The 138361-nt window shown below is 34.6% G+C and overlaps 18 protein-coding genes and 1 pseudogene across 24 annotated transcripts; 10 read left to right on the top strand and 9 right to left on the bottom strand.

Moving 5' to 3' along the window:
- Positions 1-7849: 7849 nt before the first annotated feature.
- On the bottom strand, positions 7850-10222 carry LOC114727763 (patellin-3). Its single transcript, XM_028914496.1, has 4 exons — positions 9084-10222; positions 8871-8995; positions 8647-8782; positions 7850-8400 (listed from the first exon to the last, which is right to left on the bottom strand). Exons 1-4 carry the CDS (start codon positions 10053-10055, stop codon positions 8146-8148), a joined length of 1488 nt encoding a protein of 495 aa, XP_028770329.1. The 5' UTR covers positions 10056-10222; the 3' UTR covers positions 7850-8145.
- LOC114728456 (cullin-1-like) lies at positions 10200-15052 on the top strand (annotated as a pseudogene).
- Positions 15053-19905: 4853 nt separating this feature from the next.
- Positions 19906-23487, top strand: LOC114728629 (serine/threonine-protein kinase SRK2A). Its single transcript, XM_028915551.1, has 9 exons — positions 19906-20346; positions 20598-20672; positions 20759-20860; positions 20956-21009; positions 21094-21186; positions 21290-21382; positions 21633-21737; positions 21833-21931; positions 22955-23487. The coding sequence occupies exons 1-9, from the start codon at positions 20227-20229 to the stop codon at positions 23270-23272; spliced, it is 1059 nt and encodes a 352-aa protein (XP_028771384.1). The 5' UTR covers positions 19906-20226; the 3' UTR covers positions 23273-23487.
- Positions 23488-23803: 316 nt separating this feature from the next.
- Positions 23804-25939, bottom strand: LOC114728619 (probable glycosyltransferase At5g03795). Its single transcript, XM_028915542.1, has 4 exons — positions 25657-25939; positions 25327-25547; positions 24905-25250; positions 23804-24608 (listed from the first exon to the last, which is right to left on the bottom strand). The coding sequence occupies exons 1-4, from the start codon at positions 25930-25932 to the stop codon at positions 23943-23945; spliced, it is 1509 nt and encodes a 502-aa protein (XP_028771375.1). The 5' UTR covers positions 25933-25939; the 3' UTR covers positions 23804-23942.
- Positions 25940-29047: 3108 nt separating this feature from the next.
- Positions 29048-31394, bottom strand: LOC114727850 (probable glycosyltransferase At3g07620). Its single transcript, XM_028914624.1, has 4 exons — positions 30907-31394; positions 30542-30765; positions 30114-30459; positions 29048-29764 (listed from the first exon to the last, which is right to left on the bottom strand). Exons 1-4 carry the CDS (start codon positions 31309-31311, stop codon positions 29102-29104), a joined length of 1638 nt encoding a protein of 545 aa, XP_028770457.1. The 5' UTR covers positions 31312-31394; the 3' UTR covers positions 29048-29101.
- A 5178-nt stretch (positions 31395-36572) lies between these two features.
- Positions 36573-41865, top strand: LOC114728637 (ferrochelatase-2, chloroplastic-like). 3 transcript variants are annotated; one of them, XM_028915576.1, is made up of 11 exons: positions 36573-36714; positions 36809-37000; positions 37661-37988; positions 38120-38263; positions 38872-38973; positions 39508-39611; positions 39715-39841; positions 40272-40424; positions 40678-40778; positions 40888-41089; positions 41256-41865. In XM_028915576.1, exons 2-11 carry the CDS (start codon positions 36888-36890, stop codon positions 41478-41480), a joined length of 1599 nt encoding a protein of 532 aa, XP_028771409.1. In that variant the 5' UTR covers positions 36573-36714; positions 36809-36887; the 3' UTR covers positions 41481-41865. The 3 variants fall into 3 exon arrangements, with proteins under 3 accessions (XP_028771409.1, XP_028771394.1, XP_028771402.1); XM_028915561.1 differs by having other exon boundaries at positions 36573-36719; XM_028915569.1 differs by having other exon boundaries at positions 36573-36724.
- A 1599-nt stretch (positions 41866-43464) lies between these two features.
- LOC114727788 (ferredoxin) lies at positions 43465-44166 on the bottom strand. Its single transcript, XM_028914533.1, has one exon. The coding sequence runs from the start codon at positions 44110-44112 to the stop codon at positions 43666-43668; it is 447 nt and encodes a 148-aa protein (XP_028770366.1). The 5' UTR covers positions 44113-44166; the 3' UTR covers positions 43465-43665.
- Positions 44167-50372: 6206 nt separating this feature from the next.
- Positions 50373-51963, bottom strand: LOC114728680 (UDP-glycosyltransferase 88F5-like). Its single transcript, XM_028915617.1, has one exon. It carries the CDS (start codon positions 51847-51849, stop codon positions 50452-50454), a length of 1398 nt encoding a protein of 465 aa, XP_028771450.1. The 5' UTR covers positions 51850-51963; the 3' UTR covers positions 50373-50451.
- A 1290-nt stretch (positions 51964-53253) lies between these two features.
- Positions 53254-58608, bottom strand: LOC114727896 (TOM1-like protein 5). Of its 3 annotated transcripts, none has more exons than XM_028914685.1 (12): positions 58158-58608; positions 57573-57656; positions 56936-57058; positions 56478-56556; positions 56166-56264; positions 55953-56066; positions 55268-55428; positions 54763-54838; positions 54315-54400; positions 53948-54106; positions 53449-53844; positions 53254-53406 (listed from the first exon to the last, which is right to left on the bottom strand). In XM_028914685.1, exons 3-11 carry the CDS (start codon positions 57034-57036, stop codon positions 53478-53480), a joined length of 1242 nt encoding a protein of 413 aa, XP_028770518.1. In that variant the 5' UTR covers positions 57037-57058; positions 57573-57656; positions 58158-58608; the 3' UTR covers positions 53254-53406; positions 53449-53477. The 3 variants fall into 3 exon arrangements, with proteins under 3 accessions (XP_028770518.1, XP_028770525.1, XP_028770509.1); XM_028914692.1 differs by having other exon boundaries at positions 53254-53410; positions 53453-53844; XM_028914676.1 differs by having other exon boundaries at positions 53254-53844.
- A 4745-nt stretch (positions 58609-63353) lies between these two features.
- On the top strand, positions 63354-72912 carry LOC114727890 (alcohol dehydrogenase). The gene is made up of 9 exons (XM_028914662.1): positions 63354-63716; positions 63959-64094; positions 64227-64296; positions 64378-64471; positions 64962-65175; positions 65655-65796; positions 66522-66692; positions 67223-67909; positions 72601-72912. Exons 1-8 carry the CDS (start codon positions 63416-63418, stop codon positions 67412-67414), a joined length of 1320 nt encoding a protein of 439 aa, XP_028770495.1. The 5' UTR covers positions 63354-63415; the 3' UTR covers positions 67415-67909; positions 72601-72912.
- On the bottom strand, positions 68973-75879 carry LOC114727914 (DDT domain-containing protein DDB_G0282237). The gene is made up of 11 exons (XM_028914702.1): positions 75762-75879; positions 74587-74732; positions 74183-74355; positions 72288-72706; positions 72015-72093; positions 71281-71618; positions 70655-71100; positions 70396-70558; positions 70145-70306; positions 69934-70022; positions 68973-69396 (listed from the first exon to the last, which is right to left on the bottom strand). Exons 2-11 carry the CDS (start codon positions 74697-74699, stop codon positions 69246-69248), a joined length of 2133 nt encoding a protein of 710 aa, XP_028770535.1. The 5' UTR covers positions 74700-74732; positions 75762-75879; the 3' UTR covers positions 68973-69245.
- Positions 75880-78261: 2382 nt separating this feature from the next.
- On the top strand, positions 78262-85217 carry LOC114728448 (oxysterol-binding protein-related protein 1A-like). Its single transcript, XM_028915360.1, has 11 exons — positions 78262-78323; positions 80032-80599; positions 80793-81152; positions 81450-81549; positions 82240-82670; positions 82799-82954; positions 83184-83351; positions 83426-83566; positions 84544-84774; positions 84872-84985; positions 85077-85217. Exons 1-11 carry the CDS (start codon positions 78262-78264, stop codon positions 85215-85217), a joined length of 2472 nt encoding a protein of 823 aa, XP_028771193.1.
- Positions 85218-87993: 2776 nt separating this feature from the next.
- LOC114728730 (phosphatidylinositol 4-phosphate 5-kinase 1-like) lies at positions 87994-92630 on the top strand. Its single transcript, XM_028915675.1, has 8 exons — positions 87994-89384; positions 89475-89639; positions 89760-89925; positions 90112-90222; positions 90322-90515; positions 90601-90731; positions 90835-90892; positions 91832-92630. The coding sequence occupies exons 1-8, from the start codon at positions 88327-88329 to the stop codon at positions 92145-92147; spliced, it is 2199 nt and encodes a 732-aa protein (XP_028771508.1). The 5' UTR covers positions 87994-88326; the 3' UTR covers positions 92148-92630.
- Positions 92631-96580: 3950 nt separating this feature from the next.
- LOC114727592 (translation factor GUF1 homolog, chloroplastic) lies at positions 96581-104815 on the top strand. The gene is made up of 22 exons (XM_028914291.1): positions 96581-96874; positions 96953-97129; positions 97541-97627; positions 98320-98376; positions 98565-98630; positions 98898-98960; positions 99311-99355; positions 99465-99565; positions 99785-99881; positions 100077-100148; positions 100234-100388; positions 100502-100559; positions 100905-100985; positions 101076-101162; positions 101303-101374; positions 101498-101632; positions 101788-101861; positions 102261-102348; positions 103472-103549; positions 103713-103788; positions 104035-104075; positions 104413-104815. The coding sequence occupies exons 1-22, from the start codon at positions 96581-96583 to the stop codon at positions 104506-104508; spliced, it is 2100 nt and encodes a 699-aa protein (XP_028770124.1). The 3' UTR covers positions 104509-104815.
- A 1634-nt stretch (positions 104816-106449) lies between these two features.
- On the bottom strand, positions 106450-111679 carry LOC114727628 (MACPF domain-containing protein At4g24290). The gene is made up of 6 exons (XM_028914317.1): positions 111207-111679; positions 110852-111096; positions 109941-110142; positions 108845-109031; positions 108575-108741; positions 106450-107297 (listed from the first exon to the last, which is right to left on the bottom strand). Exons 1-6 carry the CDS (start codon positions 111456-111458, stop codon positions 106644-106646), a joined length of 1707 nt encoding a protein of 568 aa, XP_028770150.1. The 5' UTR covers positions 111459-111679; the 3' UTR covers positions 106450-106643.
- Positions 111680-113113: 1434 nt separating this feature from the next.
- LOC114727619 (MACPF domain-containing protein At4g24290-like) lies at positions 113114-116877 on the bottom strand. Its single transcript, XM_028914311.1, has 6 exons — positions 116456-116877; positions 116131-116369; positions 115651-115852; positions 115178-115361; positions 114877-115043; positions 113114-113868 (listed from the first exon to the last, which is right to left on the bottom strand). The coding sequence occupies exons 1-6, from the start codon at positions 116705-116707 to the stop codon at positions 113200-113202; spliced, it is 1713 nt and encodes a 570-aa protein (XP_028770144.1). The 5' UTR covers positions 116708-116877; the 3' UTR covers positions 113114-113199.
- A 4151-nt stretch (positions 116878-121028) lies between these two features.
- On the top strand, positions 121029-127415 carry LOC114727603 (MACPF domain-containing protein At4g24290). 2 transcript variants are annotated; one of them, XM_028914298.1, is made up of 7 exons: positions 121029-121689; positions 121956-122194; positions 122827-123028; positions 123758-123817; positions 124556-124748; positions 125526-125692; positions 126533-127415. In XM_028914298.1, exons 1-7 carry the CDS (start codon positions 121426-121428, stop codon positions 127214-127216), a joined length of 1809 nt encoding a protein of 602 aa, XP_028770131.1. In that variant the 5' UTR covers positions 121029-121425; the 3' UTR covers positions 127217-127415. The 2 variants fall into 2 exon arrangements, with proteins under 2 accessions (XP_028770131.1, XP_028770138.1); XM_028914305.1 differs by having other exon boundaries at positions 121660-121689; positions 121936-122194.
- A 907-nt stretch (positions 127416-128322) lies between these two features.
- LOC114728438 (isoeugenol synthase 1-like) lies at positions 128323-128947 on the top strand. Its single transcript, XM_028915349.1, has 3 exons — positions 128323-128442; positions 128549-128683; positions 128771-128947. Exons 1-3 carry the CDS (start codon positions 128323-128325, stop codon positions 128945-128947), a joined length of 432 nt encoding a protein of 143 aa, XP_028771182.1.
- A 6645-nt stretch (positions 128948-135592) lies between these two features.
- LOC114727637 (isoeugenol synthase 1) lies at positions 135593-137513 on the top strand. 2 transcript variants are annotated; one of them, XM_028914329.1, is made up of 5 exons: positions 135593-135892; positions 136060-136194; positions 136322-136553; positions 136686-136889; positions 137029-137513. In XM_028914329.1, the coding sequence occupies exons 1-5, from the start codon at positions 135710-135712 to the stop codon at positions 137226-137228; spliced, it is 954 nt and encodes a 317-aa protein (XP_028770162.1). In that variant the 5' UTR covers positions 135593-135709; the 3' UTR covers positions 137229-137513. The 2 variants fall into 2 exon arrangements, with proteins under 2 accessions (XP_028770162.1, XP_028770170.1); XM_028914337.1 differs by having other exon boundaries at positions 135598-135775.
- The last annotated feature ends 848 nt before the right edge of the window (positions 137514-138361 follow it).

The raw sequence follows: 138361 nt of genomic DNA, 5'->3' as shown, positions 1-138361 counted from the left end.
TCTATTGGGATCACCTCGCATTCCGACAAGTTCATCAGCTTCTATATCTACAACTAGTGAGACATTTTCTCCTTTTTAACATTTTTAATAACCTTTGCATGATCAAGCCATAGTATGTACTTAATTAACCTTTACTTAAATAACATTTGATCTGAATCTAAATATAGAAACTGAATAATTAATTTATGAATATTTAAATGTATATTGGTTTCTTTAAAAAATCCCTTTTCATCATTACTCCATTAATGAAAACTCCCTCTCATATATGCAGTCAATATAAAGATAGTTTGGGAAAAAATTATAAACTTAGAAGATAAAATTGATTAAAATCAAAGTAACTACCCCAACTAACTTCTATATTTAGGATGGGAGAGAGTGATAACAATATCAGGTTTAATGAAATCACATTTAAACCATCAAAACATTTAATCACATTAATAACTGAAAACGGAACTTGGAAGGAATAGAAAGTGACCTCAAAGGACAAGAAGAAGAATTGTGAAATCCATGGAAAGCTAAAGGCTGTGGCCAATAATAATAATAATAATAATAATAAAAGGTCTGTGGCGAACCAAAGGAGAGATTTTAGTGACCCCAGATAAGTTTGGTACAAGTAGGTTCACAAAAATTCACTCAATTTTATGACCATTATCTTTAATTAATAAATTGTTGATTCCTTTTGAATTTTGTTTAGGTGTGAATGGTCTTCGAACTCGCTACTCTGTGTCCAATTCACTAATTATTTTCAATATTTGTTTGCTACTAATAACCAAGAATTCTAGAAGCTTTTCTTTCTCAACTTGCTCCACTTACCCCAGCTTGTCAATTCAGGTCCACCTCATTAACTAACTTCTCCCCTACCTTCCATGATTGAGATTTACATATTTTCCCTTTTAATTAAAATATATAACATCACACAATTCTAAGGACAAATTTAGGCTCAAATTTCAAATCACGCCAACCAAACTACTCTCTTTATTTTTTTATAAGCAACTTTAGACTAAATCATATAGATAAAAAAGTTAGTTAAAATTAATCAAGCACAATAAATGTGTAAAAAATTAAAAAATTTTGTTCAAAATACCTTTATTTATAGGGAGAAAGAGTATAAGAAAAAAATTTAAAAAATTATTATGACAAAGAAAATTAATGAAAGAGAGAGCATGTGTACTGGAGAGATTATATCAAAATATAATTTTTAGAACATTTATTATTTAGAAAATGATGTTTTAGGAAACAAAAAATAAATATAATAACTATTAAAATAAGTCTTTAATAGGGGTGAAATAAAAAATTTAGTACAAAAATTTAAAACATCTTATAAATGTTATTTTTATTTAGAGACAGGAAAAAGAATAGTAATTATTGCTTATTTAAAAAAAAAAGGTGGGAGTACTATTTAGCTAGTTAAAATAGCAATATTTTTTGTTTTATTATTGCTATTACGGTTATGATCTGATACAGGGTTAGAGTCTTATGTAATAAATGTCAAACTAATAAGGATATACTCCTCCGGTCCTTAATATAAGACCCATTTAACTAATTTGATTAGATTAAGGAAGTTAGGTAAGTTAGTTAATTATAAGAAAAATGACACATTTTTTCCAAAACACCATAATCATCTTTCTTAATACCTCTCTTCCCTCTTTTACTTGATTATAGTTGAAAGAGTATCTATAAGGGTAATTTAGAGAAAATTGATAAATATGAAAAATGGGCCTTATATTTAAGATCAAAACCAACTCAAGAATTGGGTCCTATATTAAGTATCGGAGGAGTATTATAAAAGATGGTGAATTATTTGGAGCCGGCTTTGATGAAGAAGGTTGGTAAGGTTGAAAGGGCTTCTAGAAGCACTTGAGCAAAATAATATGATTATTATGTGGAGGAATCTTTTTGAGGTTGGTAACCCACTTCCCTTTTTCTACGGTTTTCCCACCTCATCAATTGTAGCTGGTGGGCCCACATCCTCTGCCAACTAAAAAACATTTGTAAACTTGAACAAAAAAAGTATAAAAAAAAAAGCAAAAATTTAAATATATATTTTTTAAGTTTTAAAATCTCAAATAAAGAATGACTACAAAAATATATTATTATTTTCTTTTTAAATTTTGTCAATTATTATTAAAGTGTAATGAATAAGACTAATTTAAAATTTTGAAATCAAAATATATTTTTTGGATTCTCTCCAAAAAATATTTTTTAAAAAAATTTAAATTCTAATATGTTGTTTATTTCAGTATTTCACATATTCATGTCCTTTTTTAAATAATATTTTATATTCTGTCTAGTGCTTGCTATAAAATCATCCTTGCTCAAGGTATTTAACCTACCAACTTTGTCTCAGAAAAATTAGTGTTTAAAATTATTGAGAATAGCCTCACGATACTATTTCAAGGTGTAAGGAAGGGATAGGGTATGAATAGAAGTGAAGAATGTAACCCTCACAAGTCACAATGCACAAAGAATATTAACAATAATTTTAAAATTTTAATAGCATGAACTAATTTTAACTAAATTTCTTAATTTCAACAAAGTTCTTTAGCAAAAAATTAGACAAATTTATCGAGGAATCTTCATATTGGAGAACGTCCGTTAATGAGAAAGAACAAAAAATCAAGCATCTAACTTTTATATTTTTAACTCAAATACAACTTAATCCTTAATATTAAAATTCAATTTATTCAATTTAATCTCTCCGTGTAATCAGAGAGCTTATGAGTTATAACTAATCAAATGACGCCTCATATATGCCTCCCTTTATAAACGAGGTTGTGGATTTATATTATACTAATTTAATTAAATTAAGAAAGTTTGTCAAGTTAGTTATTTGTAATAATTATATGGTGTTTTTCCTAAAATACTTTTGCTAATCGTGTATTAGTTAGATTACCATTTAATTAAATTTTTAACATATGCAACTACTATAAGAACTATCTTGAGGAAAAAATGAATAAATATGAGAGATAAAGTGAATTGGGATATCATATTTAGAACCAAATTAAAAATTAAATTAGCTCTTATATTAAAAATCAGAAGTAGTACCGCATAGTAAAATTGAAGTGGGTATATTTGTGTCATGGGTGTACGGGTTCCTTCTCTTACATTGTTAAAATAAAAAAGAGTTTTTCCAAATTCAAATCATGAGAAGAATTCAACCGAATCAATCATGCCATTGCCACTCACGGTCATGCTTTGAAACATGATTTTCTTTTCCTTTTTTCTTTTTAGAAAGTAATTATTAACAATAAATAAATTAAGGGGTCTGATTTTTTTAGGTGGCACGGTAGTATGCATATGTCTGACTATGAGCAGGAGAGTAAATAATTGTGTGTGACTATCGCCGCTGAGGGATTTTCTACAGCGGGCCCACGCGACAACGTGAGATTAGGAAGTCTCAAATACTGGCAATCAAATTCAAAGACACGCCCCCACCCTCTATGACAACTATTCAGCGCCACGTGGCCTGTAAAAATATTCCATAATTATTTAAATCATTAAAAAGGGCATCTTTTTTTTTTGTTTCTTGCACACATTATTCTTGTTCCTTTGTTTCCAACCCTGCCTTCCCATGATTGACATCTATATTTTCTTCCTCTTTTCATCGTCCTTTTAGGCTTTTACCAACCCCTGCCTGTCTGATTTCCCGAATCGGATCCCTTCTTTCTTATAAATTTCAACATTAATTATATTATTTATTACTACTTTCCCTGCAAATTCTATGGCATCTTTGAATTCTAATACTACTTTTGGTCTTTAATATAAGACTTTGTTTGATTTTTATTTTAGTCCTAAATATAAGATTCTAATCCATTTTATCTCTCATATTTATATATTTTTTCTCAAGATAGTCCTTTTAATAATAGTAATTCTAACCAATACACTTAATTAGTAAGGATATTTTAGGAAAGACAATACCTATTTATTACAAATAACTAACTTAACTTTTTTTTTAATTTTTTAAATTAGTCAATTAGATCTTATAATTAGGACAGGAGGCCGTATATTTTTTTTTCCCTATCTGTTTAATTCGTGTCAGTTTTGCTTCCGCTTTTGTCTCTCTCTCTTTTTACTTTGTCATGCGCGAGTACATGACCAATATTGGAAAAGCTCAAAATTGGGCCCTCTCGAACTCTAAAGGCCCATACCCAAAGAAACGAAGCTTACTAATAAATGGAAAAATAACTCTTTACTTTAAAAAAATTAGATTTAGTAGAAGGAGTTAGTCCTTTACAATGTAGGAAATTAATACTTCTCCGACTCTAAATATAAAATCTATTTTATAGTGTAATTTTTATTACAAAATAGGTCTTATATTTAAAACCGAAATAGTATTTTTTAATTATCACCGAAAGGATGCCTATATTTAGAGAGCGACATTATACATATTTGACATAGAGAAGAGCTTTTATACCCTCACATGTCATTGGCAGCTTGTGAAATAATCTGACAAATGACAACACATGTAGATGTGTAACCCTGCGATACCATTATCAAAAGAAGATTAAATGGCACCATACACTACAAAGCCTATAAGTATATTTCATTAATGAAGATAAACCTAAAGGGGGCGTCGGCATAATAGAAAAGTAAAACTTAGCACCATAGGTTTTGTTGTCTAGTGACAAAAAACACACCTAATTGATAATTCTAACATAAAATTTTATTTTATTTATGAAAGATTACACAACAAGACGCAGAGAAACAGTACATGCATAACTAATTTGGAACAAAGTAGTATAAAAGGAGGATGACGGCGGCACCGGCGGTGTGGTGATCTGATGATGGATGTTGGGAAAATTAAATCAGCATTGGACAGAACAAAGGCAGCGGCGGCGAGCACCTTCACACTCGCCGGCGATGTAACCTTCGCCTTGGCAGACGGCGTTGCAGTTGCGGTTCACGACGCATATCCCTTTGAACCTTATGCTGGGTTTCCGGCATTTGTGTCTAAAGATGGCCTGGGTTTCCATCGCCATCCCTTCAGCATTATATATATCAATGCACTCATCAATATATCATATATATATATATAACTGTAAAATTATCATGATCATGAGTAAAATCACATACCAGAAGTTAAGATAAGAAGCAAGACGAAGCAAACTGCAAAGGCAACGCGAGTCTTCTCCATAGTAGTAGTTGTATAGTAAATGTGCAACTTCAGTGTAATTTATAAGAGGAAGGATGGAGATGGTGGTGATATGTGTGTGTGCATATATATATATAGAGAGAGAGAGAGAGAGCGCGAGAGACGTATGTTCATTAGGTTGTTCGGTGGCGGTCATGTGACCGACATGGGAATTCTGAGAGAACAAACGAGCTGGCTCAAGGGCTCCTCGACATGTATCCTCCGCATGCACGCACCTTTGCTGCTGCAACCTCACCGCTTACTTCCCCTTTTGTTCTTACTCTACGTGTTTGTTTCGTTGAGCGGCGGGAGTCTAAGAGGATGTTTGGATACCTTGAAAAATGTTTTCAGAAGCACTTTTCAGCAAATCGAAATAAACTTCTCCATATATTTATTTCGTAGATCGTAAAATCACTTCTAAAACCATGATTTGATTTTGATTCAAACACCCATAAGTGAGCGTGTTTGAACTCAAATAAGTCATTATAGAGTCTATTTATCCTGTTTAGGTAAATTTTTTGAAATATTTAGTACCAATCGCAAGTTTGAGGATAAGCTACTGGGAGTAGCTTTGAGATTGGAAAATCACCATAGAGGCTTCAACATTAAGGATTTCTCCTATTTGCCCTTATTAATAATTATTGTTAAATTAAAATTATATTTAAATAATAATCATTAATTATAAGAATTATATTAAATTATATTTCTCTTTTCTACCCTTATTGTACTTGTATGTTTATTAGTGATTTGAATAAATAGAATCCAAACATAATCCATATTCTCAATGTCACTTATAACCAAAAGTATCCAAATAGAAATCATAATCAGCCAACATTACTTTTAACCAATGTCATTTATAAAAATCACGATCATATAAAATCACAGTTGTTCACTATTAATCCAAACGGGCACTATGCCTTTCACAATCTGATGTTGATAAACCAAGATTTTTTTAATGAAGTATTTGTGATTGATTTTTTTTTTCCGAAAAAGTGTTATTATTTTTTCCATGGTTAATACCATAATTATTTACTTCTTGAAATTTGATATCATTTTGATTTTAGTCTCTAAAATTTGAAACAAATTATTTTAGTCATTGAGATTTGAAATCGTTGATTTTGATCTCTAAAATTTGATCTTGTTTTAGTTTTGCTTCTTATTTTTAGGACTAAAAACACTGTTCCAAAGACTACAATACGCATACCAAAAATGAAGTCAAATCGCAAAGACCAAAACCATTGATTTTAAATTTTACGAACAAAGACCAAAATGAGATTAAATTTCAATAATAAAAATCATTGCTTCCAAATTTTAGGAACTAAAATCAAAACGAAATCAAGTGTCAAGGATTAAAGATGGTATTAAACTTTCTTGTATTTTTATTTTACCAATATTCATATATTGATAAACCAAGTACTCATTGGAAAATTCAAAATATTATATGTCAAGTTTCGAAGTTATGAATGTTTATGTATTTTTGTCATGGTAGAGTTTCAGAGCTAAGAGCTCGGGCTTACATGCTTTGCTTGGGAATCTCGGGTGGGTTGGGCCTACAGGGACCACATTGATCATAACTCCTTCATAGGCCATGAGGTGCAACTCGCACGGATATTTTGAGAAAAAATTAAGGCCAGTGTGATGATTCCATCAAATCAAAACTATATTTATGAAAATAACTATACTAATTATATACAGTTGTTAATATCAGAGATAAATAAATAATTTAAAAATATTAAGAACATTAATTGTAATTTATAATAAATAAATATGTATTGTCTTTCCCAAAATATCTTGTTAATCATATGCATTAGAATGAAAACCCTTTAAACTATGATGACTACTTTGAGGGGGGAAAAATAAATATAAGAGATAAAATAAATCAAAATTTTATATTTGAGGTCCAGTTGAATATCAAATTAGCTATTACTCCTCCGGTCCTTGATATAAGACCTATTTAACTAATTTGATTAGATCAAAGAAGTTAGGTAAGTTAGTTAATTATAAAAAATGTGACACATTTGTCCTAAAATACTATAATCATCTTTATTAATACTTCCTCTTCTTCTCTTACTTGATTATGATTAAGGGAGTATAGGGGTAATTTAGAAAAAAATTGATAAATATGAGAAATGGGTCTTATATTTAAGATTAAAACCTACTCAACAATTAAGTTCTATATTAAAGACCGGACAAGTATGTTTAATACTAGAACTAGTACAACAACATAAAATTGCATCAACATTTTGGGAATATGTTAATTAGGAATATATTTGAGGTGTTATTAGCCACGATGACCTGTGGAATGAATATTGCTCGAGAAAAGGTGGAACCTTTGGGTTGTGTACATTAAGAAAAAAATAATTAGTATAGTTAAATAAATTAAATTCCTTTCTTTATCGCTGTAACGCACCGCGCTACAATCTGACGACAAAAATATGTTGGATCAATCTTTTTGTCTATTCATCGCCGTAGGAAGAAGACACGCTGCGGCATTTGAACTATCACTTTCAGGTTCTGTTGTCGCCTCTTTAACCTGCGCCTCCGTCTTTCTCTTTTCTTCGTCAGAGCATCTTTAATCAAATATTTTTCATGTCTTTATTCGTCTCATAAAAGAATCACTCAACCTCAACCTCAACCTCGTCGATTTTGCACCCCACTTTTCCCACCTTAAAAGCCTCAAAAAGCCTCTCTGTCTCAAAAAATCCAGATCAAAGCTTCTTTAATCAAAACACATAGCTTATTCAAAGGCACAGGCAATCCATGGCTACCAAAATACATCTGAAAGAAGGCAAATAATAAAGCCGAGCACAACAACACTTAGATTAGGTATCCCTTTCTTATCTTCTAGTGGGATCATGACAGTTCAAAATTATGCAGTATCAAAATTACAGATCCCCCACAAATATTTCCTCAGATTTTTACATACACATAACCAGAGCAATGTGTCCTCCATGTAAGAACAATAATTCCACAGAATTAATTCTCAATATTCAAAATCTTGACGACAAGCCTTTTCAGTCAGAGGAAGGCTGGCTCTTGAAACGGTACAGGAGCTTCTTCTTCTTGGAGCTTGGGTTGTCAATGGTGAGAACAACTTTCCCAGGTTCACCAGTCTTGAAACTGTCACAGATCACTGGTTCGTTTGATGAAGCAACCTTTCTGGTCTTCTGGATGATCACCGTGTAGCTTCTTTCAGAACTTGGCACAAATTCTGCATCATAACTCACATCCCATCCTATTACTCTCAGCTCCCAAAACAAATGGCATTTCTGCATAATTCCCAAAGGAAAAAAGTTAGAAACTTGGATCATCAATTAGCAAACCCATAATAAGTATAGATGAGAAATTTAGTGCTTCGGGTTTGTCAACTGCCGTGGTTTTTTTTTTTTTTTTAATGTTTAGCATCAAAGTGGTCCTTATATGGAATGGATAGCTGTCTAGGAAACTAAAACAAACAGAGGAATCCTAGGAAAGATTCCTTATTATGGTGAAAAAGATCAATGGGAAAAACCCACCTCAGTAACTGGAAATTCCACGGTATGTTTTGATGCTGGCCGTACTGTAGTTTCTGTGACAGTGTTGGTATTTCCGAATTCTCCATCTTTGCTTAGTCCTCCATACTTGACCGGAAGCTGCTCTGCTGCGATGTATCTGAAATCCATCGGCCAAACCACAAACTGAAATCTCCAAGCTGAATGTGAAAAAGAAGATGAAAAATTTTGAACCTTCTGATCCTTACCTTAAAAGGATCTCTGCAGATTTGGAAGGCCCAGCAAACACAAACTTGCTCTTTGTTCTCTGGGTCAGAAAAGGGCTTATCATCCTATTCACTGCCATATACCACCACGGCACATTGATGAACACCTGCATTAAAAAAATTTGAACACCTTTTACTTTAATCGAATTACCTGAGGATGTTATATAAGAAGGTATATGAAATTTACAGTGGTACCTGTTTGGCTACAAATTCAGGATAGTTGTCTTGGAGCAAATGAAGAGCATGTTTGGTAGCATGTCTAAGTTCCCACTTACTAGGTCCAGGAGAATCTTTGAGGTCATTGACCTGAACAATGGTGGATACTCCCCCTGGGGTGAAATCCAGTTTCCTGATACTGTTTTCCAGGAATTGGATTCTCCATCTCAGGAACTTGTCTCTCTTTTCCTCGTCGGAAAATGTCTTCTTGTAGAGCTCCTTGTTCTGGAATTCCCCATAGATGTTATAGCACACTGGGTGCCCCACCTTGTCAAAGCCATGCATGAAAACCACCTTCTCTAAATCATCACCCAAGTTCTTTTCATTCACCAATTCCTCGATTCCGAACTCTTTTCTCCACCGGATTGTGTTCTTGATCATGGTGAATGCTTCCTTCACTTTCAAATCTCTGGCTCGCAGAAATTTCAGCAGAATCACATCGCTCCTTTCATCTGCAAGCAATGGTACCCCCCAGATGGACACCTTTTCCTTTTCCTCTTTGGCTTCTTTTGTTTCTGCCTCTGCCTTTGAAACAGAGGTAGAGACAGTTGAGACGCTCTCATTGATGGCTTCCATGGCTTTTGTTTCATGGTCCTGAACAACAACCTGGGCAGGTTCTGTCTTGTCTGTTTCTTCCTCTGCTTTTGTGGGTTCCGTAGGTTCATCTCCGGGCACATTAGGAGCCGGTTCGGAAGATAATTCCTCGGCTGATTCTCTTTTCTTGTCCTTGGTCTTTTCAACTACAGGAGTGTCCGGCTTTTGCTGTTTGGATTGAGACTGGTTGGTAGAATCCGAGAAGAGATGGTTGTCCAGTGCTTGTTGGACGAGGAGCTTAAGATCTTGGAAAGCCTTCTTCTCATGATCGGGAAGATCAGAAACTTTGGTACTCTCTTCCTTGAACAAATCAGACCGGCAGATTCTTTGCGTGTGGTTGAGTTTCTGCAACATCATCAAGCCCCACTTTTTCCATTGTGGTCTTTGAAGCCTCCTCGGCCATGGCTGTTTGTGGACAAAGTACGAAGTTTTTATTGTGAAAGGGGGGAGAGAGAGAGAGACGAGAGAAGCAAGAAATGGAGGTGATGAGATTCAGGAAAAATGGAGGGAGTTATAAAGAGGGAAAGAGATATTACTGTGGGAGAGATGAATCATGAGGGAAACTGTGTGGTAAAGGGTAGTAATCATGGAAGCGAAATTGCATTTAGGCTGTGTGGGCGAAGAAGAATCCTAAGACACGCAACGCAGGATTTGATTTGGAGATCATCATCTCTTTTGCTGTTACTTTTTTACACTGCAAAGTCGAAAGTTACAACGCTGTCTGTTAAAACGGACAAAAGATTGCATAACGTGGGGCCCAATCATCACCACTGATTCTTGATTCATCTGCCTTTTGAACGGTTCGATTTTAGCATGAATTGCGAGGTATTTTTTAATATTTAAATTAATTTATAATTTATTGAATTCTAAAATATTTTTTTCCAACGGCAATGAACACTTCAATTTTTTTTAGGGAATGTTACTAGAAAAATACTTATTAGATGCATCAAAAATTACAGAAAAAATATTTAAAGATTCTGTTAATATTAAAAAAATACTTTAGAAATTATAAAGGATCTGATGATAAAATATTTCAGAAATTGAATGTAACTTAATCTTTTTCGTTTTCCTTTCCAACTTTAAAAAAAGGTATTCACATTTTTTCAAGCCAAGCGTTATATAGAAGACCGTTGATGCAACCTTGGATGCTTTTCGCTACTTATTTTGAAATGGGATTATCATTATCATGTGATTTTTTTTCAATTTTTTAAATACTACTTTCTGTGCTTAATATAAAAATTAATTGAGTAATTTCAGTATATTAAAAAAATTAGTTAAGTTAGTTATTTATAATAAATAAGTATTCTTTCCTAAATATTTTTATTAATCATATATATTATTAGAATTACAATTTGATTAGAACCAAATTAAATATCAAATTAATTCTTATATTAAGAATTGGAGGTAGTATATTTTAAGACTGGATGTCTATTAAATTTTCCTATTCTAAAAAAAAGTATATAAATTTCTATTTTGTTATCAATATATCTTTTATTTTAAAATATCTTAGCCCAAAATTTTAATACTCCTCAGTCTTAAATATAAGACCTACTTTATAGTGTAAAAGGAAGAGTATTTTTTTTTTCTGCTCTCTGTTTTATTACATGACATAAAAGCTTAGAGTAAACCACACCCACCTTTTCATTATTTAAGCTAAAACATAAATATGAATATCAAATCAAAAAGTGATGAAAGAAGAAGGGGAGATAGAACTAACTGTTTTGTAACCCAGCAGCATGAAAATTCCACGTAACTAGAAAGTTCAAGAATCTGTATTCTCCCTTCGTTTTTTATCTCCGTTTCTTCTCCTCAAAAAAGGATATCTAAGGATTTTTAAAGAGATTAAGGAGATAAAAAAATAATGATAATAAAAAAAATTATAATGGCATGGTGGTCCCCCTATTTTCTTAACAAATTAAGGAAAATACTAATATCTAAAAGGGCTTTAAGAATCTCTCATCTGAGATTTACCGGTGGCAGCGTGAATATCATATTTCATCCAAACAATTTGAATGGAAGGTAAAAAATACTAAAATTTAAAATAACAATAAAATATATTTAAATATGAATTTAAAAAAAATGAAAAAGTGATAAAAGAAAAGCGGGAGAGAGTTAAATATCTAGAGGATTATTCAATTTTAAATGAAACACATAAATATGTTAAATTAGGGGCCGAGTGTGGAAAATTTTAAAATAATATATATTACTTATCTCCATATATGAGATTTTTGTGGGGTAGATTATCCTCTAAAAATTTTAAGGCAGACTGAGGGGGAAAATAATGATAAAAAAAAAAAAAAGGATAGCAGGATCTCGGATCTCCCTATTCTTGACAAATTAAAGTAATTGATGGCAAGAAAGAATTAAAATAATCAATAATATCTAAAAGGATTTCGATAATAATCTCTCATCTAAAATTTTTTAAATCTCTTTTCCTCGTACAAATAAAAACATAAAGTTCTAAATTATTTATAAATAGGGGTGAGGTCGTGAGAGGAGTATGCAAAAAACTCAAACCTCACAAAGAGAATCAGAGGACTAAGAAAAAATTGTGAAAAATGCATTCTAAAGGTACGATTATCATATTAAATTAAATTTTCCTCTTCTTCTTTCTTCTCTTTAATGCTCCGTGGTTTCATTCTTTACAATTCAGACTCTGACACATTTATTTTGTTAATTTGTATGCTTTATTTCTCTATTTTCAATTAATTTCCTGTTGAATGTTCTGTTTTTGATTGGTTCTATGTTCTCAATCACATCGGTTTCTTCCATATACTTGTATAAATAGAAACGATTCTGAAAATTATGAAACTCTGAGAACTTGACGAGGATGAGAAAACTTTACTTGAAGTTAAAATGACACTCGTTGGCCCCACAAAAAAAGTTTTTTAAATTGTTTTTTTTCAATGCTTTCAGTTTGCTAATATTTTGCAATAGAATCATGCCGAAGAGATAATTTGGTTTGACTGGGATAGAAATAAGGGATTATTTCAGATGATGACGGTGGAATAATTTGCAATAATAGGATCATGATTCTAATATGCATAGTTTAGTTTGATTTTAAAATTTAATTTTAACAAATATTTCCTTATTAATATCGAACTGAAGAACAAGATGAAAATTTGTGTTTCTAGGAACGGATCGAAAGCCCATTGAGCTGGAACAAGGATGGAACCAAATGCAGAAGGGAATCACAAAGCTGGAGAATATTCTGGAAGACTCTCCAGAAAAGCCTTTCACTGCAGAGGAATACATGAGTCTCTACACTACAATCTACAACATGTGTACCCAAAGGGCACCATATGAATATTCCAGAGAGCTTTACGAGAGATACAAACACACTTTCGATGACTACCTCAGATCCACTGTGTTGCCATCTTTAAGGGAGAAGCACCATGAATTCTTACTCAGAGATCTTCTCAGAAGATGGAACTCCCACAAAGTTATGACCAGATGGCTCTCACGCTTCTTCCATTATCTCGAACGCTATTACATTACACGATACTCTCTACCTTCGCTCAAAACTGTTGCACTTTCTTGTTTCCGAGATTTAGCATTCAACAAGGTGAAGGTTAAGGTTACAGATGCTTTGATCTCTCTAATCCATCGAGAACGTGAGGGAGAGCAGATTGATCGATCGCTGTTCAAGAATGTTGTTCATATATACGTTGAGATTGGCATGGGTGAAATGGATCATTATGTGCAGGATTTTGAAGTTCAGATGCTTCGTGATACTTCTACTTACTATGCAAGAAAGGTGGCGAATTGGATCGCCGGTGACTCGTGCCCGGATTATATGCTCAAGGCTGAGGAATACTTGAAGAGGGAAAGGTATAGAGTTGGTGACGCTGGTTACTTACACTCCAGCACAGAGAAGAAATTAGTACAGAGAGCTGAACATGAGTTGCTTGTCACCCACGCAACCCAATTACTTGAGAAGGAGATTTCTGGTTGCCGTGTGTTGCTCAGAGATGATAAGGTGGAAGATCTCTCCAGAATTTACAGATTATACCATGAAATACCCAAAGGTTTGGACCACATTGCTAGTATATTCAAGCAGCATGTTACAGCCGAGGGTATGATATTGGTCCAACAGGCTGAAGAAGCTTCTAATAATCAGGCAAATGTTCAGGAACAGGTCATTGATATTGTTAGAAAATTCATAGGGCTTCATGATAGGTATATGGCATATGTTAAAGATTGCTTTAAGAATAATATTATCTTCCACAAGGCATTAAAAGAAGCTTTTGAATTGTTCTGCAATAAAAGCATTGCTGGGATTCCAAGTGCGGAACTTGTTGCTGCATATTGTGACAATGTTCTTAAGAAAGGTGGTGGAAGTGAGAAGCTAAGTGATGAGGCAATAGATGGAACCCTACAGAAGGTGGTGAATCTTCTGGTATATAACAGCGATAAGGATTTGTTTGCTGAGTTTTACCGGAAAAAGTTTGGTCGCCGGCTACTTCATGATCGGAGTGCCAATGAGGATCATGAAAAACTTCTTGTGTGCAAATTGAAGCAGCAATTTGGTGCTCACTTTACTTCAAAGATGGAGGGGATGATGACGGACTTGGTGATAGCAAGGGAAAATCAAAAAGCTATAAGCAATGTGTCGATGAGAATCCACACTTGGATACTGGAATTGACTTATCAGTTACTGTTCTTACCACTACATTTTGGCCTAGTTACAGGTCTTCTGGCCTCAATCTCCCTTCAGAATGGTCAAGTGCGTGGAATCTTTCAAGGTTTTCTACGAATCCAAAACGAAAAACAGGAACCTCTCATGGATTTTCTCCATGGGTACTTGCAACATCAATGCGAAATTCCAACAGAAAACCATTGAACTCATAGTTTCAACTTATCAAGCTGCTGCTCTCATGCTGTTCAACGATGCAGACAAGTTAAGTTACTCAGAGATTATGGGTCATTTAGACTTATCCCATGAAGATCTGGTTCGTGTACTTCATTCCCTATCCTGTGCAAAATACAAGATTCTTTCTAAGGAGCCAAACACTAAAACTATTTCTCAGAACGATACTTTTGAGTTCAACTCGGGATTTACAGATCGGATGAGGAGGATAAGGATCCCAATTCCGCCGATCGATGACACGAAAAAGGTGGTGGAAGATGTGAACAAAGATAGGAGACATGCCATTGATGCTGCGGTTGTGAGGATTATGAAGAGCAGGAAAGTTCTGGGGCATCAACAATTGGTTCTGGAATGTGTGGAGATGTTGAGTCGTATGTTTAAGCCTGATGTGAAATTAATCAAGAGGCGAATTGATAGTCTCATTGATCAAGACTATCTAGAAAGGGATCCAGACAACTCTAGCACCTATAGATATTTGGCGTGATCATCAACACTGTATCTAACATTTTTGTGTTTGTTTATAGGCATCTTAAGTTTTTTTCACTTGAATAATTGTACCTTGCAAGCATTTCTCAATAAAGATTCAAACATTTGACTTCTTTCTCTGTGTTGCTTTCTTTCAGACGTTATGTGAACGTGGCCTCTATCTCTGTTCTTTTTCTGTGTTTTCTTTCTCATATTGAGGTTGGCAAAACCAGAACACAGTCGAACACGAATGTGGTTCTGGTATTGTTTCCTTTGTTTTCATCCCTTGTTTAGCCTCTGGTTTGGCTTCTTGTATTTGACATTTTGCTGCAGCAATAATATTAAACTCTGGTTATACATAAATCTCTTGTTTAAGGTCTTTAAAGCCTTGTACCTAGGCCTATTTAAAATGCTTATTTTCTTAAGAAGGCCTTTTAAATTGGTAAATCAGGTTTTTCTTTTTCGCTTCAAGACTAAACCGTGAAAAAAGCCTTGTATAAATTTCAGGAACCACTTCCAGCGCTACTACTCTTGTGCCAAGAAGAGCCTCTACTGACCAAGTCAAAAAAAATAGATTGATGCTCCCGTTCCGTTTCAATGAATCAATCAATTAATTAAATACAAATTTAATCAATTATTTAATTTATTTTTTTTATATTTACTTGCATCTCTTAAAATTAAATTCCTACAAAATAGTTCTTGCATCTCTTTCATTTTGAAATTATTTTAGTTCAGAAACTTTTCATACTTCTGAAAAAATTGGGAAAAAAGCGTTTCATTGAAAATTTTATTAATGAGGCGGCCTTAAATCAAAGTATGGAAACCCTTTGTGAATAAAATTTATATATCATCATACTTTTTGTGCATAAAAATTTACCAGGCTCTCCTCGCCAATAAAATATCTAATGGGCGACTTTTTCACCCCAATTTTCCCCCTTTTATTATGTGTTTTTGCATTATACTGCCTTTCGTCCTTAAAATAATAGTTAAATCTCTTAACTACATGTGTACCGTTAGTAGAAGCAATTCAAGTCACGGCACTTTTGAGTGCTAAATGTTGACACTTTTTTTTAAGAATTGTCATGTTGTGATAGATTTGTCTTTTTTATTAAATTCAAGTACTGTTAGTAGATGGCTGACTAAGGGCATGTTTGGGCAACTTTCAAAACCATAGTTTTGGAACTCAAACCATGGTTTGGGTTCCAAACTTGCCAAATATGAGAAGAAATTGACAAACCATGGTTTGGAGCTCAAAACCATGGTTTCAAAAGAAGTGAATTCATTCTGCTTCTGACTCAAATTGTAGAGTATGATTGTACCTGTCAGAGTAGATTCAAATGGTAATATGACTTTAACACCTCTCAATTATTTTTTTATAAACATATTTAATCTTATATTTTATAAATATATATATACACATATTAATTATTTATTAATTACATTATCTTATATATTATTAATTATATTGGTAAAAAATATATTATTAATAATTTTATTTCTTCAAATTAAAATATATTATAAAATCTATTTTTTATGTAATTATCATATTAACTTATTTTTTTTTAGTAATTTACACATATAAAAACTGTTTCTGATAACAACTATCCAAACACTCTCACTTTATCAGAATTACTTTTTCTCAAAATCTGTTCTTCACAAAAGCTATTATCCAAAAGTTATTCTTCAAATCATGGTTTGGTTTCATCCAAACACCAAACTAATACTACCTCCGATCCTAATTATAAGAGCCAGTTGACTAATTTGAAGAGATTAAGAAAAGAAGTTAAGTTAATTATTTGTAATAAATAGGTATTGTCTTTCTTAAAATATCCTTATTAATTAAGTATATTGGTTAGAACTACTATTATTAGAAGGACTACCTTGAAAAAAATGCATAAATATAAGAGATAAAGTGAATCGAGGTATTATATTTATGATAAAATAAAAGTCAAACAAAATCTTATATTAAGAACCGGAAGTAATATTTCATTTCTTGGGCCTGACTCTAGAAACCAATTGCTCCAAGAGAGTCTCGCACAGAAGTCTATGTATGTTGGTCCCACTGTCATTGTTTTAAGCCCAGTTAGGCCCATGAGGCCCAAGTAGTAGAACGATAGCGTGATTGGCGGAGTATGAAGGGAATATTCAATGTTACGTTGCTGTCTGGAATAAATGTGACGAAAATGAATTTATCTCCCAAAAAAAAAAAAAGTGATGGAAATGAACCATACAGAATGGGGTTTCGTGGGGCGCTCTCTTTCTTTGTCATGGTGCGTTTAAACTAATCATTTTTTAAAATGACAAGGACGTACATAATGTGCAAGGAACATGATTTTTTGTATCCACCAATAAGTGGATTCCACAACACTCAAGCCCAATAGAACTATATTGGTTATTTTATCCTGTCTATGTTAGGAGGCTCTTTTTAAAATTTGATAATTGATGTTAACTTTTTAAGATTGCTCTTTTAAATTTCAATGCAATTTTATTTTTTTAAAATTTTTTTAGATGTAAATCATGATTTTAAATACGAGTAAATTTAATTTTTTTATTTTTAAATCAAATTTAATGATTTAATCACCTTTCTTTAATTCTATTTGAAATATCCTTCTATCACCGACCATCTTATTCGAAATATTGTCGAGCACTAAATTTAAACACATCTCCTAATAGGGATTCAAATTTTGATTTGTCATGTTATAAGAGATTAACTCCTTTTACTAGACTTAACATTCATTGGTAGTAACTACAACATAATCTACTGTTAATAGTTCAATGAGCAACCAACCAATATGTTGTTGGTTAAGATGGTAAACAGTTTCATTCCATAAGGAGGAAAACACAAGTTCAAATACTAAAAAGTGTACTTATTGGTAGGGTTTTAACCTTAATGCTTTTGACTGCATATAAATTAGTTTCAAGTCCAAAATAACTTGAGAATACTTTGACTTATAAAAAAAAATAGTTTAATGGGCAAAATTGTCATGATTGGGATAATTAGATTTTGGTAAAATTTAAAAGCCGACGATTTATGAGGAAATAAGACGGGGAAAGGAACATTTTTAATGTGGCTATGATTTTTTAAATGGTGTTCACATTGCAAATGATATTATTTATTATATGATTAATTAATTGATTATATCACTGCAGCTATCTATCCACTAAACTTCAAAAAAGTTGACATACTATACTATGTAGGGGTGTTCAAGGCCGGCCCGTCCCGGTTGGCTCGTTCCGGTCCCGGTCTTATTGGGACGGGACGGATCCGTCCCGAAATATTTTGGGACGGGACAAACCGGGACGGGACAAGAAAGGAGACCGGGACACGGGACGGGGTCGTCCCGTCCCGGTTCTTTTTTTTTTTTTTTTTTTTAATTTTTTTAATTTTTTATTCTATTTATATAATATCATTTTTTTCATATTTTTTTAAGATTTGAGACTATTGTATGTAACTATGGAAATATTTATTTAGAGTTTTATATTTGTTAATGATTTGGGATCATTGATGATTAGAATTTTTAGCAAGTTTTTATTGTGTTAAAAGCTTTTGTTTAAAGTTTTTAATGACTATTATATGTAATATTTTGAGCTTTTGTTTAAGAGTGCCCAAACAAATAAAAAAAAATAAAAAGATGTTTTTATAAGGTTTAAGCCCAAAAAAATTATAATTAAAAAAAATCAGATTTTAAAAAAAATTTAAAAAAATTAAAAAATTAAAAAAATTAAAAAAAATTAATTCGAGACGTCCCGGTCCCGTCCCGACCGGGACCGGGACAACCCCGGAACGGACCGGGACACGGGACAGATTTTCTGTCCCGCTACTGTTCATCAGGACGGAACCGGGACGGGCCTGTCCCGGTCCCGATCCGTCCCGTGAACAGCCCTATACTATAGTAAGGCAAGTCATGCCCTACTTAAAGCCAAACAATGAGTCTTAAACATATTAAAAAGTTTAAACCTTTAAATAGAACAGACCATGGAGCCTGAATTTTAGTACGAAGGTTAGGTCAGAAAAGTTTTAAATATTGTGGATATTTATGGGATAGTTTTTAATTGCAAATCATGATTTAGGCTTCAGATTTTTTTTCCTCCTCAAATTCCAAATTCCTGTGATTCCTTAGGTCATACTCAAGTCTAATAAAAAAGTTCACAAATTCAACTCCAACGATTGAAAAATTCTTTTTTTAATTCGAGTATTATTTAATCATTATGAAATTAGTCAATTTTTTAGTGTTTTCCTGCATTAATCAGAAGTATCGTTTTCCTCTGACTTTTTCATCCTTTGATTTGAGAGGGAGTGAAGTGAAGGAAGGAGGAAGAAAAGAGGTGAGAGGCACATGAAGAGTCACATGGGGAAGAGGACAACGTCTGATGTTTCAGAGTGGGGGGATGAACGAGAATCTAAAAACAGTGAAAACACATTAAATGATGAGCCACTAATTCCATCCTCTCACCTGACCTTCCCTCACAGACGACCTCACACAACAAAAATGGCCAATCAAATTGCTCCGTCGGTGCCTCTCCTTCATCTTCATGTCTGCCACCCCTAACCGTTGCTCTCTCGTCAACGCCTTTCTCATATTAGTTTACCCAAATCAGTCAACCGTGTCAGTAAACTAAAATCCAATGACTCATCACCTAATGTCATTTTTGGGTGGCCCTTTCAGAAATCTAATATGTACTGATTCATCCTCAGATGGTCTCATGTTTCCAATTTACTGTGGTTCTGTTTCTTGGGTCCATATTTTGGCGGTTGTGAAAGTGAGAGTGAAAGATGAAGTTCGTTGCTGTGAAAGAAATGGCAGTAAAAACGATGCTGTTCACCAAGCTGGAGACAAAAGCCAGTGAGAAACCGCGTTTTTTTATATCCGCTTCACAAATATCAGAACCATTAAATAGAATTTATAATTTATAAATGTAAAAATAACTGCAAAAGCAAGCTAACTGATAAACAAAGCCTCACCGGATTCAAGCTGGTCCTTATGGTCATGGATTCCCATACTCTTTCCCCATTTTTCTAACGTTTTCCTCTCTCACTCTCCCACGTGCTCTTCCTTATAAAGCGCCATTCACTTCACTCCCACTCTCCAGATAGTCACCTTCCTACTTCGATTTCCATTTCGATTTCTAAAATGATGCTTTGATTGTGATACTGACTCGCACGCCATTTCAATCACTGCTATACTCGTGGGTATGGACAAGTACGAGACTGTCAAGGATTTGGGGGCTGGCAACTTTGGGGTTGCCAGGCTCATGAGGCACAAGGAGACCAAGGAGCTTGTCGCCATGAAATACATCGAGCGAGGCCTCAAGGTTTGTTTTCTTTGCGTCTTTTTATTGGAGGATTTTCGTTTGAGAACTATCCTAAGTGCTTTAGAAATGCTGGAAATTTTGGATTTACAGAAAATTACCTTTTGCGTTTCCTTCGTAATTCAACGCCGCCGATCAGATTAGAAGAAAGGATTCTAGCTTCTTTCCTTGTTTAGTTTTAGTTGCTAATGTTAATTGACTAAGTGTTCCCTTTTGACTTCTGTGATTCTAAGAATTTTCTATTTCAATCTCAGATTGACGAGAATGTGGCAAGGGAAATTATGAACCACAGGTCCCTTCGACATCCCAATATAATCCGCTTCAAGGAGGTAAGTAATTTATTATTTACTTTTTAGTTCAATCATCGCTGGGTATGATTCGTTTACTCTAATTTCAATTTGTTTTGATTTTTCAGGTAGTTTTGACCCCCACACATTTGGCCATAGTGATGGAGTATGCAGCTGGAGGGGAGCTCTTTGAGAGGATCTGTACTGCTGGCAGATTCAGCGAGGATGAGGTGAATAATTTCACATACTCTTTTCCTTCCAAAGTCATTAATATTACTATACTATTGTTGTAATCTCTCATTTTCTTTTTCGTTTTTTTCTTCAGGCTAGATATTTCTTTCAGCAGCTGATCTCTGGTGTCAATTTCTGTCATGCCATGGTATGATCATACTTTTCTGAGAATACTACACCTTCATTTTCTCAAAGTGCCCTGTGATAACTTGTGCTTTCACCTTCATTTTAGCAAATATGCCACAGAGATTTGAAGCTGGAAAATACTCTTCTGGATGGAAGCCCTGCCCCTCGCTTGAAGATTTGTGACTTCGGTTATTCCAAGGTTTTGCAATCAATATATCATCACATTTTATTGGTTCGAATAATAACTGGGCCTGGGTTATAGACTCATACTTTCGTTGGACTGCTTATTATTTGTGCTGTAGTCATCTTTGCTGCATTCGCGACCCAAATCAACTGTTGGAACTCCCGCTTATATAGCCCCTGAAGTCCTCTCCAGGCGGGAGTATGATGGCAAGGTAAAATATAGATATATGTGGTCCTTTATCATTGTGTTGGCATACGCTTCATTAATCAATCATCTCTAGTTTTTCTACATTGTTTCTCTTATAAGACAACTCAAAGAAGTGATTTTGATCATCTTAGGTGCAGGACGCATCCAATCTGATATATAAACGATGTGTCCCCCCCCCCCCCAAGTTGTTATGTTATAATCCTCTCGTTCAGCTGTAAGTATGATTGTGTTTTTCTGCTGTTGCCATTGTTTAGTTGGCTGATGTATGGTCATGTGGGGTGACTCTCTATGTCATGCTGGTTGGATCATATCCCTTTGAGGACCATGCAGACCCCAGGAATTTTAGGAAAACAATTCAGGTATGTTACGTTAGCCTTATTGATGCTGATTTTTGTACATTTCAAACGTAATTTTTCACATCATTCATTTCCCCTTTTTCTGTCCTATTCTGCAGCGCATAATGGCTGTCCAATACAAAATCCCTGATTATGTCCACATATCTCAAGATTGCAGACGCCTCCTTTCTCGTATATTTGTTGCAAATCCATTGAAGGTAAGTTTTGACTTTTGAGGTGACTTAATTTTTGCTGTGATAGCAGTTGCGTTAAACTGTCAGGCTATATTACAAATAGACTCATGTTCTACAAGTATGCATCAGTTAACTCTTGTGTTTTCTTGTCAATTATGGACCTTCATCACAATGAATGGAAAATAACAGAAAAAGTGGTTGTAAAACAAGGCTCACTGTTGTTGAATATTTATATTAAGGAGAAAAGGGTAAAAGGCCAAGCTGAACCCTACATTCAGGGTCCGTTTTCTTTTTTTTCCAAAGAAACTTAACCTTCTTGTCTTCACCATCTAGTCCACTTCCATAAACTGAATCGTGTACTTGAACGTTTACTTTTCTCCTCTTTCTGTTCTACTGTCCAAGATTGGACTTTGGCCCTCCTCATCACTTTCCGTTTTCCCTTGCCGTATCAATGTATAAAATGTCATATCCACTTCTCTGGTTTAGCTTTATCGCAGTCTGTAGTCTGTTTTGGTAGCCAAGGTTGCCAAACATAAATACACAAACTAAAGGACAACAAAACTACAACTAGCAACCACATATGGAGACAAACCAAAAGTTGCATCAGATTGAGAACTAAGTGGAGAGAACAGCCAACATTGAATAATGAAATATTCATGGCAGGTTGTTGGTATCTTCTGAGATTCAGGTTCCATGTAGGTTCTCAAGAATACATTTGCTGGCTACTGGTGACACACACACACACACACACACACACACACAGAGGGGTGAACACTAACTATATGTTTAACATTCAAGGAATTAGCTGAATATCATTTTTATTTGATTTTCTCCTTAACGGTCATTGTAGTCATATAGTTGTCGCATCTCTACATCTCCAGGTTGCGGCCAATATCATGCCTTGTTTTATGAGCTATTACTAAATTTTTTTTTTTTTTTATAGAATAAGGTGCTACAGAACATTTTAATGGTCTACGTTTGGGATCATTTATCAATATCTTGTTTCTATGGAGCTAATTGTCAGGCCATATTCTTTATTTCTTGCAGAGAATAACTCTCAAGGAAATCAAGAACCACCCGTGGTTTTTAAAGAATCTTCCAAGGGAGCTCACTGAATCCGCTCAAGCTATCTATTATCAGAGAGACAACCCAAGCTTCTCTGTTCAAAGTGTGGAGGAGATAATGAGAATTGTGGGAGAAGCTAGAAACCCACCTCCAGTATCTAGACCTGTCAAAGGATTTGGCTGGGAAGGTGAAGAAAATGAAGAAGAGGAAGCTGAGGTGGAGGAAGAGGAGGATGGAGAAGATGAATATGACAAAAGGGTCAAGGAGGCGCATGCCAGTGGAGAATTTCAAGTCAGTTAAGCAGTATAACTGTTGCTGATTTTTTTTAGAAAAATTAGAAGTCGCCTATTATTATGTGTATTATAATTAAGAACTGGTATCAACTGCAAGGCGTTCTAACTTTATGGTCTCGTTCATACGATGTACTACCTGTATCATCGAGAACATGCATGCGAACAGTAGTTGTCTAATTACATCCTAGATAACTCTATCCTTCTTATCACTTGGCACCTCAATTTGCTCCTTTCTCCGTTGGCTGGCTCTAGACCAGATTCATAATTACAATATATCATTGGTTGGAAATATCATGTGCTATAAGAACTTACAAGAGAAAAAAATTGACCATGTTTATACAGGAAAAAAAAATCTTACAATAAAAACTCTCACTACCAGAATTTGTTCAGTAACGTACAAGAGAGAAAAAAATGACCATTTTTATATATATCCTAAGTTGAGCAATGTACATACACCAAACTAGTAAGATATTGATACAAAGACGTGTAATAGGTCACATCCCACGAACATCCTTTCCTCATTGGCTGGTATATTTTATACCCACAAAAGAATTCTTCATTTCTACACCAAAAGATAAACAATGTTTTAATTATTGGGGTCATCACACAGTTCCTATATGAAACAAAATCTACATTCTGTGAACTACATGGTGCAAAATGCATCTGTCAATGTGGTGTCATTGCTGTTGAATTTGGACGTTCAACCTCCTGAGCCATACAGAATGAATGGTCATATGAAAAACATCAAATCTCTTTGGAGGGTCATTAGGCACAAAATGTCTCTGCACAAGTTTTACTCTTCTCTGCATTCTCAGGTACTGTCTTTGAGATATACCCATCAGTATCTCTTTTATGTTGGATATATCCTTTACATCTACCTGCACTGAAAATGACCTCCAATTCAAAACATCACTGAAGGGTGGGACATAGCTATCTGAAATGAGAACAGGCACACATTCTGCAAATATGGCTTCCACTATTCTGGGGCTTGCTACTTCATATCCACTTGGACACAGGCAGAATCTGCTGCTTCTGAGCATATTATAGTAAGATACACCCTTGGGAAGTTCATCGTAGACCTGTACATCTTGGTCTCTGTCTTTCCATTGCTGAAGAAGTAGGTACCTTATATGGCCATGAAGACGACCTGCGAAGAAAGCGAGGATGTTCCTACGAGATGGAGAGTACCCTCCTAATAACCCCGTGATTTCCCCTGTTTCAAGATTGATTTCAGGGAGTGAAACATCCTTGGCAGGCTTGAATCCTTCTGATGTATTTGCGTTACACAGAACCCTTATGGAATTGTAGAATAATTGAGGTACGTAAGAAGATGTACTAGGCCCCTGTGAAAAAATTCCAGAGATTTCCTTATAATTCAACCCGATACACACTTGGAAGCTTACGTGGTGGAGAACCATATTTCTAAATAAAAATTCCGACTTTGAAAAATAGGATAAACAAACACCATTTAAACGTGGAGGTACACGAGTTATCGAAGAAGGCGTATCGTAAAAGCCTGGAATTTTGAAAACTTTAAACTTCGTTTCATATAATACGATGCCCTGTTTCTAGTGCCAGAGTGTGTGTGTGTGTGTGAGAGAGAGAGAGATAGAGAGAGAGAGAGAGAGGAGTTTCTTACCCAATCGTGGCAGGAGAGCATGAAATGGTCAAGTCCCATGCTTCGATTCCAGAAGGGGTATTTATCGGATATAGTCTGTACGTAGTCTATCACAGAAAGACCAATGGAATTGGTATCACCGGAGGGTGTAAAAAGATGTGCCACCATCATAACCACACTGAAGGGCAAGAAATACGCAAAAGCTTCATCTGGATCATCAGTACGATAATAGTTCCCCTTTTCGATTTCGTGTATGAATCTTCCTTCTGTCGAGTATATGCTCTTGCATGGACCATCGTGGAACAATGGCGGCTCCCCTTCCTCGTACACAAATATCTTGAACATCTTCTCCATCTCCAGGTAACTCCTGTGCAAAATTTATCATTATTAATCAGTACTTATGGTATTACGCTCAAGGCTTTGATGTGACGAAGAGTTTATACCTGTGAAAAGCATTGGGGTTTCTGTAAACTGGGCCTTGAGGAACATAGTCTGGGTCCTGGTGGGTTGATGTCAAGTTTCGAACTTTGCTAGCTTCTCTAATGGAAGATCTGACTCGGGCCAATCTTGCTTGAATCTTTTTCAACTTCTTGTCCTTCTGATTTGTAATGCTCACTTCTTCTGTGCCTTTACGGTTCAATTCTTCGCCAAGCTTTTCACCTCCCTAAAGACCCGCCAACAAAAAGAAAGGATGAAAAAGCACCCTACACAGAAAGCAAGAAAGAAAGAGAAAAAGAAGTTGAATACTGAAACAGGTCTGATGAAGTTCTCACAATGTTCTTGGAAGTAGCCGTTTTGATTTGCGCCGAACCAGATGAAACCTGAGCTTCTGATATTTCAATGGAATCTGAAGTATTAACAGGAGATGAAGAATATGGAGTTCTTTCTTCGTTTAAATTAGAGGATGCAGAGAAAATCCTCCTGGGAACAATGGCTAACGAGACACTTGGGAAGAAACCACTCAAGAAAGCAAGAAATAATGAAGATGTCAGTATGATGAACAGAACCACAGAATCAAACGAGAGAGTATGGTTTTCAGAAACTCTCATGTTTAGTTTTTCACAGTATCTTCACCTGTCGCCACCATCCACTGAACAGTGAGCTACAGAGTAATACGGGGCTGGGATTCATTTCTTGATGCGTAGAGATTCCTTCCTACATAAACAGTTATTCTTAGATACTGAGACTTGGAATGCGAGAGAAGCAAAGCAATGGTACCCCATAACGGTTTTAACAATTTTATTTAATTATATCGAAGTTGTTTATTTAATGTATGATAACTAGAACTTACCCATGTAATGAATGTGATTTTTTTCCTGGTTAAAAAAAAAGAATGTGATTTTTTTAGTTTAGTCAAAAGAATGTGATTTTTAAGGATGTTCTGTTTAAATATAATTTTGTTGCATGAAAAATAATACTACCTCCGGTCCTAATTATAGGATCCAGTTGACTAATTTGAGGAGATTAAGGAAGTAAGTTAAGTTAGTTATTTGTAACAAATAAGTGTTGTCATTCCTAAAATATCCTTGCTAATTAAGTGTGTTGGCTAAACTATCATTATTAGAATGATTATCTTGGAAAAAAATGCATAAATATGAGAGACAAAATGGATTGGGGTCTTATAATTAGGACTAAACTAAAAGTCAAACGGGTCTTATATTAAAGATTGAAGATAGTAGTACAATTTTTGTTGCATGAAAAATAATGCAGCGAACTCTGAGTTGATACGGGGTAAAATGTTTCAAGAGCCGTTGGCCCAAAAAAAAAAAAAGGTTTCAAAAGCTCAGTATTTCATTTAATTTTAAAGAACTGAAAGTCTGAAACTGATAGTATTTTTGAAAAGTGGTTATAAAATGATAAGTTTTGGTATACTTATAAATTTGGACATAATCACGTAGTATGACTGGGAGTCATTGCTGCGTGAATGCATATGTGCTGATTAATAAATTTGGATCCGGCAAAAAAAAAACAGAGAATAAATTTGGAGTATTATACCTACAGATTAAATTCATAATTTTTTTAAAAATCATCAGTGGTAAATATTCATTATTCGACATATAAATTTGTGTTGTTTTAGAGGTAAATTAGAAATTTCTTTCCCATACAATGCACAGATTAGCATATTTGATTAAATTTAAAATTATAATAAATTGCATTATTTATTGTAACTTAAGATCTACTTTTTATAGGAGTGTATTTTTTAATTTTATTCATTCAAATAGAACTTGAATTAAAAATTTAGAATTTAGGAGGAATAGATGAAAATTTAAAATTATTATTTATTTCTCAATTTAAGGCTCCAATTGACATACTATTTAATTATAATGTTCCATATTTAATACATTATATTCAAATTCTAATTAAGATATTATTCAAATTTTAAATGATTTATTAATTTCTTCCTTTGGCTTCCAATTGAAATTTTATCTATTTATAATGTTTTCTATTTAATTCAATATATTAAAATTTCAATTAATATGTTATTCAAATCTCATTAATTGAATATATTTGGATCTAATAATGTCATACTTGGCCCATTTCAAACCAATCGAGTATTACCGGTTTTTAAGAATATAGTTATTCAAATATCAAATGATTATTAATTTCTTCATGTAACCCATTTCAAACCAATCGAGTATTACCATTTTTTAAGAATATAGTTATTCAAATATCAAATGATTATTAATTTCTTCATTTAAGCCTCTAACTGAAATTTTATTTATTTAAAATATTTTTCATTTAATTCAATATATTCAAATTTCAATTAATATGCTATTCAAATCTTATTAATTGAATATATTTGAATTCAATAATGTCATACCCAACTCATTTTCAAATAAATCGGGTATTATAAGATTTTAAGAATATAGTTTTTCAATTAATATGTTATTCAAATGTCATTAATTGAATATATTCAGAACAAATAATATCATACCCAACCTGTTTTCTAACAAATCGGATATTATAAGTTTTCAAGAATATAATTATTCAAATATAAAATTAATTATTAATTTCTTTATTTGAGCCTCTAATTGAAATTTTATTTATTTATAATATTTCTTATTTAATTCAATATATTCAAATTTCAATTAATAAGTTATTCAAATGTCATTAATTAAATATATTTAGATCCAATAATATCATACCCGACTTATTTTCAAATGAATTGAGTATTACAAGTTTTTAAAAATATAGTTGATGATGAATGTTAAATATCTTTTTAATAAATACCCATACTTCAACTAGTAATTAGTCACTTTTATTAAGGATAATTTGATACTTCATAAAAAAATAATTGATTTTAAATAAATTTTTTAAATTTACGTAGAATAGTTAATTGAAGTTTATAACAAGAAGGGGTAATTAATTTGCAAATTTGGTTCTCCCTACTTAGTATCGGTTGAAATTTTCTTACTGCGTTTTTTGTGATCTAATTTTAAAATTTTTCAAATCGCACATTCATACATATTTATAGAAGTTATTTATGAAAGCAACTTCTTTTTTTTTTTTTAATATTTATACTTTTTCCAAAGCTGATCAAACCTTAAATAATATATAAAAAAAGATTTGGTTAAACTGAAAATCATAGTTAAAATTATAAATATATATTGAATGAAATACATAAAGATTAAGCATTATCCAAATATCTTAATATTGATCATCCAACTAAATTACGTACCCCAAACTAGTGAGCTGTTGATAATTTGATACAGGGACGGGTAATAAATAGGTCATATCCAATGAACAATCATTTCTCACTGGCTAAGTAGATACTGTACTTACAAAAGATTTTTATTTTTATTTTTTTCCGATAAAAATAATACAATTAATAAGGATATTTTATAAAAAACAACACCTGTTTGTTATAAATAACTAACTTAACTTCTTTTCTTAATCTCTTCAAATTAGTCAAAGAGCTCTTATAATTAAGAGACCAGAGGTGGTACAAGAGAATTTCTCATTTCTACAACAACAGGACAAACAATGTTTTTTACTATGATGTGTTGGGTGTGCACTGGACATTGGACGAACAAAGATTTGCTACAGTGGCTGTCTGTCTACAAATGGTCTAACCGCTCACCATTATTCATATCCTACAAACAAATAGTCTGGAATCGTGCATGGAATCAGAGCCCGACATTGCAGTTCTTATATACATGAAACGAAATCTAGATTCTTTCGGATACATGGTGTAAAATGCATCTGTGAATATGATATTTACTGATGTTGAACTTGGACATTTAACCTTCTGAGCCATATCGAATGAGTGATCATATGAAAAACATCGAATCTCTTTGGAGGGTCATTGGGAACAAAATGTCTCTGCACAATTTTTACTCTCCTCTGCATTCTCAGATACTGTCTCTGAGGAATCTCCATTAGTATCTTTTTTATGTTGGCTATGTCCTTCACATCTATCTGCACTGAAAATGACTTCCAATTCAGAACATCACTAAAGGGTGGCACATAGCTGTCTGAAATCAGAACAGGCACGCATTCTGCAAATATGGCTTCCACTATTCTGGGGCTTGCTACTTCGTACCCACTTGGACACAGACAGAATCTGCTTCTTCTGAGCATATTATAGTAAGATGCACCCCTGGGAAACTCATCATAGACCTGCACATCTTGGTCTTTGTCTTTCCATTGCTGGAAAAGTAGGTACCTTATGTAGCCATGATGGCCACCTGCGAAGAAAGCGAGGATGTTCCTACGAGATGGAGAATAGCCTCCTAATCCCGCGATTTCCCCTGTTACAAGATTAATTTCAGGCAGAGTAGCATCCTTTGCAGGTTTGAATCCTTCTGATGTATTTGCATTGCACAGAACCCTTATGGAATTGTGGTATAATTGAGGTACGAAGGAAGATGCAAGAGGCCCCTGTGAAATATTCCCAAAGACATTAAAAATTCTAACTTTGAAAAGCAATTTAGGTGAATGATTAACTACATATATAAACAGGGTCACTTTCAAAGCAAATGACTAAAAGTAGATGTGTTTTATAAAAATTAACATGCAATTTTTACAAATAACTATTGAATTTTCTTAACTTGGGTGAATTGGTTATCTAACTCCCCGTTTTGGAGTAGAGGAGGTATGACTTATGGAGAAGCTTTGGTATAAAAATATCAAGTTTTGAAGACTCCTAAGCTTCTCTTCATATTCATATCCGAGTATGCTCTGTTTCTAGCTTCAAGATAAGAGAGAGGAAATTCTTTTTATTTTTTACCCAATCATGGCAGGAGAGCATGAAATGGTCAAGTCCCAGGCTTCGATTCCAGAAGGGGTATTTCTCAGATACAGTCTGCAAGTAGTCCACCACTGGAGGGCCAATGGATCTGACAACACGGGTTGGTGTATAAATATATCCCACCAGCATAGCCACACTGAAAGGTAAGAAATACACAAAAGCTTCATCTGGATCATCAGTACGATAATGCCTCCTCTTTTCGATTTCGTGTATGAATCTTCCTTCGCTCGAGTATATGTTTTTGCATGGTGCATCATGAAAGATCGGAGGCTCCCCTTCCTCGTACACAAATATCTTGAACACCTTTTCCATCTCCAGGTAACTCCTTTGCAGATTTTATATATCAGAATTAATCAGTAGTTACAGTATTATGTCCAAGAGACTTTCATGTGAAGAAGAATTTGTACCTGTGAAAAGCATTGGGGTTTCTGTACACTGGGCCTCGAGGAACATACTCTGGGTCATGGTGGGTAGATGTCAAGTTTCGGACTTTGCTAGCTTCTTTAATGGAAGATCTCACTTGGGCCAATCTTGCTTCAATCATTTTTAGCTTCTTGTCCTTCTGATTAGTACTATTGCTCACTTTTTCTGTGCCATTATAGTTCAATTCTGCGTCGACCTTTTCGCCTCCCTAAAGGCCCACCAGTTAAAAAGAAGGATGAGAAAGTATACCCTACCAAGAAAAGAAGAAAAAGGAAGTACAAAGGAAGGGGAAAAAAAGAAAAGGAAGTTGAATACTTAAGAGAAACAGTTCTGATAATGGAGTTCTCACAAGGTTCTTGGAAGTGGCCGTTTGATTTTGTATCGGACCAACAGATGAAACTACTTGAGCTTCTGAAAAGTTCTTGGAAGTAGGCGTTTGATTTTGTACCGGACCAACAGATGAAGCCACTTGAGCTTCTGAAAAGTTCTTGGAAGTAGGTGTTTGGATTTGTACCGGACCAGATAAAACTTGAGCTTCTGATATTTCAGTGGAATCTGACGTATTAACAGGAGGCGGAGAGTACGGAGGTTTTTCCTGGTATGAATCAGAGGATGCTGAGAAAATCGTGGGAACAATGGCTAAAGACAAACTTGGGAAGAAACCACTCACGAACGCAAGGATTAATGACGATATCAGTATGATGAGCAGAACCATAAAATTAAAAGAAAAGGTGTGATTTTCGGGAAGTCTCATGTTTAGTTCTTCACAGTATCTTCACCTATCGCCACCTTCTATTTGGCATTGAGCACTGAAGAACCAAGCAACATGGGGCTGTGATTCATTTCTTGCTGCCTAGATATTCTTCACTGAGACGTGTAACATACGAGAAGCAAAGATATTAACATTTTTTTTAAAAGGGCCTTTCTAACCCCCCCCCCCAATTTGTTGGATTCCGGGTTATTATCTTAGCAAGTTCATTAGACTTCGGTTTCACTTACTGTAGGGGACCGCAATGGATAACGGTAGAGGGAAAATAATTTGTTGAGACAAATGGGAGGACGTTATAGTAGATAGACAAAGAGGAAGAGGTGGCCTATATTGATTCATATCCATTCTTGGATTCACTGTTAAGAGACAAAAAGGGCTTATGGAGTTCATATATCGTATGGTCCCAAAATCGAAGGAACTGCGATGCATGTGAAAAACAAGGAGCCATATAAATAGCGAAATACTCCTCCGGTATAATAAGACCCAATTTGACTTTTTATTTGGTCCTAATTATAAGACCCAATCCATTTTCTCTTTTATATTTATGCATTTTTTTCCAAGATAATCCTTCTAATAATGATAGTTTTAGCCTATATACTTAATTAGCAAGAATATTTTAGGAATAACATCACTTATTTATTATAAATAACCAATTTAACTTACTTCCTTAATCTCCTCAAATAAGTCAATTGGGTCTTATAATTAGGACCGGAGGAGTATACGAGAGTGTGTGTATAGGGGGGACCATATGTGTGTGTGTGTGTGATTAGAATCAGTAGTGTTGAAGTTGACCTGTAAGGAAGAAAGAAACAGAGAGAGAAACAAGTTGAATGACTGACACAGTTCTGCAGATTGAGTTCTTTCACACAAAGTTCTTGTTGCAAGTGGCCGTTTTGATCCGTCTGAAGCTTCTGACGTCTCTGTGGAATCTCAGGTATAAACAGGAGATAGATGCAGAACATATACGTATACACCCTGGTTATTAATATAAGAATTAATTAGTTAATTTGAGTTAATTAAAGATGTTAATTAATTATAATAAATATGATATTTTTTAAAAATATTATAATTATATTTCTTAATATGTTTAGTTCTTTATAATACTACTTCCGGTCCTTAATATAAGATTTCGTTTGATTTTTCTTTTGATTTTAAATATAAAACCCCAATCCATTTTGTCTCTCATATTTATCTATTTTTTTCAAGATAGTCTTTCTAATAATAGTAGTCCTAACCAATAAATTTGATTAGTAAGGATATTTTAGAAAAAACAAAACCTATTTATTACAAATAACTAACTTAACTTATTTTTTTAATATATTCAAATTAGTTAACTAACTCTTATATTTAGAATATATCTTCGCCTATCGCGGCCTTCTAGATTTAGTGTTAAGCGGTAGCTACGTACGAAGTAATGTGGGGTTGGGATTCATTTCTTGGTGCCTAGAGATTCTTTCCCATATGGGTAATTATTCTGCGTAGACATTCCATGCTAATTCGGGGGTAAAAAAATAGAATGGAATGCTCTAGATAATGGCTTCGATACAATTTAGTTTTTTTAAAATATATTTTAAACACTTTTATTGTAAGTGATACTCAATATAACTTAAAATAAAGATTATCTTAAAACTGATTTTTGTTAAAAAAAAATCTATTATTGAGAAAAGTGCAGAGATAAAATTTTAGGCTAAAATATAACATTAGCCTTCTAAGTTTATATCACTCTTCAATTTAATCCCATAAATTTATAAATTAAAGTAGATTTTCAGTCTCTTTATGTTAACAAATAACAATGTTAGTCTTATTCAACGGATTTAACTTATGACTCTTCAAGATGGTTCAATTTTAAGCACCGTTTATTAGTACTACTTCCGGTTTTTAATATAAGACTTTGTTTGATTTTTATTTTGGTCATAAATATAAAATTCCAATCCACTTTGTCTCCTATATTTATACATTTTTTTTCTAAGGTAAACATTCTAATAATGGTAGTTCTAGCCAATACACTTAATTAGTAAGGATATTTTAGGTAAGACAATATTTATTTATGGCAAATAGCTAACTTAACTTATTTTCTTAATCTTCTCAAACTAGTTAGCTAGCTCTTATAATTAGGACCGGAGGTAGTATTTAAATATAGAGTCATCACTTAAATTTGTTAAGTAACTACTTTTCATTAACGACTTAACCGTATTAACATGAGGAAGCGAGAAAATATTTTAAAGATACTCCTCCAGTCTTAAATATAAGATCCTTATACACACTTGTATGAAGGTCTTATATTTAAGACCAGAGGAATATTAATATTGTTAGAAAATTCTTTGAGCTTCATGACAAATTCCCACATAATTTTTTTTCATTTTATCAAGGATTTCTCCTCAAGACTTAAAGCGCAAAGAGTTTTTATCTCTTTCAACGAGTACGTTCCCACCTAACCCTGTTTGGTATATTCGGAGCATTTAAAACTAACGTTGAAGTTGGGCCTAAATTTTCGACCCACGACTTACATATATTTGGGCTTTCCTTTACGTCTGATCCAACAGCAAAATTTTGCTCTTTGGTCTTCTTTTTTTACTTCAGGCCACTTGAACTCCTGCGGCATCCCCAGAGTTTTAATTTTTGTGCTTGGGCTTAGCCCTCTTTTGTGTGAAAAAAAATATATATATATATATATATATAATATGAAGAATATTCTGTATTATGTATTATTTTAGATTTAAATAATGTTTTATAATTAATATTGGTAATAATAAAACTAATACATCCATTAGTTCGGGAAAACTATATTCCATCTTAAGTACAAGTTTTTTATTTTTATTTTTATACCTATGAATAGCATGAGTGCATATTTTACTTTTAAAAAGAGAATTGTAAATTTAAGAGGTTGATTTGTAAATCAATCACAAAAATTTAAATAAAAAATAAAAAAAGAGATTGAGATGCTAATAATATTAGTTCAAATTATTAAGTACTAATATTTCAATTAAATATTAGTATAAAAATTTAAATTTAATGATTGCCACAACCACGGCTAACGGTAGTCATCCAACCATCAATTAATTTGAGTAAATGAGCATAACAACAGAATTTAACTTAAAACTTTAAATACATCAGTCATTTCACTTATATACTTCTTTTTTAGCTCAAATTTATTAGATGCATGACTTCTTTTTTCTTTTTTTTGTCCTTTTGTTAGATTAATTTCACTTACACTTGACCTTTCAACATTCTTGTTTAACTAAGTGTTTATTCTTTGAAATAATATTTAAGGGCACGTTTGAAGATAGAATTGGTTGATGTGTTTTTTTCCCTCCGTAATGGGCTCCACGTGTGTGAGAGACTGCTATACAAAAGGAAAGAAATTTGGTACATGACTTTGTTGCTTCTTTTTTGGCCTTTGACTTTGTTGCTTCAGGACATGGGATGTAACCAACCGTGCACTCTCTGGGGCTTTCAGTCTGAGACTGGAGTAAACACCAAAAGAGCACTCGATTAACTTAGATCCTTAAAAATAAAAATTAGTTTGTAGTTTAATATACTTTTGTTTAGTCACCATATCAAATATTCAAGCAACACACTAACAGTCAAATGAATTTGACAAGTCAAAAGTCTCCCAAATTTGTTGTCTTATTAATTAAATGAAAATTGAAAAATCACTAATTCAAAAAAGAGATAACAAAATAATATTATGTCCAGTTTTTAATATAAGAGTTTGTTTGATTTTTATTTTGTATCTAATTATAAGACTCCAATTTATCTTGCTTCTTATATTTCTTCATTTTTTTCCCAACATAGTTCTTATAAAAATATAGTTGTAACCAATATACTTGATTAGCAATGATACTTTAAGGAAGACAACACTTATTTATTATAAATAACTAACTTAACTAATTTTTTTAATCTATTCAAATTAGTCCACTAACTTTTATATTAAAAATCAGAAGTAATACTGCAACAAGTAGGACTAGCTTCATTCATCATCATTCGTTTATAACTAAAGATGAAATAATTCTCCTCTAAAAGTTTCTCAAATTTTAAAACAGCTATGGAGTTTTCTATTTTTATTTAAAAAAATTTCACGGGTGATATGAATTTTTGTTGAATGACACTTTTAATTTTTCTCTAAAATTTGTTACCCCTTATCCATGAGTTTAGTTGGTGAAGGGGTTGGACACCCTCACTAAGAGAGCGGGTTCGACCCTGGAACATGTTGTGGCTTTGGGAGAGATATATTTAAAGCCAAGGTCTCAGTTCATAACATGTGGTGATCCTCTACGTGGAGTTCTCTCTGTCCCAGTTGCTACAGTGTTGGACAGGGCTCAGATCAAGGGTTAGTTGTTCTGTTTTTGGATCATAGTGAGCCCAACCTTTTTTCTAAAATGTGGTCATCCAAAAAGAAATTTTGCTTTCTTTTGAGAGCACACAAGTAGACTGGTATTACAACCAAGATAAACATGAGCTTACAAGTTTGACTACTTTATAAATATGATAAATGTATGAATTTCTTTTAGTGCGTTATTAAATAGTGATATAATTCATCCGTCTTCAAGATAAAATAAAAACAAACAACTAAACGTATTGAATTATTTTTAATAAAATAAATTATGTTTAAACAATAAATTAATATTAAAGAGAAGTATTTTAATAAAAACAATATGTTTTAATAGTTATTTAACTCTTGGATGGATGATAATAAAATTAAAAGTATATGGGGTTTTTTATAATATAACTTTTGATCTTGGGAAAAAATTATATAAGCGCTGAAAATAAATGGAGATTTTTATAATTAAAATAAAATAAAAGAAAAATTGGTGTATTTATATTTTATTCTATGCATTGTTTAAATCACTTTGTCTATATAACAAAGCAAATAAATAGCTTGTTATATGTTTTATTTAAAACTGTTAATATTAATATTTTTTTTGGTATGCATTAATATTAATATTTGTATTAATTGATGTTGATATTTGTTAATTTTGTATGATTTTTTATAAGGAAAAAAAAACTTTGCCTCGCGGTCCGCAAGGGTCTTGGACTCTTGGTGGATATTGGATAATGATTGTGAACTAAAAAGAAAATTCCTAAAAAATGGGAGGCGGTAAAAAAATGGAGGAGTAGATAAACGAACGAGAAGAGGTGGTCTAGATTTATTTCAATCTGATCCGTCGCTTTCAAACTCGACTAGGCCCCAGATTTCCAATGGGTTTCTGAAGAAGCTCGACATTGGCTAAAATTTTCTCCTATTGCCTCAAGCTACTATTTTTGTAAAAACAGACCAAACATAGGTGGAAGACTTTTTGGCGTACACCCTGAAATATTTTACTTGATCTTTCATTCAGAGCTCACCTTCTGGTCAGTGGTAGCTTCTTGTAATTCTCGATCATCAGAGTTAGGTGAAGTTCTTCTTGTTTTCCTAAAATCTTCTTGTTATTTCTTTTTAGTTTGGAATTTTCCCTTAAAGGCTTTGCCCCACTTTGTTTAGGGCTTCAAACAAAGCACCAAGCGAAGGAAAGGTCAGTTTTGAGGCTTGGTTGTGCTAATTCACGAAGTTATTTCAAGCCATGAACTCTCCAACTCATCCCATTTCATCGCCTTCCTCTTCTTCTTCTTCCTCGCATGCGTTTCGCCCTCCTCCAGTCCTCACTTATGCTTCTCGTAATTGCAAGTTTCCTATGTAAGTATTCCTCCCTTGGATTTCTTTTGTTTTTTTTTTTTGGCCTCAGGTTTTTATATTTGTAAGTTATGAATTTTATATTCACAAGTTAGACGGCTCCCATTTGTTTATGCACTGTCATTTCCTCAGTTGGTGTCGTGTATTTTTTAAAGGAACGAGGATTTTCATTTGCCCATAAACAACGGACAGGATCTTCTGAGTTCTGATCTTAATTTTGAAATGCTAGTGCTGGACTTTTCATGTTTCAGTTACTGAGATTAAGTGCTTATTCATCAAGCTGCACGTTTTCTGTCGGAATTAATGTTGTTGACCTTTGGCGGATTTTTCGCGCTACAATGCAATGCAATTTTTATAGAAGATGTTTTGTTTGCCTTCTTGAATGCTATAGTTTGGTTCAAAAATTAGATTTGATGATTTGCCTCCCATTTTTCATTCAAGCCCAATTGTTGTTGCTTTCTTGTTTTTCCTAATGTTTTTGTGTTGTTATATCCCTCTCAATTCATTGTGCCTGGTATTTGACTGTTTTTGTTTTATGTTATTGCAAAAAGTACTCTTTTGACTAAATTTGGTAAATTCCTATGTCAAATACTTTATTATCAAATCTCAAGATCAATAAAATATTCTCAAATCGCAAGGTCTTAATATTCATTTTTTCCATAGGTTGTTGCCACAGGCAATCTGTACTTCCCACAAGATGTATCGCTGTTCTAGGGTCCATGTGGAAGCTCCTATTAACTCTAGTCCCTTGAAAAATTACATAGTGACCAGATGTTCTCATGGATGTTCTGATGCACAATCCCTGTTTTCCAAGCAGTCACTGAAGAAGCACTTGTTGCCAGCGGGAGCTTTATCAACTTCAACAACTCAATCTGTTTCTGATACGCCTTTTGTTGGTGACGATAAGATTGGTGTATTATTGCTAAACCTTGGAGGTCCAGAGACTCTTGAAGATGTGCAGCCATTTTTGTTTAACCTTTTTGCTGACCCAGTAATATTCTATCTTTCATGCACAAGACATCTCTAGGCGGAACTCTTTTTTTTAAAATAAAAATAAAAATTCAACCCCTTGAAATGGGTAATAATCTAAAATTTTTCTATTCCTTATTCATTATTCTGCAGGATATTATACGGCTGCCAAGGTTGTTTGGGTTCCTTCAAAAGCCGTTAGCCCAATTTGTGTCTGTTTTAAGAGCACCAAAGAGTAAAGAAGGCTATGCTTCAATTGGTGGTGGCTCTCCTCTTAGACGCATAACTGATGCACAGGCATGACACTTCAGAAAACATGATTTTCATCTTATTTAGTACAAGTAATTAGTAATTACTAGTGTTAAATGCTGCATTGGAGTTTGGACAATTTGAAAATTCAGTTTATCAATAAGTGAGCTATTTATGTCGGTAAGATTGTTCATATGCCTAATGCGTGATCTTTATTCAGTTTTGAAATTATTAATAATTATAAAATGATAGAGGAGCACAATAGGTGATGGTGAAGAATGGTAGAGCTTATTAAAAAAGTCAGCTTTGCATATGTTGATTCTCCAAGCTACTTACCGGAAAAGTTAAGCTGTCTTCTGTGCTTTTATTATTGAGGCTGAATCGTGTCTCTCATGAAATATTTAAAATTGTCAATTTGTATACTTCCGTTTATTTTAGTCCATCTATATTTTGGTTAATTGTTTCCCACCATTTCAAGTAAACTTTTGAATTTTTAACCAATCTGTGGAGAGACTGATGTTTCAAATGCTTGCTAATGATACGGAACATTATTAACATTTTGACTTCATAAAAGACTTTACTATTTTAGAGGCAGTAAGATCTTTCTTTCTTTGATTAAATTCTTGTCCTGCCTCTTTTAATGCTGTCTTCCACAGGCTGAAGAGCTGAGGAAATCCCTTTGGGCAAAGAATGTCCGTGCAAAAGTGTACGTTGGCATGCGTTACTGGCATCCATTCACTGAAGAAGCTATTGAACAGGTATTGATTAACTTGATTTTAGATTACAAAATAAACGCTAAACAACATTTTATTGAAAATTTGCTACTTTTGAATTATCTACCCTTTTATTATTATACCATCGAAGTTAAAACTTATTACTGCAAGATTCATCTTGAAAAGAAAAGCCTGTTAAAAATTTCAGCATGTGATGTCATTGCACGTTGAAATTTTTACAGGCTTTTCTTTTGAAAGACGAATCTTGCAGCAACAAGTTTTAATTTTAACTTAGATAGTATAACAAAAGGGTAGAACATTCAAAAGTTTGATATGTTCCTGAGTTTTAACTTTGATGGCGTTTATGCAGCTATTGCTTTTTCTGCATATTGATATTTCTTTGATGATCCCTTATATCGGAGTTCTATACTTAATTATGTTTCAGATTAGTTCAAAATAATATGACATCGTATTGTACTTTTCTGAAGTAACCAATACAATTTTATTTGTTCTTGTCTTTTTGGGATTTCGTTGCTGCTTGATTATAAGTAATTTTTTCCTTCAAAACGCACCATGTAGATTAAAAAAGATGGGATTACAAAGCTTGTTGTTCTTCCACTTTATCCACAATTTTCAATATCAACCAGTGGTTCAAGCTTACGTCTCCTGGAGAGTATATTCCGGTAACCACTAAAAGATTCTACGGTTATCACATCATGATACTCCAAGATATAGACTGACATTCTGTTATAATTTTAAATTATTAAATATTAAATGATTCTTCAGCGAGGATGAGTATCTAGTCAACATGCAGCACACAGTAATACCTTCGTGGTACCAGCGTGAAGGATACATAAAGGCCATGGCAAATTTGATTGAGAATGAGTTAAATGGTTTTGAGAACCCAAAGGAGGTACTGCATCTTTTATGATTTAGTGAGTCAGATAAAAGGATTTTGTTCTGTGGCATGTTGATTTTTTTTTCCTGTTAGCATTCTCATATTTGATCGAAATAATAATGACAGCTTTCACCCAAAAAAGAAAAATAAATGACAGCATAACTTTTGCAGTTGATGTCTTATCTATCTCTGGGTAAATAACTGTAGTACTAGTAAATTGACCTTCAGAGTGTCTGAGATATTATGAAATGCACTATGCTAACCTTTTTGGTTGGTTTTCATGAGAAAAAATTGTGCCTATTAACAAAACGTGGCTGTTCTCTTACTTCCTTATATGTTGTCATTTAAGCTTTTCCTGAAGAATAATTCTTCTTATGCTTGTGCTTGGGAATCGTTCAATTGTCTGTATGCCTATTTTCCTTAGTAATTGAAATTCTGATAACAGGTGGTGATATTCTTTAGTGCGCATGGAGTGCCGCTTGCATATGTGGAAGAGGCTGGTGACCCATACAAGGCAGAGATGGAGGAATGTGTGGATTTGATTATGGAAGAACTGGAGAAAAGGAACATAACTAATTCCTATACCCTTGCTTATCAGGTACTTTGTTGGGTCATTCGATCTCTTGTAATTCTGAATAAACCAATAGGCATTATTGGTTTATACTATGAAGCGTTGCATGCTTCCTGGCCTGCAGGCTGCAGTATCTAAATATATGAAACATGGTATGGAAATTCTAATTGTTAGAATGGTGCTGATAGATTGATCTCTGTCTATTAGTAGACCTAGCAATGTTATCCTACCCTCAAAGCATGATTTTGACACTGAAATTCAAGTGTAATCATTGTTATAGAGTAGAGTTGGACCAGTGGAATGGTTAAAACCTTATACGGATGAGACGATTATTGATCTTGGAAAGAAGGGAGTAAAAAGTCTGCTGGCTGTACCAATTAGGTAATATTAGCCTTCTTGTTTTTGTGATATTACCTTACACGTATCTTTATGATTTCTGGCTTCTTTCTTTATCTCATATATTCCTGTCATTTATGTGCTATATTCACAGCTTTGTCAGTGAGCACATTGAAACACTAGAAGAAATTGATGTTGAATACAAAGAATTGGCTCTAAAATCTGGCATAAAAAATTGGGGCCGTGTTCCTGCTCTGGGATGTGAATCCACCTTCATCTCAGACTTGGCAGATGCTGTAATTGAGTCCCTCCCATATGTTGGTGCCATGGCAGTTTCTAATCTTGAAGCGCGGCAGGTACTCATTTAACTTCTCCAAGACTCTATACTCTCCTCTAAACCGTTCTGTCATCATCTTGTGATTTTGAATCAAGTAAATTGATTTGGCAATATCAAATTCAAATTGTCAGTTGCACGCATGCCTTAAACTTGTGATGTAATTGAAAATCTGGTTTCTTTGGCAGTCTCTGGTTCCACTGGGAAGCGTAGAAGAGTTATTGGCAGCATATGACTCTCAACGCCGGGAGCTGCCGCCACCAGTAATGGTATGGGAATGGGGTTGGACAAAAAGTGCTGAAACATGGAATGGAAGAGCAGCGATGCTGGCTGTGCTTCTTCTGTTGTTTTTAGAAGTCACTACAGGCGAGGGTTTTCTGCACCAGTGGGGAATATTGCCCTTGTTTCGGTGAATAACCCCCCCCCCCCGGCCATTAAAAGGCAATGGAGTCTAGTTTTGTTCGTATAAGCATGCCATATCTTTCCACACTATGCTGCTTGAAAATCAAGTGTTGATTTTACCAAGTCAAGTTTAAGCACAGCACTGCACTATTTGTGGATGGGATATAAAGAGAGAAGGAAAAATGTATAGTAAAATTGTAACAAAAAGCCTGTGTCTCTAAGTAGAGCTTCAGTTTTGTTATAAGCATTGTTATTTGGGTTTCGTGACGTGGGAAACCTACACGGCTGCTTTTAGCCGAAAGCAGTTGTTGCAATAATGATATCTATGGGGACATTATTAGCCGACGCCCGTGTATCCATTCCCATGAATATTTAACTTAGATATTGGTTTATACAGGCCAAGCAGCATGCCAGTTAGAAAAGGACAAAAGACATCATTGCGTTAGCGTTATATTTACTCCCCTTTGTTTGGGTCTTGACATGATCTAGCAATATGTTACTGATACAAAAAACATAAAAAGAGGCAAAAGGAGGCTGTGAAAAACACACATTCAATCACTTGCTCTAATCTTGTTGAGAGTTTTAATTTCGTGTTGACTTTAACGTCAGGATAAATTTTGAAGATAGCGTGGGAGCCTTGTGGGGAGCTTTCGTGCATTGAAGGCAATGTTTCCTTGAGTACCATCTATAAGTTTTGCTGAAATTAACAAAAATTTTAAATTTTATCAACTTTATCTTAAAATTTAACAAATTTTTAATTTTATCCCTCTTTAATGTGTGTATACATATATTTCCAAGAACACAATAATATACACCATAATTAGCAACTGCTAAATAGTATATTTATGATAAGCATTTCATAATGTAATTTGTAAATAGGATTGAAAAAAAAGTCGTCTCCCTTTATCTTAAGTATGTTACATGATGGGAATGACCAGTTTTAGAAGATTGTAGAAGAATTTATAATTGGATACACCATAATAAGCAGCTGGTAAAATAGTGCATTTATGATTAGTATTTAATAATATAATTTATACATAGGATTGAAAAAAAAAAAAGACGTCCCCCTTTATCTTATAAATATGAAGAGTTTGTTGCATGATGGGAATGACCAGTTTTATATTTCTTCCCCCCCCCCTCTTTTGCCTCCAAAAAGCAATATCTCTTTCGTACTATTTATACGTTAATTTCAATATGTTTTTATCAGAATTAAAAAAAATCTTAAATGTTATTAGTTTTGTCTTAAAATTTAACAAATGTTTAGTTTTATCTCTATTTAATACATATTTTTTTTAAGAAAATAATAATATAAGATAGTATATTCATGCCAAATATTTAATGGAGTAACTTATGAGGAAAAAAAAAAGGTCTTTTCCCTTTATAAGGCCAGTTAGATTTCATGATGATAATGAGCTGAATTGAGTGGCTTCCGATAACTCGAAACTGTGTTTGATTTGTGGAATTAAACGTTCCTAATCTCAGTTGTACCTTTAGAACGAGAATGCCAAGTTTCATGTGCATTTAGCATTTTTAAATACACAAAAATGTTGAACAAATGATATGACATTATAAACAGAATAGAAGTATACCATCTGACAATGAACGCGGCTCATTAATCATCAGTCCAATAAAAGTTAATGCAGATTCAATTCAACAAGCATCACTTGGAGAAGCCTGCCTTCTATTCTACTAATTTTTCTTTAACTAGAAGGACCGACACAAATGATATGACATTATAAACAGAATCGAAATTACATCCTCCCACTTACTAGGCTTCAATTTATTGCACTCCTTCTAATCTAATCATAAGAAAGTTTTCATACCATTAGTGACATACTAAGATGTTTACTCTCGTGTCTACAATTAACTCAACCACAGTTCAGAATTAAATTTCATAATTATGACATCATTCAAATCATCCCCCGGTATATTGTGATCTAATTGCTCAATCCTATGACAATAAAATCTATGGGATAAAAACAGCAGGTACCTAAATTTGCAGCAGAAGTAGCAGATATACTATGACATTATTATTCATTGATCATCCAGTTTCATCCAGACTCATCACAGCGACAGCCAAACCACAAGATGACTCTTAATCAAGCTCACAGAACAAGAACATGTGAATACATATATCGATTCATGATTCATACAGACATGAAATGAAACCCAGAAACCAAAAAAATGCTTGATTAATTAATCGGTGAGCTCCTCCTCCTTGTGGGTCTCGATCACCACATCAGATCGAGGGTAAGCGGCACAAGTAAGAACCCATCCTCCGTCAATCTGTTCATCGTCGAGGAAGCTTTGATCGGACTGGTCAAGTTCTCCTTCCACTAACTTCCCTGCACACGACGAACACGAGCCTGCTCTGCACGAGAATGGAAGATCGATCCCAACTTCCTCAGCTTGGTCCAGAATGTAAACATCGTCAGGACATTCGAATTCCTTTGGGCCTTCTGGAGTTAGCAGCTTCACTTTGAAGGCGGCCATGCACGTTACGCGCCCTCGGATCCCACGGCGGCCACTCTTCGTTCCGACGCCGAACATAGCCTGAAGCTTAGGCGCCGAACGGAGGCTTGTGGTGGGCTGTCTGCCGAGGAAGGAGCTGCTCACGACGGCGCCGGCGGTGGAGGTTGCCATTATAGAGAAGCTCTAGACTATACTATGGAGGGTGCTTCTTCCGTTAAAAGGAGAGATAATGGGTTTTGCGATGGGTTTGTGGCTATATGTGAGAAAAATTGTGAGACGTAGAGGGACGCCACGTGGCATTATATTGTGAAGCGCTTTATCTTTGGTTCTTCTGCAGGTTTCGGATAATTGGAGAATCTAAGAAGGCAGAAGTTAGGTACTCGTGGAAACAACATTCACCATTCAATTTTTAACCCCCTGGGTTTCGTACAAGGGAAAGACCCATATATGCCTTTAAAATATAAAAATCCCAAATCAATGCATCCAATTTCACAAATACCAAATGAATATTCAATTACTAAATTAGAGTTTAAAAATGTTGTTAGATTATATTACTATCCCTGCTTTATTTTTAATCTGAAATCCCTTTTGATCCCACCATCCTTCTCTCCCTCTCCAACAACAATCTTACCGGCTTTGCACATGCTCGTTGGACTCGAAGGTAAAGGTTAGAGGGGTTGCTGACGGCAGAGGGCTGCTTGTTTCCGATTAACCTTTTTTTCATTTTTCTTCAACCTCTATTCCTTTTTCTCTTTTCTCTCGGCTCCAACAAAGCTTCCACCCAATTGCACCATTGACCTGCACACTCCCTGATCCAAGTGCCATCCCTCATCCTCCATTAGTTCCCTTATTGTCTACTGCTTCTCCATTTCGTCTTCCTCATCCTAAGTAAGCAATCACACTGACAAACATTCAAGTGAAATAATGACAACGTTGAAAAGAGATTATGAGATGAATATAACATATAAGCAAGCATATCAATTCAAGGTAATGGAAAAAATACATGGCATACCTAAACAATCATACATGTTAATAAAAATTATTTATGTAGTCGATTGTTACACTGAGTTGTTAATAGCTATCTTTTTGTCATTAATGGCAATTTGTTATATTCAATGAACTTGTGGACCCCACTTCCTCTATACTTATTCTACACTTGTTCAATTTACTTCAACATGTGGACTTGAAATTTTCACTTTGTTTAACCTTTATCACATCTTTACTTACTTTGACAACATGTGATTTGTCCAAGTTTGACAATTGGTTTGGCTTATAATAAATTTTGCAGATTAAGTGTAGTCCATTTATATAAAGGTGTTATTAATTTTTAAGAAATAGTTGTCAATGATCTTAACTAAAAGGCAACATATGATTGCCTAAGTTTCCTATTGGTTTGTGTTGTAATGAATCTCACATATTACTTGTTGTCAATACATATATAAGTATGGTTACTCTATATGAAAGAGTTGTCACCGGCTCTAACCAAAAAAGCAATATGTGATTTGTCTAAGTTTGATCATTGGTTTATCTTGTAATGAATTTCGAAGATCACTTGTTATCAATACATATAAAACTGTTGTTAATCTATTTGGTAGAATTGTCAGCGGTTCTAACCAATTGGTAACATGTAATGAAGATAGTTGATTATTCTTCTTCTAAATAATTATTCCCAAAATCGCAGCAAAGAGTTTGAAAAGCATACATAACCTTGTTAAAATATCTACTACGTCACATTAACTATTTATCATCGTGGTTTAACAATTACCAATCACGTTTTTCAAATTTCAACCTTGTTAATTGAAATAAATAAATTAGGCTATTTATAATTTTTGTTGAGTAATTCATTAAACCTCATTAGCCATTTACCATAATGGTTTAGCAATTGACAACTACTTTTTCCAAATTTCAAACTTGTTAAACTAAATGAAAATAACAAATGATAACATTTTATTCACTATTTACTACACTGAATCATCAAATGACAACACAATTTCAGCAAATTGTATAGTTAGGCAACTGATTGAAATGTGTTGTCATTTTCTAACTAAGTGTAGTAAATTGCTAATGAAGCTTAAGTAAATAGTTTTACATTAGTGGTTTACTACACTTTACTTACTATTTATTATACTTGATTGGTAAATGACGTACAAAATATGATATTACACAAGTAGATTGAATATATAACTATTCCTAAAAACAATAATGGTATGGCTATTAACAACCTAGCTTTAATCATTGACTAAAAATTAGACTTTCCATAACAGTAACAAAATTCTCTATGTTATATCGAGCATTAACAACAATGGTGGGTTCCTTGCATTTAGGGCACTTGAATTATTAGAAGCCAACACCATGGTCCCAAAACTCACTGGATCAAAGAAAGCATCTTAGATAAGCCAAGTTACACTATTTTCCCAACTAATTACAGGAATAATATAAAACACATACTTCACTTTAATTGCAATCTTTAAGCTTTCTTCAGCCTCTAACATACTTGCATTAACCTGATGAGCTGCCATCTCTCTTTCGCCAAAGATGGAGTAATAAGCTAATAGACTAAATAAGAGTAGTAAATAGCAAATTAAATATAGTAAATAGCGAATTACACAATAGTCACAAGTTCTATTTTTTCTGTTTTTAGTAAATGACTAGAACAAACATATGATTAACTACAATTTAATAGCAAATGACAACGAATCAGTAAGACAATGACAGATAATCTGATTAACTCGGACGAGGGAAGCTGTTGGCAGAGGAAAACAAGGGAGGACGCAGTGATGAATTTGCATCGAGGAAAGCCTGAAGGTTGTTGATTGTTTGTAGTGAATTGTTACATGAGGGTGTGAGAAATACCGAAACATGATGGGAGAGGGAGGCAATGATGACAAGTTGCTGATAAAGGTGTCGCAGCTGATAGAGAAGTGGTTGCTAGTGAAAGTGTTGTGGCCGTGAGGGGATGAGTGTCGTAGTGGGAGGACTAAGGAGGGGAAAGAATAGGGCAAGCAAGGAGAGAAGAGCAAGAACGATGGAGGAAAGAATCAACGGTAGTGAGGTCTTTTTACAAAATTTGTAAATCCCAAATTAGTACTTGAACACTCAGCTGAGGATCACTGAATTAGGCTTTTGATATTTTGAAGGTATTTATTGTAAGGAATTGAAAGACACGCAGCAGAAAATAAAAACTTTAAAATTTTCAATTCCTTGTCTGAATTTACCGATTGTGTTTAAGTCAAGTGGTAAGAGGTGTTACCTGCGGTATTCTAATCGTTGGTGGCTCGGGGACTTCGACGTTCGGGATGCCTATGCTCTCCTTTTGTTCGTGAGAAGTCGACAACTCAGATCGGCTTCCTCTACCGGTATCCACACGAACAGCTTTCAATCACGAACGACGTGCTAGGGCCTCTTGTCCTTTTAGGGTTTTTGAGAATCCGTCCTCACCTTCTCTCTTTTAGCCATTTCTTATCTACAAACCTTTTGCATTCTCATCCACACAAAACCCTAGCTCCTAATATCAAATATATAGGATGCCATCGGTATTATGAAAAACATTGGATTTCGGAATTAATCCTAAATTAATTCCGAAATTAATACAATATCATATATTGCGTAATCTGATAAGAAATCAATTAAATAAATACGGTTTGTATATTAAATCCGTCCTACAGATTTAATTCACCTATTCATTTAATTCAAAATAAAGATATGACGGAATTATATTTGACTTATTCTAATAAATCAAATTTGAGATATTATACCTTATCAATTTTTAAAAAATGATATAGATTTAATTTATCCTTATAAATCAAATCTTAAATATCTCTTATATCATATAATATATATACGCGAATTTATATATATATATATATACACACGTCCACCCTAGATTATTCATTGAATGTGGACATATCTTAGATCAATGAATCTGGACATCATAGCTCGTGTTGGGCTATTTTGTGTGTGACCTTGTAGGCCCATATGAAATTGGCAGTGGGCCATTTACTATAATGACTCACAAGTCGTAAACGGTCTCTAGCAAGACATCACGACTACCCAAATCATATGAGGATCGATGAACGATGTAACTTTTCATACAACCATATCACGTCCCTTTTGTCACACGACATTTTGGTCATGGACGAGGCATGGAGAATGTCATCCTCCTATTTCTGATCGTTACTTTCTCGATCCCTGAGTAGTCTGAGTATAGAAATGGAACTACATTTCTATTATAGTATGGTTATACATTTCTCAAACTCACTCATCAAGGGGCCCAGTAACATCTCTCTACGAATGTGAGGGATAAATTCCATCTTGACCATTCACATTCCTCCATATAAAAAACCACTAAGCCTGAACATAGTCTTTATGATCACTTGGTCAAAAGTGACTTTTGACTAGGTCAAAACTGAGCGTTTTTCATGTATGAATCCATGATGATCTCAGGTCAAAGGGCATAGTGACATGGTTTGTATATGAGAGAAGCTTATGACTTAACCCATGCAGCTCTCTCATAGCAGGTCGGTCCAACACCTTGTACTCTTACATGTGCCTATGACTTTGATTTGTATCTCATACATTTTCAAAGTCATACTGGTCTTTTTATCTCTGCTTCCACATAGATGACCGACCAGAGACATTTAGGATAAAATCATGAGTTATCCAAGGATAGTCATCACAGTAAACATGCAAATAATATGATAACATAATTAAAAAATTCATAAATCAAAAATGTTCATAATACAATGATTAGTCCCTATGGCACAATTTCCAACATTTATTTGTCCTTTTCGCTTCATATAATTACTCAACTTTACACATAATTTTAAAAAGATATTCATATCATCTTTAATGCTTAAAATTTGATCTTATTTTAATTTTGATATTTAAAATTTAAAACTAGTGGTTTTGATTTTTGAAAACCTTATTCAGAGACAAAAAAACACTGTTTCATAGACCAAAAATCTTTAACGAGATCAAAATAAAATCAAATTTTAAGAATCAAAACTATTGGTTTCAAATTTCAAGAACCAAAATAAATTGAAATGAGATCAAATTTTAAGAATTAAAAATAATATTAACCCTTGAAAAAACCAAAAGTTTTATAAGTATTATTATCTTAATATTAGTCTTCCCAGCACTCTCTCGGATGTTTTATGACATTATAAATTATTTGGATCGATTTTTGTTAAAAAAAAATTATCCTGACAAACTAAAATTTATTTGAATGATTGATTGTAAAATAGGTTTAAATGTGAAATGATTAAAAGGTTTAAAAGGGTATGAATTTTATTAAGTAAAATACTTTTATTTCCTGTACAAGGCGAACGATATTCCAATGCTTATTCTAAGGTAATTTCCTTTGTTTTTGAAGGTTAATGTTTCCTTTTATTTCTAAAGATTTCACAAGGTATAAGTATATAGATTTATTGATGATTTTCCTTTTATTTGTTGTAATTCTTTTGTTGATACGTAAGAGTGAAAAAATCATTTATAAAAAAATAAAATTAATAACAAATAATATTAGCTAATTTTTTCTTTTTTAATCTCAATATATGATATAAAATCTCATAGGCAAGGGCTGACAATCCCGAGTTCAATTTCAACATACCTAGTAATGAATTTTTAAGATAATAATTCAATTTTTTTCCACAAAAAATGATGGTTAAAATATTATCTTCCTTTTTTTGGGTAAGCAAAATATTATCTATATTTTAAATCCCATGTCTATTACAGTTAAAATCTATCAAAAATATTAAAATGAAGTAGTATTAAATGAAGCGTGGAGAGTAGAGATTTGTTTGGGTTAATATGTGGAAAAGTGACTTTTATTTTTATTGTATTTTTCAAATTGAAATTTGGCTAAAATTTAATTAATATAATGTGATTTATATTTATATATTTTTATAAAATAATTATTTTATATATTTATGGAAACAAAAACTTTAAAAATTGAAAAATTGCATACAGAGAGATTTCAAGATCTTTTTCTATGATTTTCCCTATATTCATCTGGCTTTTACAGCTCTAAATGCTTGATAATGTGACTTCAGGTCTGATTTGATCTTTGGAAAAGAAAAATTATTTGACTCCAATGTCAGTCCAAAGCCAAATATATCTTTTGGCCCTATCAAGGTGATTTTTGAGGTGACGAAGGCCAAATATATCAGTTCCAAATGTACGTTTGGTTTTCAGTTTGTCAGAAGTCAACCCTTAAAGGTTAATTATTGCAGAAGAATTTATAGTAGGATACATTTCTAAAAAACTTAGTTTGATAACATGGAAGTTATTTAGAAAGTAATCCAAACCAATTTTTACTACTGAAAAGTAATCGAAAGTTGTTCAAAATTCAACAGTTCTAGGAAACAATCATATTAACTTTTGACAAATGGACTTTTAGAAGCATTTGTAAATGGATTTGGTGAAAGAAAACAAATTACCCAAATAACTCTGACTTCTAAAATCTACATGCAAAGATGTTTAGTTTTCAAAAGCGGAAACCAAACCTCTTGGTCAACCATGCTTCCAAGAGCTTACCAAGTCATGAAATGCGGTTGAAGATGAGCCACCTGAAGACCAAGCAGCAATGGCCCTGGCTTTCATCTCCAAACTCCTCTGTCTCAGAATCTTCCCTTCTTCAAATTCCATCAATTCCTTCACTCTTCTTTCCACTTCCTCTGCAACGACCAACCCTAGTTTGCTTCCATCCCTTGCTGCTTCTTCACTTATGATAGGTATGGCCACTTTCATCTCCTTCACCATAATCACACTGTTCAAGTTCTGCTCTGCGTACAATGGCCAAGCCACCATTGGCACTCCATAGCTCACTGCTTCCAACACTGAGTTCCAACCGCAGTGAGTCACAAACCCACCTACTGATTCATGCCTCAGAATGGCATTCTGTGGGGCCCATGATTTCACAACTAGACCCTTCTCTTTGGTTCTCTTTAAGAAACCATCTGGTAACAGTTCTTCCAATTTGGGTTCTGTGTCCAGACCCAGAGGACTCTTCACTACCCACAAGAATCTATGGTTGCTCTTTTCTAAACCAATAGCTATTTCTTTTATCTGAGCTTCGGAGAACACTCCCTTGCTTCCAAAGCACAAGAACACAACACTTCTATTTGCCTGCTTATCTAACCATGCTATGCAATTAGATGTTTCGTCTTCAGAAGAGGAACTGGAAATAGCATGATCTCTCGCACTTGTAATCAATGGACCAATGCAGAAAATTGGTGGGGTTTGATCATTTGGGGCACAAACACCATTTTTCATAGGTTCAACAGCTCGGGGTTCAAGAAAATTGAAGGTGTTCACTATGATTCCCTTAGATTTCAGAAGAGAAGAAGCAAAACTAAGAAAGAAGTGGTAGGAGGGGCCCTCTCGACTCAGCACAGGTTCAGGGGCGGAAGAAGCGCTGAGAAAATTAGGCAAACCAGAAAAATTCAAAGGAGTCTCTGTGAGATCTTTGAAGCTTTTATTGGTTTGGTTATGCAAGGTAGGTAAGTAGAGGAAGAAAGCCAGAGCAGAAGCACATGAGGTGAAGTAGCAGAAAGTGGGGATGTGGGTCTTCAAGTTTTCATGAGGAGCTGAGGTCACAAGAGCCAAAATAGTGAAGGAAGAAGATAAAGTTTTGAGGGCATCAAGAACATTAAGAGCATTCATGGCGACAGAATCAAAGACTGAAACTTGGAGGGAAGGGAGATAAATGAAAGACATGGGAATCCCAGTTAGGGAGAGATCACTGATGTATGATGAAGAAGCAGAAGTAGAGTGATCAGAAGGCATGGATGGGACCAAGATGAGTATGGATAAATGGGGTTGGTGTTGCAAGATAAGCTTTCCCAGTTCAACCATGGAGACCAAGTGAGCAAAACTTGGAGCTGGATACAAAACTATTGTTTCTTTCATTTTTACAGAGCAGAGGAAGAAGAAGAACTCAGATCCCTCTTTTGCCGGAAGCGCACAAGAGTGAAGTGATTAAGATGAGCCAGGGCGTCGGGGTACCAATTATGCTGTACAGATTGAAAAGTTCTAGGATCTCAAGATAGAATTAAATACATAATCCCATTTGACAGGTGGAAATAAAGTGGGCTACCAAGGAGAGTGGGGCTTCCGTTGTCACATCAGGGCTCTTAGCCACGCCACCCCACACTTTTTTTATTGTTTATTGCAAGTCTCTGTTTTGCCTAGATTTCTTTGTTTTTTTTGACCTTAGTGTGAAAATGTTGCATAGTAATAAAGGTTTTGAATTTCAAGACAACATTGAAAACTTCACACGCATTGGCAATAGTGATAAGACTCGATAAGCAAGTTTATCAATAAATCCCGAGATTATTCTAGTCACTTTTGTGGTGAAAATTTGACATCGTGTAGTTAGGGTTTTAATACTCTTGTTTTTTGGGAATCCTAAATCATTTTCCTTAATTTATAGGATTAGAAGCTTAAATCCCATTGCACTTTTTGAGTTCTTTATATGTTGGTGTATTAATTTATATGCTCATTGTTAATTTAGAATGATTAATTCAATATAGACAAAAGAATGCTAAACATTAAACAAATTAATTTGAATGAAAAAGAAAAACAAACTAAAAAGTACAAAAAGATCGATACGTCCCCCAGTTGCAAACATGTATATGCATGGATGTATACTTGCTTTTACTTTTTTTTCTCCTGTATGCGCCACTTTATACTGAGAACACTAAAGGGATGTTTGGTAATATTGAAAAATACTTCTTAGAAGTATTTTTTCATAAAATGAGACAAACTCCTCTATATATTTACTTCGTAAACCATAAAAAACACTTTTCAAACTATGATTTGATCTAAATACTATGATGATTGACATGAATGTGACGATAAAAACAAGACAAAGATCTACAACATCATATTTCAATTACTGTCATTGTAATAACAATACAAGAGCGGGTAGAATTTTTTCTTCTACACTTAAAAACATAACCCATTCTATTTCTCAAATTTATAATTTTTCCTTCAATTCATATTTAAAAAAATACTTTAAAAAAATTAACATATTTTTTCACAAATAACTAACTAAATTAATTTTTCTAATTTTGCAAATTAATTATTTAACTCCTGCATTTAGAATTTGAATAAATAAATAATTTTTAACTGTTGCATATAAATATCTTGACTGTGACGTAGAGGAAGGAGCAGAGAGCCGAGACAAAATCCAAACCGAACACAACAGAAAATTTCGAAGTAGCTTACAACACGGTAAGAAGCAAACCCTGGCCTACTAGACAGTTATGACTTTGTAGGAATAATTACTAAGGTGGGAAAAGTAGATACAGATCCCAACAAATTAGAAAATAAAGCACTAGAACAAACCTGCACCTACTAGCAATAATTACAAATCTCAGGTCATGGCATATGATCTCAGAAAACTCCCTACATGCACTTTCCAAGAGGATGTGTTCTTCCTTTCTCATAACGTAACCCACCAGGACTAAATCAGAAATCAGCATCCTCTCACAGCTTAAAATTCAAACTAGACATTTAAAAGATAAAACAGAAGTCTAGTCACTGGAATCAAAGCTTCCACTGTGAGAGCTGCTGCCATTTAAACTATGTAAAGAGAGGCCCCTCATGTGCCCCGCCAGAGGAGAACCATCCGTCTTCTTTTCCTGAAAAAATCTCTCCCGCTCAATGTGCTTTGCAGGTGGTGGTGGTATGGCAACAACAGGCGGCTCTCTATTGACGCCTTTTGCATGAGGAGGCGGAATTGTAGCGGGAAGAGAACCAGGACTAGGTTCTCGTGATGGCTCTAGAGAGAGCGGCCTTATTAGTGGACGATTCAGTCTTTCTTCAAGCAAAGCCAAGTCAGGGTACTGGGGTGCAGTGTCTTCATCTTCAGCCCGTACGCAAGCCTTCCCTTTCCGTAATCTGCCAGACAATCAGACAAGGGTTGGTCGGTTGGACTGAAAAAAATTTCGCCCTTCATGACAAGGGGAATTAAAATAGCAAGTCCGAAGAACAAGCAAGGCACCTAAGAAACAACTGTTCTGGCTCCTCTTCCTCTGGTTCATCATGGCCAAAACAATTACCAGCTGCTGTAGCTCCACCAGAAAGAAGGTCATCATGTCTTGCAAGTACTTTGTGAAGCTTCTCATTTAATTCAATTGCCTGAGAAATTATCTTCTCGTCTCTACCCAAAAAGAAAAAAGAAGACAAAAAAACCAAGGATAAAAGATGTTTAAGGTACAAATAACTATAATTCAATAAAACATGCAAGTACTAATGTTTTTCTCAGAATTAATACCAATGCTGTGCGGCATACAGCTCATAAACCTAAGCCTCTCTCTACATAGGCCAAAAGCAGAAATGAGAAGTTTAAGGTAGCCTTGTGTTCTCACCGAGAAGTCATCACAAGATGCATTAACCTTTGCTTCTGAAATGAACATTGTTCTACAAGGTCAAGGGTGAACTCATCGCTTGCTCCCTAAAGTCAAAAGAAAAGATAAGGTTTTAGCATCATTGCTACTCATTAAAATGTTAAATAAAATATAACAGCTATACTTTCAGACATTTCTTAGGAGGCAGCCATCTTAATGTTTTAGATGGCTCGTAATCTTAACAAGTCACCAAGATGGTTTCTTGTTTTCTGCTTTGTGCCTACAAATTCTGGTACAAGCTAAGTATTTTATTATATTCCCACGGAGATTTCTGGATATAATAGCATCAGCACCAGGAAGAGGTAAAAAGAAAGAAGACGATGATGGCATGGCTGAAGTTATTATAACAAACTTATAGAGCAAGTGCATTTGTATGACAAACTGTCAGAATGACAGATCATTGGCATACCTCAGGATGCTGGGGATCAACAGCATCAAGGACTTCTTTTAGAACCTCTAATGCATTACTCGCCTTTTGAATAATACTGCAAGATATGTGATGAATTAAGTACTCTGCTAAATGAAAATGGCAATAAGAACAAACTTTCTAGAAGAATATATTTTTCCAAGAGTTCCCTACAGCGAGGTCCCCATATCACTACTCAATTTCTACTATGATTTGACCAAAATCCACAAGAAAGAAAAAAGGAATCCACCCAAAATTACATTTTGGCATTTTTCTCTTTTCACTTGGCCGCAAAGTCAGAAGCTTCTCTGATTTTTACTACAATAATCTCTATCCCAATTAAAATTCATGTCATGATTATCCAATTCAATACACTGTACGTAGAGGACTGACTCACTATTATTGACCAAACACAAGTTGACCATATAGTGCGCGGAAAATGACATTGCCATAAAATGTTTGCTGAATATGTTGTCATATTACACTAGAACCAAAAAGCAAAAGTCACCTAGATTCAGGAACAGTTTGTGACTCTGCTTGCTGAGCAACTCCTTCTTCTCTAGGTGAGCCCCACTCCCTGTTCAGTACGTTACTGATCTTAGTAGGTTGTGAACTAGGATGATTTGATTGCACCACACGATCCCTTTGAGGAAATTTCACGCCAGCACTCTATATAAAGTATACATAGATTGCAGTCAGAACTATTCAGAAAACTTACAATGATTTAGCATGGACAAAAGGGAGGAAAAGTTGTACAACCACTTGCATCACATGGAAGTAATATAAAGATGGCGAAAGCCATCTTCTGTGTGGGTGGCAAATATCCGTTAGCAAGTAAGAGGGGGGAAAAACCATAAAAAGGGGGCTTTTAAAAATTACATAAAAATACAAAAATCGACACCCAAATATCTTGTGCAACCTTTTGTAACACCTTAATAATCCTGTTCAAATACAAAATTAAAAATACTTCTCCTTGAGATGGCAGCTTTGGGCTTTGCGATTAAGGCATACTAAACAAGCTTTTTACAACCCACGCTGTCATTCTAAGAACCAAACACTGTATTAAGTCATTAAGATTTTCAATGTCATGGGGCTTAAAGAATTCTCGCCTTTCTTACTATGCCAAGTGACAAGGCCCAGCCAGCACTGATAAATCAAATAATTCTAGATTTACTTCTCATATTTGCACCCACCACTAAATCATAATATGCATTATAATACTGGGGAAACTTTCCAGAAGCACCGCCAAGGGATGTTTGCGTGGCATCTAAAAGGAGAAAGATCCTCTCACGGGCAGGCAAATCTGACTGCAAGCAAAGAAAATGCCAAAAATAATGGGGTCAGCCAAAAAAAGAAAAGAAAAGAAAATACTCCTAAAAGACGAGTTTATGTTGGGAAAAAATCACCTTTTTCTTCACAATATTCACCAAAATAGGAATAATTCCCATATCAACCACATGCTTATGAATAGGATCCCCAATATTGTTCATCAACATTTCCAATAACTAGAAAATCAAAAAATGAACAGCTGATTTAGTAGGGTGCCATAGAAGAGGACAGCAATTTGGTTGGTGTTTGAGTGAAAACCAAACCATGGTTTTAAAAGTGATTTTACGATATACGAAGTAAGTATATGAGAGAAGTTATATAATGAAGCTTATTGTTTGTGCTAAAGGTAGTATCAGGTACGTCATGAAAATTTACCATATACCACTCACCATGACTGAATAAAGTTGAGTGTTGGGATTTTTGCCAGCAAGTCTTTTTTTAATAGCTTTAACAACATCTTTAGCTTGCCTGCATATTCAGAAAAAGATACAGTGGTTGAAATTTTGGTACTACAATTATTCTGGCAGATCAACAGACTCATCCATGTTCCAAATTTCAAAATCCAGACAAGAGTCATCCAGGATCAGGAATCAATCCAGGGATGGTCACGTGGTGAAAACAATTAGAATCGCAAATTAAGTATGTTTGGCATCACCATGCCAGATTTTCACCACTTAACCAAGACTTTGACAACAGATGCAGTCAAGATGACTACATTTCATATAATACCGTTGATAATAACTTCATGGGCATTTATCCACTGTTCATTTCTCTTCGCAATGTTCTAGAATAGTTATCAATCATAACGAACCAATGACATGAAAAGAGTTAGAAGCAAGATGGGCACCTTTGATCATGAGCAACTATTTCACATATTTCAATATTTTTCGTCCAATCAGTTTCAGCCAGTTTTTCACTTGTTGCAGCTTTGACAAGCTTGGCTGCCATCTTATTTCAGGTTCAAATCCAACTACGAATAGAACATCAAAAGTGAACAGATGATACAGAAGGGGATGCAGACGAGAAGCAAAGCAAGGTTCGATACTTTGTCAGCTGAAGATGAAGGAAAAAACACAAACTACAGAAGTCCATAAAAGGCTACAAGAAAAACTTTCAGAAAATCTTCTACATATGATAGAGAGAATTGACAACTGGAATAATGAATAATGCAAATCTTAGGAAACCTAACATAGACACTTTTTCATTGTATTTGATGCAGCTAGCATCTACTACTTGTTAATAGAAGAACAGGGTGACATGCGGTTTGATTTAACATTTAATCTTTCTGCAAAGTATAGACCAAAACCCCACTTCAATGTCATAATAGATTGTAGATGGTTCTATATAATTATCTAGGAGACTTGAACTTTTGAAGGCAATTGATCATTCACTTGATTGATATCACAACATTCTTAACTTGTACCATAAAACATAACCCCCCTTCACTGGACAATAAACAGGCCAGACATGACAGTGAAACTTACATGCCGCGTCTGCGGTGCTAAGTTAAATGCCAGAGTGTAGGATGACCAAACAAATAGGGAACTGCTAGTGGATCATAAACTATCCTGCAACCAATAAAACTTAAAAGGTCAATTAACTCACACGTCACCAGATTTCAAATGCCAGAGCAAATGAATAGCATTGAAGAAAATAAGCAAAAATTTATAATGGTATGTCCAGAACCATATCGCCACCCTCTCCAACAAAACACGCACGCACAATAAAAATGAGTCAAGAAGCTATGCTCTCAGATCAATTAATTTCACGTTGCTCAGTACTTTCATTCCCAGTTAGCAACGATTAATATTTTGGGTGTCATAATAAAGCTCGGAAACAAGGTAACTTAACCATGCTCTCAGATCTCAATTAAGACACGTAAGAAACCCACAGCACACTCCTCTGTTTAAGAAAAATGAAACCCACAAGAAACTCAGTACCAGCAAGATTATATAACTGTAGAAAATTTAATTTCGACCAGCACTTTCGATCACTGCAAGTGAATTTGATCAACGGCAAAGATTACGAGGTTTAATAGAATGAAAATTACAGCTGAAAAGAAGACGTACTTCTGAAGATGGATGCAACGACAGAGAGAACGAGAAAGAAAACGAAGATGCACTGGTAAGCCCTAAAGAGCTTCAGCATTTCAATAGAGAAACGGACTCCCTGGAAGATCAAATGCTACTCAGTGTATTTTACTGCCGTTATCTTTTCACAGACTGCTTTTTTTTCCTTTTCTTTTTGGGTTGGCTTTAAGCTTTTTGAACAATTTACACCAATTCCTTATTGCTAGGGAGAGAGGATTTTGATGCTGGGAACAGATTGAAGAAAAAAAAACACAGAAAAGAGAATTAAGAATTTAGTTGATAGCTGGAATTAAAAAATTGAATAAAATATTATATAGCAGAAAGAGAAGATGGTTAGGAACGCTGAGTGGTGAGAGCAGAGCAGCGAAGGAGTGAAGAAGGAAGCTAATCGACGAAAGCGGCACCGCCCACTAAGGATGTCCCTACCCTGAACTTTCTTTCTACTGCTAAAACTTCTTTTCCAAGGAGTCAAGGACGACATGCTGGCACTGGCATTTGTTAAAATCACCGGCCACTTTCTTTATTCCTCCTGCTACCCATTTCTTTGCTGCCACGTGTTAATGTGCTTTTATTACAAATAAATAATGGGCCCTGATCTTTCGGCCCAAAGAATCCACCCAATTAAGAAATTGATCAATCCCGTTTTTATATATACAGTAAATAATGTATTTTTAGGACTGCGAAAAATATGAATTAATAAAATTATCAGTTATTACCTTCGATTTTAATTATAAAATCTTATTTATAATTTATAAATAAATTTTTATAATTAAAATTAGAGGTAATAATATATAAATTTTAAAAAACTTAAGAAAATCGCCATTTCAACCGGTCATAGGCAATTTTTCAAAAGCTCTCTTGTGCCGTGTGGTGGGTGCCATGTACTATGGAGCCAGTTTTAGGGTTGAAATACAAAAAATTAAAGTCCACCTTTAATACTTTAATTTTATATACATAGTTTCAATTTAGCCCCTTAATATTAAAAATTGTTAACAAAAATATGGCATTGAGATTTTAAATATTAATAAAATATTCTCAAATATTAATAGATTAAGTTTAATTTTCCAAATAATTATGATTATTACAAAAATTATTATTTAAGCTTAACGATTTAAAAATTAAAAGATTAAATGTATACCTTTTGAAGGTAAGGAACCAAATTGAAACATTATATGATATTAAAGGGCTAAATATATACCTTAACCAATACAAAATATAAGAGAATTTTGAAAAATTAAATATAAAAAAATGTATAAATAAGAAATTAATTTAAATAATTATGTTAAAAAACATTTGGAAGATAGTTATTTTTATTGCTAAATTTAATTTTTAATACAATTTATATAGATATTAAAAATAGATGTATAAAATTTACAACAGGGTGAAGTACTGTATTTATAATGCATAAAGTGTACTGTGTGTTTCAGCTTCACTTAGCGATAATTAGTGGGGGGGACTAATCGCGATTTTCTGAAAAAATACGGTAACATGCAGGATGAGGTGACCGGCCGGGGGACGTTATCAGATTTCATAAAGGTTGAAAGCGGAGGGGGGGCCTGGGACACAAGTCAGGCCGGGAAAGCGAACAGTGAAACAGCTGCTAAAGGCTGCTCGCACGTGCAGAGAAAGTTGAGATGTTAATATTTATTCTAATTATAAAATCTTATTTATAGTTAGAATTAGAACCAAAGGTAGTAGTTAGATACTCTTGTCATAAAAAGCTAATTAATTAATTTAAATCAATTAAAAAAATAAGTAAATTATTGAATTTTAATAAATATGACTTGATCTCCTAAAATATTTTTATATAATATTGGAAGAATTAATATTTTCTATCCTATAATTTTAATTCAGTAGTAAATTAGGTTCCAAACTTTAACTTGATGTAACTCCATTCTCATATTATTTACGGATTACAACTCGAACATTAAACTTTAATTCAATACAATTCATTTCTTATAAGTTTAATAATTTAAAATATTGATTTTTATATATTAAGAAGGTTGAATTGCAAATCTGCCTTTACTCGACAGTACTGGTACCTGAAAGTTTTTTGTGTATGCAAATTTGCTTCAAAAATTTAAAATCATAATAATATTATCTCATACTGTTAAAAATTAACTTATTGACTATTAAAATAGTGATGACTATTAATATTTGTCATAGGAGGCAATATTGTTATGATTTTAAACTTTTGAAATAAATTTACATCAAAAAATTTTTTTACCTGTCCAATACTCTTAAGTGAATACTTCTAAGGCAAATTTATACCTTAAATCAAAATAACTTTCAAGTACCCAGTACTCTAAAAACTAAAGTTTTAAGGGTTAAGGTTTATTTAATACCACGGTTTTATTGCTATCTGGAAAACATCCCAAGAAAGAAAACCACATTTTAGCACAACATTGGTTTTTGTGAACACTTACCCTAACACCTCTTAAATTTTTTGTTGTTGTAAAATTTGATTATTGTGCTGGAACTATGGTTTTAGTGGCCAAAGACATGGTTTTCCACCGAGGTAGGATGATCATCTTTTCCAAAAAAAATAAAATAATGATAGTCTCAGAGGACTGTATACCAAAAATATCATCCATTCAATTGCAAAATCTCTTCTTCTTCTTCTTTTTTTAAACTATCACATTAAGTTATATCTTTCTAATAATTGGAATATGAAAAAGCAGTTTTATAACAATTATTCAAACATTTTCAATTGTTGAGATAACTTTTTTACAAAATTTATTATTAAAAACCTCACTTTTCATTAAAATATATCCAAAAACTAATCCAAATACAGCCAACCAATATTTAATGTCCTTGTTTATTTTTAACCAAAATGTCACTTTTTAAAATTATTTGTACTTGACTATACTTTTGTCAATCATTTTTTGGAAATCACTAGTTAGTCTAAGCACATGTTGATTTTTCCATCTTGGTGTACTTGGTCTTCTACATGTCTATGCACAGTTTTAGAAGGCTATTTTTACCCAAAACAGAAAAAGAAGGCTATTTTCACCAAAACAGTGTGTTGACAATTTTCAACATGAATTCAGATATAGACTAAATAATTATAGAGATTATAAACACATATTGAAAATTACTACTTCTTCCTTCTTCTTGTTTTTGCTGAAAAAAAGGCAGAGCGAGGACAATTTATTCACTAGAAGTTAAATGCGAGTTTGTGCTTCATTCGAAATAATGAAAAGATGAGAAGCTAACCGGTATGCACAATTGCACACTACTACATAAACAAAGAAAATCTTCAGTACTTCCTTCCATAATAAATATAAGGAGAATTAAAATCAAATCCCTAAAAAAATTACTAAAAAATCCTAATAACAATATGAGCAATTTGTAATGACAAATTTTAAAATGAATAATAATTATTTTTAAGACTTATTTTGTAATTTTTTTAAGAACCTTATTGTAATTCTCCCGTAAATATAAAAGTAGTTTGAGGATTAACGTTAATTTTAAATATAAAATCTCATTCTATTTTTTTAGAATTTATAATTTTTTTTCTTAAACTCTTATGGTTAATTGCATGAATTAAAGACGGGTTTTATTAATTTGAATAAAATAATTAAAGAATATAATTTAAAAAAATCAACATACACTGTTATAAATAATTAATTTAACTAATTTTTTTAATGCCTATAAATTAATTATCTAATTTTTACATTTGAGAGCATAAGGAGTACTAATATATGATTGACACAACAAAATACACACACAAACGCACACAGACACACACATATAATGAGCTACTGTTTATGAATATTGTGTATTTTTAAATTTTAAATAAGAGAAATATCACCCATATGATTATATATAAAGTTAAAATCCTGAATATTAATAGTACTCTTCTCCAAAAATTATAACTCACTACTTCGTGTTTGAAGAAATTCGAAAAAAAAGTTGGGTTAAGGTGCAATTTTGACCCTAATCTTATTTCTCATATGTAATTTTGCCTGATCTTATTTTTCAAGTGTAACTTGCCCCTAATCTTTTTTTGGGTACAATTTTGCCTCTAATTTTTAGATGTAATTTTGCCCCTCATGGTCAAAATTGCACCCAAAAAAAAGAAAGTCAAAATTACACCATTCAAAAGATCAATAACAAAATTATATCTAAAAAATATGATGGGGTTAAAATTACACCTTAACCCAAAAAAGTTTAATGTCAATTAGATTATTAAGCTTCAAAAAATACCAATAGTCTCGATGGAATAAGTTACATCCCCTTAAATTTAAAGCTTTGAAAACCAGATAAATATGTGATATACGCACACATACATATAAAGTCTGGAATTTATTTTACTTAAAAAAAACTCTGGAATTTAAAATTTGTGGGAATACAAAAATTCCCGTCACTGACATAGAAAAACATGCAATGGTCAAGCTTTGTTACAAGGATAAAAATTCTGGCAAAAAAGAAAGTTTCAGTTGCATCAAAATATACGTAAAAGGAGAAAATATTGAAGCCATCTTTTGAAAAAAAATTACCATTTCATCTATTTAATTTTGACTCAGTTATAACTTAATTTTGAAATTTTAACCCATGCAATTCTGACCTTATAATTTTAAACGTTGTTAATTAATCCTTAAATTTTAATTCACAGTACCTCAATCTTTAAAATTTTAGTCATTTAACATTTTAGTTTTGAAGTTTTATGGAGTATACAATTTTTTTTTTAAATACAGAGGCTAAAATATTAAATGAACTAAAATTATAAGTACTGCATTGTAGTGAATAAAATTTATAGATTAAATGGTAACTTAATTAAAATTATAAAAATTAAGTTGTTCCAAGTTAAAATTTATCCTATGTTTGATATGAGGGAATATGAGGGGAAGAAATTTTTTTTAATAAGTTTGATTTAAGAAATTAGGGAACTGAGGTTATAGATTTTGATTAAAAAAAAATACATAAAATATTAAAAAATTAATTAAAATTTTTTAATATTATTTCTTTAATATTTTAAATTAATCTTGTCAGAAATTTTTTGTTCTTTTGTTTTTTTTCCTTCCATTTCCCTCACATTAATAGGGACCAAAAGCTAACTCTCCCGAGAAAATTTTTGTCTCTTGGCACGCGCGCGATATGATGACTTGCCAAGTATGGAGCCGCTCTGATATATAATACGACTATATTCTCAATCTCTTGTTCCTATCCGCTTCAATTTCATCGGCCTCACTCATCCATCCCGGTTTGACCTCTGAGATTTGTGTAATTCCTCCATGGCAACTGCTCTGCTTCGGAGAACCAGTATCATTCACAATGCCCGCCGCTTCAAGTTCCCTAGCTCATGGTTTCTCAGTGAGCTGCTGACTCAGCATTTTCCGATCGATAAGGCTGTGAATGAAAATGCTATTCGTAGAGTTTCAAAGGGTGTTTCATTTTACTCCCAGGTCGCTTCTGGTGGTGGAGTCCCATCGTATATGCGGGGAGCTGTATTCTGGGAATTTGGAAAGCCTCTCTCTATGGAGGAATTCCACATCCCTCGCCCCAAGGCTGGAGAAGTTCTCGTTAGAACTAAGGGTAGGCAATCCTTAATTTTTTTGTTTTTCCTTCTCTTCGTCATTGTTGTTGATGACTTTCGACTTTGCGATCAGTCCGATTTCGACAACATTGTCAACAGCAAGAATCGTCGATGATTTTTTCATACCTTTTCAGATCCTAAAGACTCCTGGTTTTCGTTTAGTTTCTTAGAATCAAGCATTTTTGGCTTTAAACGAGTGAATTAAATTAGTTAATGATCGAGTGATTTGTTGTGCATGCAGGTTGTGGAGTATGCCACTCTGATCTCCACGTTATAAAAGATGAAATTCCTTTTTCCAGTCCTTGCGTGCTGGGACATGAGATAACTGGCGAAGTTGTTGAACATGGCTCTCTCACAGACAATAAAACAAAAGAAAGGTAGCAGTCGAAGTTTAATGGTCCTTTTGCTACTCGTTAATGTTCTAGTCAGTTGACTTTAAGCTCCCTTTCTTCGGTCAACTTAAATGGAAAGTTAAAAAGTCGTAATAATTATGCTATCCTGTCTCGCAGGCTTCCCGTTGGATCTCGAGTCGTTGGTTCCTTCATTATGCCTTGTGGCAACTGTTCTTACTGTTCAAAGGTAACATCGCATATTTGCATCAAGCGCCTTGTCTGATTTATTGCTCGCCAATGTTGTCACAAGTATCCCACTGCTAAACAGGGGCATGATGATTTATGTGAAGCTTTCTTTGCTTACAACCGGGCAAAAGGAACCCTCTATGACGGTGAAACTCGGCTGTTTCTCCGCGGCAGTGGTAAATATGATTTACATGTTATTTAGGCTAATAATGTTCCCTTAGTTACTTTGGTCTCCAGTCTTTTACTAGCATTGGCAGAAGAACTCTATTATGATCCACTAAACGACCTGAAAGCTTATAGTAGACTACACATCTTCATAATTTGCTACTGGAAGCAGTACCACCAGCTGGACCACCTCTGCCTTTTACTGTCACTACACCTATTACTGTAATTAGTCACGAGTGACGAACTGACGAAATACCAAAACAACCCAAGGTCCTTTCACTGAAATAAGTATGTTCCTTTGATTGCATCTGCAGTTGATTAATTCAATGCTCCGCAAGTTGGTGGCCAAAAAAAAAAAAAATTATCTCCCCCCACCCCCCGGGTGTTTTATTTTCAGTTGATACTTGATTGCAATGTATATGACATTCATTTTTAAACTTACTCATTGATAGTATCGGTCTTTATTGAATGCTGAAAATGATTGATATTAATAATTTATAGGAAAACCAGTCTACATGTATAGTATGGGAGGGCTTGCGGAATACTGTGTTGTGCCCGCAAATGCGTTGACCGTATTACCAGACTCATTGCCATATACAGAGTCTGCAATACTAGGATGTGCCGTCTTTACTGCATATGGTGCTATGGCCCATGCAGCTGAGGTGCGTCCAGGGGATTCTGTTGCTGTTATTGGAACGGGAGGTGTTGGTTCTAGGTAAAAGTAACTACTTTCCTGATGAGGGTCTAATTTTCACCTAGCAGTCGCACTACCTTTCTTTTGGTTCTCTTTGACAAAATGCTTGCTTGAGTTAGACTTAATAACATTTTGTCAATTACATCTGCCTTACATTACAACAAAGTTATGGGGACAACAAAGAAAGCATAGCTGCTCAACTATAGTGACTGAATATCTGTGCTTGTGCTCACTGACACTCCATTTACCCCGGAGCACATCCAATCTTACACTATATGGTTGTGCCTAAGCATTTGGAACTTATTACTATATTGATGAGATTGTTTCTCATTGTGTTGTTAGATTGTATACAAACCTATCGAAAAATTTGTGGGAATCATACATTTAGCTCTTTCGTTATGGGGACCCCTTGGATGCTGCAAAATGATTTTGGAGATTATAGGTATTCCAATTCACCCCTGGGATACAGAACATTGAGCTGAATTTATCCTCCTTTCCAGCTGTTTGCAGATTGCTAGAGCATTTGGTGCTTCTGAAATTATTGCTGTGGATGTTCAGGATGAAAAGCTAGAGAAAGCAAAAACATTCGGCGCTACTCACACCGTGAATGCAGCACAAGAAGATCCAATTGGAAAGATAATTGTAAATGCATTTTCCTTTGATTCAATCTTTTAAGATCTAACAGTGCCAGGTCGGAGGATTACTGCTATATTATTTCTAATTGAAACAATAAAGCTGCGTGGTTTTTTTTTTTAATTTTTAATTTTACGTAGGAACATAAAAGAACCTTTTTCATGACTTGTTTGCACAGGTGTCTACTAGGAATCAATAGTTAAACAAGTTGATTTAGAAGGCTGTCAAAGCGTCAATGTCTTTCTAATTCTAAGCCTGCTAGATGGACCTCTGTATAAAAAAAAATTGCCATTCTGTGTATTTTGATAAGACAGAAGTATGGGGAGCATATATTTTGCTTTGAAATAACTCTGCCCAGTGCCCATGCTGTTTGGTTCCTCTATTCTGCCACCATAACTTGTTTGGCTTTAATAGTTTCAGTTTCTTCTCATTCTCCTTGTGGGACATCCTTTGAAATTCTGGTCCATGAACTGTATATGAAGCTTTTCCTATTCATATTTGTCGTCTATTTTTAAGCTTTCTTTTTTCCAACATCGTGAGATTCAAAAAGTAAACCCTTATTCCACAATATTACTAGTAATTATTTTTGCTATTATTTTCGGACAAAGCCACAGGTATGGAGTTAGTAGGAAAGCGCACACAATTTTTCAATTCGCAAATTGCCCCGTCCTTGGGATGTTTGATTTCTTTTACTCTGAAGAGAGCCTTTATTTTGTTTACACTGATTTCAACAGGAAATAACTGGTGGAAAAGGTGTTGATGTTGCTGTGGAAGCCTTGGGAAAGCCGCAGACGTTCTCCCAGTGCACACAAAGTGTGAAGGATGGAGGAAAAGCTGTGATGATTGGACTAGCACAAGCTGGTGCTGTAGGACAAATGGATATAAATCGTCTTGTTCGTAGAAAGGTGCATATTCTTTGTATTCAATATATCTTTCTAACTATTAAGTAACTCCTTTTACTCTCAAGCCTCAACTGTAATGGTCAAGATACACCTGTGCCATTCCAATCAAGTTGGCCTTGTATAATCTATTTGGAACTTCCATCGCATCTTTTAAAATTAATGTTCTCCTAACACTGAAACAAAATCTGTTACCAAGTATAAAATACCTCAATTTATATTAAACTTGTTTTACAAAACGTAAAAATATTGAAACTCTTGGAGTTAGTAAATACAGGTATTATTTTTTTCCCCCTCAAGTTACATGATTTTTATTTATGTTGATTTTCTTCTTTTAAGCCAAGTTTAAGGCTTTAGCTGGATCAATTCATTGAAATATCTTGCATTCACATGAATAATCTGGTTGAAAGATGATACTGAGTTCAAACTGTAGAGACTAAGTTTAGTATGTACTGTTATGAAATTCTCTGTTAGACTGATAATTATTTTTGGTGCCTTTCATTCTTGCAATGAACCATTACAACAACTCTGAGTAGATAAAAATTATCGGATCGTATGGAGGTAGAGCAAGGCAAGATCTTCCTAAGTTAGTCAGACTGGCAGAAACAGGTATCTTCAATCTTACCAATGCTGTTTCTAGAAGATACAACTTTGAGGAGGCAGGCAAAGCATTTGAAGATCTCAATCAGGGAAAAATTGTTGGACGAGCTGTCATTGAGATAAGATAATCTTGTTTTACATTGCATTCAATGCTTTGTGGCTAGAATTCTGCTTCTCGCCCGTAATGCAAGGAACTGGTGGCCTGAGAACACATGATGGATATTTTTTGCTCACATTCTGCTCATCTGTACTGATAACAGTTCCTAATGGCCATGATGTGTTCAAAACACTCAAATAAAATGAATATTTTCATGTCACGTCTGGTTCATTTTGTCGAGATAGTTGCATTTGGATATCTCAAAGTTAAATCCTACGGATTAAAGATATTATAATGGCTGAAGTCCTCATAATTGACGTCTTATGAATATACTGCATTCATGCATTGTGCACTACATGAATAAGTAGTCCTGCATTTTCTGTTTAACTGAGTAAGAAAGCATCGGGGCCCCTCATCTTCTCTTGTAGGGTCTATCCTGCATGCAGCCAGGGAAAAGAAGGACAAAGGGGAGAAAATAAAGAAAAAAATAATGTCCACCTCCTTTTGGGGCCGCAGCCCTTCCCTTGTAAGAGTTTTCTTTTCTCCTTTTATAGTAACCAAAATCCGTTGTTGACAGGTTCCCTCTACTTTCCATAAATTCGAAATTTGCGGCTCTGGAAAATGTGTATTGCGAGTTTTAGTGCCTGATTTTGATGCCTATGTTAAGGTGCATTGCTTCAACTAGTATTGGTTTATTTTCGCTTCTTCCCTCAGTGACAAGGGTTATGTAATGTTTGTGTGTTGTGTGGTTCCTTCTATAAATGCTTTCAGTTTCTGTGGTTCACTTTTGTCTCTGATTTCATTTAATTGCCAAAAAGAAATGTGAGAAAATATCATAAAATTAAGGATACAAGAGAGAGAGCCCCTGAAAACATGGAACTCAGTAACTGGGTGGACATTACATATTAACCACACAACATAATGCCACCGTTAGTGAGTTGAGCCTAACGTCCCACAACATGGTGAACTAATTTTCGACCCATACGATTTTGAAAAACTTGAAACGGGAGAGCCTCCTCAATCAATATAAAATAAAATTTATTTAGCAAGATTATCAACAATATGATTTATTTCTCAAATTTGTATGCCTGCAAATTCCACGTAGAACAGCCCTTTACGATCGCAATAGTGTTGTAAACGAACGGTGTCAAGGATCCATATAAAATACATGCTCATAATTTAGTTTCATAGAACGCCTGGGGAACATGGCAAGGTCCTGATAAGTGATACCCCCTTGTGCTGTTTGCATGACAATTTAGACTAAACAAAAAACTGGACAAAGCATCCCCCCCCCCCCAAAAAAAAAACTCTTCCCCCACAGACAACAAAAATTAAAATTGATATCTTTCAATTGACCTTCATTATGTGTGGTTTTCGTCGATTTTTAGATGAATCGTAGAAGGCTGCAGAATGAATTCCTGTCGGATAGCTGGAGAAACACAGACGTTATATACATCACAACAGGCAAGTATAAATTCACATGAATAGTTCCATGTAAATGTCCACACCAACATACAAATGCAGTAACCATGCAACGGGACAAAAAATAATAATAAAAATAATAACAACAACAATTAGAGCCGGGTAAATACAAGAATTCTTTTTGTACCTACAGTTATTATTTAAAAATGGTGTAATCCATATACAAAATTTCAGGATCAAGCATAAAATACATGCTTGTCCATCATCCGATGATAGATTAAACTACCGTTTAATCATCCTATTCCTCCTCAGACCTTGGACCAACTGAATCATTTGCTACCATTCTCCATATGTAAACAAAAGAAACAAATGCAGAACGTTCCAGCTTTCATCAAGCCGAAGAAGCTAAGCTAAAAAGATGTAAGCCTTCCTTGCACCAACTACTCTTCCTTCCACTTATTAACATATTTGAGGAAAGCATTGGCAGGATTTTCTCTAGGTGGCGCTCGAACACGAGTAGACCTTCGGAGCACAGACTCATCTAGTGCAATTTTCTGTATCTGATCCTTTAACCTCTTCTGAAGTTCCGTACTATAAACATGGAATATAAATAAAAATGAAGTTAACTGATACAAAAATATATTGACAACATTTAAAAGTATATTCAACGGAAGATTGGAAGATTACATGTCATCACTAGGAGATCAGAACCTGATTTAGCAATACAGGTTTCACGAGAATCAAGATGGTAAACATGGTCGTTATCTCAAAATGTTAAATTAATCAAACTTCTGATGACAGTTTCTAATACATGGTGTTTTTTTTTTTTCCAGCCATGGTCAACCACTCCAAACTATCAGCTCATTTTGAAGAGCATTCTACGTTAGAATTACTTAGTAGAAATTTTTTAAGTAAACAAAAATAAAGGTGTTCCCTTGTTGTAACCATGATCGGTTTTGCCCGCTTGCAGCATTTATAAAACGTGTAAAGCCGGGATAAAAGTCTAAATTGAAGGCTTCTACTCAGGTTCAGATCATCATATTCCACTACGTGAATTGGAAACAAGGACTGAGAAATGTTCTACTAGTACTCCATTAAAATCTTCAATTGGAAAACAATCTAACTCACCATATTCTACTATAATATTTTTCCAGTTGCTTGTGCAATGCTCTTTCCCGCACACCCTTGCGATTCAGTGACCTCATCAATGCCTCAAGCTATTCAGGCAAACCAATAAAAAGTTAGGAGTCTCGTGCCTAAAGGAAAAGCACATATAGCAGGCCATCTAAATTTAGTACCTCTTAGTTCACCCCAAAAAAAAAAAAAAAAAAATCAGTACCTCTTCCTTGCTGCTGTAGTAGCCCCATTCCTTGGAATCAGAACTTTCCACAAATATCCTCCCATCACGGCGAAACCACCAATACCTGTTGTAATGCCTGTCTTTACCCAGGGGACTTGTACGAACAAATCGTTTTTCCATCTCTCGTTCAAAATATTCTCTCTGTGCAACAAGCAGAATCATTAAAACTCCAATGAGCAAACTAAATAAATAATTTAAAAAAAAAACAAAAGAATGGAGGTAGGCTAAACCCTCTTTTCTATACTGTTCTTCTCTGGCGGATCGTTCTCCCCATTTAATTGCTTCTGTGATTCCTTTATGGATGACTCATTTCCATTTCCTGCTGGTTCTTTCAGTTCTAAACTCAGCTTCCTAGAAGACTTCTTGGACGCACCATTTGAATGTTTGTCCAAACTGCTCATAAATTTAGAACAAGTTTTATGTTGGAAGTCACAAAAACTACTGGAAAGAAAAAGGCGCGCAGCTAAAATTCACTATATCAACACTGACCTTCCACCCAAAGCATCCCCGTTCCTAGATGATTCCTTCTCTCCATTTCTTTTCTTTCCCATGTCCCCATTCTGTCTACTGTGATTATTTTTTGTTGAGACAGTTGCTACATTTATTTGATGGTGCCCATCCATACTCCCATTGCTTTCAAACTCAGCTTTCAGCCGTTCCTTTTCTTCTCTTCTTTTTCTACCATCTTTTAGCGCTTCTCCTCTTCTAGTAGCACCAATTGCCTGCCGCTGTTCAATAACCTCGTCCAACTTTTCCCTAAAAATGGAGGTTTCAAGAACTCGATTGACCAATTCGCACAAGATTTCTAGCTTAGCATTGATATCAACGAGGCCATAATGTCCCCTTTTTATGGTAGCTTCAAACTGCCGTAACCCAGGAACATTGATCATTTCTAGAAAATCGCATAAATATTCTTGCCAATTAATCATTGTAATCTGAAAATGAAGTGGGATTAGGTACTGTTATATCATTAATAAAAGAAAGAAAGAAATAACTTGCATAGAATACCAGATTGCAAGGGAAGTTTCATTTGGAACATGTGTATTGAACATCAAAAATAAAAAATACATACTAATAACTGCTAGGAGAAAGATATATCCAAGGGAGATGCTGACCTTAAACTTCCGTTTTCTTTTCTGCACAACTGAAGCATAATCACCATCGTCTTTCATGAGCACCCGAAAGAGTGCTGCATGAGATTCCATTAGGAGAACCACATTGCTTTCCTTGTGGCAGATTGAATTTTCAAAATCTTCCAGAGAGTAGGGCGACAAATGCAACAACCTACCAAAAGAAGTACAAAAATCCCAAACCATTAAGAGATCCCCTACATGATGAATCGGAACATTGAAATCTCTCGATGGAGAAGGACGATGAGGATCTCTTGGACTAGGTTTCACCAATAAATCATCAATCGGATATTTGATAGGTTCCACCTTGCATTGGCCATTTTCTGCAAAATTATGATACCGATAGGGTCAAAATAATTTTAATACATTAAACTCATAAGGGGAAGACTGACCAGACAATTGTAAGAAATCCGTAACTTCAGTATAGCGATGATATGATTTGAAATAGAAATTTATCAAATATTCATTATTTCCAAGTTGCAAGAGAGAAAACTTCCCAGTTAAGAGAAAATACAAAGGGCTTATCCCATGGTACCTGCTATAATCCAACCCGACAACATAGAAAGCAAAAAAGAAAGGAGTGGATGAAATGGAAATGCTCAAAGCAAAGTGAACTCAAATTCTGCTACGAAATAAGTTCTAATTAAACAATTGCAAACTAAAAGGGGGCTAAACCAATTCTCGAAGCAGACAAAATGACTTCAACCTTTAAATTCTACCTTTCACGGAAGGGAAGCCATCATTTTTTGCATCACCCGACTTCCTTCTTTTACAATTTTCAGCATCTCCATTTACATCCTGAATATGACAAATTTGATACCAAAAAAAAAAAAAACCATCAATAACAAACCAACCAAGGAACTATACTTCAGGACATTAATCCTACGACAGTTTACTCTTTCTTTCTCCTTTATCAATTAAGTTTTGCTTCTTTATGCATGGATCAAAGAGATGATTGCAGCTGAAACTACTACCCCTTTCTTTCTGTTTACCTCATTTTTCCTTTTCTTGTTGCAAATTAAAAGTCCGTTGTTGAAGAAAGCTCTTCCTTTTAATTCCTCTGGGATATCAGTTGAGATTCCATAACTTCGTGCCAATTCATCATGTATCACCCAAGGAGCATTACGATATGTAGATTCCCGGATAAAAGATTTCAAGATGTTCCTGCTAAAAGGAAACTTCTTCTGCACCAAATCCTTGGCACTGACTTCTGCTTTTTCAATTGTTCTCTTGTTTTTGTCAAGCCAAGCTACCTCATAGCGGAATTCATCAACTCCTTCCCTAACGACTTTTAATATTTTGCAGGGATGCTCTCCATCATCCTTTTTTCCATGCAGCTCAGCACCCACATACACCTGTTCTTGCAATTTTTCAGCTATTGCGTCAGCGAGTTCCCTCAAAGGAAGCGTGCCTGCCAAAACAAAAGCTCATTCATGGAGTGCAATACACACACAATGCAAGCATTTTGATGAAAATCCAACAAGCTGCATAGTCCAGCACACTTGGATCAAACACAACGACTCATTAGTTTTGCACAAAATAAATACCCTTCAATAAAAACCCAACAGATTGTATAATCCAAAAAGACTTGAATCAAACACAACTGTTTGTTTGTCATTGTTTTTTAACCGTCAGTTTTCAAATATGTTTTAACAATAATTCTTGGGGAAAAAATGAATCCATTTTGTGGACCATCCATTGTCAGCAAACAGAAAACTTGTTTGGTGAGTTAACTCTAAGAACAAGTTTCAAAGCCTTCTTTATTTTGAATTTGTCAAATAAAAAATATAAAACTATTTACTAGCTGTTGGGTAAATCTCTGCAGTTTTGTATTTTCAGACACATTATCAAATTCTTTTCCATTATTTCTCTCGTGATTGCAAGGCACTCGTTTAGAAGTTCTAGTTTAAAATACGCTCCATGTTGGATATGTGGAAAAAAGAAAAGGTTTTTTCACATAATATAGTCCTTTCAGCTTCTTTCTAAAGGGAAAAAAATCAAATATCAAATAATAGAACTACAAACGACTTACCAACACATTGACACGGGGTTTCTCTAGCAAAGAAAAAGAAATATTTTCCACCTATAACACTTAAGCAAACTCCTTATTTCCTTTACAGCAACCTAAGCCCAAAAGTTAGAACGTTCACAAAATGATGTCTTGCAATTTAAGCAACTATACATTAAAACTGGAACAATCAATTGTTGTACAAGTCTAGACTCATACATTTCTTTCATATAGGTTACAATGACTAATGGAGACAAGTAGTCTTGTCCGACAGTTATAAGGTTTGTTTTGTTGATACCAATGCGATAACCATTGCCTAACCCAAAACCATCTTGAAGCGAAGCCAGAAGTGTAAGGGCATCTTAAGGCTCAGGATATCATATCATATCATATCATAATTTATATACAGTTAATTGGAGGTAATACGTGCTCTGAACTAGTAGCTGCCAACTTGATGAGTCATGAGACTATTCTTTGGAATGAGAGATTAATGGCTTGATTAAAATGCTTATGATTACAACCAACAACAAGACATCTTCTGAATAGCATTAACAGATCAAAATAACACGATCCTTTCATTCACAGCTGTTAGAGTAGATAGCATCAGAATATTTTATAAAAGCATTCCATCTCTATAGATGCTTGCAATGTATTTCACAAGTACCTTACCTTCAGATATATAACTGTATAAACCATATCCAGTTCCTATAAATTCAGCAGATACCCAGAAAATTTTAGACTCGTTAAATGCACACAGCAATATAACTATGCGTAATGAAAGGAAATCATGTATGCAATATGCCATAATAGAAGAATAATTAACACATCTATCATCATATTAACATACATTCCTTAATCTCAGATGAGAATAGTTCTTACTGTATTGAATAATCCTTAGTGCAGGTTCCATTAATTCTTTGGGAATTTGTTGGACTTTTTCAGTGGCACGCTTTTCTGACACCATAGCCTCTTCAAAAGTCAAGTTAGATTTCCCAGTGACTTTACATGTCCAAACTCTCTGGCGATACAAATTTATACGGTTCAAATAATCACTATTTCACATTAAGGGAGACCAACAGTTACAATCTAACTGAAAGGACCAAGTATGAAATGCTGATGACGTATTTTATCAATAACATTGCAGCAATTGTTTTAAATCACTTTTAGACAAATTGATAAAAACGTAAGTGATATGTCTTTGTGTATTTACATCAATGTAAATTACAGATTGGAAGAAGAATCCCACATACAAAACAGCAACATTAGTAAATTAAAAAGGATACTGATAATCTCGGAAAATTTCTTTTGTGAATCGAACTTGATGGACAAGCTCATGTGGCTCCAAATCCTTAGGTGGCTCAGCCAAGACAAAAGGCTTCCTTTTAAGAAGAGGCATCTGGTAATATGCTGTCAAACAGAGACAATGACCCTGCATAGAGACATTGGAAGAACAATGTCAGTAATGTAAATCTTGCACTTGCAGCTCATCCCAAACACCGTACAAAGCATTCATAAGTCTTGCATTTGCAGCACATCCCAAACACCGTACAAAGCATTAGACCAACAGGCCAACATCTAGTTGGAATTAAAAATTCAGTCACTACTATAGATGGCTTGATTGGTTGAGTCATATTATGATAACCATAAAGCACAAGACCTCAAATAACAATATTGTTTTTATAATTTTCCCCTAGATCGCCAACAAGAGGAGCTCAATGATTGGTAAACGAAAAAATAAGTCCAATTTAAGTGTTAAAACCATAATAGAAAACATTTTCACCCTGGTGAAGCATGTTCATTAATAGATAAGCGTCTGTAGTACCAGAAACCCTAACATGTCCCGCAAGAGGAGACCGATAAGTTACTTGTAGTCAAATCAACCAATAAGAATTGCAAAGGCAGCGTAAGTTGTCATTGCGACATTTCAATCCGTAAGCAATGTAGCTAGCTTAAAAAAGAAAAAGCCAGATAAAAGTTCATGACCTTTGGTTTCAACTCCATAAAATTATAAGCTACGAAAAGAATCAACATTATTTTGCAAAATTGACAGTACGAGACCCCACCTTGAAGTTTAAATACAAAAACGCCTAACACTGAGACTCCCATCAAAACATTAAAAAAGAGAAGCTCCGATGCGATGTAATAGAGAGGAAACCCTAGAATATGCATTTTTTGCGATCTCAAACCAAATAAAGTTAGGTGCCGATATACGCAAACCCCGCAACATACTCCAAGCACTGCATAATGAGTATTATAAAAATGACGAGAAATAATGGCGACCTCCGTAGACAAACAGAAGTGAAACGAAGAATGGAAAAATCTTAAATCGCCGACCGCTCGCAAAACCTTCATTCCCGCCAGAACCAGTTTGTGAGCAGTCGGGGAAAAAAGCAGTGGAGTGAAAAAGTGGAGAGAGAAGATAGAGCGAGTGCCAAAGAGGAAGAAGGGAGGATCTTACAGTGAAATCCCGCGGAATGTGAGAAGCAAGAATGTATATTGAAGCGAGAGAGGGCCTTGGTTTTGTATAGTCTGAGAGTTCTAAACGAAGAGGTCTTTCACGTTTTCTCTCTCTAGACTCTCTCCGTCTCGCCCGTCCCTCCTTGTGGGAAACAAAAATATTTTTAACGCTGCATATGAATTGCGACCATACCCTTCAGCTTATATTTATTTCGTAAAATAACCCGGGATTTTGTGGGCTTGGGGTCCATTGTTTTATTCCTTGGGTTAGGGATTGGACTTAAAGCATCTGTTTAAGCACTTTGGCCCGTTTTGAATTTTAATCTTAATATTCCAACTTGATAAATATTAGTTTAAGTGTCTTGAGAAACTAATGGGGGATTAGATCTAGCAAAAAGAACTAGTTTCTCACAACTTGACAAATTAATGTTCAAATTCCCGTTAGGAAAAGTACCCACATTTAGCGTTCGACAGTGCCTCAAAAAGAATTGTCTCTAATAGGAGGATATTTATGCTTTAGCACAAAAAAAAAGTGTTTTGAGAATATTTTGAATTAAAAAAACAACCAACATGGTGAGTCTTGAATAAAGATGACAAAAAATGCGGCTAAAGTATTTGAATAAAGATAATAATATTCAAGTTTTCTATAGTGCTAAAATTTTTCACTAAACTTATAAGTATTTATTATATTACAGTAATGTATACATTTTACCTCCCATGTCATTTTTTACCACACAAATATATATATATATGGCTATATATATATTGCCAAAACACAGGGCATGTATATTATCCTTCATATTTTGTATTTTAGTCTCTCTATTGACAAAAGCCGAAATTAGAAAACACCAAAAAAATTAAGGTTGATTTGGGAGAGTTTAAAAAATAATTTTTATGTTTTATGATATAAAAGTTCTCTTACATATTCACCTTGTACCTTGTACGGCGTAAAATCAATTTTTTGCAACTATAAATTAGTTTAATGCTTACTGCAGTAATGAAATCCGTTCAAATGTAGTTTTAGCTTCCAATTTAAAATTCTCAACTAATGTTTTCTTAAAATTATTTTTTTAAAAACTGACAATTTAATCTAGACTTTACGAATTAGATTTGGAGAGTGAGCAACAATGAAATCTATGGATACTCATTAAAAATGATTAAGACAGAAGCTCATTCATAGTTCAAATGCATACTAAGCACCAATGGAACCTTTATATTGGACGAAGAGAAATACTTAACTTTAATGATCTCAAGTCGGTCATGCTTACAAAAGTTGGAGAGAATGGAATTCAATACTTATTGAGATTTCCAAAAACACTTGTTCATACAATTCAAAATAAAACTCTTTTTATATATTTTCATACTCCATATATTGAAAAGCTGATTTTAAACCAAAAATGTTCTCAGGCGATGTACTGTACCAAAGATATTTGGTCCCATCTGTTCAAATTCTTTTAAAGCTGAAAGTTAACGAGGAAGCTTCTCAGCTTAAGGCCGAAGCTAGAGGGACGGGAGACAGTAAGACTGAAAAAGCCAACCCAAAGAAAAATTAAAATAGGCCAACAAGAAGCCCAAAATTAAGAAAGGACAAGTAACGAGGCCCCAAAAAATTTTGTTAATTTTTTTTGTTTATAAACAATAACTTTTCGTATCCTCCTTGGGCCCCTACGTTAAAAAATAGGAAAAACTAATTCTCTAGTCTTTATATTATTTTTTTTATTTTGAATTGGATCCCTGTATATTTTTTTTTATCAGATTCTTTAGGGTCTATTTGGCTCAATAAGAAGAAAAAGAGGGAAGGGATTTTAATGGAGAGAAGGGGAGGGGATAAATTTTAATATTACCTTATTTGATTCATGAGGAGAGGGGAGGAAAATTTTTTTTAATATGGATAATTTTACCCTTATTTTATTTAAGATATGGGCATAATGGTCATCACATGACAAAATATGAACATAATAGTTATAACATGACAAAATATTGTCATTTCTTTCCAAATACTCCCAATTTTGGAGGGGAGGGGAAGGAAAATTTTTAAAATTTTCTCTTCTTGCCTAAAATTTATGTGTTGCCAAACAAAAAAAAATAATTAAAATCCTTTTCCCTCCCTCTCCTTTCCTCCAATCCAAATCTCTCGTAGCAAACACACCCTTGAGTTTACACAGCTAATTGCATGCCCTTTTTATGTTTAAAACTGTTTAATAGATGTTAACGGTGTTAACAATCCGTTGACTAGCAATGGGTTGGCAGGCAAATATATAAGTGGATCTGACTGAGCATCCAAATGGGGGGAAAACTCTAAAAATAAAGCCACTGCTCTTTCAAGGTTGCCCTTGCAATTAGATCTTTATTCTTTCATATTTCATCTTCATCCACTCTCATTGGACTCTAAAATCACTGTGCAGCACCATCTTCACATGCCCTACGTCGCTTGTGAGGCCGACCTTCATCACGGATGGCGGAGGCTCTTCCCTTGTGGATCTGACTAACCATCATCATCGATGCAAGGGACCTCACCGGAGGCACGTTCTCCGTCGCCTTTTGGCTATCTGAAGGAGGCAAGGTGGATCTAAACCAAAGCGGAGAGTGAGGCGAGTCCACCTGAGTGGAGGCCTAGGAGTCCTTGATGTATTTTCTTCCTACTATTGAAGTACTAAGGTTGTGTTTGGTAAGAAGCATTGAAAATGAGGGATTGGGATTGGAATTACAATTGAAAAAATCTACTAAGAGAGTGTTTAGTATAAGAGATTATTTGATATATGAGATTAGCCAAAGCCATATATGTGAGATTGGAGAATACCATGAGGGGAAGTGGTATTCCCCAATCCCACCTTCATGGGTTTCCCTAATCCCATATAACAAACAATTACTCATACTAAGTACTATTTTAATGATTTTTTTCAATTGCAATCCCAATCCCAGTCCCTCATTTTCAATGCTTCATACCAAACGGGAGCTAAATTTCTGATGGATTCCAGAAGCAGGGGGAAGAAATTTCACTTCACGAAAAATGAATAATGAGTAATTAATACAAAAAAAGAAGAAGTATTTGGGTGCTACTAAAATACAGAAAAAAAATGAAAAAATCACAAAGCTTGAGCTTAATCATGTCGATTCCGCTTAGGAATCTAGAGTGGGCCATGTCCCTAATGGTTTGATTCTTCCGTTATCATCAACATTGTGCAAAAATAGCAAGTGTGCGCACTAGAAAACAACTAAATAGATTCAAATTCTTTTACAACCCTCATGCTTGCAGCTGCAGTTAGATGCGAAAGAGAACGAAGAAACCTTGCCACCATGCACCATACAGTGATCGTAGTTTGTAGGGTCTAGTGAGTGCGGATGAAAATTAACTATGGTAAAAATTTAATGGCAGGGGCAATTTGGGAAGAGCAAGGGCCTTATTTTCCATGCAGCTTTATTTTTTTTTAATGGGAAAATTACACTCAGGTCCCACAGAATACAATTAATATCAAAAAGGTCCCACGAAATCGCGAAATGATTCTAAAGTCCCCAGGGACCTGTGTGTAATTAATTCTAATTGTGAAATTACCTACTTACCCTTGTTAATTTTATTGCAACAATTCGTTTACAATCTCAACAGTGGCGGTTAACAACCCGAGAAGACGTGATTGACAACCTCGGCAGTGTTCATGACAACTCACTTTGTGGAATGCCAGGGGCGTTGTTGAGGTTGTTAACCACCTCTTCTCAAGTTGTTAACAGCCACTGTTGATGTTGTAAATAGGTTCTAATTTTATTTACAATCTCAACAGTGCTGTTAACAACCCGAGAAGACGTGATTGACAACCTCGACAGTGCTCATGACAACTCACTCTGTGGAATACCAGGGGCGTTGTTGAGGTTGTTAACCACCTCTTCTTGGGTTGTTAACAGCCACTGTTGAGGTTGTAAATAGGTTCAAATTAACAAGGGTAACTACGTAATTTCACAATTAGAATTAATTATACACAGGTCCCTGGAGACTTCAGAATCATTTCGCGATTTCGAGGGACCTTTTTGATATTAATTGTGTTCTGTGGGACCTGAGTGTAATTTTTTCTTTTTTAATTTAGATCTTTAATCAGATCTAAGTGTAAAAATATGCTTAGTTGTCCGCAACCTCATTATTACCTAACAGATTATTACTTTTTGAGGGAATTAAAAAAAAAAAAAAAAACTATCTTCGCGGGGAGTCCCCTCGCTTGATTTTGCCTCCAATAACGCTTCTCTTTTGAGAGGCTGCATCTCCGGTAACAAACTGCCAATAGTTTGATCATTCCTGGATCGTCGCTGCTTCACATTGTTCCTGTTGCATCCATTTCACTTCTTCAACAAGTGCCATCCCAAACTGGGTCGAACCTCATTGTCTGTTTCCAGGTCGTCGTGTTCGGAAATGAATTACAGGCTTCCCTCAACTCCGTCGTCGGCCAAAAGCCACTCCCGCAGACCCTCTTTCTTTCACCAAAGGTCCAAATCCCTCTCCTACGACGAGCTTCCTCCAGTTTTCCGCAGCGTTCCGTGTCGTCGAAAATCTATCGGCAACTTCAAGTGCCGGTGGGTCAGCGGGAGGTGATGATCAATGACATTGTCGGAAATGGAATATCAGGCATATTATATAAGTGGATCAATTATGGTCGAGGTTGGCAACCTCGTTGGTTCGTTCTTCTCGATGGCGTTCTTTCTTATTACAAAATCAATGGTCCCCGTATGGTCGTGCTCAGTCGTGAAGTCGAAACGGGGTCCTTGCTTATTGGATTAGACAGTCTCTGTGGAACAAATTTTCGTCGCGGTCGCTCATCTCGCCACTGCAAGCCCGTCGGAGAAATCCATCTCATGGTGTTTCTTAATTCCGCTTTTGATGATTATTTATGATGTAATATATATGTCACATTGATGCTCGATATCTGATATGTAGACTCTCCAAGTTATATTTCAACAATATATTTTTTGTTTCGCAATGTTACCATCATAATGTGGTGTGTATCGTTTATTGTTTTGAATTTTGAATGCTACGTGCACGTTTGTGTAGGTCTGTTCAATTCAAGAGAGTAAATCAGATGAGAGGAGGTTTTCTATACATACAGGGACGAAGAAGAGGCTACAATTGCGGGCGGAGACCAGGGAGGACAAGAAAGCATGGGTGGAGGCATTGCAGGCCGCAAAAGATATGTTCCCTCGTTTGTCAAATGCTGAGATTATGGCTCCAGCAGAATCTGTTGTAATTTCCACCGCGAAATTAAGGCAACGCCTCCTAGAAGAAGGCATCAGCGAGGCTGCTATTCATGATAGTGAACACATCATGAGAGACCAGCTTACTGAGATGTATAAGGAGATTGTGGTCCTCAAGAACAAGCAAATGCAACTAGTGGACGCTTTACGCAATTTGGAGGTAAGCGTATCTAGAGTCCTCAAGAATACATGTGAATAGTTCTGTCATTGATGGCAAGTTTAGCAAATCAATTTTGTTTCTTACTAAAGCTGTACGGGTTTTGAACGACTAAGATGTATGCCATGAGGTTTGTGAATGACTGGGATGTATTATGAATCTGCACCTCCTCTCTTCTATCTCCTCGTGCTCTCAAGATTGTTCGATTACTTCAAACATGCTAAGGATTTTATTTTATTATATTTCTTTTTACTTTTTAAATTTTTGGTTGACTTTCATTTATTTCGAAACATCTCACAGACAGAAAAGGTGGACCTGGAGAACACCTTTGTCCATGAAAGCCGAAAGCAGTCAAAAGAGGACGGAGATTCCTTTAGATCAGTCTACGAGAAGTATAGCGGTTAGTGTGATTCCTTTATACCAATCTGCATTCACTTCTCTTTCAAAGTGTAATGCAATGTTGCGCTTTCGTTTAAGAAATTATCGTTGAAAGTTGAAACACTATAATCTATGTTTATTTGTCGAATGAAATAATTCATATAATTCATTTCCCTCCTTAATAAGAGATTATATGATTCTTTCTGGCTTGAGAGCTCCACGTGGTGAATCGACGATAGTATAAGAAAACAATTTGCAATACTTTCGGTATTTATGAGATTATCGCACAGATTTTCAATGTTACGTACCCTAAGTTTGTTCATTGTTTTCTAGATTTTAGGCTCTTTTTTTTACCGCAATGGTATTCTTGGGTTACTAAGCATCCCCCAAAAGGAAATTTTGCAATAGTTGTCTCTTTCGTCAGTTACATATTGTAGTGCCTATTCCGAACTCATGTTTGCTTTATTGTAAATATGTGTGATTATTTTTGGCGGATGCCAAGTCCTCTTATTGTATTGATCCTGAAAGGGTTTGGATTTTGGAGAGATATATGGCTCAATCTGGTCATGATCCTGTCAGTTCTACCTTTGTAATACTGCTTTGGAACAGAGAAGAGTTGATAGAAGGGGTGTGATGTTGCGTAAATTCCCCTAGGTTTGCGAGGTCACCTTTCTAGGAGAGGCTAATTATTTTTCTTTTTAATGTATTGCAGAGGGGAGTGTAAGCGATTTTTTTGATGAGCTTGATTGGCATGATGATTCCGATGATGACTATGATGCCTTCTTCGATTCAAGTGACATTCTTTCACCAGTCAGTGATAAAAATAATGGATCTGAGTTAGATAGATCATCACTTGATTCTGGAGAAGAAGTGACTCGTAATGGTGAATGCAAAGCAAATTTAAGTATAGGGTCTGTTGGGTTCAACTATCTTCATGTCAAGCGGCGAAAGAAGTTGCCCGATCCTGTTGAGAAAGAGAGGAGAATCAGTCTGTGGTCAATTTTAAAGGATAATATTGGGAAGGATCTCACTAGAGTTTGTCTGCCGGTTTACTTCAATGAGCCCCTCTCCTCTTTACAGAAATGCTTTGAAGATCTGGAGTACTCTTATCTTCTAGATCAAGCATATTTGTGGGGTAAAATGGTTAGTTCCTTCTGACATTGTTTTGTAAATGACATCATTCTCTAGGGATAGCCGAATTCATACACTTTTCAGTAAATAGCCTGTGTTTGGTTAATTATTCCTTCCGGCATCCCCGGTGCATGTAACAGGGCAACAACCTTATGAGGATGCTATATGTAGCTGCATTTGCAATTTCAAGTTATGCTTCCACAGAGGGTAGAACTTACAAACCGTTTAATCCTTTGTTGGGTGAGACATATGAAGCTGATTATCCGGACAAGGGAATCCGCTTTATCTCTGAAAAGGTGTTGTGTGCTTATCTTATTCAATATTTAGAAAAACTTGCCTTATTAATAATACCCCTCAGCCCCTCCCCAAAAAAAAGAAAAGAACATATAAATTTTGAAAGCGCTAGCAATCTGATAGGCATATTGAAATATTGGCATATGTATGTATTCGGATGATATTGGGGTTAAAATAAAATGTTTTGGCAGTTGGGAATGAATTACTTATGTATCATTTATACTGAAATAGGTCAGTCATCATCCTATGGTTATTGCATGCCACTGTGAGGGCAGCTGTTGGAAATTTTGGGGTGACATCAATGTAAAAAGTAAATTTTGGGGTCGTTCAATTCAGATTGATCCTATGGGTTTATTGACTTTAGAGTTTGACGACGGACAAGTCTTTCGGTGGAGTAAGGTATGTTTTCACATGAGTAGCGCTTGACAATCTCATCCAAGATGCCAGCTGATTGGTTAATATTCTACCATCAGGTAACAACATCCATTTACAACCTCATTTTAGGGAAACTCTACTGTGATAATTATGGTACAATGAGTATAGAGGCGGATCGAGAGTATTCATGCAAGGTTAAATTCAAGGAGCAGTCAATCATCAACAGAAACCCTCACCAGGTGCCCTTTCTACATCTCCTATATGATTCGTCCTTGCTCCTTTTTGTTGGATGTGCGATCTAACTGGTTGTTTAAAACGAGTCATATTCTTGATACCTTTGACATGTATTATTATCTTGACATTAGCAATGTAATGTTCCCCTTCATAGTTCTCTTATGATAACGAATTGGTACAGTCTGACAGAGCATACAGTTATTTTGACCCAAAAAAAAAAGCAGAGGAGACAGTTATATTTAGAGTTTTTATGGGCAACCTTTATTGATCTACTGAACACCTTCATTGGTCCTAAAAATTCTCTCTGTAGCTTAGTCAACCAGAAAGGTTTTCGGACTTTAGGAAATTGAATCAGAGATGAAAAAAATCATTAAAAAATATAAATGGATTTTTGTCCTAAATAGGTGGTCTTCTGCTTTGCATGAAGTCTAAAAATTGATGCTCACGTTATTATTCGCACTTTTTTTTTTTTAATACTGATTTATGAATTATTGAAAAGAAAATGGTTGATATCGTTTGAGGTAGTTTGGATAAATATAGAGAAGGCTATTGGAAGTACCTGTGAAGAGGGTAGATCAAACAGTATGGGGTCTTCTGGAAAAAGGCAGAGGAAGACAAAAAAGAATACTTAATGAGGTCATTGAACAAAACCTTTTGGTTAACAACCTATCTAATGATTTGGTTATTAATAGAGCACAATAATATCATACAATCTGTATAGCTGACCTCACCTAATGGGATAAGAATTCTTGTTGTTGCTGATCTGTGAATTATTTGCAAATTTGATGCAAAGAGTCTGTTCGCCCTGACTGAAATCATTGTTTGCTGTCAATGATAAAACTGCACAATTGTTGGCTTTTTGTTGTTGTTGTTGTTTTTTTTTTTTTTAATTCTTTAAGAGAGTTTTCTGAATTGCATGATTCTTTCTGTTCTGTCGACATATTTTTATAACTTCGTCTGCGTCATTTAAGTTCTGCTGTAGGTGCACGGCCAAGTGGCAGATAAGAAAGGTAGAACAGTGGCAACTTTACGAGGGAAGTGGGACGAGAGCTTGCATTATGTAGTTGGAGACAATGCTAGGAAAGGAAAAGGTTCCGTTGTCTCCTCAAAACCTCATCTTCTATGGAAGCGGAGCGAACCACCCGAACACCCTACAAGATATAATCTTACACAGTTCGGAATTACATTAAATGAAATCACACCTGAGCTCAGGGTAACTGTTCAGAAGACTGCCCTTTTTCTCTATCTGTATACTATATATACCTTTGTTCATAAGATTTGTTAATTCTTACACGAGAGTTCACAAATAGGAGAAGCTGCCACCTACGGATTCGAGGCTAAGACCCGATCAAAGGTATTTGGAGAATGGATTATATGAGATGGCTAATACTGAGAAGTTGCGGCTGGAAAAAATACAGCGGCAGGTATGGTTCATGCATCTGATTTACTTTATTCGAGTTGCACACTTTGAATTATGCAATGGCCTTTATTCAAAAGAAAGGTTGGAACTGCTAGGCATTGACAACGCAAAAGAAAGGTTGGAAGCCAAGGTGGTTTGGGAAGGCCAAAGGCAGCAATACCTACCGTTATGTTGGAGGATACTGGGAGGCCAGGGAACAAGGGAACTGGGAATCCTGCCCTCGTCTATTTGAATAGTTAAAAATGGTACTGACATTTGACTAAATCCATCGAAATTGACCTAACCGTGATCTCTGTCTACTTTCCCATTTTCTTAATGGTATTATGTGATAATCTTTTCTTATTTTCGTTTTTCTTTTTTGTTTTTGTGATCCTTGCTTCCCTTGTGTATAGGGAGGTTCTGAAGAAACACCAATACAAGTGATAGAAACATTAGAATACCACACCCAGGTACTACTGAAAGTGAGGTGCCTTCCTAACTCTGGATGTTTTCTCGCATTTCAAATATTGAATAGCGTTTGGATTTGGATGGAGTTCGAAAGTGGAAACACATTTGGGTGATGAATTTTGTTCATAATCTACTAAGACAGTTATTCTATTCATTCATTCATTCATTCATTTGATGACAGTTAATAATATTTACAAGGTGTATAATTACGTGTAAGACTTGTCTGCTGTAAATATTTCTTACATCTAAGAATAATGTTTTTAATAGTTTATTTCAGCTTCAATGGCATGCATTTCATAACCCCATGAATTAGTGATCTTCTATGATTTATCCTATGTTTGGTATTCAATAACTTTCAAAAGTTTTGTGATATATAGTTATGTGAATTAATTATTTTTTAATGTCTTTATCTGACCTATCCCTTGTATTATTAGTTCCTTGATATAAACTTGTCCTCTTATAAAAAATGTTAGTGAATTATTTTATCATATCATTACAATTCCTAGGCTGGCTTTTGTGACCGAAGACTTTCAAGTGAATGTCATTCACTGTAGCATTTGTGGCGCCGAGTAAAGAAGCACGCTATCATTTTCTCTTCCTGAATTTTTATCTGCTCTTATTTTATGCATTTTAATTAGTTTTATTATTTTTATTTTGCCCTTTTTTGGTCCAAGATTTGCAAAACATTTTTATAATTACTCAGTTTGGAATGGGGATTCTCAACTTTGTATGAAGTTGGTTGGAAAGATGCGTTTGAATCATGAATATTATCCATAATTTATTAAGGCATAAGTAATTGGAAGCAAGTTTGGTTCTTATTTAACGAAGACAAAAATTATTTCAAATAATATTTTGTCGTTCATTCAATTTAACAGTTTAATAAACTGTTGTAATTAACTAAACAGCTAAAATTTGTTATCATTATTTTCATTCAAACTTAAACGTTGCTACCGTCCACAAAGAACTTCAAATAATCCATCAACAACAGAATTCGGAACGCTGCACGCCTACAGCGCCTTACGTTAACTAGACAAGAACTACCACCAGCAGTAATGTTATACTCCCCATTTTTAGTGTTTAGCATTACCTCTAATCTTAATTATAAGAATTAGTTGACTAATTTAATAAAATTAAAAAAATAAGTTGAATTAGTTATTTGTAATAAATAAGTGTTGTCATTCTTAAAATATCCTTGTCAATCAAGTGTATTGGCTAAAACTACCATTATTAGAATGACTACCTTAAAAAAATACATAAATATGAGAAACAAGGAGAATTAGGATATTATATTTAGGATCAAAATGAAAATCAAACAAGATATTATTTTAAGGACCAGAGGTAGTACAAGACTAAATAAATAATTAATCTGTAAATATTAAAAAAATAGTTAAATTAATTATTTGTAATAAATAAATATTACTACATCCGGTCCTTAATATAAGAACTTATTTAACTTTTATTTTAGTCTTAAATATAAGATCCTTATTCATTTTGTCTTTCATATTTATATATTTTTCTCAAGATAGTCATTCTAATAATAGTAGTTCTAGTCAATACTATTTATTACAAATAACTAACTTAAATTATTTCTTTAATTTTCTCAAAATAGTCTACTAACTCTTATAATTATGACCGGAGGTAGTATTTATTAACATTATCACTTGATGAAATCACCATGAGAATTAGTTGAGAGTAAAATAAATATTAGAAATAAAATAAATTAAGATTTTATATTTTTTGTTTCAAAATTTTATATTTAAAATTAAATTAAATCTCTAACTAATTCTCGTATCAAAAATTTAAAGTAATATTTTGGCAAAAAAAAAGAAGATAATTAATTATCACAAACAATGTTTTTTTGGGTGGAATTGCATGGAATTTAGTTGGCCACATGTTGTTGACTACTAGCATGTACATAGCCGCTAACTGCTAATGTTTCGCGGCGCACAAATCCAATGGCACGCCTTATTTTAGAAGAAGTACTGTATCACAATTCACAACCCACACAGCCATGCGATATATATATATATATATATATTTGCCAACGCTATATATAATAATATATACAAATAACTACCCTCCTATTTTAATTATTCCTGTGATTCTGTTTCAGAATCACCCCTCACGCGCATCAACATTGTCATCCCCCGCCCGCCCTCATACTCATACGTGATTACCACCTTCCTCTGCCACCTTCCTCATCCCCTCCCAGCCTCCCATACGCGCATAAACACTTTTTAGATTTATTTATTTATTTATATTTTAAATCCTACATTTTTTTATTATTTTAATACTGAAAACATATAATATAAGTACAAAAAAAATATTTAAGATAACTAATTGGAATAATTAAAAAAAATCTCTTACTAAGCTCTTAGTCAATATTAATTTATGTAACTTATTTAAATTAATTAAGTGGCTTCTCCCACTACATTAGTTTCACCTGTCCATGTCCATGTCCATATTTGTATAATCCAGAGTCGAATGATGAATGTGTGAATTAAGGAGGGCGGGGTATCCGAAACCCCTTTTGTGTCGTGAAAGGAAGTATTAGCCAACAAAGCCAAAATCTACGAGACACCCAGAGGAGAGAGGAACAAGGTCATGGCTGGCCATTAAAGTCAAGCTAGCAACTCACCCCAGCCCAAAAAAAAAAAAAAGGTACTGAGTCTCATCCTTCTGGCTATCTCTGATTCTCACAGACAGGCGACACAAACGCCACTTCCACAATGTGGACGCTGCCCCCGCCACCGCCACCAACCATCCGCCTCCACCCCACACAGTAAACTCTGTTTCCATTACTCTGTCTCTGTTTCTCTCTCTCTTTCTCTCGCCGGCGCTGCATTATCCGGCGAATGTCTGTCGGTTGTGATTCCCCGCAACCTCACCGAGAAAAACATGCAACAGACGCTCCTCATTCCTACTGAAGAAGGCATCAATCCCAGCACACCTGCCAACGAAGCGAATAAGAAAAAATCTGAACTGAAAGAGAAAGGAATTGAGCTAGTGGTCCCACCTCCCTGTCTGGTGCTCGGTCGGCCTCGGACCCAAGCTGGGCTGCGGCGCGTGGCACCTACCGTCCCTGCCTCCGGTGCCCATAACGTCGCCACCCGCGCCGTAGAGAATGTCGTCCTGAACGGAGATCTTTATACTGGTACTTTACTGCGGAATGTGCCACACGGTACTGGGAAATATCTGTGGGCGGACGGGTGCATGTATGAAGGTGAATGGAAGAGAGGTAAAGCCTGTGGAAGAGGCAAGTTCTCTTGGCCATCTGGGGCTACCTACGAGGGCGAATTCAAGGCGGGTCGAATAGATGGGTACGGTACATTCATTGGTACTGAGGGCGAGATGTACCGTGGGACGTGGGTCGCTGATCGGAAACATGGGGTTGGCGAGAAGTGCTACGCGAATGGAGATGTGTACGAAGGATCGTGGAGGAACAATTTGCAAGATGGAGAAGGTAGGTACGTGTGGAAGAATGGGAATGAGTATGCGGGTGAGTGGAAGAATGGTGCGATCTCTGGCAAAGGAGTTTTGATTTGGACAAATGGGAATCGATATGAAGGGTTTTGGGAGAACGGTGTTCCAAAGGGGAAGGGAGTATTCACTTGGGCTGATGGAATCAGCTCTACTGGGAATTGGGAGAAGAATACTGAGATGATGACGACGGCGAGGAAGAGGTCGTCGGTGGACGGATCGAGGAATGTGAATTTCCCCCGGATTTGCATCTGGGAACTTGACGGCGAAGCTGGAGATATTACTTGCGATATCGTTGAGCCATCTGAGTTATACGGTGATGTTAGTGAATCTGTTCACGGGGAGGAAGCAAATACCGGCGAGTTCCAGAAAAGTCCATGTCTGTTGGCCGATGGCGATCTGAAGAGACCAGGTCAAACTGTATCGAAGGGGCATAAGAACTACGATTTGATGCTTAATCTTCAACTGGGTATCAGGTATTTGTTCGTTAGCTTATCCGAGTTGCTATAATCTTTCGATGAAATAAATTTAAATTTAAATTATTGTAAAATTGTTTATCTCTTCAGGTACTCTGTTGGGAAGCATGCTTCGGTTATGCGAGAACTTAGGCAGGGAGATTTTGATCCGAAGGAGAAGTTCTGGACGAGGTTTCCACCAGAAGGATCTAAGTGTACGCCTCCGCATCAGTCAGTGGACTTCAGGTGGAAAGACTATTGTCCAATCGTCTTCAGGTGAAGATAGATTTACTTGAATGATTAGTATTTTTTATTTATTTATTTCCATGTATGGAAATTCGGGCTTTCGACTAATTATGCATGTATTCTGTGGTTCCTTCTTTGTTGGGCATTTAGACATTTAAGGGAGTTATTTGCAATAGATCCGGCGGATTATATGCTGGCTATTTGCGGAAATGACTCGCTCAGAGAGATGTCATCTCCTGGGAAAAGTGGAAGCTTCTTTTACCTTACTCAAGATGACAGATTCATTATTAAAACCGTGAAGAAGTCGGAAGTCAAGGTTAGTTGCAAACCACTAGACTTGGAATGCATTAATTTTGTAAAGAAAATTATAGGCATGATTGGAAAATGCATTAATTTTGTAAAGAAAATTGTTAGGCGTCTCTGGTGAGGTAAGATCTGGCTTTCAGAATGAGCTATGGTTACTATTCTCTGGGCATTCCATAATCACTAGTGGCCTTGTCAGGTGCTCATCAGGATGCTTCCAAGTTACTACAACCATGTTTGTCAATACAAGAACTCCCTTGTTACAAAATTCCTTGGCGTTCATTGTGTCAAGCCTATTGGAGGTCAGAAGGTATGGTTTAAGATGAAAATTTTGCCCTGAAGTGATTGATATTTCAAATTGCTTGTCGCAAATTAATTAAGAAATCAAAAAAATTCTTTGCAAAACCAGACCAGGTTTATTGTGATGGGCAACGTGTTCTGTTCTGAGTACCGGATCCATAAGAGGTTTGACCTCAAAGGTTCTTCTCATGGTCGTACAACAGATAAGCCGCAGGAAGAAATTGATGAAACCACTACCCTCAAAGATCTCGATCTTAATTTTGTCTTTCGACTGGAACAGTCTTGGTTTCAGAAGTTTAAATGGTATAGTTTCCAAGATGCATACAGCTTTACATTCTCCCTTCCGTACTTCAGATTGGTCTTATGCAATGGTTTCTACTCTACTCAGGCAACTGGACAAGGACTGTGAATTCCTAGAGTCAGAGGGAATCATGGATTACAGTCTTCTGATTGGTCTTCATTTTCGTGATGATTACTCAGATGATGAAAAGAAAAGTCCAGCATATGATTTGCGTTCAGGTTGTATTTCGTTTATCTTGCTTTATAGTTTTGTCTTGTGCTCTATGATGAGTTTGATTTTACTACTGGAAACATAAAATATACTGGCTTATGGCTTGATCAGGAAAGAGAAATTTTCTTGGCGATGAGATGCACGACATGAGGTGGATACCTAGTAGCCGGTATGTCTCTTTCTTTTAATCCCTACCTAGTCGTCTTTATCAAATGAACCGTTTTAAGTTTTAGCATTATTCTCCTAGCATCTTTTTTTAGCTTCTGAAATATCAAGGAACTCCCAAATCTTTATGCAATTATATGTCAAACGTTGTAAAATTTTGGTTTGCATAAAAATTCCCATCTATTAGTTCTTTTTTTTGGAAACCAAGTCAACAATCTCATTGTTGGGTCCCATTGATGGCGATCCCTTTCACTTCCTTGCATGTGCCACGTGCTTGAGCTTTAGTGCACAAGGACCCAGGTTTTCAACAAACACTAGTAGAATACTTTTATCTTAAAATATCAAGGCGGCACATTTGCATGCAAATAATTACTAATGGCAAATTGCCACAGCTGAAAAACAAACAAGCAAATGTCTATGAATGAGCACTATATTTAACTGCCATTTTTAATATGATTTGGGAGTGGGCTAGTGAGTGTTGGATCTATTCTGTTTCGTGAGTTGTACTGAAGATGACGTGTGCTATCTAGGCGAAACAGAAGTCAGTTTTGTTGACAATAATTGTTGGTGGGGTCATTGTATTCTTCCTCATAAGCGCAAAGCTTTTGTTGTTAGCCGAATGGTGGGTAAACGAAGTAGTAATAGATGCTGAAACTTTAATCATACATAGATGTTTTGCTATGTTAGGCATGATGCTTCCTCTTCTGCCTTGTTTTTTAATAGGTGATTTGCATCTTGATTATGCAAATATTTTATGTCAGTAGATTCTCTTATAAACATATAGCAAGTAGGTGCTACTCAGCTTGCCTTGTAAAAAAAGTTAACCTCCGTGAACATTTGTATCGAACTGCTAGGTTGTCACATGAACTTTTAGCCAAGTTTAGTCAATAATCCATTGCTGGTTTCTGATTTTGAGCATAATCATTCTCCATGTTTATATCAGGGAGCCTCTAATCCGGTTAGGAACAAACACTCCTGCCAGAGCCGAGAGAGTTTGTAGGATAGGATTGGAGCAAAAGGGTAGTGGAAGTAGCAATTCATCTCCTTCGGATGGTGGGGGTGATGGTGGTGAGATATTGGACGTCATCCTCTTCTTTGGTATCATTGACATTCTCCAAGACTACGATATTACCAAAAAGCTAGAACATGCATACAAGTCGCTGCAAGTGGATCCCACCTCCATCTCAGCCGTTGATCCCAAGCTATATTCAAAAAGATTTAGGTTTTTCATACACAGAATCTTTGTAGAGGACAAATGACACGCAGGGAAAGAAAGTGACAACTACTGGAATTGAACCAAGACTAATTTTGAGCATGCTTAAGGGGACACAACCCTTATCTCAGCAGAGAGGACCCCTACAGGGTATGTATATCAGTGAATTCTGCAAACGAGCAAAGTTTGGAGTTTCTTTGTTGATGGCTACATTTTTCTAATAGCCATTGCAAAAAAGAAAATGGGTAGGGGAGGAATGTCCCAAGCTCTATGAATTCGGTTGTTTCATTCTCTTTTAACCTCTTTCAAACGCTTTTTAGGGTAGTATGTATTTGTTCTTTCATTATTTCAAAAAAAAAAAAAAGGAAAGGAAAGGAAAAAGAGTGGGGGAGGGGAAAAAAAAGAGGCATGGATGTGATTTTGGTTTTTATTTGGGGAGAGAGATTGACAACTTAGCTTGTACATCCCAGGACATGTGGTGAAGCATATGTATATTTTTTTTTTTGTTCCATTGCTTTTTCTTGTGGAAGATTGTTCCTTGGGGAGAAGGGTATAGCGTTTAGGGATGGATGAGGGGAGGGGAAGGGATTCAAATTGTACAGACAGTCAAAGATGTTAAGATGGATAATGGAACTGAGAATTCATTTTTGGTTTTTTTATTTGGGCGTGGTTAGATCTTAAAAAAAAAGAAGAAAGAAAAAAGACATGGTTGGTCTGAATATGAAGAAAGAAAAGTTGGAGGCAGAGGACCCCTCGGTCTGTGTCTGTCTGTCTGTCTCAGGTACTTCCATTCAAACGGCTTTTTTTTTTTGGTTTGAAACTTTGGCACAGAGAGAGAGAGAGAGAAGGACATGAAAAGAAGAGAAAGCAGAAGAAAGGGGCGGGGGTGTGTTTCCTTTGGCTCATGCCCTTTCATTGTCAATGAGGGAAGCCAAAGTTTGAAAAAGCAGAGACTAAAAATAATGGCGTGGCGATGTCCCTTTTCTGAAGGCTTCTTTTTTGAACCAGCATACGACAAAAGCAATACTACCGGTTTGGACCATAATGTGAATGGTGGAGTCACTGATGGTTAGTTCGGCATCTGCTGTGTTGTTGGCTTGCCCTGGCGGGGCCACGCCCAAAATGTATACTCTATAACGTAACTTGACTCTTTAACAGACCCACACAGATGACTCTTCAGTACTCTGCAGCCTTGGTAACGCCGAGGGTCCTCAGACTGAATCCCCCAGATATGACGCAAAACAAAACATTAGCCCCTTACCATTTCTTTTGTTTTTGTCACCACCAACACCAACCCCTGATTGGTTCCATCACATGAAATATTTATTTATTTGTTTATTTTCATTGTTACAAGGCATGACAGATGTTAGTTGTTTATCAAATTATTCTCATTAAACTGCTTTAACATAATTAAAAAAAATCATCAAGTGAACTTACAACTCAACTTAGGTATAAACAATTATTTTATTGTTGATGATTTGTTAATTAAATATCCCATCAGTCTTAGAGAGTGTTTTTTTTTTAATACAATTCACCTTGTTAAATTTATCATATGAATGTATAATTGTACTTCTCATTTATTTTTGTAAATTGTTATTTTCTTAAAGTTAGAGAGTTATTAAATTTTAAAATAAACTTAAGAGAAAACCCCAAAATAATATTTCATGGATTTTAAAATTACAAATCAGTTTTATTTACTACACTTTAATAGCAACTGATTATACTTGAAAAGTAGATGACAACACATTTTTGTAATAATTCTTGATTTGAGATTTTAAAATTCAAGAGGTTTTTATAATAGAATTTTTCTAGAATTAATGATATTTAAATTTTTCTTGCTTCTGGTGAAATATACTGAAAGCAATTAGCTTACTTTAAATTATGATTTAATAATCCGGTCAAAAAAAATATGATTTAATAAGAAATAGGAAGGAAGAAGGGCATGTGGGCAAAGAAGATCAATCTAAAGTGCGCAGCCAGTTTTGATTTTGGAATTTGGCAGCATATGGCGCTGTTATTTGTGTGTGTCGGGGAACTGTCACTCGTGAGTTGTGAAAATTCCAATTCCTGAGCCAAAATCTGCCAACCTCTTGTCTATTTAGCTCCTCTCCAAATTTTTACCTCTCTTCTTGTTTTTTTCGCCCGCCATTCCCATTTTACTTCACCTAAAAGTAACCCCAATTGTATATTTTTTTATTTGGTGTCATTTTTCAACACATTTCTTCTTCTTCTTCTTTTTTAAATACCAAAAGTTATTTTAGAGTTCTTCTTGCTCATGCTGTTTTCTTGACTTTCAGGGAAAGTGATTTCGGATATTAAACATTTTGTCTTGATGATTAGGATGACGAATTCAGTTGTCTTAATAAAAAGCTATCAATATTTCAAAAGAACTGCTTTTCTATACATTTATCTATTAACATACTTATTACAATATTATTATTGATTATTGATCTTCTGGTCAAAAAAAAAAAATTATTGAACTGAGTTTAAATATTGCCTGTTTTTCTTTCCACGTAATTCATTTTTCCAATCACAAAGTTCGAATTCTTGACTTTGCTTAAAGAGAATTGACTCACTTTTACTATATTGAAAGTAGGGTTGGTCAAAAAGTTTTTTTTAAAGGGAAATTAAATAAAAAATAAGTTTATGTCCCCATTAGATGGTGAATAATTAGTCAGTGTGTGCTGTATCATTATATATGATTTGTGCCCAAGAGAAGGAGAAAGCGTGAAACTCTAATTTTGACATCATTATCATGTATAGCAACTAGGGTTGTGCAAAAACCCAGTGATCCGGTATAGTCCGGTTCAATCTGAATAAATCTGGTCCAGAAAAAATTGGCCCGAAACAATACTGGACTGGACTAGACTGGACAGGTCTCATCAAGCTGGACTGAACTAGGGACTGGCTCCTCAAACCAGTTAGTCTAGTCTAGTCTAGCCCAATTTCTTTTTAATTATTATTTATATAATTTTAATTTGATTTAATTTTTCTACATAAGTTTTTTTTCTATTCAAATAATCAAGATTTATCTATTAATTTCCTAAGTAATGAATATGTGTATATATTTTCTACAATATAAGATCTATATTAATGAGGATTAATTAATAAAACATGACATTATTGGGAAATTGAAAGGGAATGATCAAATTTGATGAACTTTGGATTAAAATATGTGCAAAATTTTATATAGTAAATTACAATCTTACCACCTATTGAAGAAAAAAATTTAAAAAAAAATTAAATTTAGGTCTTGAACTGCCTGAACTAGTCCTGGCAGTCCAGAGGACCAAGTCCAATCCAACCCAACCTCAGGTTGGTACTGGACTGGATCAGACCTCGGGTTGTTTTTTTTTAGCCTGAGATCTTTACTGGACCAGACTTTAGGCTGATAACAAACCCGGTCTAGTTTGGTCCATGCATACCCCTACTAGCAATGACCTTTTTTTTATGAGATTTATTGAATCATAAAAAAACTGATTTATTCTCTGGTACTTAATGTAAAAATTAATTGAAAAATTGACTTTGATCATAAGTATATGATCTTAGTTTACTTTGTCTCTCACACTTATCATTTTTTTAACCCATCCCTATTAATTGCATGAAATTTACATTAAATGAAAGTTTAGATGGAAATGATCTAAGAGAGTATTTTAGAAAAATCAACATAAATTTGTGACAAATAACTAATTTGAGCATATCTTATATTAAAAAACCAGAAGCAATGTTTTGTATGTTTTATTAATGAAGGGAGAAATAATCTGTAAGAAAAATGGGGCAAGGGGTGTCTCCACCCTCTTTTCCCTCCATTTTCATCCACTTCTCATCTTAGCTATAAAATTGAGATTTTAACGGTTTAGATTTCATAATTATAAAATTATTAATAAAATGTTAAGTTTTCAAAAATAAATAAGCAAAACTACTAAATTTTAGTCAATATAATTCAAAACAATAATAAAAAATACTTTATAAAATTATTTCAAAAACATGAAATCTAGACCATTAAACTTTCAATCTTAATGATTGACATGGGAAGTGTTTGGAAATGAAAAGAAAGAGTAGTGGAGAGACTCTTTGACCAGAAAAATGTTAGATCCAAACATTTATTTTTGTCATACTACAAGACGATTTGTTTTAAAATAGATGCAATGAGTCATTTAGCGGCATGAAAAATTTTCCATTAGTAGGAGTTCCCATTTTAATTCCACTTATAATTGTTGTTAGCATCCACCCTTATAATTTGAAAAAAAAAATGCAACAATAAATTAAAAATAATTGGAAAAAAAAATCCTCCAGCACAGTTTGCTTTGGAAGCTAAATTGGGCCTCAATGAAATAACCAAAACTAAACTGGGCTTCAGCGTCATGCGAAAGGACACCGTTTGAACCTGGGTCGTTGAAGTGGGTCCACTTCAAATCGCAGGGGCCCCACCAACCTCGCAATTAAAAAGCAAACACAAAATACGTGGACTCAAAAAGAATGGCCGCAGAAGTTTGTTGTGGCTCCCTGCTCTTATCCGGTGAAGCTCAGTTGCACCACCATCAACAACGGCAAGCAAGACGAGCCAGAACTCTAAGAACCACTAGCAGATTACAGTTCTCATCTTCACTCTCTCTCGTTCCCCTCGAAGCTTCCTTCTCTTCTTCTCTCTCCAAACATGCTTCCTTCTCCGCCACTTTTCGCGTCAATAGGTTCAGAGTGTGCTGCCAGGTTGCTGGTGGCGCCTACGACCTCGAATTTGCCGCCAAAGTTGGCCAGGACCGTCTGTCTAAGGTTTGAGGTGGACTTTTTAGTTTGAATAAAATTGTCAGTGAAATGTTCTTATCTTGGATTTTGTTTTTCCATTTCCAGGTTCCTATCTCTAATATAAGGAATTTCAGCATCATTGCTCATATTGACCATGGGAAATCAACATTAGCTGATAAATTGCTTCAAGTGACTGGTACTGTCCAACAGCGAGAAATGAAGGATCAGTTTCTTGATAACATGGATTTAGAGAGAGAAAGAGGCATCACAATTAAGCTGCAGGTTCACCTTTTATTACCTTATCCTCTTTGTGTCACATTTAAGCAGCACTCTTGCATTTTCTAATATTAAAGTTTCTTCTAGTCTACTTTATATATTGAGATGCAAAAATATGTATCTCGTGCGTGGCTGTTTTCGTTAAAGTGTGCATTCACCGAGCCTCTTAATCTGGTCTCACCGTAAGGTCCGTCACTAGAAAAGTGGCATATGTGAATGATAGGAAAAGAAAATAGCTTACAGTTTCTCAATTAGCCGAGTTTTGTAATCTCTCATGAGCTACAATCTTTAGGAGTTGGGGTTTATTTCTTTACTTGATCCGGGAAATTGGTAAAATGTACTTTTGATTTCATGTTTCGATAACGTCACCTCTATGCAATGTTAGAGAAAGCATTTAACTAGACTTGATCATGGCAGGCAGCTCGAATGCGGTACGTGTTTGAAAATGAACCATATTGCTTAAATCTAATTGATACTCCAGGGCATGTTGACTTCTCTTACGAGGTATGTATGTTTATTGCAACATACTGCTACATCTTAATATGAATTATATGAACTACTATTTGCAGCAATCGCACCTCTTCTTTTTCTCTCTGCTTTGTAATCCATGTAGAAGCTACTTTCAGACGTAAGCAATGTCGTGGATTTCCCATTTAACAACTTAACTCCGCCGTCAAATAGTATTTTTCTCAGACCATTTTTTTTAATTTGCAAATGGAAACTTCTGAATACAAGTGCTTTCCAATACACTAGTTTTCCTGATCTAAACGTAACTGGAAAAAAATTACTAGTTTTGGCGATGTTCTCCACTGCCTTATCCCACGCTTAGTTGGTTTTATATTCATTGCTATTTTTACCTTAAGAAGATGTTCAAAAATATTAACGGAAAATGCATTTCCTTCTAGTTATTTTTGGCTTTAGCTAATGTATAAAATGACGACAATAACAACAATAAAATGTCTTAAAATGCAATAAACTTCTTGCTATACATGCTAGACATAGTATGCTTGTTGGTCATACCCTGAGTCGATCTGAAATCTTAATGATACATTATGATACAAGGTTCATATATTACAACTAGATAATAGTACATCTCCTTCCCTGTGCTGATATTTTTTATCAGAAGATGATAAAAATATGATATTTTTATTATTATGATTTTTTTTCATACAATTTTAACTTTCATCTACGCCTAGGTTTCCCGATCACTTGCTGCGTGTGAGGGTGCTCTTCTTGTTGTAGATGCTTCACAGGTGAACCTTTACATATTTAACTATGTTTTTTCCCGAGCTCTAAGATATATCACACACTGTTCATCTTTTATGTTGAACAGTTGAAGTTGATGTTAAATTATTAATAATTTAAGTTTTTATGTATTTAACTATCAGGTAGTGCTATATTCTACTTTGCCTTTATTACAAAAATTCTTTCTGAATAACAGGGAGTTGAAGCGCAAACACTAGCTAATGTTTATTTAGCCTTGGAGAACGACCTTGAAGTTATACCAGTAAGGATATGTCATCTACTAGTAGCTTAGACATGCTTGTTATAATAGTTCATGGATAGATTCATTATTTTACATTCATGTTACCTATATAATGAATTGGAGTTAATGAAAGTGGCTAATACTTAAATGCGGACATTACGTCATGTGTATATCCACTATGTTCTCATATGAACAATAGGTTTTGTCAAGTTTTTGGCTTATTACGAAGACAATTGATGGAACCATATATTTTTCTGTTTGGTAAGAACAATTTCTTATCCATTACAGGTTTTGAATAAAATTGATCTTCCAGGTGCTGAACCAGATCGAGTTATGAAAGAGATAGAAGAGGTCTGATTGTCAACGTAGACCCACTATAAAATGAGACTGTAAATTTATCCACTTTTAAGTGGGCAGGATTCCATGGCCCTGCCTTTTATTTGTTTTTTCTCTTACCATCAATATTCGTTCTCTTATTACAGCTGTATCCACATGTACTAATTTATTTAGTATTTTTGTTGCTATATATTAAATTATTATAGTTATTCCCTCTGGTGGGATAATACAAATTTGACAATTTGTGTTTAGCTAGAGCATTTATGCATAATCATTGCAAGTTTCTCTGTTCTATATCTTGGAATTTTTAATCAGTTTTACTGGATGACTCTTTATGTTGAAACATTTAGTTGATTCCTCTGTAGATTGTGGGGTTAGATTGTAGCAATGCAATACTCTGCTCTGCGAAGGTTAGCTCTCTGTCATTAATTTTTGTGTTTATACATGGCTTGTCTTTTTGACTGATAAATAACTACAGACAAGTGGGTCATTATTGAATTTATGTATTTTATTTTTTAGGAAGGAATAGGTATAACTGATATTCTCAATGCAATTGTTACAAGGATTCCACCTCCTGCTGAAACAGCTGAAAGGCCATTGAGGGCTTTAATTTTTGATAGGTATGGACATTTTTCCCTCAATATTGTTAAACTTAATTCGTTGAAAGACAAAATAATAGTATCATTATGTTGCATGTTGGGAAACTATTGAGACTTAAGATGCTACCTTAGTTCTTGAGGCTGTCACACCTAATAACTAGTCTTTTAGTCTTGTGTGTTAGCTCTCCTTTTGCTCAAGTTTATATAGGTGATATCATTAATTTTTGATTCTTGGTGCAGTTACTATGATCCGTATAGGGGTGTTATTGTATATTTTCGAGTTGTAGATGGGACTATAAAGAAAGGTGACAGAGTTTATTTTATGGCTAGTCAGAAGGTGATGTATTCTTCCTACTTTTTTATATCCTCTATCTTAGCCACCTGACTTTTACATTATCAGTCTTCAGTTATCCATTGGAGTTGAGTGTTTATAATTTTAACCTTTTTATCCACTGCAATTTAAAGAGCATGCTGGCATTTTTTGTTACTGGAATTATGTACTTTTGGCTGAGCAAATGCTATAACACAACAGGATTACTTTGCTGATGAAATAGGAGTTTTGTCTCCCCGTCAACTTCAAGTTGAAGAATTGTATGCGGGTGAGGTAAAGTGATACTTCTTGATAGATCACTTGTCTTATTTGTTTCTGAGTGATGTAGATCTGTGATATTATTTGTGTATTTTAATAGGTGGGCTATCTTTCGGCATCTATAAGAACTGTAGCTGATGCTAGAGTGGGTGACACTATTACCCACTATGGTAGACGGGCAGAGAACTCTCTCCCTGGATATGAAGAAGCCACTCCCATGGTTTTTTGTGGCCTATTTCCTGTTGATGCAGACCAGTATGTTATCTCTCTTTTGCTTTCCTAACCCCACCCCAATTCCATAAACAAATGATGGATTTAGGTACTCTTAAGTTCTCTGGATTAATTACATTCCTCTACTTTGTTGTCAGGTTTCCTGAGCTACGTGATGCACTTGAGAAGCTACAGCTCAATGATGCTGCACTGAAGGTATATGAATTAGGCGATACAAAGCAGGAAGCTGTTTTTCTTCTTTTTCTTAAAATCTTTTTAGCTGTTGGTGCTTGATAGCATTATATTAATGTGTGTGCATGTACGCATATAGAGGGATTGCAATTTGTGCATCAGAATTAGCATACTTTAAAATTGTTGATTCAATATATTTTTGAGTTAATTACATAGACCGCCTCCTGGTCTTGCTGAAATCACATAAACCTCCCTTTTGTTTTCAAAATACATATGGATCTCCTATAAACCAAAAATTATGCTACAATTCATTTCCTTTTTTCAATAATAAACTAATGTAGAGAGTCTGTTTTGTTTTCTGGAATCCAGTTTGAACCTGAGACTTCAAGTGCCATGGGATTTGGCTTTAGATGTGGGTTTCTTGGACTTCTCCATATGGAAATTGTTCAGGTTAGATATCTGCATTTTATAGGTTGGATGCTCAAACCCATATCTACTCCCTGAACTTGAAATTATCTTCACAAAAGCTTTATATTACAGGAAAGACTTGAGAGAGAATACAATTTGAGCCTGATAACAACTGCTCCAAGTGTTGTATACAGGGTGAACTGTGTAAATGGTGATACTGTAATTTCTTCTCGATCCTAAACTCACTTTTCATGACGTAGTCTTTGTTATCTAAATTATTGATGCTAATTGGATACCCTTTATATTTTCTAGTTTGACGTTTTTTGTTGCAATAATTTCATTAATCTCAATTATTGTAGGTTGAGTGCTCAAATCCTTCTTTACTCCCTGAACCTGGAAAAAGGAAGTCAATTGAAGAGCCATTTGTTAAGGTTATTTCGTCTACTTTGTGAAATCCGTATCCCTGATGGAATATTTGAAGTAATCCAGTCTGAATACATTGACTATTCCGTGCTGTAAAATCTGACGTTACTTTATTTGATTAATGTGTGCAGATTGAAATGCTTACACCAAAGGATTACATTGGTCCACTTATGGAATTGGCTCAAGACAGAAGAGGGCAATTTAAAGAAATGAAATTTATCACTGAAAACAGAGCATCAATCACCTATGAATTACCACTAGCGGAGGTGATCTCTTGCTTTTTCTTTTTTTTTTGTCACTCCACTCTAAAGTCTCTATATGTACTTATATTTAATGAGTTTTGGCCTCTCTATATATACTTATATTTAATTAGTTTTGGCCTGTTTGCATCTCACTCTATCTGTGAATATCAATTTTGCAGATGGTTGGTGATTTCTTTGACCAGTTAAAGTCCAGAAGTAAGGGTTATGCTAGCATGGAGTATGTTTTTATTGGGTAAATACCTATGAAGGCTTTGTTTCATATAAATAAGCATATGGCTTTTGCCTTATTTTATCCATTAGATACGGGAGATATGCCTAAAGTTGTGACTGAACCGGTATGCTGTCGTTTTTAAAAGATAAACAAATATAATTGTAACTGCAGGCGTTCCATTTTGACCTCTATCTCTTTTCTTTTCATAATATAAAATATCTGCTGGTTCATGTAAGTAAATGCGGCATTGTTCTAAGTGGCCTTTCAGTATACGTGTCATTACTAGCAATATCAAACTATTATCCAATAGATGATGCGTTTGTTGACTTTTAATACATTTGACTTTGACGAAATTCATAATACATTGGCTGAGAGTTTAGAAACTGTCAATGTGTTATAATACTCTGTTTGCTGACTCAGGTACACAGAAAGTGATTTAATTAGACTTGACATACAGATAAATGGTGATCCAGTGGAACCATTGTCTACAATTGTTCACAAAGATAAGGTAATTTTTTAACCCTGCCGAGTAAATGGACGTTACCTCATCATATAAATAGTCCTTAGCTCTATGCAATGGTTGGAAATAATGCTGTTGACTTTTCTATTTTTTCTATATATTTTTTGAAGTCTCTCTCCTGTTCTTGATTGCCAAAGCTGACTCCGTCCCGGATTTTCTTCATTTTGCCAATCTGGAGGCATTCATTTCCTGAAATGCTAATGTTTAAATACGGTGGTCATGCATAGAGAAAGGATCAAAGTAATTCCTAATTTTAGAATTTGTCAACCCACTGAGTGGAAATTTTTTGAGGGTGTTAAGAGTCAAGGCGAAAGGAAATGGACTTGCACATAAAAGTGAGATACTTTAGAATAGTTGGTAAGGTTAGTTGGCAAAAAGAAAGAAAGAAAGAAAGAAAAAGAAAAAAAGAGAGTAGTTGGTAAGGTTTGTATGCATAGTTTGTTTCGTTGGTTAATAAGAAAATGTTTTGATATGCAGACTACAACAACATCGAAACAACATAAGTTATATGGTTCTCAAACCTCTAATCTCACGATGTTCAAATCAATCTATTAGTAGTTATATCCATGTCTTGTCCCTTGCTTGGAAGTCTTGAGTCATCACCATCTCAGTCTGTTGGGTTCAAAATGGAAAAATTCAGGATCATTTCATAGAGTTAGGATGAGAGAAAAGAATTCAAGAGTATTTTATTCATTGTACTCAAATATTTATGTAGAGAAGTTGACAACTTCTTTTATATTTTAATGTGCGTTTTATGAATTATTTTATAGATTTAAATCCCAGAACTTACAATATGTATTTACACATGACATTTACTTAGGAAGGATAAATATATCACCAAGAACCAAGTCACAAAGATATTTAGGGGCACAATACGTTAGTAATTGGCAGTTCTTGTTGACTTCATTCTATTCACTTCATGTTGAATGTATCTATGACATAAAAGCGCGGTTTTATCTGCAATTGGCTATCATTTCTAAGCACAGTATGTTTTGGCGTATATGAATGCTTGCCATTCATCACTATATTTGAAAGATGCCTTACAGTTATTAACTTTCCTGAATTCTTGTCCTTGTATTATCAGAAATTCAATTGAAGCTTAAATTTTCAGGCATATTCAGTAGGGCGGGCTTTGACTCAAAAGTTGAAAGAGCTCATACCACGTCAAATGTTTAAAGTTCCAATTCAAGTAAGATCTATACGCTCTTTACTCTTTCATGTATGATTCTTTAGGGGGCAAAAAAAAAAAAAGTCTGACACTCCGTGTTCATGAGATTTCTAACTGGATATTTGGAATCTTTCTTTTCCCATTCAACTAACTCCAGCAACACATGCTGGCAATCTTGTGCCAGGCTTGTATAGGTTCAAAAGTGATTGCTAGTGAGGCTTTATCTGCAATAAGGAAGGACGTGTTAGCTAAATGCTACGGTAAGACAGACTGCCTAGGGTTTGGATTGTAATTCTTTTTCCCCCTCTCGAATAACTTTTACCTGGACCATTTAAGTCTTTCCTGTTCCTTTAATGTATGCATTTTGAGGGGAAATCCATGCAAATATGAAGAAAACAAGATTCCCTCTCGCATGATCATTATGTTCCCCATTAAATTCCTTACTCTATTGTACCTACCCCGATTCCTCTTTATTTATATTTTCTCTTTTGATATCATTGTTCTAGGTGGGGACATTTCAAGAAAAAAGAAATTACTTAAGAAACAGGTACTCCTCAAATTCTGTTGACTGTCATACTATCTTTTATGGAGTATTGAGGCCTGTTGGTGGCTCTGAGGCCATCAATCGATATTTTGCAGTTAGATAGGTGACTACTTGAAAGTTTCGTGTTCACGTGATAGTGTTTGGAAATGGAAAAAGATCAATTGCAATTTTGCTTATTACAATAACTGTCGTCTCGGGCTCGGCTTATATTCTTTTAGGGGAGGCGCAAAATTATTTTTGTGAGAATGAGACGACAAAATCCGCATGCGTGATTATAGTTTTCATTCCAAAAATTTACATGAGATTGCCCCTATGAGTGTGCTGCCATTTGTGTAATCAGGCTGAAGGAAAGAAAAGAATGAAAGCGATTGGTAAAGTTGATGTGCCGCAAGAAGCCTTCATGGCAGTTTTGAAACTTGAAAAGGAGGTGATATGATTCCGTTTGTATGGCTTGCAGCATGATCTAAATTGGGAAATATGTCAGAATCTTGGTGTATCATAATTATTATTTTGGGAATAATGATCCGCATTATGTCTGTTTCAAGGGCAACCAGTTGCATTTAAGATGCTCCATTTCATTTTACTTTCGGCTCATGTGATGCTTGGGAATCTTGTCAAAACAAGCCGTTATTAGTAAAACGATTTCTCTACCCTACTCCATAGGATGCAGTTGAAAGAAGGATAAGACACAGGAATTTTCTATGGTAGAAGCTTCTTTTAATAGATGACCCACTTTTTCCTCTCTCTCCATTTCTATGTTATACTTTTATTTACAGTGTTAAAATTTCGATTTCTTATTAAGAGATGCGTGGGATACGATAAAAATAGACTCAAAGCTTCTTCAAAAACAAATTTCTCAGAAGTTTCGAATCGCATATCTAAATTTTTACCATTTCAACAAATCTCCAAGGTCTCGTTTATTATGAACATTAAAAATAAAGAGTAAAGATTAAAAAGATATGTTAAAAAAAGTGTTCTATTATGAGTGATCATTTGTTACTTGGAATTGGACGAAAGGATAGAGAATACCATAAAAATGTGTGGTATTTTCTAATCCTAATTATGTAGAATCGTCTAATCTTATGTAATAAAATATTACTCATACTGAACACTCTTTAATGATTTTTTTTAATTACAATTCTAATCTTTACTTATCATTTTCAATGCATCTTACCAAAAGGGATCTAAGATCCCGTTTGATTAATACTCCCTCGCTTTCATGTTAGTCCTCACAGAAATGCTGTTATCCATGTTTTATGGTAGTACTTGTCAATTTTAGTTTCTGAGATTGCGTTAATCTTTTTATTTCCTGTTTTGCCTCTTGTTTATTTCTTGAGCGTTGTTCAATGCTTTTATTCGCGGAAGACTGAGGGTATTTAAAGAAGAAAAAGCTAAGCTTAGTTCCTTAAATTTGTAAGAGTGTATTTTCAATTCCTCAATTGTAATATTATTAGTTTCTTTTAATGAAAAATGCTGATTCATCAAACTTTAGTGATGACTGTCCAATTAAATGTTGATAAAGTTTATTTACACGTTAATCTTGTTAATATATCTTTACATTGACAAAAGGTAACATTTTATATTTAAATTAAAAATAAACTGCGCACCTGATTTTAATTAAAAGTAAACTAGGCAAAAATATTTTTATTTGAAAAAAATAATATTCTTTTGTCTCTTTTTCAAATTTAAATATCAAAATATTACTTTGCCGATATAAAAAAAAATATTGTATTAAAAATGATGTAGGCATTTTTGTCAGTATTTAACTGCACATTCATTGCTTAAATTTGATGAATGAGCATTTTTCATGGTGTTAAAATTGAGGTATTTTTATAAAATTAAGGGACTAAAATAAAGCCTGGGTAAACATAAAAAATTCCGAACGTATACTTTAAAAAAAAGAATATGATTAATTTTACAAAGCCTGATGTTATTCAATGATCTCTTTCGTCTCCGTGAAAATACGGAAGTAGACATGACGATGATGACGGAATATTATGAAATGGAATTAAATGTGTGGTGGACTTTTTTATAGAGTATTTAATAATTAGAAATGATATTTACAAGAGCAAAAGAAATTTCCTCCCTCAATATCAACAAAAACTTGGGGCTCTTTTGAAGAATCAAAATCCAAATTCAAATGCACACCAGAGGAACTGTCAGTTGCTCTCGGCCTACGCCGTGGCTATGATTTTTGGTTGAAATTAAATTTTGCTAAAAAATTTTAAACAGCTTCTTAATTATTATTTATAAATATAAAATAAGTACGTGAGAAAATGTCTCACTGGATTGACCAGTAGCTGATTGAGAAAACTACACAAGGTCCCAAAATATTACAAATAAACACTATAAAAAAATTGATATTGATTAAATCTCATTGCAAAATAAATATTGAGAGACTGATGTTATTTCTTACCAATATAAAAAACCAATCATAATTTACAATTCAACTCTAGAGTTCTGCAAGTTCTTCATAAATTTACAAATGCTATGTCTAAAATAGCATTTGCCACGGCAAATGATCATCTCCTTCCAACATGTTTTTGACATCAATTTACAAAATGCTTCAGATTAATTACTCTGCCCAACAAGGCTTAAGAGGGAATACTTGACCATCAGATATATCTTCCCATAGTGCACCGCAAGCCTGGCTCCAGACACAACCCAATACCCCGGTGAATTTTCTGGTCCTCTCACCCTCTCCGTCGTGTCAACAAACCTCAGATGCTTCGGTGGGTACACCGGCATTGGGGGCCCTGTTGGATACAGGGCAGACGAAACAGTCACATCGCCTGGCTTTGGATGACCCTTTCGTTTCTCTCTAGTGAATAATAATCCACAGAATCCTAATGACTTGTGGCTCAACTTACTGAGATTGGGCTCCCATTCTGGTTCACTCTGCAAAGTAGATCCGAGTATTTTGGAGAAGCGCAGGCGTAGAAAGAGGCACTTGTTCTCAACTTGTAACTGAGCCCCAGTGACTATGGAGAGAGGATCATTTGACTCTACAGGTGCAGTGCAGACACATGCAAGGCTATTCCACCAAACCTTTTGATGGAATGTGCAGTTATAAGAGTTACATGACAAATAAGCATTTTCATTGTCTGAAAGTGGGAAGGACTTTGGTAGAGAAGCCAGATGCTGCAAGTGAATTGCCAAGCGGTTGCTTCTTCTGCCTTCCAACTGTAGCCTTAGTCCTACTACGGGTCTGTTACCCACATCGACCTGCCATTGAAGGGAAAAGGACATGTCATATTTGGTGCTTTATTTATTTATTGTTTCAAAAAAATTTAAGTTAGGTCCCAGGGGCTCATGAGGGTCTAGGGCCAGGGTATGCTTTCAGGCTCAAAACATATTTAAAGATCGCTCACCAATAAAGTTATCACATTGATAATGAGATTTGAACTCATAATTTTGTTAGTTATAAACTGGCTCTGTATCAATTAGACTAACTCTTGTTGACTTTTATTTATTTATTTAGTTTGAGGTCTGTCATTTTTCAAAAGTTCCATCAAATCCAACTAATCTAAGGGTCATTTAGTTTAGCATTTTTTTTTTCAAAAAGGTGATTTTGGTTAGGGGTGAAAGGGGGAATTGGGTATGGGGAGGAGCTAAAAATAGTCTATCTTTAGCTTACTTTGACAAGCTAATCCTATTCAAACTTTATTATTTATCTCAGTTCCCCACAACTCTTCCCAACTAAAATCACTTTAAAAGAAAATTTCAACAAACTGGCCCTAAATGGACTCATTAAGGGAACAAAACTTTCTCAACACTTCTCTACTCACAAAGATTAAGCTTGAAATCTTGACTTATTTTCTCTATTGTTGTTGTACCATTGATATGAGGTCTCCCAGTTTTCAGAAGTTACATGTGTCCCAACTAATCTAAGTCAAACCAAGTTAACTCATCGAAGGGACAACACTTTCTAAAGGTTATTTTCTCTATCTACAAAGATGAGCTTATCACACAAAAAAAAAAAAAAAAAAAAAAGAGGATGGAGCTTGAGATGTTATTTAAACAAATCTAATTCATTAATACTCAAACAAGCATTAGTAATAGATTAATTTTTTCGGTTGACATGACATCGAAGTTCTCATTATTAGGATAGTTTCATGTGAGAGGGTATACTAGATAATATAATGAAATTAATATAAAATTCACTCTAAAAAACACAGGGGAAGAATCAAAGATAAGAGAAGCACGGGAACTGCAGTTTGTTAGTAGCGCCATGCAAGTGTACAAAAGTCGGGCTCCCAGTAGCTGTTACTGTATGGCTCAACTCTTAAAGAGAGAAAAATGAAAATTCCAAACCACGCTTCCTCAACAAGAAGCAAATCAATTTACTGATTCCTTCTTTACAGTATTGATGGGTGATGGCAAAAGGATGGAAAACAGGAAACAAAAGTACGTCACTTCATCGTCTTAGTCTCAGTATTCTATAGTTTGTACCAAGCATGGGAAAACAACTCAGATTCAGGAGAAATGGACGGAGAACTTACTGGAAATGTGTCTATGTAAAGCTTATGACCAAAGAAACTGAAGCTTAGCCAGGTGTTGAGTTGGTGCTTCCCATTAGATCCAAGACCCATGTCGGCTATCAAAGGAGCCCAGGCTTTTGGAAGTTGAAACCCTAAAAACTGAGAGAGCCCTTTGATTGGAGGTTGATCTGTTTCAGGAGTAATCAGCAGCTCAATTTCAGAGGCAGGTTGTTAATTGTTACATATCATCTTGAAGAAATCCAAATAAAAGCAAACGAGTTCATTGCTCACATCGAAGATATAGATTCATGGCATGGTTCAGAAATCCAACTGATCTAACACTGGATGGCACGAGGTAAATCAATGGAACAAGCAACATGGAGATGACATCGGGCCCTGAATCCACAGTACGAAGCCACTCCTTATGATTCAGTTTTTCAGTGCTTCCACCCTTCCTACTGCTTCTAATAATCACATTCTGCCAATTATCAAGTTGTGCTGCTCAATTCATGATAGGCACTACACATTACAAAGTATAAGGATCGAATTGTGAATTATACGATTTAGACTTGCTTTTGATTTAGCCATCGATTTGTTTTTTGCTTTGTGACTTGTGAATTATGATGAATCACCAAATATCAATCATCGGTCCAAATATTTTGGTTACTACATGGAAATTATGATACTACAGAAAGACCCAGAAGAAAAATTATTTACTGGATGAACAAATTTGTATTCAGCTAGCTGAATAACAAATTTAAAAGTCGCCAACCCAACCTCCAAGTTGCGCCAGGACAAGGTAAAAGAATACTCCCTTGTATCCTTATTGTGCAAGGCATTTTTCCTAGAAGAATTTTTTGTCCTAAATACTATCTCCTGCTCTTAATATAAGAGCTAGTTGGAGATTCAATTTAGTTCTAAATTCATTTTGTCTCCACTATTTGTCCATTTTGCCTCCCAAATACTCTTTATGATAATTGCATATGTTAAAAAGTCTCTATCAATAGTCAGTTTAAATGCACATGATTAATAAAGGTATTTGAAGGAAGATGTCATCCATTTATTAAAAATAACTAATTTAACTAATTTTTTCAATATTTACAAATTAGATATTTAGTTCTTATGTAAAGATGGAAGGTAGTATAAGTTATCAACGAATTATTAATTGCTACTTTCAAATTTTACCCATGTTATTAATTAAGGTTTAGTGTTGATAAGCTCGTTGAACTCTGTGTTTATCTATCTACATCATTTAAGCTGGAAATAAACTTAGAAAAAAAAATATTAATTTATGACAAATTTAATGTTTTAACTATCATTTCTTGATACATTGAGAATTAGTTAAGAATCCACCGTAATAAGGATGAGGGGAGTATGTGCGCAATACCTCTTCATTGTAACGTATATCTTCAGAAGTCAGGCAGCTATTTTCTGCAGAATCCATAAACCTCATGTCAGCTTTATCCTTCAAAAGCTTTTGGAGCTCAGGAGGTTGGAGGTTCGATGAATATGATTGCCTCAAATATAACACATCCTTTCCTCCCATACTCACCCCAACTACAACATGAGTTCCAAACTCCTCTATGAACCTAGCATGATTGCATAGAAATTAGTGTTATCATTGTGAACTGTTCAAGAGTCGCCACAATTTTCAACGAAATCGTGTTCCATATAAACATAAATCTTTTCACACCAGGAAAATTAGTAATGTGCTAAGAGAAATTAGTACAAGAAGCTGTGGATACACTTCTTGCTAATGGAATCCAAGGACAACCAATAAGATACGGTCATAATAAGGTTTACAAGTTGCTTTTAGATGTAATTGAGGGTTTTCCTTCCAGCTTAAAATATAAGCATCAAAACTTTGAAGAAGCTCTACAGTTTGAATTTTTTTGATTATTTAATGCTTTTTCAAAAAATTTTATCCTTAATTTGTTATATGTTTTTTTCATCTATTTTTTTCACTCGTACTCTCTCTGCTCATTTTTTACTCATTCTCTCTTCCACTCACCCTCTCTATATAAATGATGATGTTTTAAGAAAATAAGTAGTAATTTTTATGTATTTGTTGTCTATAACCAATTTTAATGAATGTTTTGAATTGCATAAGTTAGTTATTTGATGTTTATTTTTTAAACCGGGAGAGTATGACGGTGAAAGTGGATAATATTTATGAGCACGAAGTTTTAAGTAAATGAAGAGAAAAATTCAACCTGCACAAAAGTTACTTTGTTCCTCTGGAACCAAATCATAGAACTAGCTATAGGGAATGTATTGAACAGAGCCAGAAAGTCTCACCTAGCCAAAGCATCAGGGTCCCATGTTGATGGAACAGCTTCTTTGACACGATCCTCAAGTTCTGCTCGATTTTTATTATCTAGTTCAATAGTATAGCTTTTGAGGAACCACCCATCATAAGCAAGAGATTTAATGCCGCCATAATCCTCAATCCAGCGATCAGATAGCCCAAACGAGGCAAGGAAATTCCCAGGCACCGGAGCAGTGCCTCCCAGGCTCAATTCCTGGTTGAAGTGCTCCTTCATCTAAAACAGAATACCAGGTCAAAAAAATGAAAAGAGGACTTTTGTCCCTTAAAGACAGACATGTTTGACTTGCTAAACGTGAATTTCTGCAACTATGTAAACGAACATACCTGCCGCGGGGAGAGAACATCGGACTGGATTCTTAGACATTCTCCTCTAACACACTTGATAGAGATAGGGACGTTTGGAATTGAAACCCCACACGGAATCTCCAGATTATGGCTCTGTTCTTCATTGATCACTATCAAACTGGAACCCAACTTGCAGTTGTTGAAAGATATGTCTTTGGTAAGGTCAAATCCAAGGCCGATTGACTTAATAGCTTGCTGGGCTGCTTGAACACGTGAATCACTTGAAGCCATCGCTGGATCAGAAGGATTACCAGAGAAGGCATGTTTAATAAAAAGAAGAAACCATTGTTTATTGTTGGCGGGGCGTTAAGAAGCTGCTCAGAAGCTTCTTTTTTTGTTGTCTGAAGCTGCTAAGAATTAACTAAGAAGCAAAACCAGGCATTTCCACTCCTTTTTCAAAGGACTTTAGAGAGGTTTTTGGGCTGACGGAGATACAAATGAGAGGGAATGGATTGTGAAGAATTTTGCAAATTTTAGATTTTGTTTGTAATATAATTTATATTATAAAATGAGGATTATTTTTTAGATTACATGAGTATTATTTTTTTAACAGGGAGTCGTCCTCTGCTGGTGCGTTAATCCATTGATTTCCTCAGAATGTCTGCGATGAATTTGAATTGCCATTGTGTGTGTATAAAATCAGCTTGAAAACCTTTTTTGCCCTTCCACTAGGACAAAGACCCCCAGAATAAATGGAGGGACACTTTCCGAATTACATAATCTTCTTGTCTTCTACGGGTCCCAGAATTCCAGTAGTCTGAATCTGATGACCTCCTTCGCCAGATATTTTCTTCTGTGGCGGGAGCAGTTTGCCTCTCAGCCACTTCTTCGTCCCTTCCTGCTTTGTACAACTCCATGCCAAATCAGATAGAGCATTTGCCATATTCGATTATCTCCCTCCAACCATCCATCGCAGCCGCAAGTTTGACGTCTGTTTCTCTGACGCAACTCTATGAAGCTTCGGTTTCGCTCTGCACAACAAGGTTCAAAAGTGAATACTTAACCATCAGATATTGTTTTCCCCCGCGACGAAGCAAGCCTTGTTACAAGATTGAAATGCTTTTGATCAAAAAATTTTCCTCCGCTTCTTAATTCTTCCCTCTTTCCTCATTGGCGACAAAAACTTGGGGTTCTTGCGACCAAACTCGCAGAATCAAAATCAAAATCCGATTTCAAATGTACACTGAAGGAACCGCCAGTTTTTCTCTCCCTATGCCTGGCCTTTAGTTCTGCCCTTAATTTTCCGTCTTCCTCAGATTTACAACAAAGGAAGCTAGTTCGATAGAACAAAGAGATGGCTTACCACTGCGAGCTCGACCAAGTGAGCTCAACGGATTTGGATTAACAAAAGGCGAGGAAGGTCGAAGGCAGAGCACATCGGAGCCAGTTGGTGGGATTGGAAGCATGGTGGATTGAATAATCCTAGGAATGGATGTCCCTTCAATTTTTGGGAAGAACGAATTTGATAAATTTATTTAGGAATTAGGAGTTAGGACGGCACCGAAGTCCGAGAGAGACTGATTTCTTGTACCGAAAGAAAAAAAGACGCATTTCCTTGGCAGTCCTGTAACCAAACATGGCCTGGAAGATGATATGATGCTTCTTTTTTCCTTAAGATTAAAGATGAGTTAAGTAACTGATAAGTAACCATTTCAAACTTATATAGAAATATTATGTGACTTTGGAGAACAAAATGCAAATAAAATATCGTCCAGAGCCACAAGAAGAAGTGATTACTGACGTATACATCAAATTTTCTTTATACTGGAAAGAACTTTATGAATACTTTGACATGAAAACCACCATTTGTATACATGTTAAAAGCATATTCTTGGTTTCAAAAAAAAAAAGCATATTCTTGGTTAGGACTCTGACTAAACTGAAAATCAGGCCACAACTCTACATGTCTCTAAAGTCTAAACCATCCATCGCAGTACCAATATGTTTTGGCATCACTTTCACTGAAACAACACTATAAGGCTTCATTTTCACTACTCTGCCTAACAAGGTTCAAGAGTGAATACTTAACCATCAGACATATTTTCCCATACTGCACAGCAAGCCTTGCTCCAGACACAACCCAATACCCCGGTGAATCTTCTGGTCCTCTCACCATCTCCGTCGTGTCAACAAACTTCAGAAGCTTCGGCGTGTGCACAGGCAGTGGCCGTGCTGCTGTGTACGTGGTTGACCCAATAGTCACATCTCCTGGCTTTGGATGACCCTTTTGTTTCTCATTAGTGATTAATAGTCCACATAATCCTAATGGCTTGTGGTCCAAGTTATCGACATTCGACTCCCATTCTGGTTTATTCTGCAAAGCAGATCCGAGTACTTTGGAGAAGCGCAGGCGTAGAAAGAGGCATTTGTTCTCAACTTGTAACTGAGCTCCAGTGACTATGGAGAGAGCATCATCTGACTCTACCGGTGCAGTGCAGACAAATGCAAGGCTATTCCAGCGAACCTTCTGATGGGATGTACAATTATAAGAGTTACATGACAAATAAGCATTTTCATTGTCTGAAAGTGGGAAGGACTTTGGTAGAGAAGCCAGATGCTGCAAGTGAATTGCTAAGCGGTTGCTTCTTCTCCCTTCTAACTGTAATCTCAAGCCTATTACGGGTCTGTTACCCACATCAACCTGCCATTGAACCAAAATGAACATGTCACAGACATTTATCAGCAGTATTACTAGCTTGCCATTTACATCAAGGATTCTTGATAACAGTTTAATTTTTTCAAGCCTATTACTAGCTCCTTGCCATTTATTACTAGGATGGGTCTTATATTAGTCATTGCATCAGATGTTCTAATAAATCTAACATCAAACCATATAAACGACACAAAGGAAGAGCAATTGCTCTAATAAAGGAAACGGATGATTCGTTTCAGCTCATACAGTTTCAACAAGTGCGCTGATCAACTAGTGATGTCTTTACAATATTGGCAACGAAAAGATGGGAAACAGGTATGAGAAACTTGTATGTTTGGATCTTTGGCTATGATCACAATAGCCTATAAGCCGTAATGCTCAAACAAGGTAATCAAGACAAATGCTCAAATAAGGAATAAATAAATGATAGACCTTGAGTAAAATTAGCCATAGTAGATTTTGATTGTTATGACGAATACACGAGGTCTTAGAGAATAAGATAGCTCCTTAGCCTTTCATGATTCAGCCCATCAAAGAGCGTTAACTCTTTTCTAGCATTCAAGAAACCAATAATTCAAGTCATTAAGTGGAACAACAGTCACATGCATAATCATAAAATACTACCTCCATTTCTAATTATAAAACCCCATTTGTAGTTTAAATGAGGTCTTATATTTAGGACTGGAGGTAGTACATCTTAAGATAATGTGTATCTTGATATTTAATATGGATACATGACTTTGGCCAACTACTAATGAATGTACCATTATTGATGATTATAATTAAGATTTATTTCAACTTTTAATACAGACCATATTTCATCATGTTTATTATTATTCGTCTAGCAAAGACTGTGTCTTGTCATGTGGTCATTAGGTCTATATCAAGTTTATCATAAATTTAACGGGGAGACAAAGTTATGTCTCTTCATTACTCTCTAGCTTCTAGGAAGCATGGGAAATCTTCATTATTCACAAAAACAGATAAAGAGCTTACTGGAATTGTGTCTATGTAAAGCTTAGGACCAAAGAAACCAAATGTTAGCCAGGTGTTGACTTGTTGCTTCCAACGAGCACCAAGCCGTATTTCATTGAGAACGGGAGCCCAGTGTCTCGGAAGCTGAAACTCAAAAAACTGATGCAGGTCTTCGATTGGAGGTTTATCTGTTTCAGGAGCAATCAGTTTAATTCAGATTCAGTTTATCCAATTTCAGAAGGAGTTTATTGCGTATGCTTTCTTGAAATTCACAGGTTTTTCAAGTGCTGTGCAAAATAAACCAAACAAGTCCACTGCTTACATTGAAGATATAAATTTAGGGCATGGCACACAAATCCACTTCCACGAATGCTTCTCAAGAGGGATGTCAATGGAACAAGAAACATGGAGATGACATCAGGTTCCAAGTCAACAGTATCAAACCATTCCTTATGATGTAGCGTCTCAGTGCTTCCACCCCTCCTACTGCTCATTACAACCACGTTCTGCAAACACATGAAAAATTCATCATGCTTTCTTGTCAGGAAATTAAGGTATTTGAAAAAGGTCCAGAAGAAAATTTGTATGCTGGATGAACAAATGACACGATGTGATTTGGTTGTTTATAGAGCACAATAGCAATAGCGTGATGTGATCTGTGCAACTGACCTCACCTAGTGAGATAAAGCCTGTTGTTGACTTGTTGTTGGATGAAACAAATGCATACAAGAGCAGGATATTGAACAAATTTAAAGTAACTGAACAAATGGTGAATAAAATATAGGTGTAAAATACCTCTCCATTGTAACGTGTGTCTTCTGAAGTCAAACTACTATTTTCTGCAGAGCCCATAAACCTAATGTCAGCTTTATCCTTCAAAAGTTTTTGGAGATCAGTGGGTTGGAGGTTTGATGAATGTGATTGCCTCAAATATAACACATCCTTTCCTCCCATGCTCACCCCGACTACAACATGAGTTCCAAACTCCTCTATAAACCTTGCATGATTTGATAGAAATCAACGTTATCATTGTGAAGGCTCTTAATACTTTCCATAGTCTTCAAAAAAATCATGTTCCCCACACACACTCCTCAGCTCAGATACATCTTATCACAAGTATTTGGGTGAAAAAAGATAGCATTGAATGTAGCAAGTGCTTTCCATCAAAGTTTCTAAATGAAATTGAGAAGAAAAAGGAAGCTTTTAACATCATAAAAGGTAGTAAATTTGTTCCATTAACTAGCATTGTTGGATGGTGATTTCACAGATTCTCACCTTGCCAAAGCCTCAGGGTCCCATGATGATGGAACAGCTTCTTTGACATGATCCTTAAGTTCTCCTTGATGTTTTTCAAGTTCAATAGTATAGCGTTTGATGAACCATCCATCATAAGCAAGAGATTTTATGCTATCCAATTCTTTTATACAGCGATCAGATATCCCAAATGAAGCACAGAAATTCCCAGACGCAGTTCTACCTCCTAAGCACATTTCTTCGTTGAAGTGCTCCAACATCTGAAACAGAATGCAGGAATTTGATCCTCAAAGACACAAACGTTTGACATGCTAAACATGAATTTCTGCAACAATAACTGACATACCTGCTGTAAGGAAAGAACATCAGAATGGATTTTTAGAGATTCACCTCTGACACATTTGATGGAGATGGGGACGTTTGGAATTGAAACCCCACCTGGAATCTCCAGATTACGGCTCTGTTCTTCAATGATAACGATCAAACTCGGACCCCTCTTGCAGTTGTTGAAAGATATGTCGTGGGTTATGTCAAATCCCAGGCCAATTGAGCCAATGGCTTTCTGTGCTGCTCGTAGGCGTGAATCTCTCGATGCCATTGCTGAATTTGAAGGTTTATCAATGAAGAAAGATTTGAGAAACAGAAGAAACCATTACATTCAGTTCTGAAACATTCATTTTAAGTTTCACGGATCAACACTAAGGAGCAATAGTTAAAGTTGCTCCAACTTCCAAGTGACTATGACGTTTACTTTGGGGTCTACTTCTGTGAAGAGGAAGCAGCTAAGAAGCAGATCAAATTTCCTTTTTTCCTCCTTTTTTTTTCCCTTCGAGAGGACAAGAAAGAGTGCAATTTTCTCAGAACGTTTGATCTTTTTATTTTGAAAAATAAAAAAAAATATGTTTTTAAAAACTGAAAAACCAAAAGTCCAAAATAATTTTTATATGTTTTCTGATTTCTGATTTTGTGTTTTTTTTATTTTTTTATTTGGAAACATTTGAGAAATTTTTGTCTCTTCTCTTTTACTACCTACTATTTATTACTACTGATAATAATTATTACTTGTTAAAGTGTAATTATTTATATTTTTTTAAATATGATTTTTTTAAAATTATTTTCCAAACAAATTTTTTTATTTTTTGTTTGCAAAACTTGTTCTTAAAAATTATTTTAAAAATAAGAAAACAAAAAACAAAAACAAACAAGCCCTATATTTCTCCCATGGCAATATCAATATGGCATGGTTTCATTAGTCTAAAACTCGTCAAACCACTTTATGAATTAATGATGACATTTTTTAGTTTGAAGAGTTTCGGACAATAATTTTGAATATTTTGATCCTATTTACTAGCAAAAAAAAAAAATCCAGCAAAGCATACCAGGAGAGTACCCCAGAAGTCAGCCTCGTGATCCATTGGCCACAAGACATCCCACGTGGTCACATTCGACCCACAAAGATGCGCGTGATTGTGTGTAATGTGTGCATATAACAAAAGGCGCGTTTGGAATCACCGTTATAAGTATTTATAAATACATTATAAAATATTTTATATATATTTATCTAGTGTTCTTTAAATTATGATTAAAAAATTATTTATAAGTTATTTTATACATGTCCTAAAACTTGTATAAGTCAACATTTTATTGTCCAGATGGCAAAAACACTTTTATTAATGCCTTTTTTAATCCACCTTTTTTTTTGCACTTCTTAAGTTTTTTTTAAAATATAAGATTATGAGTTTTAAAATGACTGGTTACGCATCTTTTAAAATTTATTAATTATTATAACTATATTATTATGTCATTTCTCAAATCTCATTTGAAAATATTTAAAAAAAAACACATATATTATTTATTTGGTGTTTTTAATTAAATATTTCAAGAAAAAACATGAATTTTTTTTTTTTTGCATCTTGTATGAAAGAAAACCAGGAAAAATTAGAAAATAAAAAAATAGATGAATTTAGTAGAGTAAAACAAGACTTTCCCATCCATATCCAGTGAATTACCAACCAAACATATGTATACATGCACACAGATACACATATAACGACAGCAAGTGGAATTAACTATACACACTGTACTACGTTATCGTGCTCTGTCAACCGTTACACGGGTGTCCATACAGAGGCATTAAAAGTGAAAACAATGGACAGGCCTTAGGTGGGGTGGGGGAAGATAGATTATTTGACTGATTCCAAAAGGAAGAAAGAAGGTTGGATACGGCATGAGACCAAGTCGGCGAGAGCCAGAGCCCAGAACCAACCAGGGGACACGGACACGTTCATCAAAAATCTCATTTCCGTTATTCTCTTTTTTATTATTATTCAAACCAATCACCAAGTTCGTATCTTTGTTCCTGCTTTCTTTTCTTTTCTTTCTTTCTTTCTTTCTATTTTCTCAACTCATCCGGCAGTACCTACGAGGCAAGCCGCCAGAATTCATCCCCCCCCCCCCCCCCAACCCCATTTATGTTCAATGTATTGGAAAATTCCTTTTGAGAATTAAGAGCAGGGAAAAGCACATGCTTTATGCATGATCTCAAGATAATGTGTGAGTTCTTTTTTTCCTATTTAATTTCTTTGTTAAAAAAGATTTTTTCCAATTGTCTATTACGATGCGAGATTATCTTTTGTGGCATGTTGTTATTATTAATTAATTAATTAATTAATTAATTAATATAGTTATCTGATAGAAGGCTTAAAACGTTGAATTTCAACCTTAGGAATAAGCGTCTTTTTTTTTTTTTAACAAAGTCTAATTCATTTAAAATAAAAGAGAGCTTTTTTCCCCCTTTTTTTAGGCCAACGCTCATACAATTAGGCCTCTTAAGGGCCGGCGCATTAGAATCAAGTCAATCTTAATTGACATTGATTAAGAGCTAATGGTAGAATGTGGGAGATGAGGATAAAATTTTTGTAACCACGTGAATTAGTTAAACAGGTTTTTTTAAAAAAATAATAATAATAATGCAACTATAGGTACAGCACTTACAAACAAAACACCTGCAAAACCAAACGCCACCTGCTACTTCCCTTTAATCTCCAATCCATGTTCTTAATGAAACCACCCTTCCTAATATAAACATCAAACTACAAACACAAATTAAAGATCTTTCGGTTGAACATGAGTAAGTAGTACTATGTCCGGTTCGTAATAAAAGAAGTAGTTGATTAATTTAAATAGATTAAAAAAAATCTACTTCAAATCCTTAATATAAGAGGTAGTTGATTAATTTAAATAGATTAAGAAAAAATTGTACCTCCAGTTTTAATAAGGAGATAGTTGATTAATTTAAATAGATTAAGAAAGTTTGTTAAGTTAGTTATTTATAATAAATAAGTGTTATCTTCTCTAGAATGTTTTTGCTAATCATGTCTATTAGTTAGAACTCCATTTAATAAAAATTTTAACATGTGCAATTACTATAAAAACTATTTTAAAAAAATAAAAAATGTGATGAGAAAAAAATATATTAGAGTCTTATATTTAAGACCAAATTAAATATCAAACTAGTTTTTATATTAAAAATCGAAAAATATTACCCATGCAAAAAATTCTACTTTATAATGCTGCATGATTGGGGGAAAAAAAAACCCACTAAGAATTTTTTTTTTTTTGGTAAAAACCCACTAAGAAATTGATGGAGAAGCTAATGCCACTAACTTTACTTTCGAAGAAGGATAAACGGACTTCTATTCAATTTGGATTTGAATGGATCGGACATAAATTTAATATTAAGTCGATTGAGAGTCCTACATTGATGATAAGAGTTCTGGGAATATTCGGAAATTTCATTAAAGCTATATTTGATGATGATGGGGACCTAGGATCCAGACCCAACAACTTGCAAAAATTATAATTAATGTGCAAACTTTTTAAAATAAAATTATTTTTTGCATCCTATTATTAACAATTTTTAGTTATTTGTCATTTTTAAAATATTGTAGTCTTGAAATATAATTGAGTTTATTTTTTTTTCTCTCCCGATTGCCCCTTTTTGATTTCCCAATCAATATTTATATCCTACACCTAAAATAATGCATTGCATGCCTTTAATATACTTTCCCCGTCCTCAGTATAAAAATTAGTTTAACATTCGATTTGATTCTAAATATAAAATTTCAATTCACTTTGTCTTTTATATTTATCTTTTTTTTTAGATAATCATTGTAATAGTTGCATGTATCAATATTTCATAAAATGGTGGTTTCGTTAAATAATTAGTATTAATTTTCTTAATCTATGGACCTCAAATCAATCGCAGTTCACGAGCGGCGTTCCTCAGACTTCGACCTGTTTATCCATTTGCCAATCCCCTCGTGATTATGGGGAAGGACTTGAAAGCTACTAGAGAAGGCTTGAAAGACAATTTCCAATTGTATGGAGAATGGAGCACGAGGCTGCTTCAAAAATAGAGCTTTTTTTTTTTTTGGAGAAATAATAATTTTAAAAAATTCAAAATATGTGAAATGAATTTTGTTTTGAGAGTTATGTGAAAACACTGCCCCTCATATTTTAATTAAAACCAATTATAAACTTCTTAATCACATTCTTTCTGATAAACAGCTCTCATATATAAACTTGATTTATAAGGATCACGTCTAAAAGAATTGATTTAATCAAAATGAAGAATCTGGATAAATTTTGAAGAAAATATAATTAAAAATCAGAATTAAAAAAATAAGTAATAGTGGCTTATGAAATAATTCTAATTTTTTCAATTCATAATTGATATTGATGTATAAACGTATGGGATGTTTGAATTTTATTAAAAAGAGGATTATAATATGATTTGCTCTTTTGTCCCCCCCCCCCCCCCGGGTCAGAGATACGGAAATAACTCAAGTTATATACGTTAAAGACAAAAACGATTTCGCATATCTGTATGAGTGCAAGGATTAGTATAATACCTCAATGATGAGGCGGAGATGCCCCAGGCAGCCCTCAAGGGCTGACTTTCTCTGGAAACAAGCCGTCACCTACCAATGTGAAACATAAACTAATCAATAGAAATATCTCTGCTCAAAGTTCAGACCTGTACTAGTTTGACCAGCCATCTTGCATGTACCTTGGGGGCACCGAAAAGCGAAAACGATATTTAAATCATGTTTAATGTTCACCTTTGGTTGTAGACCCTTTCTTCTCTAGTTTGGTAGATTCTCAACAAGTCTCGATTTCCACGGAAAACCCATCACTGTTCGTGTTTGTTTTGTAGATTTTCTGGGAACATTTTCAGGAAAGATTAGGTTTCTAAGCCTGCTCTGGTCTCTGCTTTGAGTTTGATCAAAGGTGATGAGAGCGTGGTAAGGAAAAATGTCAGCGAAGGCCTTGGACCCAAAGAGATTGGCTGAAGCTTCCATAAAATCTATTGGACTGGGATACGATCTCACAAATGATCTCAAGCTCAGATCCTGCAAAATAAATTCTTCTGATCCAATATTAATTGCTATAGACAAGTACCCAGCTCGGACCGTTGAGCTCCCGAACGGAGTTTCATTCTCAAATGTCCCCAAATCAATTAAATGTGATAAAGGGGAGCGTATGAGATTATGCTCCGATGTCCTCACTTTTCAGCAGGTACCTTCTCTATTTGAAAACATGTTTATTGTTTTTTTAAATTGTTTTTCGTCTCACTTTTATTTACTAAATCACAGAAAGCTATATGGGTTCAATTCTAACTCAAAGCAAACTTTGTTGTTTTAATATTGAGTCCAAACTTTTCTTTTCATGTAGATTCTGTGTGTCGTGAACTGAAAATGATTTAAGCTTTCTAACAGTAGATTTTTCCCTCTCCATTTCTTTTTCTTTTTTCGGTTAACAAAGCATTGCATATTCTGCTCTAGATGTCTGAGCAGTTCAATCAGGAGCTATCACTATCTGGTAAGATTCCATCGGGGTATTTCAACGCTGCATTTGAATTATCAGAGGCCTGGCAGAAAGAAGCTGCAAATACAAAAAGTCTTGCTTTTGATGGCGTATCCATAACCTTGTACAACGTTGCATTAGAGAAAACCCAGGTTGTTCTTCGTGAACATGTCAAACAGGCTGTCCCGTCATCATGGGATCCGGCTGCGTTGGCAAGGTACCTTGAGGGTTCAGCAGGATAATCTTTCTTGCTAGTCTGCTTAATTTGCTGGCTTGCCACTACAATTTTCCTTAATTTATAATGTACTATCACCTATGTGTCCAACAAGTGTCCTGAAAACTTAATAAAGTGGGGATGCACTGTTTGGGCTGTAACAGTGAAAGAGATTCTTTTTCGATTTTTCATGTGAAACATATATTATATCTGAATGATCATTACACAATATTATGGATTCTTACTTTTTTTTAACTTTGGCAAATTAAAAAGATATCTTTCTTTCTCAAAATCACTTCTTTTATTTTCTATTATTGTGTGTGCGCGCGTGTAAATAATTCTGTGTATCAAATCGAAGTTGGGTCAGACATTCTAAGTTTGCAAGCTTAATTATATCCTTCAGAATTATGCTATCTCTTGTAGAGCCCTTTCAATGTTATTTCTTTCCATCTTGCATCTTGGTTATCAGCCTACATCCTGTTGTGGTTGATTCAATTCAACTGCATTTTTTCCCGCACAACCAAAGGAGTTCAATGGATACATTTTTATGTCTTTGGCAATCACTACTGTCAATCCAGTCATTTAAAATTGTTGACCAGCAAAACCCTAACCATCCTTCTATCTTATAATTTCAGATTCATTGAGAAGTTTGGAACGCATGTCATAGTTGGGGTGAAAATTGGGGGAACTGACATAATATATGCAAGGCAGCAATTCTCATCTTCTGTCCAACCCACGGATGTGCAGAAAAAATTGAAAGAGATGGCTGACAAGTTCTTTGTAAATGGTGCTGGACGATATTACACAAACGATGAAAAATTTAATCAGAAGGAAAAGGTCAGCTTTTGGGTTAAAATATATTTTTCTTCTGTCCCCATCAAGTGAATTTTGAGAGCTCTCAATTGAAAATCTATTAGGGCAGAGTCAGATGGTATCAATGAACCCAAGGTTGATTTGGAAGTTGTAGGCCGTATATGCTTTTAATCTCTGGTAAATAATGAAAGAGAATATTTGAATCCTTTGCTAATGGAATTGTAAATTTCCTGTAAAAACGTCAGAATATATTGGTAGCGAAATACTACATCCTAACCTTCTGTATTTTGTCCTAAATCAGGGAATCCTGGATCTCAATCCCATAAGGAAAAAAGTTTTCTGCACTCCCAAAAAGAATGCTAGCACTTCAGTAATATTCGAAAGGTTAAATTAGTTGTGTGAAAAATCCAAAAGTCTAGTCTAGGGAAATTGAGGGGTAGAACTTAAAAGTTGACATAGAAATATTTTCAGATTTATTGTTTAATTTCATTTTCCTTCTCCAAATCTTTGAAAATCAGGAGCAATAACTGTGAAGGAACACATTTTTCCCTAAATGATAATGTGAAAGATGAGGAGAACAAATCAAGTGAAATTAGGGAACTGTTTTAGAAGACCTTTACATCAGATAGATGGGTAGATGCCATGTATGTGGTAAAGCCACTGCACTTGACAGCTTTCACGCATATCTTTTTAAGAAAAGGACTTGATTGATAATGCAGATAGCTTAACTTATGCCACTGTCTTCATCTGCAGTTTTTGAAAGAGAATGTGCTGGGTGTGACAGTTGCATCTAGTTCCTATTACTCTCTTGAGGTAAACAGAGCTGCTTTTAACACTATATGCTCCTCCTGTAATTGATTTTAGGCTCCACACTTTTCTAACCGATTCCTTTACTAAGCTTTCCAATTATTTATCTGTTTCATGTCTTGCTGAATGCTTATAGATAATATGCTTGTCTCTTGGGCTTTTTTTTCTCTTTTGGTGACAACTTGTCTCTTAGGCTTTGTTTGTTTCCACTATAATTGATGGTTGGCTACGTACAATTTCTAATTGACTCCTTTACTCAGCTTTTCAATTATTTTATCTGCTTTGTGGCTTGCTGATAGATAATACGCCTGTCTCTTAAGCTTTGTTTGTTCCTACTGTAATTGGTTTTTGGCTTCATAACTTCTAATTGATTCCTTTACCCATCTTTGTTTTATTGTTTATGTGCTTTATGGCATGCTAATAGATAATAGGCTCAGCTCTTAAGCTTTGATTTTGAAATATTTTCTTCTCCAATTCTCATTGTTTATAGAAATTTTATGATCTATCCACTATTATGTTAATATTTTATTCATCACATTATTTTTTGTTGATAATCAAGCTATTAACGTTCTCTGATCGAATACTGAATTGCCTCCTTGTATCATTGAACTAATCATTCAATCCTAGGAGATCATCATGCTGATGTCTTCTGCTGTAGCTTGCTCTCACTAGCTTGTTTAGCCAGAAAATGGCTAGAAGAAATACCTATTACTGACCTGGGTTTTGTTTGTCAACCTTCCACAGTTGCAGGATATTAAGTTCATGGGCAGAAGGAAGGGTGGGAGAAGAGAAAGAAATTTGACCCACGCTGAGTGGTGCCAAACTGTTCCATCGCAACCTGATGTGATCTCAATGTCATTTATACCAATCACATCTTTACTTAGTGGAGTTAATGGGAGTGGATTTTTAACTCATGCTATAAACCTCTATCTCCGCTGTAAGCACAATTTTCTTAATAATTTGCTTATTTACTTTTGGCTTTAAAGCATATCAAATGGTTTTAATATATGTCAGTAGGTTAGAAATGCTTAACCTTTGGATATCAATATTATGTAAATAATCAAATCAACTTTTGTCAAATTAGAGTTCTGATGAGTATTTAGATCATGGTTGTTTTGTGTTGCAATGGTGAAGGGAGAAAGGAAGTTTTGATGGATTTTATAACCTTGATACTATCTGGTGACATTACTGGAACCAGTGACCTATCTCTGAAATGGAGAAGAACCTCAGATTTACCACCATTCAGATAAATATATATTTTGTTAAGCATCCTCAGATCATTTGATTATGATCTGAATGCTTGGAAATCTGTAATTGTTCTGTTCATGATAAATTATTTGCAGTGAAAATATATGTGATTCTTTTCAGGCAAAAAGTGATTTTTGTCATTCTACTATCTACTATTCGATCAATAACAAAATGAGTCAAGTGTAATTTTGACCTCGTGAGTAGTATGGGACTGGTGGAATGCTGTTGGAGGTTAAAATTAATTAATATTTAGACTTTTGCTAATGTAACTTTGTGAAAAATCATTAGGAATGATCATAGGGAAGTTACTGATCTAGCTATGTTTTCATTGTCATTGGAGGCTTATTACCTTGTTTGAAGTCGATTTCATTACATATATATCTGATTCTTAATCCGTTGAATCAAAAAAATTTAAACCTCCCTTCTGGTAAAACGAACCATCATTCATTGGAACTTCCCACTACAGATAAACCCCCGATTGAAGAACTGCATCAATTTTTGGAGTTCCAGCTTCCACGACAATGGGCTCCAATTTTTGGAGAGCTTGCCCTTGGTCCTGATAGAAAGCCACAAACTATGGCATCTTTGCAATTCAGTTTCATGGGTCCTAAGCTCCATGTAAACACAACGCCGGTAATGCTCCCGGTTTTATGTGAACCTTCTCTTCTCTTTTCCTTTGTTTTGTTTTGTTTCTTTTTTAAAAAAAAAATTGAGTTTTTGTTACTTTTTCTTTAACTTGTATATGTCGTCTTTGGTACTGGTGGGTAGTTATGCTAATAATGTCTGTGTCATTTAGCTGTCAGAAAGTAAGACCTTGATAGTTTGCATCTTTGATAAGCACATGTTTTTCAACGTATTTTGATGGATCATGCTGCATAATCGACATAGAAGAGGACCACAGCCATACTATGATCATCAGTTACTTTAGCATCTTGCCTCGCTTGTACATTCACCTTTTTAGAATCTCCTGCTTATGGTGTTTGAGGTCCAGCGGCTTAAAACAGTGTTTTCACCTTTAACTACCTCGATCATGCATCTTGATTGTATCATGAGTAAATTTGTCGTCTGGTGAGACAATGATGAGGGATGTGTTAGGTCGTTTAGTATTATGGAGCTGCCTTCTGGGGCCAGAGCGAGTAGTTCATGCTTGGTCTGTGTCAGATTTCTGGGTATCGGACATGTTTCTTCCTATTTTCAGAAATGATTGGTGGGGTGGGGTTGGATTGAATGAATGACAATTAATGCCACCATATCATGACTCAACTGTTTAGATTCAAAAGGATTGGCCTCTTGTTGTTGACTTCATTGATATCATCAAGTTTTAGAGATCTTTGTGATTTAGAGAGAGAGAGAGAGAGAGAGAGAGAGAGAGAAGAAAAAACCATTCTGATTTGTGCATTCTCTCAGATTTCTTGTTTAATATGTTGAAAAATGTTGTGATTTAGACTGACTTTGGATGAATTACTTGAAAAGGTTGATGTGGGCGAGAAACCTGTCACGGGCCTTCGATTATATTTAGAAGGGAAAAAAAGCAATCGCCTGGCAATCCATTTGCAGCATCTTTCATCACAGCCTCAGACATTCCTGCTTGAAAATGATAAGAATGGGAATGTCTTGAACGCCACGTTGGAACGCAAGTACTTTGAGAAGGTTCAATGGAAGAGTTTCTCCCATGTGTGCACAGCCCCAGTTGAACCATATGAGGATACCTCCATAGTTACCGGTGCATGCTTTGAAGTCAGAGACCATGGCCTGAAGAAAGTTCTATATCTCAGACTTAAGTTTGCCAAAGTCATCGGCGCAACCAGTGTCAGAGCTGCTGACTGGGACGGTTCACCCGGCTTGACTCACAAATCCGGAATGATCTCAACCCTGATCAGCACTCGCTTCTCATCCGCACAGAAACCGCCACCTAGCCCAGCCGATGTGCACATAAACTCTGCTTTATACCCTAATGGACCTCCTGTGCCTACTCAAGCACCAAAGCTGTTGAAGTTTGTTGATACTACAGAGATAACTAGAGGACCACAGGACTCACCAGGCTATTGGGTTGTGTCTGGGGCAAGGCTGTTAGTGGAGAATGGTAAAATATCACTGAAAGTGAAGTACTCTCTTTTAACTGTTATTCCACCCGATGAAGAGGGTGGAAGCTATTGAGAATTTTACACTGTGAGACGCAGATAGCTTTTGTATATAGTACAAGTGTCTGATTCTATTCCATTGTACATTTTCAAATTTTTATGTGTTCATTATAGGTTATTGCTTGATATTTCTCGTTGCCATTATTTGTAAACTTCAGATGAAGATTTTTGTGGGGTTCCTTAATGTAATTATGGCCTGCTCATATTTTTGATTCTGTTCATTTAGTACAGAACATAGATCTGGTCAGTTAGTCAACGTAAATTACACGCTTTGGGTCAATCTATGAGGGTAATAGTCGCTTAATGGTGGGATAAACAGAGTATTAGGTGAATGTAACATCATAAGAGCTTGTTAAAAGATAAAACTTATCTTAAATATGCACTAAATTCTAAATCTATACCTACAATAATGCCCACACCTTTGTGACACCTTCCTGCAGGGTCTGGACCCCACAGCCTGAGCATGGCCATACACTTATGTCTCACCTAACTCATTTGCAGCCTACTTCCGCAATTATTTGCTTCACCTACTTGACCTCAAACGCCAACAAATTCTTGTTTATGGCAGTGATGAAGCCAAGGGTAGGTTTGTATAATCAAGAACCATTCATATATATCATGCAGATGCCCAAGTAATCACGAAATTTGACAAAACAGGACAAGGCAGGCCTTCAAACGGGAAGAGACACCTGAAAAGGACATGATGAAGCCGTCTGAAAGCTTACAATAATTAAAACAAAACATTTCTAAATCTTAAAATTGATTTTCAAAATCATCCGGTGAATTTTGAGGGCTTCTTATTTCTTTTTCTGATTCCCCTTACCCTATCCTTAAAATCTTCTATGACCAATGGCCGACGTTGATTGGAATCTACTATTACGTAGGTTAACTATCTGATAGCTGCAGATCTGATAATAACCACGAAAACCAATGACAATGGGCTTTGAGGGTCCACGTTAAAGATGTTTTAAAACATTTCAACAACATTTCTCATCAAAGAACCACGCACGTTTTATCGCGTACTTGATAGCTCAAGGTTTCGGAGCTTAGAGAGGGAGGCATGGAGAATATTGAGAAGAGCAAAATGATGATAGTCGGAGCACAGGTTATCTTGGGGATTACATGGTGAGGGCAAGCCTTTCCTTGGTTCATCCTACTTTTGCTTATATTCGTCCCATCCACACTTCCTCTCAGCTTTTCAAACTCCATCATCTTCAATCTCTAGGCGTCACCGTCTTCCAAGTAATTATCTTTCTCTTTAGTCTTCTCTTACGTTGCATGTTCATGTGATATATATGTATATATATGTATTAATCTGTAAAATTCATTCATTGTCATGCATATATAGGGGGAGTTAGATGAGCAGGACAAGCTAGTCTCTTGTCTTCAACAGGTTGATGTTGTCATTTCCACAGTGGCTGTTCCTCAGCATCTGGAGCAACTCAAGCTAATCAAGGCCATCAAGCAAGCTGGCAATATCAAGGTTTCTTATGCACATGATATTTACCATACGTATCTGACAACAACGTACGAGTATTGAGAATATAGTTATCATGTTGTTTTATGACAGGGATTTGTTCCCTCAGAATATGGAAACGAAGTGGACAGACTGCAGGGGCTTCGACCATTCGAGGATGCTCTTGAAAACAAGAGGAAGATGAGAAGGGCAACAGAAGAAGCAGGAATCCCCTACACTTACATCTCCGCTAACTCATTTGCAGCCTACTCCATCAATTATCTGCTTTAGCCACATGACCTCACACCAACAACACATTCTTGTCTATGGTACTGGTGAAACCAAGGGTACGTTTGTATAATCAAGAATTAACCATTCACAATACTACCTCCGGTCCTAATTATAAGACCTAGTTGACTAATTTGAGGAGATTAAGGAAGTAAGCTAAGTTAGTTATTTGTAATAAATAAGTATTGTCATTCCTAAAATATCCTTGCTAATTAAGTGTATTGGCTAGAATTATCATTATTAGAAGGACTATTTTAGAAAAAAATGCATAAATATGAGAGACAAAATGAATTGGGATCTTATAATTAGGACCAAACAAAAAGTCAAACGGGGTCTTATATTAAGGACCCAAGGTAGTATATAATATATATATATATATATATATATCATGCAGATATACACCAAACTAATCACGAAACTTGAGGTATTTAAATTATGAGGAAGATGTGGCATTTTGCACTGTGAAAGCTGCGACAGATGAAAGAGCAGAAAACCGTGTGGTTACCATTAGACCTGAAGTGAACATATGTCTCAGTTGGAGTTGATAACTTTGTGGGAAAACAGGACAAATTGTACCTTTAAACGGCAACATATACTTGAAAACGGGGTCAATCAGTGTGGAAGTACGATATATTAATGATTCTTCTTGTGATCCCCATTATGAGAACTCTGTTTCTTAGTTCTGGCTCCTGTGGGATTGGATGCCTGATTTTTGAAAATTAATAAAATTAGTTAAATCAATTATTTTAAAAAAATATGTTGATTTTTTTAAAATACTTTTTAAATCATTTGTATAAAAACTACCTATCGATAGAATTATCTCCTTAATATGTGCAATAATAAGAATAGTTTATGAACAAAATTATAAATTTAGAAGCTGAAATAAATCGAAATCTTACATTCAAAACCAAAACAACCCTCTTAGCTAACTTTACTCAGAACTGAAGGAAATTTTATTTTTTTTCTATTTAATAGTATTCAAAAAACTGTATAATTTTCTAACTAATTGAATAAAGTTCTTTAACTAATGAATTCTATAGAGAAAAATTTTGAAATTTTACAACAACAAAAAAAATTCCAACGAGAAGACGGCGGGCATGCTTTTGGCAACCTTAATGGCAGTTGTTCCCTTAGCTTTAGGCTTGGAGCTTTCGGCTTTAGGCTATTGTTTGCTTTTCTTTTTGGGCTTATACTCTTTTAGTTTTCATGAAATTTTGACTTTATCAAATTTTTTTTAAAAAAAAAGAAGTTAAAATAAATGGCCTGATTCTGTGTACTTTTTTTTTTCTTTTATAGATCCGGTTTTTTTTAAGCATAATATGACGTATTTGCGTCTTTCATACTTTTCTTCATTTTTATACTCTTCTTCAATTTATGGATATATCTTTCAATAAATAATAAATTCAATAAACAATAAAATAGTCATATCGCAATTTAGCCAATAACTTTGTCTGAGTTTGAAGTTTTCATATAGCTATACTTCAAAACATATTCGTGAGAGGGGCACAAACGATGTTTGAATTGAAGCCTGAGGATCTAGAAGCTTCCAAGTTATATCCATTCCTGACTGCAAATGCACCTGCCTTGATGCCCTCCTCCATCTGTTCTCGGCTAATCCTCCACCCCCAAAATTAGCTAAATTTGATTGAACAATACCTATTGCGTGTGTGTTTCTCTGTGTACTTTGGATTTTTTATCTGTAAAAATTCTCATCATCTCATTCGGTTTGGGAGTTATGTTTACTGTATATTTTTAATTTTTAATTGTGGTATTATCAGTATCACCCATCTAAATTATAAAATTTATAATATATAAAAAAAGAATACTTGCATCAAGTTCCTTATATCAATTGTGTCAAGTTCTCTAATCACACATGATCATGTGTCCTATTTTTAAAATATTAACATTTAATAAAATTTAATTATAAATCCATATGAAACCAAAAAAAAAAAAAGAACACATGCCAGTAGAAAACTTATCATAATAGATATAAGCAACTTGACTTAAGTTTTTTTTCTATATAAAATATGATACTATCCATAAGTTATTATTTTCTCCCCAGTCTTAAATATAATATCTAATTTTACAAATCAGGTCTTGTATTTAAGGCATGAGAGAGCCATAAGTTGTTACCGTATCCTCAGTCTTAAATGCAAATCTAATTTTATAAATTAGGTCTTTTATTTATATTTAAAAGGTGAGATAGAAATAACGGAAAACTATTTACCTCAGCCTGTACTCTGTCTGTAACTGCCAGTGCTCCTATAGAAATAACGAAAAACTATTTACCTCAGCCTGTACTCTGTCTGTAACTGCCAGTGCTCCTATAGAAATAACGAAAAACTATTTACCTCAGCCTGTACTCTGTCTGTAACCGCCAGTGCTCCTTCTGTCAACCCCAAAATGGATCACAGGAAGCGCAGATGAAATCATGTTGAAGTAAATATCTTTGCTTCTCTGCTATTGTCTCTCAACGTAAGTTCCATCCTATCAAAATCCCAGCTTTTACTAAACCCTTGATTCATACTTTCTTGCTTACAAGTTGCAGCGTATTTTGCTTACCGATAGATTGTTAGTAATGGCGGGTGAGCAACTGTGTTTTGAGAAGACTTCATTGTAGACCTCAACCCAGCAACATCAATGGCAGCGCCACTCTTAATTAAAGCAAGAAAAACAAGCTGGGCCGAGCCGAACTCGTTAGGCTGACCCACTTATGTCCAAAAATTATGAGGGTCAGGGTTAGAATTTTTTCTTTCAAATAAAAAACAGACTTAAAAGGACTGGTCTTATAGGGTCGAGGACTTAAACAGGCTGATCTTGTAGGGCCAAGGGTTAGCCTGTTTAGGCCCTTTTATGATTTTTTTTATTTTTAAAATATTTTTGTATAATTCTAATATTATTGATTTTTTATATTGTTGATGATATTTCAAAATTTAATTATTATTATCATTTTAAAATTAAATTTTACAGAATGGGTTGATTTATTTGGTTTTAGATAATAATTTGTCCCATTATATTTTAAAAAATTGGTTAATTTGGATTTTAATAATGATTTGATTTATATTATACGTGTTAATATTTTTAAACTATATATATTTGATAAGAGAGTATAAAAATACTTATATAACTTGTGATTTTATAATTTGAATTAGAAATTTATGAGTTTCAACAATAATGCTTCTTAAACTAAAGTAAAATAATAGCTAAACTACCAAATTTAAAAATGAAATTCCTATAAAAAAAAAAGACTTAATATTTTTGCTACAAAAGAAGAGTAATTAATTATAATGATGATAGAGTTTCAAAATATTAATGATAATGTTTGTCTATTACACATTTGTACTATTGATGAAACTTTTAGATGTTATTATCTTATTGTTAATAGATGTTTTAGATGTTCTTGGATGTTAATAGATATTTAAATATGATGATATTTTGTATGTGACTTAATTTTATTCATATTTATGTCTTTTATTAATAATTTCATTAGTTTGTTTTTATTTTTTGATTAAAAATGTGAGAAATGTGAAAAAATATTTTTTTTTCCTTAAACAGGTCAAAAGTCAGCGGGCCGGCCTTGAGCTTATCAGTTTAAGGACTGAATCTAACAAATTGAGATATTTTTTAGATTTTGACTATGTAGGACTAGTCTTTTTAAGCTCGTTAGACCTGCAGGACCTACTCGTATTCCCACCACTACTTTTAATGGCCAAGCGTTGAAGTCCTGATAGATGTTCTGCAACATATTTTTCGACCCTCCATATTGGACCAAACCATTTTTATTGGCGTATAACCAAGCTTCCCAATTAAGCTACTAGACTAATTAAATAAGAAATAATAATAATAATAATATCAGAGTACAGAATCTGCCATTAGTTGGTTGGATTACCTAATTAGGTCAGCTATCTAATTAAATACTACTTCCGATCCTAAATATAAGAACTAATTGATTAATTTGAATAGATTAAGAAAATAAGTTAAACAAGTTATTTGTAATAAATAAGTGTTTTCTTTCTTAGAATATCTTTACTACTCAAGTTTATTAGTTAGAACTAATATTATTATAAGGACTATCTTAAAAAAATAGATAAATATGATAAATAAGGGGAATTATGATCTTATATTTAGGACTAAAATAAAAATCAAATGAAGTCTTATATCAGAGATAATATAATATAAATTAAAAGGCTAAAGTACATCTAGTACCCATGAAGTATTTTTTTAAGTACATCTAGGATCTCGAAGTATTTTGTGATATATCAAGCATCCCAAAATATTTTTTAGGTGCGTCTAGCACCCTGAAATATTTTCTTTGCCTTGGTGCTAAATGTATTAAAAAATATTTTTGAGTAGTAGACGCATATAAAAAACAATTTAAGATACTGAATGCACCAAAAATTAGTTCATGGTGCTTGACGCACTTATAAAAATATTTCAAAGTGTTAAATGCACCACAAAGACTTTAGGATGATAAATATATCTGAAAAATATTTCGGGGTGTTGGATGCATATTAACACTAAATTAAATAAGTGGTTTAATATATATTATCCTAATAATACAATATTATAGATATATGAAGACTTAAGTGAGTTTAAATTTAAATTTTGTTGTAATACTAAAGAAAGAATATAGAAAAAAAAAAAGAAAATTAGAGAGAAGAAAAGACAAGAGTGTTTCTTATTCCATTCAAAGTATTGAATATATGATACATGCCCTCTCTTTATTTATAAATTTTACAACTTTGATAGAATCTACAAATTACATAATCATAAGAGATAATTATGGGATGATGGACATAATATAAGATATTAAAAATAATAGGAGAGATATCGACATCCACACAAATATTATTATATTTATAACAAACTCTTATACTATCTCCGGTCCTTAATATAAGAGCTAGTTGACTAATCTGAGTAGATTAAAAAAGTTAATTAAGTTAGTTATTTGTAATACATAGGTTTTTTTCCTAAAATATCTTTACTAATTAAGTATATTGGCTAACACTACTATTATTACAAAAGCTATTTTGAAAAAAAAATAGATAAATATGAGAAACAAAATAGATTAAAATCTTATATTTATGATTAAAATAAAAATCAAATGAGTTTTTATATTAAGAATCGAAAGTAATATTTTAAGTGATGATTGTTTAGTATAATTTGTTTTTCCAAAATATGGCCGCGCATTTCTGGAGCTACTCAGGTTTAGACCTGTAATATGAATCTTACCCGGTACGCACTCATTCTCACTCATTCCTAATTGTTTTTATTTTTCCTGATAGTCCTTGTCTGCATGATGGAATGTCTCAATCCGGCATCCGCATTGCATTGCTCTGTGGGGCTCCAAATTTGCTTTAAGAGCTGCAAGATTGATGTATGACAAGACACAATGGACAAAAGAGGTAAAAGAAAGACAAATCCAGACTTTGATTTTATAATTTTATAATAGAACAAGCGGTTATTTTTTTCTCAAAAGTCATTTGAAGAAAAGAGAGCATCTTACTTGGCTGTGCTTGTGGTAACTGGAACCAGCCAGTGTAATGTTCTCTCGGTCTCCTCTTGATATTTTCTACAGTGAACTGTAGGCAACAGAGCATCCATTCCAGCCAGCCACAGAGCAAAAACACAAACACTAGGAAACTTAATATAGGAGAAATCCTACATTTTCTATCTCAGGTGGGAAGAGGAAAGCCGAAACCACAAGAAACAACAAGTTTTAAGACTTTCCTTAGCATTCAGGTAATTATGATGTTTGATTTGATAATAGAATAAAGTAGTAGCAGATGAGATCATACATTTTCCACAACATGAACAGATGGCTTAAATACCCTCATAATTATTATTTAAAAAAAATGTGGCTTTCATTACAGAACTCAAGGGCAAGTAAATGAACCTGCAGTGCTAAAGGCATTATTTATGTCCAAATGCAAAAGAAAAAAAGGGCAATGTCTGCAATCCAAAAGACGTGAATAGAACTGAACCCACCTGAGACAGACATAGAGCAAAGGAGAATATGACTTTTCTCTTCAGATGCTTAACTTGCTTCTTTTTTTGACTTTTCAGTCCTGCCCCTTAGATTGCGTGCTTAGCACCTATATGACTGTGTCACAATTTTCAGCAACAAAGTCAATCTCTGCAATTTGCGAGCAAGGTCCTAGAGAGCTCCACAAACAAGAGTTTATCTAGAAACAACGAAAATAAAATGCCCAAAAACACTCCAATGACTTCAAGGTTTATTTATTAGTCAGGACATTTTTCAATTCTTGACTACAAATTTAATAACATATTACTAGCATCCTGGAATTGAATCCTCTTTTTGCCCAACAAATGTGAAATTTATGATATTCTAGGTTATCCCCCACAATAGAAAGCAATTTGTACACAAAATAGAATGATTCAATCCATTGCATACAGACGGTAGGGTTCAAACACTCAGCCATTCTCCGTTTAGACGAATATAATAGTCACAGAAGTAAATTGAATCTTCTGTTTGCCCAAAAAATGATCCAGTGAATCTTGGCGGTTTCTTATCTGATTCCATCACGCTATGCCAATGGCTGACATTGATTGTAGTCTTATACTATGTTGGTCAAGTATGGAGCGGTCTCAATCTGATGGCTACAGATATGATAATACTACGTACCCAGTAACACCAATGAGTTTGAGGATCCATGTTAAAGATACTCATGGGATATTGCCTTTATAAAGGTTGGTTTTTGCATTAAAAGAAATCAAAGATTCGGGTTTTACTGAGAGGGAAGCATGGAGAATATTGAGAAGAGCAAAATAATGATAGTAGGAGCAACAGGTTATCTTGGGGATTACATGGTGAGGGCAAGCCTTTCCTTGGGTCATCCTACTTTTGCTTATATTCGTCCAATTCACACTTCCTCTCAGCTTTCCAAACTCCATCATCTTCTATCTCTAGGCGTCACCGTCTTTCAAGTAATTATCTTTCTCTTTAGTCTTCTCTTACGTTGCATGTTCATGTGATATATAGATATATATGAATCTGTAGAGGGCGAACCTTGGAGCAACAATAAGGTGGTTGTACTATCCCACCCATTATATCTATGAATCTGTAAAATTCATTCATTGTCATGCATATATAGGGGGAGTTAGATGAGCAGGAGAAGCTGGTCTCTTGTCTTCAACAGGTTGATGTTGTCATTTCCACGCTGGCTGTTCCTCAGCATTTGGAGCAACTCAAGCTAATCAAGGCCATCAAACAAGCTGGCAATATCAAGGTTTCTTATCAGTTACTGTTACATATGCATCTATACACACACACACACCCACACACCCACACACCACACATATCTGACAAGAACGTGCGAGTATTGACAATATAGTTACCATGTTGTGTTATGACAGAGATTTGTTCCCTCAGAATATGGAAATGAAGTGGATAGAGTGAAGGCGCTTCCACCATTCGAGGCTCTTCTTGAAAACAAGAGGAAGATAAGAAGAGCAACAGAAGAAGCAGGAATCCCCTACACTTATGTCTCCGCTAACTCATTTGCAGCCTACTTCATCAACTATCTGCTTCACCCACATGATCTCAAATGCCAACACATTCTTGTTTATGGCACTGGTCAAGCCAAGGGTACGTTTGGATAATCAAGAATAAAACCATTCATTTATACAAGATATATATATATATATATAAAACACTGATGCATACCTAAGTAATCTAAAACTCGAGATATTTATACACACACATTAAAATGCATTTCAGCTGTATTGAATCATGAGGAAGATGTGGCATTTTACACCGTGAAAGCAGCAACAGATAAGAGAGCAGAAAACCGAGTGGTTATCATTAGACCTGAAGGGAATATTATCTCCCAGTTGGAGTTGATAACTTTATGGGAAAACAGGACAAATCGTGCCTTTAAACGGCAACATATACCTGAAAAGGAGATGATCAAGCAGTGTGAAAGTAAGATATAATAATCCTTCCTCTGCTTCTTATTATGAGGACACATTATAAGTTTGTTATGTATCGATGTGTGATATACATTCCAAGTTATTTGAGAGAGTGAAGTTAAAATCAATGGTTTGGTGTTTTGGGGTTGCAGCGCTGGATTTTCCAGAGAATATACGTGTGGCTATACTTCACAACGTGTTCGTGAAAGGAGCACAAACGATGTTTGAATTGAGCCCTGAAGATGTGGAGGCTTCCAAGTTATATCCTGACCACAAGTACACTTGTGTTGAGGCTCTCCTCGATGTGTTCTTGGCTAATCCTCCGCAGCCAATAGTAGCTAAATTTGCATGAACAATCTGCCTCCCTGCATTTCAGGTTGTGTTTCCGTGTACTTGGATTTTACCTATAAAAATCATGATATTAAAATCCAATCCGATCCACAGATCACACCAGTAATGTGAACTAGTTTCACACGAATATTTCATGTTTTTCTTCTCTTGTTGAGTACTCTTCTGGTTCTAAATATAAAATCTGTAAATTATATTACAAAATGAATCTTATATTTAGGATAAAAGGAGTATGAAATAATGTCATTTTGAGTTAATAAAAATAATGAATAAATAGCAGTATAATTTATTTTTTCTTCTCATGTTGGATTACGTGTGGTTTGTACATGAATGTTCTATTTATATATAAATATGTGCCTTTTTTATTTAAATGTTACTCTTTCTTAAGATTTTATATAGATATTTTTATATAATTTAATTAGATTATATTATTTTAATTGTGATTGGGTTGACCCCAATGCAACTGGGATTAGATTACTCATCTTTAAACCATTGCTTCAACCAATTCAATGAATGGTGCAATTTTTAATATCTTCGTAGAAACGTCATTATACTAATTATCGTATAATTTTATCGTGGTATCATCACTTAGGTAAATTGTAAAATATATAAAATATAAAATACTACCTCCGGTCTTAATTATAAGAGCTAATTGACTAATTTAAGGAGATTAAGGAAAGAAGTTAAGTTAGTTATTTGTAATAAATATGTATTTTTTTTCCTAAAATATTCTTGATAATCAAATGTATTGGTTAGAATTACCATTGTTAGAAGGACTACTTTGGAAAAAATACATAAATATGAGAGACAAAGTAGATTGAGGTCTTATATTTAATATCAAAATAAAAATCAAACAAGGTTTTATATTAAAGACCGGATGGAGTATGTTACTATCCATAAATAATTAAATTATTCAATAAAATCAACGAAATTACACACACATCAAAATTTCATTAGTTAGGATCTAGATTTCAGAAAAACAGGCATCATATAAGTGCCATAGCCTGATACTGCATGTAAACTCAAATGTGTTTGGAGGGGCCTTCAACTTTGCTTGCAAGCTCTAGCTATTATTATAAGCAGTCGTTAATAATTTTATAATCAAGTGATATGAAAGTTTCATTATAAGTGGGACCT

The sequence above is a fragment of the Neltuma alba genome, unplaced genomic scaffold, assembly GCF_004799145.2.
Source record: "Neltuma alba isolate B1F8T4 unplaced genomic scaffold, ASM479914v2 tig00002446_pilon, whole genome shotgun sequence".
Taxonomy (NCBI): Eukaryota; Viridiplantae; Streptophyta; class Magnoliopsida; order Fabales; family Fabaceae; genus Neltuma; species Neltuma alba.
Note: the sequence above shows the minus strand (reverse complement) of the source record. Positions and strands in the feature narration are given on the sequence as shown.

Excerpts from the sequence above, each read along its gene's own strand:
- LOC114727637 (XM_028914329.1), top strand. The coding sequence starts at position 135,710 with ATGGAGAATATTGAGAAGAGCAAAATAATGATAGTAGGAGCAACAGGT. Across the intron at positions 135,893-136,059 it reads TAGGCGTCACCGTCTTTCAA|GGGGAGTTAGATGAGCAGGA; the intron begins GTAATTATCTTT and ends ATGCATATATAG. Across the intron at positions 136,195-136,321 it reads AACAAGCTGGCAATATCAAG|AGATTTGTTCCCTCAGAATA; the intron begins GTTTCTTATCAG and ends GTGTTATGACAG.
- LOC114727914 (XM_028914702.1), bottom strand. The coding sequence starts at position 74,699 with ATGCCTCTTCTTAAAAGGAAGCCTTTTGTCTTGGCTGAGCCACCTAAG. Across the intron at positions 74,356-74,586 it reads GAAATTTTCCGAGATTATCA|TGATTATTTGAACCGTATAA; the intron begins GTATCCTTTTTA and ends AATGTGAAATAG. Across the intron at positions 71,101-71,280 it reads AAAGAAAACGGAAGTTTAAG|ATTACAATGATTAATTGGCA; the intron begins GTCAGCATCTCC and ends CTTCATTTTCAG.
- LOC114728438 (XM_028915349.1), top strand. The coding sequence starts at position 128,323 with ATGGTGAGGGCAAGCCTTTCCTTGGTTCATCCTACTTTTGCTTATATT. Across the intron at positions 128,443-128,548 it reads TAGGCGTCACCGTCTTCCAA|GGGGAGTTAGATGAGCAGGA; the intron begins GTAATTATCTTT and ends ATGCATATATAG. Across the intron at positions 128,684-128,770 it reads AGCAAGCTGGCAATATCAAG|GGATTTGTTCCCTCAGAATA; the intron begins GTTTCTTATGCA and ends GTTTTATGACAG.
- LOC114728448 (XM_028915360.1), top strand. The coding sequence starts at position 78,262 with ATGCAAGGGACCTCACCGGAGGCACGTTCTCCGTCGCCTTTTGGCTAT. Across the intron at positions 81,550-82,239 it reads AGTCTACGAGAAGTATAGCG|AGGGGAGTGTAAGCGATTTT; the intron begins GTTAGTGTGATT and ends AATGTATTGCAG. Across the intron at positions 83,352-83,425 it reads AAGTCTTTCGGTGGAGTAAG|GTAACAACATCCATTTACAA; the intron begins GTATGTTTTCAC and ends TTCTACCATCAG.
- LOC114728680 (XM_028915617.1), bottom strand. The coding sequence starts at position 51,849 with ATGAAAGAAACAATAGTTTTGTATCCAGCTCCAAGTTTTGCTCACTTG.
- LOC114727592 (XM_028914291.1), top strand. The coding sequence starts at position 96,581 with ATGGCCGCAGAAGTTTGTTGTGGCTCCCTGCTCTTATCCGGTGAAGCT. Across the intron at positions 98,377-98,564 it reads TTGTTGTAGATGCTTCACAG|GGAGTTGAAGCGCAAACACT; the intron begins GTGAACCTTTAC and ends TCTGAATAACAG. Across the intron at positions 98,961-99,310 it reads TTATGAAAGAGATAGAAGAG|ATTGTGGGGTTAGATTGTAG; the intron begins GTCTGATTGTCA and ends ATTCCTCTGTAG.
- LOC114727628 (XM_028914317.1), bottom strand. The coding sequence starts at position 111,458 with ATGGCTTCAAGTGATTCACGTGTTCAAGCAGCCCAGCAAGCTATTAAG. Across the intron at positions 111,097-111,206 it reads ATGTTCTCTCCCCGCGGCAG|ATGAAGGAGCACTTCAACCA; the intron begins GTATGTTCGTTT and ends ATTCTGTTTTAG. Across the intron at positions 110,143-110,851 it reads GACCCTGATGCTTTGGCTAG|GTTCATAGAGGAGTTTGGAA; the intron begins GTGAGACTTTCT and ends CAATCATGCTAG.
- LOC114728637 (XM_028915576.1), top strand. The coding sequence starts at position 36,888 with ATGAACTCTCCAACTCATCCCATTTCATCGCCTTCCTCTTCTTCTTCT. Across the intron at positions 38,264-38,871 it reads GACGCATAACTGATGCACAG|GCTGAAGAGCTGAGGAAATC; the intron begins GCATGACACTTC and ends TGTCTTCCACAG. Across the intron at positions 40,425-40,677 it reads CCTATACCCTTGCTTATCAG|AGTAGAGTTGGACCAGTGGA; the intron begins GTACTTTGTTGG and ends TCATTGTTATAG.
- LOC114727788 (XM_028914533.1), bottom strand. The coding sequence starts at position 44,112 with ATGGCAACCTCCACCGCCGGCGCCGTCGTGAGCAGCTCCTTCCTCGGC.
- LOC114727763 (XM_028914496.1), bottom strand. The coding sequence starts at position 10,055 with ATGATGTTGCAGAAACTCAACCACACGCAAAGAATCTGCCGGTCTGAT. Across the intron at positions 8,996-9,083 it reads CTGAATTTGTAGCCAAACAG|GTGTTCATCAATGTGCCGTG; the intron begins GTACCACTGTAA and ends TTTTTAATGCAG. Across the intron at positions 8,783-8,870 it reads TCTGCAGAGATCCTTTTAAG|ATACATCGCAGCAGAGCAGC; the intron begins GTAAGGATCAGA and ends GATGGATTTCAG.
- LOC114728730 (XM_028915675.1), top strand. The coding sequence starts at position 88,327 with ATGCAACAGACGCTCCTCATTCCTACTGAAGAAGGCATCAATCCCAGC. Across the intron at positions 90,223-90,321 it reads AGCCTATTGGAGGTCAGAAG|ACCAGGTTTATTGTGATGGG; the intron begins GTATGGTTTAAG and ends TTGCAAAACCAG. Across the intron at positions 90,732-90,834 it reads AGCATATGATTTGCGTTCAG|GAAAGAGAAATTTTCTTGGC; the intron begins GTTGTATTTCGT and ends TGGCTTGATCAG.
- LOC114727619 (XM_028914311.1), bottom strand. The coding sequence starts at position 116,707 with ATGGCATCGAGAGATTCACGCCTACGAGCAGCACAGAAAGCCATTGGC. Across the intron at positions 116,370-116,455 it reads ATGTTCTTTCCTTACAGCAG|ATGTTGGAGCACTTCAACGA; the intron begins GTATGTCAGTTA and ends ATTCTGTTTCAG. Across the intron at positions 113,869-114,876 it reads TTTACATAGACACAATTCCA|GTTGATGTGGGTAACAGACC; the intron begins GTAAGCTCTTTA and ends GTTCAATGGCAG.
- LOC114727896 (XM_028914676.1), bottom strand. The coding sequence starts at position 57,036 with ATGGCAGCCAAGCTTGTCAAAGCTGCAACAAGTGAAAAACTGGCTGAA. Across the intron at positions 55,429-55,952 it reads ATGCATATTATGATTTAGTG|AGTGCTGGCGTGAAATTTCC; the intron begins GTGGGTGCAAAT and ends TACTTTATATAG. Across the intron at positions 54,839-55,267 it reads CAAACTGTTCCTGAATCTAG|TATTATTCAAAAGGCGAGTA; the intron begins GTGACTTTTGCT and ends CATATCTTGCAG.
- LOC114727890 (XM_028914662.1), top strand. The coding sequence starts at position 63,416 with ATGGCAACTGCTCTGCTTCGGAGAACCAGTATCATTCACAATGCCCGC. Across the intron at positions 64,472-64,961 it reads GCTGTTTCTCCGCGGCAGTG|GAAAACCAGTCTACATGTAT; the intron begins GTAAATATGATT and ends AATAATTTATAG. Across the intron at positions 65,176-65,654 it reads ACGGGAGGTGTTGGTTCTAG|CTGTTTGCAGATTGCTAGAG; the intron begins GTAAAAGTAACT and ends CCTCCTTTCCAG.
- LOC114727850 (XM_028914624.1), bottom strand. The coding sequence starts at position 31,311 with ATGAGACTTCCCGAAAATCACACCTTTTCTTTTAATTTTATGGTTCTG. Across the intron at positions 30,766-30,906 it reads CGGCCACTTCCAAGAACCTT|GGAGGCGAAAAGGTCGACGC; the intron begins GTGAGAACTCCA and ends GTGGGCCTTTAG. Across the intron at positions 30,460-30,541 it reads AACCCCAATGCTTTTCACAG|GAGTTACCTGGAGATGGAAA; the intron begins GTACAAATTCTT and ends AAATCTGCAAAG.
- LOC114728619 (XM_028915542.1), bottom strand. The coding sequence starts at position 25,932 with ATGAGAGTTTCTGAAAACCATACTCTCTCGTTTGATTCTGTGGTTCTG. Across the intron at positions 25,251-25,326 it reads AACCCCAATGCTTTTCACAG|GAGTTACCTGGAGATGGAGA; the intron begins GTATAAACTCTT and ends AATTTTGCACAG. Across the intron at positions 24,609-24,904 it reads TGCTCTCCTGCCACGATTGG|GGGCCTAGTACATCTTCTTA; the intron begins GTAAGAAACTCC and ends ATTTTTTCACAG.
- LOC114727603 (XM_028914298.1), top strand. The coding sequence starts at position 121,426 with ATGTCAGCGAAGGCCTTGGACCCAAAGAGATTGGCTGAAGCTTCCATA. Across the intron at positions 123,818-124,555 it reads GTTCCTATTACTCTCTTGAG|TTGCAGGATATTAAGTTCAT; the intron begins GTAAACAGAGCT and ends AACCTTCCACAG. Across the intron at positions 125,693-126,532 it reads TCCATGTAAACACAACGCCG|GTTGATGTGGGCGAGAAACC; the intron begins GTAATGCTCCCG and ends TTACTTGAAAAG.
- LOC114728629 (XM_028915551.1), top strand. The coding sequence starts at position 20,227 with ATGGACAAGTACGAGACTGTCAAGGATTTGGGGGCTGGCAACTTTGGG. Across the intron at positions 20,861-20,955 it reads GCAGATTCAGCGAGGATGAG|GCTAGATATTTCTTTCAGCA; the intron begins GTGAATAATTTC and ends TTTTTTCTTCAG. Across the intron at positions 21,010-21,093 it reads TCAATTTCTGTCATGCCATG|CAAATATGCCACAGAGATTT; the intron begins GTATGATCATAC and ends CCTTCATTTTAG.